Source organism: Enoplosus armatus, assembly GCF_043641665.1.
Source record: "Enoplosus armatus isolate fEnoArm2 chromosome 16 unlocalized genomic scaffold, fEnoArm2.hap1 SUPER_16_unloc_2, whole genome shotgun sequence".
NCBI lineage: Eukaryota > Metazoa > Chordata > Actinopteri > Centrarchiformes > Enoplosidae > Enoplosus > Enoplosus armatus.
This window is the reverse complement of record NW_027261191.1, coordinates 1-115,903: the sequence shown is the minus strand read 5'-3', so window position 1 is coordinate 115,903 and position 115,903 is coordinate 1. Positions and strand designations below refer to the sequence as shown.

General features: G+C 42.3%; 3 protein-coding genes and 1 pseudogene across 3 annotated transcripts; all 4 read left to right on the top strand.

Moving 5' to 3' along the window:
* Positions 1-22,421: 22,421 nt before the first annotated feature.
* On the top strand, positions 22,422-37,461 carry LOC139307137 (interleukin-17 receptor D-like). Its single transcript, XM_070931019.1, has 11 exons — positions 22,422-22,662; positions 28,931-29,089; positions 29,611-29,729; positions 32,119-32,242; positions 32,522-32,560; positions 33,296-33,441; positions 33,558-33,632; positions 34,125-34,191; positions 34,619-34,765; positions 34,955-35,127; positions 36,580-37,461. The coding sequence occupies exons 1-11, from the start codon at positions 22,422-22,424 to the stop codon at positions 37,123-37,125; spliced, it is 1,836 nt and encodes a 611-aa protein (XP_070787120.1). The 3' UTR covers positions 37,126-37,461.
* Positions 37,462-44,213: 6,752 nt separating this feature from the next.
* LOC139307136 (interleukin-17 receptor D-like) lies at positions 44,214-59,846 on the top strand. The gene is made up of 11 exons (XM_070931018.1): positions 44,214-44,454; positions 50,726-50,884; positions 51,406-51,524; positions 53,914-54,037; positions 54,317-54,355; positions 55,091-55,236; positions 55,353-55,427; positions 55,920-55,986; positions 56,414-56,560; positions 56,750-56,922; positions 58,379-59,846. The coding sequence occupies exons 1-11, from the start codon at positions 44,214-44,216 to the stop codon at positions 58,922-58,924; spliced, it is 1,836 nt and encodes a 611-aa protein (XP_070787119.1). The 3' UTR covers positions 58,925-59,846.
* A 6,166-nt stretch (positions 59,847-66,012) lies between these two features.
* Positions 66,013-81,675, top strand: LOC139307135 (interleukin-17 receptor D-like). The gene is made up of 11 exons (XM_070931017.1): positions 66,013-66,253; positions 72,556-72,714; positions 73,236-73,354; positions 75,744-75,867; positions 76,145-76,183; positions 76,919-77,064; positions 77,181-77,255; positions 77,748-77,814; positions 78,242-78,388; positions 78,578-78,750; positions 80,208-81,675. The coding sequence occupies exons 1-11, from the start codon at positions 66,013-66,015 to the stop codon at positions 80,751-80,753; spliced, it is 1,836 nt and encodes a 611-aa protein (XP_070787118.1). The 3' UTR covers positions 80,754-81,675.
* A 6,164-nt stretch (positions 81,676-87,839) lies between these two features.
* LOC139307134 (interleukin-17 receptor D-like) lies at positions 87,840-103,490 on the top strand (annotated as a pseudogene).
* Positions 103,491-115,903: the final 12,413 nt, after the last annotated feature.

Sequence of the window (115,903 nt, the reverse complement as noted above, 5' to 3'; positions counted from 1 at the left end):
GGGGTGGGTGCGTTAATGTAACGCAGTGGGGACAGGGGTGATGTACGTTAATATAACGTATATTGTGTTAATTGTTTTACATGTAAAAACTATGTCCTATAGCATCCCTGGCTGAATGATGGTCTAACTCTTCACAAAACCTTTATAGATGACACACAGTGCTGTAGCTCCAAAACTGTGGGAACCATGAAGGTTGAAAAGCACTATATATGTGAGACCATTTGAGTCCATTTACTTTAACATCCTGATGGAATATGTCACAATAGCTTTACAATTTTCCTTGGATTATATGCTTTAGATTGAAAATGAATTAGCATTACTATCATTTATACTCAAATACCACTTTTTAACCCTTTTAACTCAACTTAATGACAATCTCTAATGGAGTCCTATAGGTGAGCATTTGAACTCACCTATAGAATATGTATATGAAATATGTATTCGCATAAAGCATTGGAAAATAGCACAAATCACACATGAAATGCAGCTTTAATCTAGCATTACTTCACTAAAGCATGCTTCACCTTACATACAAGCTTTATAATTTAACTAACAGAACCAATAATAACACAGCTTTAAGAACAGACTCATGAAATCAACAGATTATTTAAGTATTCTGGACCATACCAAAGGTCATTAACACATCCATACATGTCCTTGAGGCGTCATCATACAATAAAGAAAAGTGTGAAATTGTTAAAGTGTAGCAAGTGTTAAACCAACAAGTGACTTTTAAGAACTGCAATGCATAAACACCATATTGTTGCCTATGAAAGACAGGGATCATGTTTTAAAAAACGTGATATCTATTTAATGGTAAATGTTTCATGAAAGAACCACAAGTTAGTACCAGAGCTACAGGCTGCAATGACCACTCTGTACTAGTATTCTGGTACTCTGGGAGGCAAATCTGACCATAACCAAGTCCAAGTCTCATATCCAAATCTGCATATGCTCAAATCAAATCATCCTACAAAAAAGTAAGTAAAAAGTTCAAATTCAATCAAAAACACACAACGTCACATCACATAAAATGGCAACTCGACTCAACAATTCTTTGGGGAAAGTGTTGATAAACATATGTCAGCTGGGATTGGCTGTAGCCCCCCTGTGACTCTCAAGGATAAGTGGGTATAGCAAATAGATGGATGAATATATATAATATATAACAGCAATATATATGAGACTTTGTATGAGAAAGCCGTTCTATTTAACCACTAATAAAGAATATGTCAAAAACTCTTATCTCAGCTTATCAGATAAGTGTGCAGTGTGTTTGAAGTCATAATTGCCACTGAATTCTGCAGGTGTACAAGTCAGACCCTTTCCCCGGCCTCTCCCTTGGGTCCCAGTATGCTGTTACCGTCATGGCTCTGCCAGTGCCTCAGGAGTGGGAGAGGTTCTACCACAGCAAGATCTTTTCCACACGCTGTAAGACTACTTTAAGCTCTAGACTAGATATTATCTCATAAAGCACACACACACACACACACACACAGTTTCAGTGAACTTTGTGGTTGCTTCAGGGTAACCTTCAAAATCTAAATCCCTCCTTCTCTTGGCTTATTTACTGTACATATAATGACATCTCCTGCTCTGTCCCCAGAAAGCTCTCTGCTCTCTAAACTTTGCCCTTTTCATCATATATCTTTCAGTAAGACTATTGTCAAAACAATGGTGAATTTATAGTAATATGCGCTGGTTTTGCAGCATGTGCAGAGAAGAACGGTCTTGAGCAGTGCAAAAAAGGTGAGAATTTCTCATAGTTCCCAAATAAAGTCTGGTATAACAATAAATGTTTTCCTTCTTCGGTAATGCTTCAATTTACAGGTCCACAAATTTCATGGAAAGTAGGTGATAATTAGCAAGTTACGTATTTGAAATTTCTTTGAAATTATCCCCAAATTACCCCTAAATGTGTCCAAAATTACTGCAAAATTATTTAAGAATTATATTGTGCTCTTTCCTAATAAGCAGTTGCGGTTCGATTTTTCACAAAAGTTAAACTTGCTGAAAATCTATCAATCCATGAATAAATGCTGCAGCTCTTCAATAACCAAGAAATTCCTGCGTTTTGCTTCCCAGCTGTTGGGTAAAAGTGAAGGGGGTTAGCCCTGAAGTCGATCTGCCCAGGAGGAAAACAAAGTCTTCCCTGTGCTACCGACAAGGGTCTGGAAGCTAGCACAGGAGCTTTGGCCCTGCAGGAGGAGAAGGTTTTCAAGTCCGGGGTGGGGGGACCCAGTGGGGGAGTGGCGCCGGAATGGGCACCAGAACCGGAGACAGATGAGATGGCAACGGAACAGGGTTTAGCTAGTAGGAACTATCTAGATATCAGTTAACTTCGTATTACTTTCCTTGAAATGTATGTATGCATGTAATTATCACCTACTTATCATGAAATTTGCGGACCTGTAAAATGAAGCGTTACCGTTTCTTCTTATGATCAGCTTGACATCATGTCAATATTTTATGGTCTGGTTGTAGACTGGTATCCCAAATATATTGAGGTCCAACATGAAGGGACTGCCATCATAGTGACCTTTAACCTGGCTCCCCCGAACCTGGGCATCAGAAGCTACTTCTCACTGTGTTACGCAAACGGCATAATGAAATACACAGACATAACACCTGTGAGTTGTTTCAACTTCTGCAGCTTTATATTTTGCCAATGCCTTGCTTCTATTATGTGTATTACGGAACTATTTGATAATTAAGTGAACTGAATACTTGTATTTAATTTCCTTAGAATTCCACCAACAACAAAACTCATCACAGCTATCAGCTGAATGGCCTTCAAGAAGGAACCAATTACACTTGTGAGGTAAAATAAAAGTGGATTATAACTATTCTATCCTTAACACTGATTGCATAATATATAAAACTACAACTGTTTTCAACCTAATCTCAGGGGCTTTGTGTTTAATAAATTATATTGAAATACCAGTCTCAAAAAATATGTATTATATGGACTATCTATATATTTTATGCATTAATTTTCAACCATCGGCATTTAGCATTTAGCCAGATATTTCCCCTCAAGAGCTGGTGGAGAGCAAAACAGAGATAAAAGGAGAGTGAATATTGGACTTGCATTCATCATCACAACCCCAAATTAATGCTAATGTTGCTCCATGTCTTCTGGATAAATAGGCTGTTAGCCAACACAGTCGATATATCAACTTTATAAGGTGATGTGTCAGTGTTTTGTTTACAGCTTGTTGCGCTGCCCCCAAGTGGCCCCCAAAAGAAGTTTATTTTGTCAATCTACAAGGTCAAGAATGAACTGTCATGCTCAACATTTCTTGTTTCACAGATTGCAGCTAACGAAGTGGATGCAGTGAGGAAAACATTCAGTGTTCAAGTCATGCACATTCAAAAAGGTGGGGGAGGTTGTTTTATTGCTGCTGATCCACACAATCACTATGCATCATAGTAGGTGCTATGCAAACCTCTCTTTTCATTTTGTTGTGGAGATATAAGTGATATAATATTTAAGTGTCTGTTGGACCATGAATACAGTCTGTGTATATTTAATACATGTGTGATCAATCCCATCAGTCTTTCATCCCTTTAAGTAATACTTTGGAATTTGGGGAAATATTCTTATTATGCTTCCAGTCTTTATGCTAAACTAAAATAATCTACTCCCAGCTCTAGCTCCATAATTAGCACACAGGCATGACAGTGGTATCAATCATCTCATTTTAACTCTCGGCAGTAATTAGTAACGCATTTTCCAAAATGTCAAACTACTTCTTTAAGGTCTGTCACTGAATTATCATGTAATCACAACTCCCCACTCCTCAGAAGGTGCCTTGCAACTCTCTGTCACTCTCTCCTGGGCTTTGATGCTTCCACTGGGCCTGGCTGTGGTAGCCATACTTGTAGTCTTACTGGCTGCTCTCACCAGGAGGAGGCCCAAGCTGCAGATGAAGAAACTTGACATAAAACCAGGTGCGAAGACAAACCAAATACTTCATGTAAAATCACTGCTTGCATTTCATGAAAGCTAATCAAAATAAGTCATGATAATAATCCATTTTACACCATTTGACAGAGAACCTTTCTTGTACCTCTGTTCTGTCTTTTCCATTACTGGCATGATGTGAAATACAACCAGATTTCTTATTTTCATCCATTCAGATGTTATCAAGCAGCATCAAGAAAGCGGGACTCAGGAGGAAGTGATGGCATTGCCCAGAAACAGGCTGACCCCTCCTCGTCTTCTGATTTGCTACAGCAGTTATGATGGGCCCGCTCATGTCAAAGCTGTCATGCAGTTAGGGGCCTTCATACAACAACACATGGCCACTCAGGTAGTGGACATGACATGTCGTGGCTCTAATGCCTTTTCCTACAGGTGTGCTGATTCAGTGGAATCGGACAGGCAGAAACAAATTATGAATACATCCATCCATTCATTTTCTACTGCTTATCCGGGGCCGGGCACGCGGTGGCAGCAGGCTAACCAAGGTGGTCCAGACATCCCTCTCCCTAGCAATGTTTTCTAGGGAGATCTCGAGGCGTTCCCAGGCCAGATGAGATATGTAATCCCTCCAACGTGTTCTGGGTCTAACCCGGGGTCTCCTACCAGTTGGACATGTCCAGAAATCCTCCAAAGGAAGGCGCTCAGGATTCATCCTGATCAGATGCCCGAACCACCTCAACTGGCTCCTTTCGATGCAAAGGAGCAGCGGCTCTACTCCGAGCTCCCTTCGGATCCCTTTTGAGGTCCTCCCCCTATCTCTAAGGCTGACCCCAGCCACCTTGATGAGGAAACTCATTTCGGTCGCTTGTATACCCAATCTCATTCTTTCGGTCCTTACCCAAAGCTCATGACCATAGCTAGGGGTTGGAAGGTAGATCGAGTGGTAAATCAAAAGCTTTGCCTTCCGGCTTAGCTCCCTCTTCACCACAACAGTTCAATACAACACCTGCATTAGTGCTGACACCGCATCAATCCGCTGGTCGATCTCACGCTCTATTTTACTCTCACTCGTGAACAAGACCCCGAGATACTTGAACTCCCTGCTTGAGGCAGTAACTCAGATTGCTCAGGCAGGGAGCAATCCACCTTTTTCCAGGAGAGAACCATGTCCTCGGACTTGGAGATGCTGACTCTCATCACGACCACTTTGCACTCGGCTGCAAACCGCCCCAGTGCATGCTGTGGGTCACAATCTGATGAAGCCAACAGAGCCACATCATCTGCAGAGAGCAGAGAAGCAATTCTGAAGTCCCCAAACCAAACACTCTCCTCTCCCGGCTGTGCCTTGAGATCCTGTCCATGAATATCACAAACAGAATCTGTGACAAGGGACACCCATCGAAAACGTATTTGACTTTTGTGCAGAATATACAGATACAGCTTGCACTATATATATATATATATACAGTATATATATATATATATATATACACATATACATATAAGGACCAGGTGGCTTGTAGCAACGGCCCCGATGACCCCATACTCCCACAGTACCCCTCACAGGACCCCCCGGGGACACGGTCATAAGCCTTCTCCAAGTCCACAAAACACATGTAGACTGGATGGGAAACCCCACCCCCCACCCCAGTAAGCCCCCAAGGGTCCACTGTCCACAAGGCTAGGACGGAAATACAAAAAAGGATAACTGTCATCTTACAAAGCTAATTATTATATTGACAATTTCTGTGTTTCAATCTTTTCTTTAATATGAAATAGGGGTGTGTAAAATGTGTTATTAGAACACTTTGTCGTGACAGTGTTCTCCTTTGTTCTTCCCAGGTGTGCTTGGACCTGTGGGACTCTCTGAGCGTGGCTGAGGAGGGCAGTATGGCCTGGCACTGCCGTCAGATCCGGGAGAGCGACTTTATCTTGGTGATCTGTTCTTGGGGCTTCAATCGCAGACCTAAGCCAGAGCCAGAGGGTGACAACAAAGATGAGGCAGACAGAGGGCTGGACTTTGGGTCCAACGCCTTCAGCTCTGATGTAGCCATCAGACTTGTCGGAGAGGAGGTGGGACGAGCCAAAGCCAGGGGCCAGGACATGTCCAAATACATGGCGGCCATTTTTGAGTACTCTGAGGAAACAGACATTCCCACTGAGCTGAGGCTGGTATCTCACTACACGCTGACAAGTGACTTACCGCTGCTCTTCTCCCACCTCCATGGAGTGGCTCTGCATAGGCCGGGGGGTTACCTGAAGATAAACTACATCTCAGAGGAGGGCTTTTCTAAGTCACCAGCCGGAGCAGCTCTGCAGTTAGCAATCTACGAGGCTGGGATGGCAATGAGGGCAAAAAGGTATCACTCTGTGGAGGGAGGGAACTAAACACTAAAAAAAGCAATCCAATACGCCCTAACTTAATGGTGGTCCTCAGCCCAGTATAGGAGAATAGTTGGCTTACATAGCCAGACCTATCTCCACACTTCGGAGAAAGGTCTAGCTCAACCCATTATCATTCTGGGACAGGAGAAAAAAACGCTCTGGCTTGTTTGTATTTCTTTAAACCAATCACAATCGTCTTGGACAGCGCTAAGCCCAGGATGCAGTGACTGTGCCCTTGCAAAACGGTAACACGCAGACTGAAATAGTTGGCCAATGGCAGTCTTATCCCAACAGCCTACATCCGGTGAGTCAGACTACCTGAAGATAGACACTGATGATGGCCACAAACTTAACGGTTCCCTTAAATAATTGACCAACTAATCACCTCTGCCTCAGTTGTGCTGCAATGGCAGCAGCAGTGCACTTTGACCTCTAAAATGTGTTAACATGGTATATGTGTGTGTGTGTGTACAGGAAGGATTTGTTAAAAGAACGTCCAGTAATGTGTGTAATGGTCAAAAAAGCTATCTTAGTCTTACAAAAGACATTTTCTGTTTGTTTTCTTGCAGTGTCATGTGAAGTTATTATGAAATGAAAAACTTGTAATACAAGCATTGTACATAAATAAACAATTAATCTCATACGCGAGTTATTGAAGTTATCGTTTGAGAATGTTTGCCTTGAAGTACATACTGAACATTGTATACATGTATGTTTACAGTCATGCTTATAGTTTATGTATACATGTGCATATCTCATATATTCAAGAATGGATTAATAGGTCCCATCATTTGTAATGTTATGCTGATGTAAGGTGACGTGGATAAATGTGAGTTGTCTTGCATTTTGTGTTGTATTTTTGTGAAATTTAGATTTTCTTTTATGCATCTAATCATCTAATAAAATAAGATTAAAACAAGTTTTCTTTGGCTCATCAAATATGTCATATATGGCTTATTCATGACATTTGTGTATGACTGAATGGGAGGTATTGTCGATGCTGTAGGTTGCCAGGCTGCAGAAAAACCTCTATCTGTCTAGAATAATTTTGGTAATCAACCATGTCTGAATACAGTTGATTAGATGCCATTTTAGTTTTTAAGTGAAGGATTGGTTTGTTAATTATGAACCTTTCGCGTGTATATATAATTAACAATTCAAATTGTAATTACAGTTTAGTGACTTGAGCAACAAGGTCTGGCAACCCGGTTGGAGGAGGCATCGTTGTGAGCCATAGACTGTTTAAAGCATATTGGGTTAAGTTAAAGGGATCTGATGAGGAACAACCTGCAACAAATGTGCTGTGTGGTTGTTGGGAATATTCACAACAACGTAAAGGACTTGGTTGGAATATTGATACAGTAGCAGTCGAATATGGTTTAAATGGGTTAGATTATGGGCTAAATATTGTGTGGGGTAATTTTCATCCCAATGTGGACTTGCCACTTGTGGAGCAGAAAAGAGAATGGACTGAAAGGAATGTGGATAACATTGGATATCAGAATCAGATTCAGAATCAGAAATACTTTATTGATCCCCAGGGGGAAATTGTACAGTACCGGTGCTCCCATTCAAGAGTAGAAAGCAGCATAAATTAGAAATGAAAGTATGTAAAAAATATAAAAATGAGAAATAGAAAATAAAAATATACACATTTACAATATTTTCAAATATGAAAAATAAAAGTAAAAAATATATACAATAGCAATGTATATGTATGTATGTGTATATATATATATATATATATATATATACATATGTACAGTGCATCCGGAAAGTATTCACGGCGCTTCACTTTTTCCACATTTTGTTATGTTACACCCTTATTCCAAAATGGATTAAATTAATTTTTTTCCTCAAAATTCTACACACAACACCCCATAATGACAATGTGAAAAAAGTTTTTTTGAAATTTTTGCAAATTTATTAAAAATAAAAAACTAAGAAATCACATGTACATAAGTATTCACAGCCTTTGCCATGAAGCTCAAAATTGAGCTCAGGTGCATCCTGTTTCCACTGATCATCCTTGAGATGTTTCTGCAGCTTAATTGGAGTCCACCTGTGGTAAATTCAGTTGATTGGACTGTAGTGGGAAAATACAACACATCCCTTTAACACCCTTAAAGGTCTATTTTAGGTCACAGGTATTTGCTGTGGTGCCGCCTTGACTCTAGCAAGGAACCATAGCCTTTTCTGAATGATCTTGGTGTATTTTCAGCTGTCTATAATTACCATTTATTGGGGTCTTGATCCTTACAAGGTAATGACTGTCAAAGAGAGTGACGTATGTCTTGCAAGTGTTCACATTCTTTGCTGTATATTCTGTATAAAAGCAGACCACTCTGAGGTGCAGGACGGTCAGCCGGGCAGGGACAATTGAGTTGCTGTCGGGACCGTCCGTCTGCAGACGTGAATAAAACCACAAGAACTACTCCCTTGTTGCCAGTCTTCTGTTTTTCCTGAAATTCCCACGACAATTTTGGTGTCAGAAGTGGGATTCCTTGGGCGTGAGACGACAGCGGGCTCAGTGCTGCGAGGAAGAGTGCACCCCCAAAAACCTCCCCAGAAAACCAGGGTAGAGACGTGGGACCTGGCAGGTCTGAGCCGGGGTCGGCTCACGGCAGGAATCGAGGTGGAAAACTAGAGGGAAGGTTCGAGAGAGATGTTCTTCTGGTAAGAGAAATTCCACTGTGACTCCCAGAATTGCGAGCAAATATAGGCTGGTTCGGGAGAAGAGATCAGGGTCGGAAATAAGAGGGGTTCTGTATAACCGACGGGTTACTAGGGCAGGTCCGGGACCGCTAGAGAATCGCCTGAAATGGGTACCAGTAAAAGTAAAGAGACAGTACTGCGCGATCCTATCCAGGTGCCAGAGCCTAATAGAGGCGCCCCCAATGTGATGTACATGTTGAGAAATTATGGGACTGAGAGTTGTGTTCAGCTGTTGGTATGGGTTACAGAATGCGGGTTCCCTGCTGGAGGCAGCTTCAGCATAAAAGAGCTCAGAGAGCTCAAAAGAAAGTTAAAAGACAAGGAAACGATAGATGAATTAAAGTATAATGCAATGTCAAAACAACAAAAAAGAAAGTATACACCCTTTAAACCAGAATGGAAGGCATATGAAAAATGGTTGGATGAAGCTAAACATAGGGAAAGGAAAACTCAGGCAGGGCTAGCAAAACCTAATCAATCTGTGCAGTGTCTTAAATATACAGATGCAGACTTGGACTCGGCTCCACCAACTGGCCCCAGATTTATGAGACACCACCAGCAAGAAGCCTCAACACCAAGTACAGGTTCCTCACGTGAGATTCCCTCCAGTCCGGCAATGGCCAATCCAGATTTGTATCCAGCGTCCCCTTCATCACCACCGGCACAACCTTCCTTTTCTATGTCTTCAGTGCTACCACCGCCATCTTATACACTGAGTCCAAGATCAGTGACGATAACAGCTGGTGGCAGTGAGCTACAGCAGACTAGAACTCCTGAGGTTGGAGGTCAGAGCATCGACACCAGCCAAATACTGCAAGAAATTCAAGACAGTATTAACAGCATACGGCGATATCGGCAGCATACAGAAGGAAGAGAGCAGATAGTTCAACTTGCTCATGACAGCACCCTACAGTTTCCACTGGTAGAAGTGGCAAATGGCTATGGGGGCATACAAGATGTGTACAGACCATGGACTGTGTCTGACATAAAGGAGGTGGCACAAGGTCTCCCACATGTGAATGAGGTTGGAGGAGAAGAGTATGCGATCCAACTTCTACAATTGATTGGACAGTTCCGTCCGACCACAAACGAAATCAAGCGTTTGTTGGGAATCCAGATGGGTTTGAAGTGGAGTCTTGTTGAACCAGGATGGCCCATAGTTGACATTTATTATAACTGGACTCATGGAAGTCAGTACAGAGTGAGTGTTGAGACTCTGATGGACAGAATAGAAGCAAAATTCAAGCGCAGGATGGACTTGGGGAAGATTGCAGCTTGCAAACAACTACCTGATGAATCAGTGGTTGATTATTTGACCAGATTAACTAAAGTCCATGATGACAACAGCGGGATACCACCGGCACAGCCTGACGGTAGAGGAGAAATCCCCATGAGCCCATGGGAAGCACACCTAAGAGACAGATTCATTCAAGGCTTGCTCCCTGATATTCAAGAACATGTGAAGAGACATTGTGTTGGCTATGAAACCGCCAGACTACTAGATGTGGAGAAATATGCTGCCCACGCAGAAGGGATGAAGAAAGAGAAACAGAGGCAAGCGGATAAGAAGAAAGAAGATGCCAGTGACAGACTTGTGATGGCCCAGCTCCAACTTTATGAAGGATGGCAGAGAGGCCGAGGAGGAGGAAGAGGTAGAGGACGCACTAGAGGCATGAGGGGCAGAGGTAGAGGACGCAGTGATGGCTGCTACAATTGTGGAGCATTTGATCACTGGATCAAAGACTGTCCTCATCGACAAATGAGATATGGGGGTTCCGACTGACTGGTGGTGGAGCCGGGGACAAGCACCGATCTGCAGACACGTGAGAACACCACTATACAAACACTAACACCTAAAATTAGAGAACAGAGATGTTTGAATAATGCACGAGGGACATACGCTATGTTGACACATGATGCATACAAAGTGATGCCTATGCTAAAACTAAAGGTCGCAAACCAACAAATCTCCTTTTTGGTAGATTCAGGGGCAACAGAGTCGGTAATAATGGAAAAAGAATTAAGACCAAAACCAAAAATGAATGGGAAAATTATGAAAGCTGTGGGAGTAACGGGGAATACCGTGAAAGAAGAATACACAGTTCCGTTAACAGTTGAAGATGAGGTACATGGTACTTTTGAACATTCATTTCTTCTTTCATCCTGTTGTCCAATAAATTTATTAGGACGTGACCTTATGTGTGCACTGGGACTCACTTTGGCTGCTAGTGAAGCAGGGGTGGAACTTCTCAGACAAAAAGAAGATCTGCAATTAGTACAGTGTCAGTTAAAGGAATGGCTATATGTGTACCAGTGGAAGTTTGTTCCAAAGGGATCAGTTTTTACAAATAGATATTTGTTACAACAGATTAATAAGCACATACAGATTGAGGAGAATCCTGAATTCTACTGCACAGCATATGTTTCATTAGGACCAGATTTTGAGTATGAGTCGGTGTGGTTTGGAGAAGGGGAAGAGACGGATGTTTTGACAACAGATTGGGTATATTGGAATAAGGATGTGTGTGCTACAAATGTAATATTGTCACAGGAAGTGCAAAGAAGGTTTTTTCAGGTTCATGACTCAAGTCCGCATATTTTAGTAGGTAAAACTCAACATGCGAAGGGGAGTGAAACTGGGCCGTGGATGAGGACGTGTAAAGAAGACCACCGGTGGCGAGAAGTAGAAGAAGGAGTGTATTATAATACGAGTCTGAATGTGTATAAGTGTCGTTTGTCGGTGTGTTGTAATGCTCAAAGGAGCGTTAGAATATTGGCCAAAGAGGAGATTGACATCTTTGTGCAAGCAGGGTGTACCCCAGATTCACCTGAGTTTGCAGGAATTCCACATACTCTTTGGGCTAAAAGTAAGTACGATGTGGGATTAATTGAAGGAGTGGCTCCCGTGGAGGTGATGCCAAAATCTTGTTTTCGCCCTTGTAAGGAACAATATCCATTAAAACAAGAAGCAGTGCAAGGAATAACACCTGTATTTGAGTCACTGTTAAAAGCTAAAATTATTGTTCCATGCGAAACTTCGCCAGTGCGTACGCCTATCTTTCCAATCAGGAAGGTTAGAGATGCTGGCCAGCCGGAGGAATGGAGATTTGTACAAGACCTGCAGGCAGTAAATTCAGCAGTGCATGCACGAGTACCAAACGTGCCGAATCCACATACTATTTTATCGCAAGTTCCACCAGAAAGTACATGGTTTTCAGTTGTTGATTTGGCAAATGCATTCTTTAGTGTTCCGGTGCATAAAGACTCACAATATTGGTTTGCATTTTCCTTTAAAGGTAAAACTTGGACTTGGACGCGATTACCTATGGGATTTTGTGAGAGTCCTGCCATTTATAATGCAGCACTAAAAGAGAATTTGGAGAAACTAACATTACGCGGTGGAAGTGCGTTATTACAGTATGTCGATGATTTGATGATTTGTTCACCAACGAAACAAGCTTGTGAAACAGATACAAAATTGTTGTTGCAACATTTAGCAGATAATGGTCACAAGGTTAGTTTTAATAAATTACAATGGGTTCAACCAAAGGTGACTTTTTTGGGACATGTGATCACAGTAGAGGGCAAATCCCTTTCTCCCAAGCGTGTAGCTGCTATTCAAAATATTCCAAAACCATTGACGAAAAAACAACTTTTGTCTTTTTTAGGAATGACGTCATATTGTCGACAGTGGATACCTAATTATGCGGAAATGGAGGCTCCACTTTCAACAATGATACATGGTAAAGGCCTGACTGCGCACCAAAAAGTGACTTGGACTGACGACGCTGTGGCAGCTTTTGTAAATTTAAAAGTGGCTTTACAGACCACACCAACTTTGGGACTGCCAGACATGACAAAGCCGTTTACACAGACGGTTGACGAAAAGAATGGTTATATGACATCAGTTTTGTTACAGGAACATGGAGGTAAACGAAGGCCAGTAGCTTATTTTTCTTCGAAATTAGATACAGTGGCAGTTGGACTTCCAAGGTGTCTTAGAGCAGTGGCAGCTGCAGAAAAGGCTGTACTTGCATCGCGGGATTTGGTTGGTTATCAAGATTTAACCCTTTTAGTACCACATGCAGTTTCAGTTATTCTGTTGGAGCAGAAGACAGCTCATTTGTCGACAGCAAGATGGTTGAGATACCATACTGTTTTGCTTGAGATGCCTAACATTACGATGAAACGTTGTACAGTTCTTAATCCGGCGACTCTTCTTCCTACAGCGGAAGAGGGAGAACCACATGATTGTGTTGCAGTAATAAATGAAATTTGTTCTTCTAGACCAGACCTTCAGGATACGCCTCTTCCCAATGCTGAGTTGGAATTGTTTGTGGACGGATCAGCCTCACGTGACCCAGACACAGGCAAAGTGTTAGCAGGATTTGCTGTAGTGACACAATATGAGACGATATTGGCAGAACCACTTTCTTCAAGTTTCTCTGCACAAGCAGCAGAACTTAGAGCTCTGACTGAGGCATGTAAATATGCGGCAGGGAAGACTGTTAACATTTATACGGATAGCCGATACGCCTTTGGCGTAGCTTTTGATTTTGGAGCAATTTGGAAACATAGGCAATTTCTTACATCTACTGGTAAGCCAATTGCGCATCATCAGTTGGTGTCTGAACTACTGGAGGCTGTTCTGTTACCTAAACAGGTTGCTATTTGTAAATGTGATGCTCATTCTAATAATGTTGATCCTATTTCACAGGGAAATGCCAAAGCAGATGCGGCAGCAAAGAGGGCAGCGCGATCATCTCTTGCTATATCACAACTTGTTACTGTTCCTCAGGACGTTGGGGTGACAGTTACAGCTGATTTGTGTGAATTACAGGAAAGAGCGACGACGGAGGAACGGGCCTTGTGGAAGAAATTACAGGCTTATGTTCGGGATGGCGTTTGGTTTGGGCCTGATGGTAAACCGTGTTTGCCTAAGTATCTGTATCCTGTTTATGCTAAGTTGTCGCATGGCTTGGACCATGCGTCAAAGGGGCAGATGCAGGCAGACATAAACAGACATTGGTTTACAAAGGGATTTTCGGTATATGCACAAAATTATTGTCAAAAGTGTCTTGTCTGTGCTGTACATAATGCAGGAAGAGGTCAGCAAATGCCTATGAGTGCACACCCACCACCGGAGATGCCTTTTGACCATTTACAGATGGATTTTATTGAGTTAACATTAAGTGAAGGGAAGAAATATTGTCTTGTGATTGTGGATATGTTTAGTAAATGGGTAGAAGCATTTCCAGCGTCCAAGGCAGATGCGAGTACGGTGGCTAGAAGTTTGGCGAGAGAAATTATTCCAAGATGGGGAATTCCAAGGAAAATTAGTAGTGATAATGGAGCACATTTCGTCAATAATGCTTTGAAGATAGTAGGTGAATATTTGGGTATTAATATGAAAACACATTGTGCTTACCATCCTGCAAGTGGTGGAGCAGTGGAAAGAGAAAATGGTACATTGAAGAATAAACTGGTAAAGTGTTGTGAAGAAACAGGATTGACTTGGATAAAAGCTTTACCTTTGGTGTTGATGTATATGAGAGGAAGAGTGAGAAATAAATATGGTTTCAGCCCGTATGAAATATTGTTTGGAAGACCGTTGCATACTGGTATAGGACCACAGAAACGACAATTGCCATCTACAGAAACTTGTGAAGATGAAATGTTGCGTTATTGTGCTGCTCTTTCTACTGTGCTTTGTGATATTCACAGACAGGTGAAAGACGCTTTGCCACAGGAGGCTGAAGGACAACTACATAGCCTGAAACCCGGTGATTGGATCGTAGTGAAGAACTTCAGAAGGAAGGGCTGGAAAGTTCCCAAATGGGTAGGACCATACCAGGTGCTCTTGACGACAGCATCAGCAGTGAAGGTTGCAGAGAGGGCTACTTGGATACATGCAAGTCATTGTAAGAAGATACCTAATCTAAGAGACGACCATTCGACAGTAAAGCCTCAGTAAGTCACCTAAGGGGAGCAGTATCAAACAACTGCCAAACTGTGGTGTTTGGGGAAAGTCCGGGCTACAAAGGGGTTTGTACACTAGGTACCTTCGTCTCAAACCTGGTGAAGAAATCAACTAACCCAGCACCTTTTAGGGCAGGCGTTTGTTATCTGTAACCAGGTGCGGAGAAGAAATGTCGTCTACACCCTGGCATCCGTTTGGACGACTTGGGTGCGGCCCAGGCAGGGGACTTTGTTGTTTAGTGCTCATCAGCGTGATAATAGTGCTTCCAATTCTGTGGGGGTTGGAAGGATGGAGTGATGACAATGAAGAGAGACCATCATTGTTCACACCAGAGGATGATGAATACACAACGACTGGGCTCCATCATCGTAAGAGAGAATTGTTTGACCATACCCAATGGAAACCATGGGGTTTCGATGCTGATGGTCTGAAAGATGACAATCCAATCCAACACAATTCATGGTGGTCATTCTTAGAATTTCTGAGCAGAGGGGCACCAGGTACAGGGCCTATGTTGGTGCTGTACCAACCTCTGAGACAGTGGAATCCGTTATTCAACTTGACGGCGGAAGATGAAGGCTGTACTCGGGAAGCAGTTGAATTTACAGGACATGTCAACATCAAAAAGCCTAGAGAACGACGTAAGGGGGTATTATCTAAAGAGGGTTGTAGGTTATTTGCAAAGGCATATTTGAGTGCAACATACCTCAATAACCCATCGGAGAAATCTTGTTTGTGTTGGGACATGCTTTGTGAAGAAAGTCTTAGTCCACAACCATTTTTTAACTTGGTAAATGTAACACCAGTGGAAGCACCAACACGAATAGCAGCATTGGACAATCTCATATGTGTATGTAACAATGGTACGGGACAATACATGGGACAATCACAATGCCACACATATGTAACAGGCCAGATGATACTCCAGATGTATGCACAAGGAGGAATGTCATTAGCAGTAGATAATACAGTTGATAAGAATATTACACTGACAATTGGGGACACATACGTTATTGCAAATAATAGTCTTAGGTATCATGTTGAGCTTGGTATTGGGTTTCTGTATTCTAATTATTGGCAATGTGGTAATAACACTTATGAGATGTTACCAACTAAGTGGAATGGATGTTGTTACTTGATAAAGTTAAAAGTGCATAATGTTCTAATGTTGAGAGGCAAAAAGCTTCTTTCAGGTCGACAGAAACGTGACATGGCTCAGTTTCACACCATACAGTCATACCATTGGCGCATTTCTCTTGGTGAGAAATGGGGTCTTGGGCTTCTTCCATGGTATGGTGTAACTTTTCTTGCAGATCATATTGACAACATTACTTATACTATGTCAGCATTTGCAAATGAAACTATTAAAGGATTTGAATTTTTGTCAGCTAATGATAACTCACATAGACTTACGTTACTAAAACATGAGATGGCATTGGACTTTCTCATGGCAAAAACTGGGGGACTATGTTTAACTCTGAATTTAACAGGGGAAGCATGTGTAACTTTGATTCCTGACAATTCAGATAATATCACTAATGTTATAGAAGCTTTACAGCAAATCAGGGATGCCTATGGACCATCTAAATCTGCAGGATATAGTTTTAGTATGTGGTTGAATGACAAATTAGGACCATGGGGTGTAATGATGGTGCAATTGTTGATACCGGTGTTGTTTATTTTGGGTATATGTCTTTGTTTCTGCACATGCCTTTTGACTTGTATGAAAGCATTGTTACATAAATGGGTTGATAGTGTTGTAGGAGGACACCTTCAACAATATGTTCAGTTAAAGATGCTATATGACGACGATGTGTTTCCAACATCAGGATGGGTTCCACCTTTTTCCGATACGGAGACTATTTGACTACTTGACTATTGGATGTTTAGACATGTCTTATTTTATGTGCTGAGATCTCAATTATTCATATTTAGCATGATTATGTTTAGGTTAGGTTTTAACTTGTTTGGTGTTGTATTTTTGCTGTTGTGAGTATTGAATGCTCAAAAGGGTGGAGTGTAGTGGGAAAATACAACACATCCCTTTAACACCCTTAAAGGTCTATTTTAGGTCACAGGTATTTGCTGTGGTGCCGCCTTGACTCTAGCAAGGAACCATAGCCTTTTCTGAATGATCTTGGTGTATTTTCAGCTGTCTATAATTACCATTTATTGGGGTCTTGATCCTTACAAGGTAATGACTGTCAAAGAGAGTGACGTATGTCTTGCAAGTGTTCACATTCTTTGCTGTATATTCTGTATAAAAGCAGACCACTCTGAGGTGCAGTACGGTCAGCCGGGCAGGGACAATTGAGTTGCTGTCGGGACCGTCCGTCTGCAGACGTGAATAAAACCACAAGAACTACTCCCTTGTTGCCAGTCTTCTGTTTTTCCTGAAATTCCCACGACATGGACATGATTTGGAAAGGCACACACCTGTCTATATAAGGTCCCACAGTTGACAGTGCATGTCAGAGCACAAACCAAGCATGAAGTCAAAGGAATTGTCTGTAGACCTCCGAGACAGGATTGTCTCGAGGCACAAATCTGGGGAAGGTTACAGAAAAATTTCTGCTGCTTTGAAGGTCCCAATGAGCACAGTGGCCTCCATCATCCGTAAGTGGAAGAAGTTCGGAACCACCAGGACTCTTCCTAGAGCTGGCCGGCCATCTAAACTGAGTAATCGGGGGAGAAGGGCCTTAGTCAGGGAGGTGACCAAGAACCTGATGGTCACTCTGTCAGAGCTCCAGAGTTCCTCTGTGGAGAGAGGAGAACCTTCCAGAAGGACAACCATCTCTGCAGCAATCCACCAATCAGGCCTGTATGGTAGAGTGGCCAGACGGAAGCCACTCCTTAGTAAAAGGCACATAGCAGCCCACCTGGAGTTTGCCAAAAGGCACCTGAAGGACTCTCAGACCATGAGAAACAAAATTCTCTGGTCTGATGAGACAAAGATTGAACTCTTTGGTGTGAATGCCAGGCGTCACGTTTGGAGGAAACCAGGCACCGCTCATCACCAGGCCAATACCATCCCTACAGTGAAGCATGGTGGTGGCAGCATCATGCTGTGGGGATGTTTTTCAGCGGCAGGAACTGGGAGACTAGTCAGGATAGAGGGAAAGATGAATGCAGCAAAGTACAGAGACATCCTGGATGAAAACCTGCTCCAGAGCGCTCTTGACCTCAGACTGGGGCGACGGTTTATCTTTCAGCAGGACAACGACCCTAAGCACACAGCCAAGATATCAAAGGAGTGGCTTCAGGACAACTCTGTGAATGTCCTTGAGTGGCCCAGCCAGAGCCCAGACTTGAATCCGATTGAACATCTCTGGAGAGATCTGAAAATGGCTGTGCACCGACGCTTCCCATCCAACCTGATGGAGCTTGAGAGGTGCTGCAAAGAGGAATGGGTGAAACTGCCCAAAGATAGGTGTGCCAAGCTTGTGGCATCATATTCAAAAAGACTTGAGGCTGTAATTGCTGCCAAAGGTGCATCAACAAAGTATTGAGCAAAGGCTGTGAATACTTATGTACATGTGATTTCTCAGGTTTTTTATTTTTAATAAATTTGCAAAAATCTCAAATAAACTTTTTTCACGTTGTCATTATGGGGTGTTGTGTGTAGAATTTTGAGGAAAAAAATGAATTTAATCCATTTTGGTATAAGGCTGCAACATAACAAAATGTGGAAAAAGTGAAGCGCTGTGAATACTTTCCGGATGCACTGTATGTATTGCACTATTGTGTTTGACCATATATGTATTGCACTGACATTTAAGAATAAGTAATAGTGAGGTAGTATATGTAGAAGCAGGTCCAGATTTCCAGTCTGTTTCTTCTGAGTGTCTGACACTCTGAGGGAGGAGTTGAACAGTTTGATGGCCACAGGCAGGAATGATTTCCTGTGGCGCTCAGTTGTATATTTGGACTCTGGATCACTGTTACACCACAGTCATTAACGCTTTTCACGCCGTCACCCGCGCTGCATTGGGACACTCTGACCATGACATAGTCCACCTGATTCCTGCATACAGGCAGAAATTAAAACTTTCTAAGTCTGTTGCGAGAACTTCGAAGAAGTGGACCAGTGAAGCTGCAGAGGACCTGAAGGCGTGTTTGGACTGTACTGACTGGGATGTTTTCAGGACTGCTACCAACAGTCTGGATGAGTACACAGAGGTTGTGACTTCATATATCAGCTTCTGTGAGGACTGCTGCGTACCAACTCGGACCAGGGTGAGTTATAACAACGACAAACCCTGGTTCACAGAAAGACTGCGACAGCTGAGGTTGGAAAAGGAAGAGGCGTTTAAGAGTGGCAACAGAGCAGAGTTTAAGGAAGCCAAGTACAAGTTTAGCAAGGCGGTGAGGGAAGCTAAACGACTGTACTCAGAGAGACTACAAGACCAGTTCTCCTCCAACGACTCTGCTTCTGTGTGGAGGGGGCTCAGACAGATCACCAACTACAAGCCAAGAGCCTCTTCAACACCTCACTGGAGACATGCCACGTGCCAGCCTGCTTCAAGGCCTCCACCATCATCTCCGTCCCCAAAAAACCAGGGCCCACAGGATTAAATGACTACACACCCGTCGCCCTGACCTCTGTGGTCATGAAATCATTTGAACGCCTGGTTTTGTCCCACCTCAAATCCATCACCGACCCTCTGCTGGACCCCCTGCAGTTCGCCTACAGAGCCAACAGGTCTGTAGACGACGCCGTCAACTTGGCCCTACACTTCATCCTCCAGCACCTGGACTCCGCAGGATCCTATGCCAGGATCCTGTTCGTGGACTTCAGCTCTGCCTTCAACACGATCGTCCCGGCTCTTCTTCAGGACAAGCTCTCCCAGCTGAACGTGCCTGACCCCACCTGCAGGTGGATCACAGATTTCCTGTCTGACAGGAAGCAGCACGTGAAGCTGGGGAAACACGTCTCAGACTCGCGGACGATCAGCATCGGCTCCCCTCAAGGCTGTGTTCTTTCTCCTCTACTCTTCTCCCTGTACACCAACAGCTGCACCTCCAGTCACCAGTCCGTCAAGCTCCGTCAAGCTCCTGAGGGAGCTGAACATCATCTCTTCAGGACCTGTACTCCTCCAGGACCCTGAGGAGAGCAGGGAAGATCGCTGCTGACCCCTCCCACCCTGGACACCATCTGTTCGACCCCCTCCCCTCTGGCAGGAGGCTGCGGTCCATCAAGACCAAAACCTCCCACCACAAAAACAGTTTCTTCCCCTCTGCAGTCAACCTGACGAACTTACATTGACCCCCCCCCGAACACAAACACAAGTTATACGTTATATTAACGTACATCACCCCTGTCCCCCCTGCGTTACATTAACGCACCCACCCCCTACTGGACACTTTATTTTGGTCACTACACTGTTTGTTATTTATCTTATCTTATTTTTATTTTACCTTTTATATTCTACATATTTGTTGTCAAAACAATAGCACCTTCAGACCACGGCAAATTCCTTGTAATGTATGTTACTTAGTAATAAACAGTTTCTGATTCTGATATGCATCTTGTCACGACTTAGCAAGGCAAAAAATGAACCCACACACACGACTCAAACAAAGTACAAATATATAATAAAGAGTATTTATTTATAACAAAATATGAAGCTTGACAAAGCAAGAGATATCTACAAAGTTAACAACAGAAAATCACTCCCAAAAAGTGGAGGAACAAAACTAGGAAAAACAAGACAGTAAAGTGAACAAATTAACAAGAACACTGAAACAACTCACACAGGGACTAACAGGAAATCTTGACATGGAATTACCGCTGGTTATCATGGCACTGAGGACAAGACAAACTGCCACAAGACAAAGGGAGACGCAGACTATTTAAACATGAGGTGAGCGAACACAGGTGGAAACAATCAGGGGGACTGACAATCACAAAGGCGGGAAACACGAGGGCAGGAAGTAAAATGTTCTGAAACGAGAGGGCACACAATACTACAAAATAAAACAGGAAATGACAAGACAACATGACTAAATGAGACAAAAACGGTAACTTAACGTAAATGACGAGACATGACACATCCTGCCAAAAGTGTTTTAACAGAATGCTGGGAACATAATGAGACAAAAGTTTTGGGTGGATTGGTGATGCAAAGGCCATCAATTACAGTACAGCCCCACAGTTTCAATTTCTTCCATTCTTCCCTGGTTGTTCTCCTTGCCAAGTATAGACCTCAATATACAGCAGCAATTGAAGGACAAGTCAAAGCAACTTTCAGTATGCCGCAAAGTTTGATCAGCATTTTTCAGACTCTGTGTTCATATTCACAGATGGCTCCAAAGATCCTGTTACAGGGTGTGCAGGTGCAGCAGCTTATATCCGAGTGACTGAATCATATATTAGGAAAAGAGTGTCAGACCACTTGTCAGTATATACCTCAGAGCTATTGGCAATATTATTGGCCTTGCAGTGGATAGAAGAGAAGGAAATAAATAACACTGTTATTGCATCTGACAGCTTTGCAGCACTAACAAGCATGAGATCTGGCAGATCATCATTTAGGACAGATATTCTTAATGAAATATTTCTTTTCAATTCAATTCAATTCAATTTTATTTATATAGCGCCAAATCACAACAAAAGTCATCTCATGACACTTTACAAATAGAGCAGGTCTAGACCGACTCTTTATAATGTTATTACAGGAAGACTTCCGGATGTGCTTTGCCGTGTGAAGACGTGTGTGCGGAGGCTCCGTGTAAAAGTAGTCAAAAATATTAATATCGCCATATTTGTATCATTTTGGGGGGGCTGGACGAATAAGATTCTGTTTTGGGAGTGAACGAGTGCGTTCTCAGTGCAGTTTACGACCGAAAATGACCTCCAGATCGACTCGAACGGGCGGAGAAAAGCCGCCGGTGGTTAGCAACTTGACCTCCTCGGCTAGCAAGGGTGATATTAGCCTAACACGTGCCGACGACATGCCTCAGTGGGCTAAGGATATGATGTCCGAGATTAAAAACGGCAACGTTGAGAATACGAAATACAGGGAGGAGACAAAGACCGAGATCGTGAGGTGCAAAGAAGAAGTAGAGAAAGGAAGGAAAGAGACGAAGGCCGAGATGGAAAAATGGGCTAGGAGCGTGGAAGAGAATGCTAAAGCTCAGTTTGAGTTGCTACGTGGGGAGGTGAGGCTGATTAGCGATCATACTAGCAGTTTGGCTAATAGGATGGACGAACGGAAAAAAGAGGTGGATGAAATATTGAATGGTCAGTCTGACAGCATAACCAACATTGAGACAAAACTGAAAGAAATGGAGAAGGAGGTACTGAAGCTGAGGGGACGGAGTGAAGACCTCGAGGCACGATCACGACGCAACAACATACGTGTCGTGGGGGTAAGAGAAGGGGCCGAGACGGGCAAAAAGCCGTCAGACTTTATGGCGGGCTTGCTGAAAGACAAGTTGGGACTAGCAGTAACACCGACGCTTGATCGAGCACACCGGACACTCGGCGCGAGACGAGACGGGAACGGAGTTCCGCCGAGAGCGTTCGTCGTGAGATGTCACTACTTTACAGAGAAAGAGGAGATAATGAAGAAGGCGAGAGAAATGGAGAGAACACCGGAGGGTCGGAGCGGACAGATTCACATCTTCCCGGACTACACCCAGGAGGTAAACAGTAAGAGAGCAGCCTTCAAAGAAGCAAGAAGCCTCCTGCGGGCCTGCACGGGGATCAGATATGGGCTGCGTTACCCGGCAACCCTGGTGATTACGCCAGAAGGAGGGCAAACGAAAATCTTCGAGAGCCCAAAAGACGCCGTGGATTACATCAAGAAGAAACTGAACCCTGGGTGAAGCATATAGACTGGTTTCAGCTTGGCTAAGTAGAAATGTACACATGCTTACACTGTTGAAATGGGATGACTACTGCAAGCAGGATTTTGTTGACTAGATTTGACAATATTGACAAAGAAATATTTGTTTCAGTGTGTATTTAAGTGGGGATATGCACATGCACTCACATATATTGCTGGGTGTATGTATATATATTTTTTTTTTTTCTTTGTATATAGATATATAATTCTCATCCCATCCTAGGAGCTACGGTTGCCCTGTCATATTATTGTTTTGTCTTATTCAAGGTTTAAGAATTGATTTTTCCCCCTTGGCTATTGTTGCCTACTGCCTATGGTATTGCCTTTTATTTCTATTTTTAATATTTTACATTATTTAGGATCTTGCTCTTGAGAGCTCCCTCTGTTTGTTTTTCCCATGAGGTGATTAAGTCAAAGGGGTGATGTTATACTTTTAAGGTTAGGGGGTGATATACACGGAGCCGCACACGGTAGGCTTGGTGTGTAGGAGGATGATGGACCGGTTGGCCACAAGAGAGCTCGTTAAAGAGCACTGTGTTAGCGTTCATATATGTAATGTGTTATGTGTTAGCTGTGTCTGTGTGTGTGACACCCCCCCCTCCCTCCCCAGACCCTCTCCTTTTAACCTTTTTGTTTTTGCTGCCAAATCTTCAAGGTGTGATCCGGAAAGTGGGTATCATAGGGGTGCAATGGTGATTCCGGGCTGCGGACTCCTGACATGGCACCAAACATGGATGCGAGCAGAATGGACACAAAATTGATGAGCTGGAACGTAAGGGCGATCAATAAGCCGGCTAAACGGAGTAAGATATTTTCGCATTTGAGAGACCAGGGAGCGGAGATAGTTTACTTACAGGAGACGCATTTGTTGAACAAGGACCACCTCAAGCTTTGTAGGGGGGGATTCAATCAGATTTATCACTCAAATTTCAATAGTAAGAGTCGAGGAGTGGCCATCCTTATACACAGGAATGTACAATTCGTAGAAACAACTACTATAAAAGATAAACATGGTCGATATGTTATTGTGGTTGGAAAATTATTCAATATGCCAGTGGTGTTGGCAAACATATACGCACCCAATTGGGATAATGTTCAATTTTTTAAGGACTTATTCTCATTACTGCCTAATTTGGACGCTCATAATCTGATTCTAGGGGGAGACCTAAACTGTGTCCTAGACTCAACCTTGGACCGCTCTAGCCCAACATCCAATGTATTAAGTAAATCAGCACAATGCATTAACTCTTTTTGTAAAGCATATGGTGTGTTTGATCCATGGAGATTCATAAACCCAACCTCCAGACAGTACTCCTTTTACTCCCCACCACATCAAACATATACTAGAATTGACTATTTCTTATTAGATAATAAACTGACTTCTATAGTAACAGATGTAGAATACACTGGTATAGTAATATCTGATCACAGCCCGGTCATGTTGAAACTTCACTTTCCTGAGAATACGCCACCTCAGAGAATGTGGCGCCTTAATAGCAGGCTATTGGCAGATGATGATTTTACAAAATTCATAAACTCGCAAATAGTCTTTTTCTTAGAACTTAATGATACCCCTGATATAAGTAATGGCACTCTGTGGGAATCCTTAAAAGCTTATTTACGAGGACAAATAATTTCATACAGTGCTGGTGAAAGGAAGAGAAAGATGAAACGTACCACGGAATTAATAAAAGCAATAAAAGAAGTTGACCTGGCAAATTCTATGACTCCCTCTGAGGAGCTACATAGAAAGCGGATTTTGCTCCAAACTGAATATGATGTCTTGATAAGTCAATGTGAGGAGGATCTATATCTTAGGTCAAGACAGGATCTCTATGAGCATGGTGAGCGTGCGGGTAAGCTCCTGAGCTACCAGTTGAAGCAATCAGCAGCTGCTGGCAGGATAGTACAGATAGGAGATAACCTGGGAAACAAAATTATAGATCAGAAGGGTATTAACGACCAATTTAAATCTTTTTATAAGGATCTGTATACTTCAGAAACAGATGACAAGGAACGAGTGAAAAATTTTTTTGAAAATCTGGAAATACCATCCCTAGATGACGCAGATAGGGATAGATTAGAGGGACCCATGACGGCTAGGGAGATAGAGAATGCGATTCGGAATATGAAGACAGGCAAAGCGCCGGGCCCTGATGGGTTCCCAAGTGAGTTTTATAAAACATTCGCTTCTAAACTGATACCCCTGCTTTGTGGAGTATATAGGGAGGTCCTTGATAAAAAAGCTTTGCCTCAAACAATGTCACAGGCTTTGATCTCTGTACTCCTTAAGAAAAATAAAGACCCACTTAAATGTGAATCATACCGCCCAGTGAGTCTACTTGGCTGTGATTATAAGATATTGGCCAAAATATTGGCGGCTAGGATTGAGCTTGTTATAAGTAAAATAATTCATCCTGACCAGACAGGGTTTGTTGCTGGTAGACAACTTTCCAGTAATCTCCGTCGCTTGTTTAATGTGATATACACTGCTGAAGATAACATTGAGCCTGAGATTGTGATCTCCCTGGATGCCCACAAAGCCTTTGATAGAATAGAGTATTTCTATCTGTTCACGGCCCTCGAGAGATTCGGATTCGGTCCTAAATTTCGCTCGTGGATTGAGATAATTTATGCGAACCCCCAGGCTATGGTAAGAACAAACAATATAATATCTGAACCTTTTCCTCTGTTTCGGGGGACAAGGCAGGGTTGCCCCTTGTCGCCCATGCTCTTTGATGTGGCAATTGAGCCCCTCGCAATAATGCTGAGGCATGCTGCTGAGCTCGGGGGAATACACAGGGGCACGCAAATTCATAAGTTGTCTTTATACGCTGATGACCTCCTCCTCTTCCTGTCGAATCCTGTCACGAACATCCCGGTAGCTCTTGGTATTATCGAAGACTATGGGAGGGTGTCGGGTTATAAAATTAACCTGGGAAAAAGTGTCCTTTTCCCAATTAATAAACAGGCGAGGAAACTTTCATTCCAGGCCTATCCCTTTACAACAAATAAGGATAAGTTTACCTATTTAGGTATCAATGTAACAAGGAGGTATAAAGATTTATTTAATCATAATTTTAAAGTAACATTGGATACGGCAAAATTAGATATGGAAAGGTGGTCATCCCTCCCCCTATCATTAGCAGGGAAGATAAATTCTGTTAAAATGAACATAATGCCACGGTTCCTCTATTTATTCCAGACGGTACCAATTTTCATACCGAAGTCATTTTTTAAAGAACTGAATAAATGTACATCCACCTTTATCTGGGAAAAAAAAGTCCCCCGGATAAGAAGGGAGTTCCTTGAGAGACAGAGGGAAGAGGGAGGCCTGGCCCTACCAAATTATATGCACTATTATTGGGCTGCTAATATACATAAGGTGTTGTTTTGGGTCTCAAAGTTGGATGACGATGAAACTCCAGTGTGGGTACATATGGAAAGATATGCATCTAGCCCGGTGTCCCTATGCTCCCTGGTCTGCGCTCCTCTGCCCTTAAGCAAACACCTTTACACAAACAACCCTGTTGTATGTGACTCTATCAAAATCTGGGTCCAATTCAGAACACATTTTAAAAATAGAAACGCCCTCCTGTCTGCTCCCGTCTATGGCAATCACTTATTCTCCCCGGCCCTTGGGGGAACAGCATTTAGGGAATGGTATAGAGCTGGGGTGGAATGCGTCAAAAATCTTTTTAAAGGTGGTGTTTTCATGTCTGCTGCTCAGTTGGAGAAGGAATATGGAATCCCCTCAAAGACGAATTACTTAAGATATTTTCAGGTTCGAGATTTTGTGAAAAAGACATTCGCCTCATCCCTTGAGTTGCCGCGGAGTGGATGGATAGATGGGCTGCTAGACATGAATCCAACTCTTAAAGGGACGGTTTCCACGCTCTATGTGAGCATCCAGAAGGTGGCTTCCCCATCCCTTGATATCTTACAAAGGAAGTGGGAGGAAGAGTTAGAATTGGACATATCAGATGTTGACTGGAGACGGGCAGTGGAACTAATACACTCTTCTTCTGTATGTGTTAGACATGGATTGATACAGTTTAAGGTCTTACACAGACTTCATTTCTCAAGGGACAAACTGGCAAGAATGTATCAGGGGGCTGATCCGACTTGCCCTAGATGTAAACAGGTGCCAGCCAATATAGGTCATATGTTCTGGTCCTGTCCCAAGCTGAAAGAGTTCTGGGCCAGAATTTTTAGAACTTTCTCGTCAATCTATAACAAAGATATAGAGCCCGGCCCTCTGACAGCCATCTTTGGTGTGACACCAAGGGAAGCGCCACTAACAATCTCTCAAAGGAAAACAATAGCATTCTCTTCATTGCTGGCTAGGAGATTGATCCTACTTAACTGGATAAAGGCGACACCGCCATCCCATAAACGATGGGTAGAAGAGGTGATGGCACACCTTAAATTAGAACATATTAGATTCACCTTGCAGGGCAACACTAAGAAGTACTCTACGGTCTGGCAGCCTTTTATTTCCTACTTTGAACATGAGTTCTAATTAGCCCCAACATAGATGGCAGCTTTTGACCCCCCCCCCCTCCTTCCCTTCCCTTCCCACATGGGTGATGGGTATGTCTGATGTCTGATATTAGTATGGTATGTCTTGTTACTGTTTTGTCTGTGGTTTAGACCTGTATTTGAGATGTATGTTTTGAGTCCTGCTGTCTTTTTTTTAATTTATTTTTTTATTTTATTTTATTTTATTTTTTTTATTTTATTTATTTTTTTTTTTTGAATGGGATGTTTGTTGTTTGAACAGAAAATTCAATAAAAACACTTTGATAATAATAATAATATAATGTTATTACAGAGACCCAACAGTTCCCACCATGAGCAAGCACTTTGGCGACAATGGCAAGGAAAAACTTCCTTTTAAGAGGCAGAAACCTCAAGCAGAACCAGACTCTAGGTGGGCGGTCATCTGCTTTGACCGGTTGGGTTTGAGAAAGAGAGAGAGAGGGAGAGAGAGAGAGACATAGAGAGGGAGGGAGAAAGAGAGAGGGGGAGAGACAGACAGACAGACAGAAAGAGACAGAGAGAGAGATAGACATAAAGACACAGATAGACAGACCGACAGACGGACTAGCAGTAGAAATAGCAGCTATAATTATAATAATAATGGAAATATGACTGATGATAGTAGTTACAGCTGTAATAATAGCTGTAATAATAGCACAGTAGATCAAAATGATTATCTGATATTAGCTTGTTTACTAATACAGCTTTAGATGACAGAGATCTGATATTTAACAGTCCACACTTAATTTTCCTATTGTTTTGTCCTATAGCAGTGGTGGTCTTAATTTTTATTAGGTTTTTATTAATGACTGCTCTCCTGTTTAATTTTGATTGAATTAATTTAAGTGGTCGGGGGGGAGACACAGTCATTATGGGGTTTTGGGTGGGTAACTGCTCTAATGGAAGCGCAGAGAAGCGTGTAGGACTGCGACTCTGCATCCTGGTCTGGACTCTGGGTTGTCACGGTTTTGGTTCACTAATAAAGTCGGTCAGATTTCTAGATATGAGAGCCGCTCCATCCAAAGTGGGATGAATGCCGTCTCTCCTCATCAGACCAGGTCTCCTCCAGAAAGTCCGCCAATTATCTACGAAGCCCACATCGTTTGCTGGACACCACCTCGACAGCCAGCGGTTGAATGATGACATGCGGCTAAACATGTCATCACTGGTCAAATTGGGAAGGGGCCCAGAGAAAACTACGGAGTCCGACATAGTTTTTGCAAACGAACACACCGACTCCACGTTAATTTTAGTGACCTCCGATTGGCGTAACCGGGAGTCATTACCGCCGACGTGAATAACAATCTTACTGTATTTACGCTTATCCATGCATGCTAACAAGTACAACCTCATAGCCGTTAGCATGACTGTAGCCCGGTCTTGCTAAAACATCCTGTTTCCTTTCATATTAGATATCCAGAAATGTATTGATTGCTGACTTGTGCACTGTCAAGAAATCATCATGTACTGAGAATGTCTTTTGCAGCAAAACACTTTGATATTCTATGTGTCATTGTTATTTCTCCTCAGGTTGTATTCCATGGCCATGTTTTGAGTTGCTAGGAGAAGGAGACCCTAAAATCTGTCAGCACTATGTCCAAGCACCAAATGATGTGAAGATTGAGTTTGTACATGAGCCAAACCCCAAATATGACACAATGGTTGTCTCCTGGAAGCCCAGTTACTATGGTATGTTGATACAGATTGACAACGAAATACTCTCATCCTATATTCTAAAGCCAATTTCTGTATGCGGTTGTGATAAGGATACATAGCATGTCTTTAAATTGGGGCGAAAGTCATACAGTTGTTTGGTCAGTTTTTAAGACTGTAGCCAGTTTTGAAATTAAAATACCATGTCAGGCAGGAGTTACGTCCCCCAAATAATTTGTCATATCAGGGTTTGACATAAAGAAGATTTACTTCAGGTGACATACAGTGAATTATTTTTGAAAGGCGAAAATTATGCCTTGCATTATGAGAATGCTTCTAAGTACAGGTATGAGAGACAGCTCGTTGAATTATTCCAGGCTTTGACAGGTGACAGTATAACAGACTTTCTTGTTAAAAGTTTAATTGAGCATGCACTGAACTGGTGTAACACAAGCAGCACACACATGCATTTGACTTTGGAGTTTGTATGCAACTTAGATGATGGCTTGCCGAGTCCGTGACACTGACTTCACGCTGTCCTTTTGTGTTTGCTGCAGGCATCGCCTTCCTGCGAGGCTTTCAGGTGTCCCTCCAGGCTTTGGGAGGGTCTGGTGTTGCCTGTCAGCTCTTTCTCTTCCACCGTAACCTCTCCATCCCGGCTTCACATGCTCAAAGGGTAGGAAGGGCCCCGCTCGCTTTGGTCTGTGCTTCTTTTTCTGCCTAGAATGCCACTTTTAACGCAAATTCTTGTTAAAAGCAGTTCTCAACAACAAACAACTAAGCAATACTTTGAATATAAATACATTTACATTTTGATTACAGATTATTTCATCAGGGAGTGGATCTTAAATCTTTCCCACCCCAAAGACCAAAGACTTTCCCCTGGGAAGACACACCAGCAGCCAGTATCTTTTAGCTTCTGGACATACTCTCACATTATGACCTGGTGTTTATGAAATTATGTTATATTTTGGGTGGGATAACAGTGACATCATCCTTCAGAAAAACTGAAAATATGCCCTTATGATTTTATCAAGCTCATCAAGATCATTCAAAAGCTGTAATTATCACACGAGAGGCAACGTCACAGGAAGTCTGTTATTTAGCCTTTTGTTATGAGAATGTCCTGAAGGACTATGACACCATACACCATTGGACATGCTCACAACGGTGGGAACTCCACATGCATACATTTAAACCACATTAACACTTAATCCAATGAAAGGAACACACATTACTGTGTTTGACTTGGTAAACGATGAAAACGGTGAGGTTTCTAATAACCCTTATTTTGATAACTATAGGTTGTATGGGGCTGATTTTGTTTTTGAAACAAATCATTTTTGCTCAACCCTGTGTACACAACTCATCTGTCTAATTTTATATGTAATCTGCCAGTTTCAAAGAAGAGATATTTGCGTCACTATGTCCCACGACGATGCATTTTATGTCTGACATATTAGAAACAGATTAGTGCAATTTGCCCATTACTAGGCAACAAGTTGCTATCCACCTGCTTCATTTCGGTTTCTGTAATCAGAATCAGAATCAGAATCAGAAACTGTTTATTGCCAAGTAACATACATTACAAGGAATTTGCTGTGGTCTGAAGGTGCTATTGTTTTGATAACAAATAAGTAGAATATAAAAGCTAAAATAAGAATAAGAATAAAAATAAAAATAAAAAATAAGATAAGATAAATAACAACAGTGCAGTGACCAGAATAAAGTAAAGTGTCCAGATAAAGTGTCCAGTAGGGGGTGGGTGCGTTAATGTAACGCAGTGGGGACAGGGGTGATGTACGTTAATATAACGTATATTGTGTTAATTGTTTTACATGTAAAAACTATGTCCTATAGCATCCCTGGCTGAATGATGGTCTAACTCTTCACAAAACCTTTATAGATGACACACAGTGCTGTAGCTCCAAAACTGTGGGAACCATGAAGGTTGAAAAGCACTATATATGTGAGACCATTTGAGTCCATTTACTTTAACATCCTGATGGAATATGTCACAATAGCTTTACAATTTTCCTTGGATTATATGCTTTAGATTGAAAATGAATTAGCATTACTATCATTTATACTCAAATACCACTTTTTAACCCTTTTAACTCAACTTAATGACAATCTCTAATGGAGTCCTATAGGTGAGCATTTGAACTCACCTATAGAATATGTATATGAAATATGTATTCGCATAAAGCATTGGAAAATAGCACAAATCACACATGAAATGCAGCTTTAATCTAGCATTACTTCACTAAAGCATGCTTCACCTTACATACAAGCTTTATAATTTAACTAACAGAACCAATAATAACACAGCTTTAAGAACAGACTCATGAAATCAACAGATTATTTAAGTATTCTGGACCATACCAAAGGTCATTAACACATCCATACATGTCCTTGAGGCGTCATCATACAATAAAGAAAAGTGTGAAATTGTTAAAGTGTAGCAAGTGTTAAACCAACAAGTGACTTTTAAGAACTGCAATGCATAAACACCATATTGTTGCCTATGAAAGACAGGGATCATGTTTTAAAAAACGTGATATCTATTTAATGGTAAATGTTTCATGAAAGAACCACAAGTTAGTACCAGAGCTACAGGCTGCAATGACCACTCTGTACTAGTATTCTGGTACTCTGGGAGGCAAATCTGACCATAACCAAGTCCAAGTCTCATATCCAAATCTGCATATGCTCAAATCAAATCATCCTACAAAAAAGTAAGTAAAAAGTTCAAATTCAATCAAAAACACACAACGTCACATCACATAAAATGGCAACTCGACTCAACAATTCTTTGGGGAAAGTGTTGATAAACATATGTCAGCTGGGATTGGCTGTAGCCCCCCTGTGACTCTCAAGGATAAGTGGGTATAGCAAATAGATGGATGAATATATATAATATATAACAGCAATATATATGAGACTTTGTATGAGAAAGCCGTTCTATTTAACCACTAATAAAGAATATGTCAAAAACTCTTATCTCAGCTTATCAGATAAGTGTGCAGTGTGTTTGAAGTCATAATTGCCACTGAATTCTGCAGGTGTACAAGTCAGACCCTTTCCCCGGCCTCTCCCTTGGGTCCCAGTATGCTGTTACCGTCATGGCTCTGCCAGTGCCTGAGGAGTGGGAGAGGTTCTACCACAGCAAGATCTTTTCCACACGCTGTAAGACTACTTTAAGCTCTAGACTAGATATTATCTCATAAAGCACACACACACACACACACACACAGTTTCAGTGAACTTTGTGGTTGCTTCAGGGTAACCTTCAAAATCTAAATCCCTCCTTCTCTTGGCTTATTTACTGTACATATAATGACATCTCCTGCTCTGTCCCCAGAAAGCTCTCTGCTCTCTAAACTTTGCCCTTTTCATCATATATCTTTCAGTAAGACTATTGTCAAAACAATGGTGAATTTATAGTAATATGCGCTGGTTTTGCAGCATGTGCAGAGAAGAACGGTCTTGAGCAGTGCAAAAAAGGTGAGAATTTCTCATAGTTCCCAAATAAAGTCTGGTATAACAATAAATGTTTTCCTTCTTCGGTAATGCTTCAATTTACAGGTCCACAAATTTCATGGAAAGTAGGTGATAATTAGCAAGTTACGTATTTGAAATTTCTTTGAAATTATCCCCAAATTACCCCTAAATGTGTCCAAAATTACTGCAAAATTATTTAAGAATTATATTGTGCTCTTTCCTAATAAGCAGTTGCGGTTCGATTTTTCACAAAAGTTAAACTTGCTGAAAATCTATCAATCCATGAATAAATGCTGCAGCTCTTCAATAACCAAGAAATTCCTGCGTTTTGCTTCCCAGCTGTTGGGTAAAAGTGAAGGGGGTTAGCCCTGAAGTCGATCTGCCCAGGAGGAAAACAAAGTCTTCCCTGTGCTACCGACAAGGGTCTGGAAGCTAGCACAGGAGCTTTGGCCCTGCAGGAGGAGAAGGTTTTCAAGTCCGGGGTGGGGGGACCCAGTGGGGGAGTGGCGCCGGAATGGGCACCAGAACCGGAGACAGATGAGATGGCAACGGAACAGGGTTTAGCTAGTAGGAACTATCTAGATATCAGTTAACTTCGTATTACTTTCCTTGAAATGTATGTATGCATGTAATTATCACCTACTTATCATGAAATTTGCGGACCTGTAAAATGAAGCGTTACCGTTTCTTCTTATGATCAGCTTGACATCATGTCAATATTTTATGGTCTGGTTGTAGACTGGTATCCCAAATATATTGAGGTCCAACATGAAGGGACTGCCATCATAGTGACCTTTAACCTGGCTCCCCCGAACCTGGGCATCAGAAGCTACTTCTCACTGTGTTACGCAAACGGCATAATGAAATACACAGACATAACACCTGTGAGTTGTTTCAACTTCTGCAGCTTTATATTTTGCCAATGCCTTGCTTCTATTATGTGTATTACGGAACTATTTGATAATTAAGTGAACTGAATACTTGTATTTAATTTCCTTAGAATTCCACCAACAACAAAACTCATCACAGCTATCAGCTGAATGGCCTTCAAGAAGGAACCAATTACACTTGTGAGGTAAAATAAAAGTGGATTATAACTATTCTATCCTTAACACTGATTGCATAATATATAAAACTACAACTGTTTTCAACCTAATCTCAGGGGCTTTGTGTTTAATAAATTATATTGAAATACCAGTCTCAAAAAATATGTATTATATGGACTATCTATATATTTTATGCATTAATTTTCAACCATCGGCATTTAGCATTTAGCCAGATATTTCCCCTCAAGAGCTGGTGGAGAGCAAAACAGAGATAAAAGGAGAGTGAATATTGGACTTGCATTCATCATCACAACCCCAAATTAATGCTAATGTTGCTCCATGTCTTCTGGATAAATAGGCTGTTAGCCAACACAGTCGATATATCAACTTTATAAGGTGATGTGTCAGTGTTTTGTTTACAGCTTGTTGCGCTGCCCCCAAGTGGCCCCCAAAAGAAGTTTATTTTGTCAATCTACAAGGTCAAGAATGAACTGTCATGCTCAACATTTCTTGTTTCACAGATTGCAGCTAACGAAGTGGATGCAGTGAGGAAAACATTCAGTGTTCAAGTCATGCACATTCAAAAAGGTGGGGGAGGTTGTTTTATTGCTGCTGATCCACACAATCACTATGCATCATAGTAGGTGCTATGCAAACCTCTCTTTTCATTTTGTTGTGGAGATATAAGTGATATAATATTTAAGTGTCTGTTGGACCATGAATACAGTCTGTGTATATTTAATACATGTGTGATCAATCCCATCAGTCTTTCATCCCTTTAAGTAATACTTTGGAATTTGGGGAAATATTCTTATTATGCTTCCAGTCTTTATGCTAAACTAAAATAATCTACTCCCAGCTCTAGCTCCATAATTAGCACACAGGCATGACAGTGGTATCAATCATCTCATTTTAACTCTCGGCAGTAATTAGTAACGCATTTTCCAAAATGTCAAACTACTTCTTTAAGGTCTGTCACTGAATTATCATGTAATCACAACTCCCCACTCCTCAGAAGGTGCCTTGCAACTCTCTGTCACTCTCTCCTGGGCTTTGATGCTTCCACTGGGCCTGGCTGTGGTAGCCATACTTGTAGTCTTACTGGCTGCTCTCACCAGGAGGAGGCCCAAGCTGCAGATGAAGAAACTTGACATAAAACCAGGTGCGAAGACAAACCAAATACTTCATGTAAAATCACTGCTTGCATTTCATGAAAGCTAATCAAAATAAGTCATGATAATAATCCATTTTACACCATTTGACAGAGAACCTTTCTTGTACCTCTGTTCTGTCTTTTCCATTACTGGCATGATGTGAAATACAACCAGATTTCTTATTTTCATCCATTCAGATGTTATCAAGCAGCATCAAGAAAGCGGGACTCAGGAGGAAGTGATGGCATTGCCCAGAAACAGGCTGACCCCTCCTCGTCTTCTGATTTGCTACAGCAGTTATGATGGGCCCGCTCATGTCAAAGCTGTCATGCAGTTAGGGGCCTTCATACAACAACACATGGCCACTCAGGTAGTGGACATGACATGTCGTGGCTCTAATGCCTTTTCCTACAGGTGTGCTGATTCAGTGGAATCGGACAGGCAGAAACAAATTATGAATACATCCATCCATTCATTTTCTACTGCTTATCCGGGGCCGGGCACGCGGTGGCAGCAGGCTAACCAAGGTGGTCCAGACATCCCTCTCCCTAGCAATGTTTTCTAGGGAGATCTCGAGGCGTTCCCAGGCCAGATGAGATATGTAATCCCTCCAACGTGTTCTGGGTCTAACCCGGGGTCTCCTACCAGTTGGACATGTCCAGAAATCCTCCAAAGGAAGGCGCTCAGGATTCATCCTGATCAGATGCCCGAACCACCTCAACTGGCTCCTTTCGATGCAAAGGAGCAGCGGCTCTACTCCGAGCTCCCTTCGGATCCCTTTTGAGGTCCTCCCCCTATCTCTAAGGCTGACCCCAGCCACCTTGATGAGGAAACTCATTTCGGTCGCTTGTATACCCAATCTCATTCTTTCGGTCCTTACCCAAAGCTCATGACCATAGCTAGGGGTTGGAAGGTAGATCGAGTGGTAAATCAAAAGCTTTGCCTTCCGGCTTAGCTCCCTCTTCACCACAACAGTTCAATACAACACCTGCATTAGTGCTGACACCGCATCAATCCGCTGGTCGATCTCACGCTCTATTTTACTCTCACTTGTGAACAAGACCCCGAGATACTTGAACTCCCTGCTTGAGGCAGTAACTCAGATTGCTCAGGCAGGGAGCAATCCACCTTTTTCCAGGAGAGAACCATGTCCTCGGACTTGGAGATGCTGACTCTCATCACGACCACTTTGCACTCGGCTGCAAACCGCCCCAGTGCATGCTGTGGGTCACAATCTGATGAAGCCAACAGAGCCACATCATCTGCAGAGAGCAGAGAAGCAATTCTGAAGTCCCCAAACCAAACACTCTCCTCTCCCGGCTGTGCCTTGAGATCCTGTCCATGAATATCACAAACAGAATCTGTGACAAGGGACACCCATCGAAAACGTATTTGACTTTTGTGCAGAATATACAGATACAGCTTGCACTATATATATATATATATACAGTATATATATATATATATATACACATATACATATAAGGACCAGGTGGCTTGTAGCAACGGCCCCGATGACCCCATACTCCCACAGTACCCCTCACAGGACCCCCCGGGGACACGGTCATAAGCCTTCTCCAAGTCCACAAAACACATGTAGACTGGATGGGAAACCCCACCCCCCACCCCAGTAAGCCCCCAAGGGTCCACTGTCCACAAGGCTAGGACGGAAATACAAAAAAGGATAACTGTCATCTTACAAAGCTAATTATTATATTGACAATTTCTGTGTTTCAATCTTTTCTTTAATATGAAATAGGGGTGTGTAAAATGTGTTATTAGAACACTTTGTCGTGACAGTGTTCTCCTTTGTTCTTCCCAGGTGTGCTTGGACCTGTGGGACTCTCTGAGCGTGGCTGAGGAGGGCAGTATGGCCTGGCACTGCCGTCAGATCCGGGAGAGCGACTTTATCTTGGTGATCTGTTCTTGGGGCTTCAATCGCAGACCTAAGCCAGAGCCAGAGGGTGACAACAAAGATGAGGCAGACAGAGGGCTGGACTTTGGGTCCAACGCCTTCAGCTCTGATGTAGCCATCAGACTTGTCGGAGAGGAGGTGGGACGAGCCAAAGCCAGGGGCCAGGACATGTCCAAATACATGGCGGCCATTTTTGAGTACTCTGAGGAAACAGACATTCCCACTGAGCTGAGGCTGGTATCTCACTACACGCTGACAAGTGACTTACCGCTGCTCTTCTCCCACCTCCATGGAGTGGCTCTGCATAGGCCGGGGGGTTACCTGAAGATAAACTACATCTCAGAGGAGGGCTTTTCTAAGTCACCAGCCGGAGCAGCTCTGCAGTTAGCAATCTACGAGGCTGGGATGGCAATGAGGGCAAAAAGGTATCACTCTGTGGAGGGAGGGAACTAAACACTAAAAAAAGCAATCCAATACGCCCTAACTTAATGGTGGTCCTCAGCCCAGTATAGGAGAATAGTTGGCTTACATAGCCAGACCTATCTCCACACTTCGGAGAAAGGTCTAGCTCAACCCATTATCATTCTGGGACAGGAGAAAAAAACGCTCTGGCTTGTTTGTATTTCTTTAAACCAATCACAATCGTCTTGGACAGCGCTAAGCCCAGGATGCAGTGACTGTGCCCTTGCAAAACGGTAACACGCAGACTGAAATAGTTGGCCAATGGCAGTCTTATCCCAACAGCCTACATCCGGTGAGTCAGACTACCTGAAGATAGACACTGATGATGGCCACAAACTTAACGGTTCCCTTAAATAATTGACCAACTAATCACCTCTGCCTCAGTTGTGCTGCAATGGCAGCAGCAGTGCACTTTGACCTCTAAAATGTGTTAACATGGTATATGTGTGTGTGTGTGTACAGGAAGGATTTGTTAAAAGAACGTCCAGTAATGTGTGTAATGGTCAAAAAAGCTATCTTAGTCTTACAAAAGACATTTTCTGTTTGTTTTCTTGCAGTGTCATGTGAAGTTATTATGAAATGAAAAACTTGTAATACAAGCATTGTACATAAATAAACAATTAATCTCATACGCGAGTTATTGAAGTTATCGTTTGAGAATGTTTGCCTTGAAGTACATACTGAACATTGTATACATGTATGTTTACAGTCATGCTTATAGTTTATGTATACATGTGCATATCTCATATATTCAAGAATGGATTAATAGGTCCCATCATTTGTAATGTTATGCTGATGTAAGGTGACGTGGATAAATGTGAGTTGTCTTGCATTTTGTGTTGTATTTTTGTGAAATTTAGATTTTCTTTTAGGCATCTAATCATCTAATAAAATAAGATTAAAACAAGTTTTCTTTGGCTCATCAAATATGTCATATATGGCTTATTCATGACATTTGTGTATGACTGAATGGGAGGTATTGTCGATGCTGTAGGTTGCCAGGCTGCAGAAAAACCTCTATCTGTCTAGAATAATTTTGGTAATCAACCATGTCTGAATACAGTTGATTAGATGCCATTTTAGTTTTTAAGTGAAGGATTGGTTTGTTAATTATGAACCTTTCGCGTGTATATATAATTAACAATTCAAATTGTAATTACAGTTTAGTGACTTGAGCAACAAGGTCTGGCAACCCGGTTGGAGGAGGCATCGTTGTGAGCCATAGACTGTTTAAAGCATATTGGGTTAAGTTAAAGGGATCTGATGAGGAACAACCTGCAACAAATGTGCTGTGTGGTTGTTGGGAATATTCACAACAACGTAAAGGACTTGGTTGGAATATTGATACAGTAGCAGTCGAATATGGTTTAAATGGGTTAGATTATGGGCTAAATATTGTGTGGGGTAATTTTCATCCCAATGTGGACTTGCCACTTGTGGAGCAGAAAAGAGAATGGACTGAAAGGAATGTGGATAACATTGGATATCAGAATCAGATTCAGAATCAGAAATACTTTATTGATCCCCAGGGGGAAATTGTACAGTACCGGTGCTCCCATTCAAGAGTAGAAAGCAGCATAAATTAGAAATGAAAGTATGTAAAAAATATAAAAATGAGAAATAGAAAATAAAAATATACACATTTACAATATTTTCAAATATGAAAAATAAAAGTAAAAAATATATACAATAGCAATGTATATGTATGTATGTGTATATATATATATATATATATATATATATATATATACATATGTACAGTGCATCCGGAAAGTATTCACGGCGCTTCACTTTTTCCACATTTTGTTATGTTACACCCTTATTCCAAAATGGATTAAATTAATTTTTTTCCTCAAAATTCTACACACAACACCCCATAATGACAATGTGAAAAAAGTTTTTTTGAAATTTTTGCAAATTTATTAAAAATAAAAAACTAAGAAATCACATGTACATAAGTATTCACAGCCTTTGCCATGAAGCTCAAAATTGAGCTCAGGTGCATCCTGTTTCCACTGATCATCCTTGAGATGTTTCTGCAGCTTAATTGGAGTCCACCTGTGGTAAATTCAGTTGATTGGACATGATTTGGAAAGGCACACACCTGTCTATATAAGGTCCCACAGTTGACAGTGCATGTCAGAGCACAAACCAAGCATGAAGTCAAAGGAATTGTCTGTAGACCTCCGAGACAGGATTGTCTCGAGGCACAAATCTGGGGAAGGTTACAGAAAAATTTCTGCTGCTTTGAAGGTCCCAATGAGCACAGTGGCCTCCATCATCCGTAAGTGGAAGAAGTTCGGAACCACCAGGACTCTTCCTAGAGCTGGCCGGCCATCTAAACTGAGTAATCGGGGGAGAAGGGCCTTAGTCAGGGAGGTGACCAAGAACCTGATGGTCACTCTGTCAGAGCTCCAGAGTTCCTCTGTGGAGAGAGGAGAACCTTCCAGAAGGACAACCATCTCTGCAGCAATCCACCAATCAGGCCTGTATGGTAGAGTGGCCAGACGGAAGCCACTCCTTAGTAAAAGGCACATAGCAGCCCACCTGGAGTTTGCCAAAAGGCACCTGAAGGACTCTCAGACCATGAGAAACAAAATTCTCTGGTCTGATGAGACAAAGATTGAACTCTTTGGTGTGAATGCCAGGCGTCACGTTTGGAGGAAACCAGGCACCGCTCATCACCAGGCCAATACCATCCCTACAGTGAAGCATGGTGGTGGCAGCATCATGCTGTGGGGATGTTTTTCAGCGGCAGGAACTGGGAGACTAGTCAGGATAGAGGGAAAGATGAATGCAGCAAAGTACAGAGACATCCTGGATGAAAACCTGCTCCAGAGCGCTCTTGACCTCAGACTGGGGCGACGGTTTATCTTTCAGCAGGACAACGACCCTAAGCACACAGCCAAGATATCAAAGGAGTGGCTTCAGGACAACTCTGTGAATGTCCTTGAGTGGCCCAGCCAGAGCCCAGACTTGAATCCGATTGAACATCTCTGGAGAGATCTGAAAATGGCTGTGCACCGACGCTTCCCATCCAACCTGATGGAGCTTGAGAGGTGCTGCAAAGAGGAATGGGTGAAACTGCCCAAAGATAGGTGTGCCAAGCTTGTGGCATCATATTCAAAAAGACTTGAGGCTGTAATTGCTGCCAAAGGTGCATCAACAAAGTATTGAGCAAAGGCTGTGAATACTTATGTACATGTGATTTCTCAGGTTTTTTATTTTTAATAAATTTGCAAAAATCTCAAATAAACTTTTTTCACGTTGTCATTATGGGGTGTTGTGTGTAGAATTTTGAGGAAAAAAATGAATTTAATCCATTTTGGTATAAGGCTGCAACATAACAAAATGTGGAAAAAGTGAAGCGCTGTGAATACTTTCCGGATGCACTGTATGTATTGCACTATTGTGTTTGACCATATATGTATTGCACTGACATTTAAGAATAAGTAATAGTGAGGTAGTATATGTAGAAGCAGGTCCAGATTTCCAGTCTGTTTCTTCTGAGTGTCTGACACTCTGAGGGAGGAGTTGAACAGTTTGATGGCCACAGGCAGGAATGATTTCCTGTGGCGCTCAGTTGTATATTTGGACTCTGGATCACTGTTACACCACAGTCATTAACGCTTTTCACGCCGTCACCCGCGCTGCATTGGGACACTCTGACCATGACATAGTCCACCTGATTCCTGCATACAGGCAGAAATTAAAACTTTCTAAGTCTGTTGCGAGAACTTCGAAGAAGTGGACCAGTGAAGCTGCAGAGGACCTGAAGGCGTGTTTGGACTGTACTGACTGGGATGTTTTCAGGACTGCTACCAACAGTCTGGATGAGTACACAGAGGTTGTGACTTCATATATCAGCTTCTGTGAGGACTGCTGCGTACCAACTCGGACCAGGGTGAGTTATAACAACGACAAACCCTGGTTCACAGAAAGACTGCGACAGCTGAGGTTGGAAAAGGAAGAGGCGTTTAAGAGTGGCAACAGAGCAGAGTTTAAGGAAGCCAAGTACAAGTTTAGCAAGGCGGTGAGGGAAGCTAAACGACTGTACTCAGAGAGACTACAAGACCAGTTCTCCTCCAACGACTCTGCTTCTGTGTGGAGGGGGCTCAGACAGATCACCAACTACAAGCCAAGAGCCTCTTCAACACCTCACTGGAGACATGCCACGTGCCAGCCTGCTTCAAGGCCTCCACCATCATCTCCGTCCCCAAAAAACCAGGGCCCACAGGATTAAATGACTACACACCCGTCGCCCTGACCTCTGTGGTCATGAAATCATTTGAACGCCTGGTTTTGTCCCACCTCAAATCCATCACCGACCCTCTGCTGGACCCCCTGCAGTTCGCCTACAGAGCCAACAGGTCTGTAGACGACGCCGTCAACTTGGCCCTACACTTCATCCTCCAGCACCTGGACTCCGCAGGATCCTATGCCAGGATCCTGTTCGTGGACTTCAGCTCTGCCTTCAACACGATCGTCCCGGCTCTTCTTCAGGACAAGCTCTCCCAGCTGAACGTGCCTGACCCCACCTGCAGGTGGATCACAGATTTCCTGTCTGACAGGAAGCAGCACGTGAAGCTGGGGAAACACGTCTCAGACTCGCGGACGATCAGCATCGGCTCCCCTCAAGGCTGTGTTCTTTCTCCTCTACTCTTCTCCCTGTACACCAACAGCTGCACCTCCAGTCACCAGTCCGTCAAGCTCCGTCAAGCTCCTGAGGGAGCTGAACATCATCTCTTCAGGACCTGTACTCCTCCAGGACCCTGAGGAGAGCAGGGAAGATCGCTGCTGACCCCTCCCACCCTGGACACCATCTGTTCGACCCCCTCCCCTCTGGCAGGAGGCTGCGGTCCATCAAGACCAAAACCTCCCACCACAAAAACAGTTTCTTCCCCTCTGCAGTCAACCTGACGAACTTACATTGACCCCCCCCCGAACACAAACACAAGTTATACGTTATATTAACGTACATCACCCCTGTCCCCCCTGCGTTACATTAACGCACCCACCCCCTACTGGACACTTTATTTTGGTCACTACACTGTTTGTTATTTATCTTATCTTATTTTTATTTTACCTTTTATATTCTACATATTTGTTGTCAAAACAATAGCACCTTCAGACCACGGCAAATTCCTTGTAATGTATGTTACTTAGTAATAAACAGTTTCTGATTCTGATATGCATCTTGTCACGACTGAGCAAGGCAAAAAATGAACCCACACACACGACTCAAACAAAGTACAAATATATAATAAAGAGTATTTATTTATAACAAAATATGAAGCTTGACAAAGCAAGAGATATCTACAAAGTTAACAACAGAAAATCACTCCCAAAAAGTGGAGGAACAAAACTAGGAAAAACAAGACAGTAAAGTGAACAAATTAACAAGAACACTGAAACAACTCACACAGGGACTAACAGGAAATCTTGACATGGAATTACCGCTGGTTATCATGGCACTGAGGACAAGACAAACTGCCACAAGACAAAGGGAGACGCAGACTATTTAAACATGAGGTGAGTGAACACAGGTGGAAACAATCAGGGGGACTGACAATCACAAAGGCGGGAAACACGAGGGCAGGAAGTAAAATGTTCTGAAACGAGAGGGCACACAATACTACAAAATAAAACAGGAAATGACAAGACAACATGACTAAATGAGACAAAAACGGTAACTTAACGTAAATGACGAGACATGACACATCCTGCCAAAAGTGTTTTAACAGAATGCTGGGAACATAATGAGACAAAAGTTTTGGGTGGATTGGTGATGCAAAGGCCATCAATTACAGTACAGCCCCACAGTTTCAATTTCTTCCATTCTTCCCTGGTTGTTCTCCTTGCCAAGTATAGACCTCAATATACAGCAGCAATTGAAGGACAAGTCAAAGCAACTTTCAGTATGCCGCAAAGTTTGATCAGCATTTTTCAGACTCTGTGTTCATATTCACAGATGGCTCCAAAGATCCTGTTACAGGGTGTGCAGGTGCAGCAGCTTATATCCGAGTGACTGAATCATATATTAGGAAAAGAGTGTCAGACCACTTGTCAGTATACCTCAGAGCTATTGGCAATATTATTGGCCTTGCAGTGGATAGAAGAGAAGGAAATAAATAACACTGTTATTGCATCTGACAGCTTTGCAGCACTAACAAGCATGAGATCTGGCAGATCATCATTTAGGACAGATATTCTTAATGAAATATTTCTTTTCAATTCAATTCAATTCAATTTTATTTATATAGCGCCAAATCACAACAAAAGTCATCTCATGACACTTTACAAATAGAGCAGGTCTAGACCGACTCTTTATAATGTTATTACAGGAAGACTTCCGGATGTGCTTTGCCGTGTGAAGACGTGTGTGCGGAGGCTCCGTGTAAAAGTAGTCAAAAATATTAATATCGCCATATTTGTATCATTTTGGGGGGGCTGGACGAATAAGATTCTGTTTTGGGAGTGAACGAGTGCGTTCTCAGTGCAGTTTACGACCGAAAATGACCTCCAGATCGACTCGAACGGGCGGAGAAAAGCCGCCGGTGGTTAGCAACTTGACCTCCTCGGCTAGCAAGGGTGATATTAGCCTAACACGTGCCGACGACATGCCTCAGTGGGCTAAGGATATGATGTCCGAGATTAAAAACGGCAACGTTGAGAATACGAAATACAGGGAGGAGACAAAGACCGAGATCGTGAGGTGCAAAGAAGAAGTAGAGAAAGGAAGGAAAGAGACGAAGGCCGAGATGGAAAAATGGGCTAGGAGCGTGGAAGAGAATGCTAAAGCTCAGTTTGAGTTGCTACGTGGGGAGGTGAGGCTGATTAGCGATCATACTAGCAGTTTGGCTAATAGGATGGACGAACGGAAAAAAGAGGTGGATGAAATATTGAATGGTCAGTCTGACAGCATAACCAACATTGAGACAAAACTGAAAGAAATGGAGAAGGAGGTACTGAAGCTGAGGGGACGGAGTGAAGACCTCGAGGCACGATCACGACGCAACAACATACGTGTCGTGGGGGTAAGAGAAGGGGCCGAGACGGGCAAAAAGCCGTCAGACTTTATGGCGGGCTTGCTGAAAGACAAGTTGGGACTAGCAGTAACACCGACGCTTGATCGAGCACACCGGACACTCGGCGCGAGACGAGACGGGAACGGAGTTCCGCCGAGAGCGTTCGTCGTGAGATGTCACTACTTTACAGAGAAAGAGGAGATAATGAAGAAGGCGAGAGAAATGGAGAGAACACCGGAGGGTCGGAGCGGACAGATTCACATCTTCCCGGACTACACCCAGGAGGTAAACAGTAAGAGAGCAGCCTTCAAAGAAGCAAGAAGCCTCCTGCGGGCCTGCACGGGGATCAGATATGGGCTGCGTTACCCGGCAACCCTGGTGATTACGCCAGAAGGAGGGCAAACGAAAATCTTCGAGAGCCCAAAAGACGCCGTGGATTACATCAAGAAGAAACTGAACCCTGGGTGAAGCATATAGACTGGTTTCAGCTTGGCTAAGTAGAAATGTACACATGCTTACACTGTTGAAATGGGATGACTACTGCAAGCAGGATTTTGTTGACTAGATTTGACAATATTGACAAAGAAATATTTGTTTCAGTGTGTATTTAAGTGGGGATATGCACATGCACTCACATATATTGCTGGGTGTATGTATATATATATATATTTTTTTTTCTTTGTATATAGATATATAATTCTCATCCCATCCTAGGAGCTACGGTTGCCCTGTCATATTATTGTTTTGTCTTATTCAAGGTTTAAGAATTGATTTTTCCCCCTTGGCTATTGTTGCCTACTGCCTATGGTATTGCCTTTTATTTCTATTTTTAATATTTTACATTATTTAGGATCTTGCTCTTGAGAGCTCCCTCTGTTTGTTTTTCCCATGAGGTGATTAAGTCAAAGGGGTGATGTTATACTTTTAAGGTTAGGGGGTGATATACACGGAGCCGCACACGGTAGGCTTGGTGTGTAGGAGGATGATGGACCGGTTGGCCACGAGAGAGCTCGTTAAAGAGCACTGTGTTAGCGTTCATATATGTAATGTGTTATGTGTTAGCTGTGTCTGTGTGTGTGACACCCCCCCCTCCCTCCCCAGACCCTCTCCTTTTAACCTTTTTGTTTTTGCTGCCAAATCTTCAAGGTGTGATCCGGAAAGTGGGTATCATAGGGGTGCAATGGTGATTCCGGGCTGCGGACTCCTGACATGGCACCAAACATGGATGCGAGCAGAATGGACACAAAATTGATGAGCTGGAACGTAAGGGCGATCAATAAGCCGGCTAAACGGAGTAAGATATTTTCGCATTTGAGAGACCAGGGAGCGGAGATAGTTTACTTACAGGAGACGCATTTGTTGAACAAGGACCACCTCAAGCTTTGTAGGGGGGGATTCAATCAGATTTATCACTCAAATTTCAATAGTAAGAGTCGAGGAGTGGCCATCCTTATACACAGGAATGTACAATTCGTAGAAACAACTACTATAAAAGATAAACATGGTCGATATGTTATTGTGGTTGGAAAATTATTCAATATGCCAGTGGTGTTGGCAAACATATACGCACCCAATTGGGATAATGTTCAATTTTTTAAGGACTTATTCTCATTACTGCCTAATTTGGACGCTCATAATCTGATTCTAGGGGGAGACCTAAACTGTGTCCTAGACTCAACCTTGGACCGCTCTAGCCCAACATCCAATGTATTAAGTAAATCAGCACAATGCATTAACTCTTTTTGTAAAGCATATGGTGTGTTTGATCCATGGAGATTCATAAACCCAACCTCCAGACAGTACTCCTTTTACTCCCCACCACATCAAACATATACTAGAATTGACTATTTCTTATTAGATAATAAACTGACTTCTATAGTAACAGATGTAGAATACACTGGTATAGTAATATCTGATCACAGCCCGGTCATGTTGAAACTTCACTTTCCTGAGAATACGCCACCTCAGAGAATGTGGCGCCTTAATAGCAGGCTATTGGCAGATGATGATTTTACAAAATTCATAAACTCGCAAATAGTCTTTTTCTTAGAACTTAATGATACCCCTGATATAAGTAATGGCACTCTGTGGGAATCCTTAAAAGCTTATTTACGAGGACAAATAATTTCATACAGTGCTGGTGAAAGGAAGAGAAAGATGAAACGTACCACGGAATTAATAAAAGCAATAAAAGAAGTTGACCTGGCAAATTCTATGACTCCCTCTGAGGAGCTACATAGAAAGCGGATTTTGCTCCAAACTGAATATGATGTCTTGATAAGTCAATGTGAGGAGGATCTATATCTTAGGTCAAGACAGGATCTCTATGAGCATGGTGAGCGTGCGGGTAAGCTCCTGAGCTACCAGTTGAAGCAATCAGCAGCTGCTGGCAGGATAGTACAGATAGGAGATAACCTGGGAAACAAAATTATAGATCAGAAGGGTATTAACGACCAATTTAAATCTTTTTATAAGGATCTGTATACTTCAGAAACAGATGACAAGGAACGAGTGAAAATTTTTTTTGAAAATCTGGAAATACCATCCCTAGATGACGCAGATAGGGATAGATTAGAGGGACCCATGACGGCTAGGGAGATAGAGAATGCGATTCGGAATATGAAGACAGGCAAAGCGCCGGGCCCTGATGGGTTCCCAAGTGAGTTTTATAAAACATTCGCTTCTAAACTGATACCCCTGCTTTGTGGAGTATATAGGGAGGTCCTTGATAAAAAAGCTTTGCCTCAAACAATGTCACAGGCTTTGATCTCTGTACTCCTTAAGAAAAATAAAGACCCACTTAAATGTGAATCATACCGCCCAGTGAGTCTACTTGGCTGTGATTATAAGATATTGGCCAAAATATTGGCGGCTAGGATTGAGCTTGTTATAAGTAAAATAATTCATCCTGACCAGACAGGGTTTGTTGCTGGTAGACAACTTTCCAGTAATCTCCGTCGCTTGTTTAATGTGATATACACTGCTGAAGATAACATTGAGCCTGAGATTGTGATCTCCCTGGATGCCCACAAAGCCTTTGATAGAATAGAGTATTTCTATCTGTTCACGGCCCTCGAGAGATTCGGATTCGGTCCTAAATTTCGCTCGTGGATTGAGATAATTTATGCGAACCCCCAGGCTATGGTAAGAACAAACAATATAATATCTGAACCTTTTCCTCTGTTTCGGGGGACAAGGCAGGGTTGCCCCTTGTCGCCCATGCTCTTTGATGTGGCAATTGAGCCCCTCGCAATAATGCTGAGGCATGCTGCTGAGCTCGGGGGAATACACAGGGGCACGCAAATTCATAAGTTGTCTTTATACGCTGATGACCTCCTCCTCTTCCTGTCGAATCCTGTCACGAACATCCCGGTAGCTCTTGGTATTATCGAAGACTATGGGAGGGTGTCGGGTTATAAAATTAACCTGGGAAAAAGTGTCCTTTTCCCAATTAATAAACAGGCGAGGAAACTTTCATTCCAGGCCTATCCCTTTACAACAAATAAGGATAAGTTTACCTATTTAGGTATCAATGTAACAAGGAGGTATAAAGATTTATTTAATCATAATTTTAAAGTAACATTGGATACGGCAAAATTAGATATGGAAAGGTGGTCATCCCTCCCCCTATCATTAGCAGGGAAGATAAATTCTGTTAAAATGAACATAATGCCACGGTTCCTCTATTTATTCCAGACGGTACCAATTTTCATACCGAAGTCATTTTTTAAAGAACTGAATAAATGTACATCCACCTTTATCTGGGAAAAAAAAGTCCCCCGGATAAGAAGGGAGTTCCTTGAGAGACAGAGGGAAGAGGGAGGCCTGGCCCTACCAAATTATATGCACTATTATTGGGCTGCTAATATACATAAGGTGTTGTTTTGGGTCTCAAAGTTGGATGACGATGAAACTCCAGTGTGGGTACATATGGAAAGATATGCATCTAGCCCGGTGTCCCTATGCTCCCTGGTCTGCGCTCCTCTGCCCTTAAGCAAACACCTTTACACAAACAACCCTGTTGTATGTGACTCTATCAAAATCTGGGTCCAATTCAGAACACATTTTAAAAATAGAAACGCCCTCCTGTCTGCTCCCGTCTATGGCAATCACTTATTCTCCCCGGCCCTTGGGGGAACAGCATTTAGGGAATGGTATAGAGCTGGGGTGGAATGCGTCAAAAATCTTTTTAAAGGTGGTGTTTTCATGTCTGCTGCTCAGTTGGAGAAGGAATATGGAATCCCCTCAAAGACGAATTACTTAAGATATTTTCAGGTTCGAGATTTTGTGAAAAAGACATTCGCCTCATCCCTTGAGTTGCCGCGGAGTGGATGGATAGATGGGCTGCTAGACATGAATCCAACTCTTAAAGGGACGGTTTCCACGCTCTATGTGAGCATCCAGAAGGTGGCTTCCCCATCCCTTGATATCTTACAAAGGAAGTGGGAGGAAGAGTTAGAATTGGACATATCAGATGTTGACTGGAGACGGGCAGTGGAACTAATACACTCTTCTTCTGTATGTGTTAGACATGGATTGATACAGTTTAAGGTCTTACACAGACTTCATTTCTCAAGGGACAAACTGGCAAGAATGTATCAGGGGGCTGATCCGACTTGCCCTAGATGTAAACAGGTGCCAGCCAATATAGGTCATATGTTCTGGTCCTGTCCCAAGCTGAAAGAGTTCTGGGCCAGAATTTTTAGAACTTTCTCGTCAATCTATAACAAAGATATAGAGCCCGGCCCTCTGACAGCCATCTTTGGTGTGACACCAAGGGAAGCGCCACTAACAATCTCTCAAAGGAAAACAATAGCATTCTCTTCATTGCTGGCTAGGAGATTGATCCTACTTAACTGGATAAAGGCGACACCGCCATCCCATAAACGATGGGTAGAAGAGGTGATGGCACACCTTAAATTAGAACATATTAGATTCACCTTGCAGGGCAACACTAAGAAGTACTCTACGGTCTGGCAGCCTTTTATTTCCTACTTTGAACATGAGTTCTAATTAGCCCCAACATAGATGGCAGCTTTTGACCCCCCCCCCCTCCTTCCCTTCCCTTCCCACATGGGTGATGGGTATGTCTGATGTCTGATATTAGTATGGTATGTCTTGTTACTGTTTTGTCTGTGGTTTAGACCTGTATTTGAGATGTATGTTTTGAGTCCTGCTGTCTTTTTTTTAATTTATTTTTTTATTTTATTTTATTTTATTTTTTTTATTTTATTTATTTTTTTTTTTTGAATGGGATGTTTGTTGTTTGAACAGAAAATTCAATAAAAACACTTTGATAATAATAATAATATAATGTTATTACAGAGACCCAACAGTTCCCACCATGAGCAAGCACTTTGGCGACAATGGCAAGGAAAAACTTCCTTTTAAGAGGCAGAAACCTCAAGCAGAACCAGACTCTAGGTGGGCGGTCATCTGCTTTGACCGGTTGGGTTTGAGAAAGAGAGAGAGAGGGAGAGAGAGAGAGACATAGAGAGGGAGGGAGAAAGAGAGAGGGGGAGAGACAGACAGACAGACAGAAAGAGACAGAGAGAGAGATAGACATAAAGACACAGATAGACAGACCGACAGACGGACTAGCAGTAGAAATAGCAGCTATAATTATAATAATAATGGAAATATGACTGATGATAGTAGTTACAGCTGTAATAATAGCTGTAATAATAGCACAGTAGATCAAAATGATTATCTGATATTAGCTTGTTTACTAATACAGCTTTAGATGACAGAGATCTGATATTTAACAGTCCACACTTAATTTTCCTATTGTTTTGTCCTATAGCAGTGGTGGTCTTAATTTTTATTAGGTTTTTATTAATGACTGCTCTCCTGTTTAATTTTGATTGAATTAATTTAAGTGGTCGGGGGGGAGACACAGTCATTATGGGGTTTTGGGTGGGTAACTGCTCTAATGGAAGCGCAGAGAAGCGTGTAGGACTGCGACTCTGCATCCTGGTCTGGACTCTGGGTTGTCACGGTTTTGGTTCACTAATAAAGTCGGTCAGATTTCTAGATATGAGAGCCGCTCCATCCAAAGTGGGATGAATGCCGTCTCTCCTCATCAGACCAGGTCTCCTCCAGAAAGTCCGCCAATTATCTACGAAGCCCACATCGTTTGCTGGACACCACCTCGACAGCCAGCGGTTGAATGATGACATGCGGCTAAACATGTCATCACTGGTCAAATTGGGAAGGGGCCCAGAGAAAACTACGGAGTCCGACATAGTTTTTGCAAACGAACACACCGACTCCACGTTAATTTTAGTGACCTCCGATTGGCGTAACCGGGAGTCATTACCGCCGACGTGAATAACAATCTTACTGTATTTACGCTTATCCATGCATGCTAACAAGTACAACCTCATAGCCGTTAGCATGACTGTAGCCCGGTCTTGCTAAAACATCCTGTTTCCTTTCATATTAGATATCCAGAAATGTATTGATTGCTGACTTGTGCACTGTCAAGAAATCATCATGTACTGAGAATGTCTTTTGCAGCAAAACACTTTGATATTCTATGTGTCATTGTTATTTCTCCTCAGGTTGTATTCCATGGCCATGTTTTGAGTTGCTAGGAGAAGGAGACCCTAAAATCTGTCAGCACTATGTCCAAGCACCAAATGATGTGAAGATTGAGTTTGTACATGAGCCAAACCCCAAATATGACACAATGGTTGTCTCCTGGAAGCCCAGTTACTATGGTATGTTGATACAGATTGACAACGAAATACTCTCATCCTATATTCTAAAGCCAATTTCTGTATGCGGTTGTGATAAGGATACATAGCATGTCTTTAAATTGGGGCGAAAGTCATACAGTTGTTTGGTCAGTTTTTAAGACTGTAGCCAGTTTTGAAATTAAAATACCATGTCAGGCAGGAGTTACGTCCCCCAAATAATTTGTCATATCAGGGTTTGACATAAAGAAGATTTACTTCAGGTGACATACAGTGAATTATTTTTGAAAGGCGAAAATTATGCCTTGCATTATGAGAATGCTTCTAAGTACAGGTATGAGAGACAGCTCGTTGAATTATTCCAGGCTTTGACAGGTGACAGTATAACAGACTTTCTTGTTAAAAGTTTAATTGAGCATGCACTGAACTGGTGTAACACAAGCAGCACACACATGCATTTGACTTTGGAGTTTGTATGCAACTTAGATGATGGCTTGCCGAGTCCGTGACACTGACTTCACGCTGTCCTTTTGTGTTTGCTGCAGGCATCGCCTTCCTGCGAGGCTTTCAGGTGTCCCTCCAGGCTTTGGGAGGGTCTGGTGTTGCCTGTCAGCTCTTTCTCTTCCACCGTAACCTCTCCATCCCGGCTTCACATGCTCAAAGGGTAGGAAGGGCCCCGCTCGCTTTGGTCTGTGCTTCTTTTTCTGCCTAGAATGCCACTTTTAACGCAAATTCTTGTTAAAAGCAGTTCTCAACAACAAACAACTAAGCAATACTTTGAATATAAATACATTTACATTTTGATTACAGATTATTTCATCAGGGAGTGGATCTTAAATCTTTCCCACCCCAAAGACCAAAGACTTTCCCCTGGGAAGACACACCAGCAGCCAGTATCTTTTAGCTTCTGGACATACTCTCACATTATGACCTGGTGTTTATGAAATTATGTTATATTTTGGGTGGGATAACAGTGACATCATCCTTCAGAAAAACTGAAAATATGCCCTTATGATTTTATCAAGCTCATCAAGATCATTCAAAAGCTGTAATTATCACACGAGAGGCAACGTCACAGGAAGTCTGTTATTTAGCCTTTTGTTATGAGAATGTCCTGAAGGACTATGACACCATACACCATTGGACATGCTCACAACGGTGGGAACTCCACATGCATACATTTAAACCACATTAACACTTAATCCAATGAAAGGAACACACATTACTGTGTTTGACTTGGTAAACGATGAAAACGGTGAGGTTTCTAATAACCCTTATTTTGATAACTATAGGTTGTATGGGGCTGATTTTGTTTTTGAAACAAATCATTTTTGCTCAACCCTGTGTACACAACTCATCTGTCTAATTTTATATGTAATCTGCCAGTTTCAAAGAAGAGATATTTGCGTCACTATGTCCCACGACGATGCATTTTATGTCTGACATATTAGAAACAGATTAGTGCAATTTGCCCATTACTAGGCAACAAGTTGCTATCCACCTGCTTCATTTCGGTTTCTGTAATCAGAATCAGAATCAGAATCAGAAACTGTTTATTGCCAAGTAACATACATTACAAGGAATTTGCTGTGGTCTGAAGGTGCTATTGTTTTGATAACAAATAAGTAGAATATAAAAGCTAAAATAAGAATAAGAATAAAAATAAAAATAAAAAATAAGATAAGATAAATAACAACAGTGCAGTGACCAGAATAAAGTAAAGTGTCCAGATAAAGTGTCCAGTAGGGGGTGGGTGCGTTAATGTAACGCAGTGGGGACAGGGGTGATGTACGTTAATATAACGTATATTGTGTTAATTGTTTTACATGTAAAAACTATGTCCTATAGCATCCCTGGCTGAATGATGGTCTAACTCTTCACAAAACCTTTATAGATGACACACAGTGCTGTAGCTCCAAAACTGTGGGAACCATGAAGGTTGAAAAGCACTATATATGTGAGACCATTTGAGTCCATTTACTTTAACATCCTGATGGAATATGTCACAATAGCTTTACAATTTTCCTTGGATTATATGCTTTAGATTGAAAATGAATTAGCATTACTATCATTTATACTCAAATACCACTTTTTAACCCTTTTAACTCAACTTAATGACAATCTCTAATGGAGTCCTATAGGTGAGCATTTGAACTCACCTATAGAATATGTATATGAAATATGTATTCGCATAAAGCATTGGAAAATAGCACAAATCACACATGAAATGCAGCTTTAATCTAGCATTACTTCACTAAAGCATGCTTCACCTTACATACAAGCTTTATAATTTAACTAACAGAACCAATAATAACACAGCTTTAAGAACAGACTCATGAAATCAACAGATTATTTAAGTATTCTGGACCATACCAAAGGTCATTAACACATCCATACATGTCCTTGAGGCGTCATCATACAATAAAGAAAAGTGTGAAATTGTTAAAGTGTAGCAAGTGTTAAACCAACAAGTGACTTTTAAGAACTGCAATGCATAAACACCATATTGTTGCCTATGAAAGACAGGGATCATGTTTTAAAAAACGTGATATCTATTTAATGGTAAATGTTTCATGAAAGAACCACAAGTTAGTACCAGAGCTACAGGCTGCAATGACCACTCTGTACTAGTATTCTGGTACTCTGGGAGGCAAATCTGACCATAACCAAGTCCAAGTCTCATATCCAAATCTGCATATGCTCAAATCAAATCATCCTACAAAAAAGTAAGTAAAAAGTTCAAATTCAATCAAAAACACACAACGTCACATCACATAAAATGGCAACTCGACTCAACAATTCTTTGGGGAAAGTGTTGATAAACATATGTCAGCTGGGATTGGCTGTAGCCCCCCTGTGACTCTCAAGGATAAGTGGGTATAGCAAATAGATGGATGAATATATATAATATATAACAGCAATATATATGAGACTTTGTATGAGAAAGCCGTTCTATTTAACCACTAATAAAGAATATGTCAAAAACTCTTATCTCAGCTTATCAGATAAGTGTGCAGTGTGTTTGAAGTCATAATTGCCACTGAATTCTGCAGGTGTACAAGTCAGACCCTTTCCCCGGCCTCTCCCTTGGGTCCCAGTATGCTGTTACCGTCATGGCTCTGCCAGTGCCTGAGGAGTGGGAGAGGTTCTACCACAGCAAGATCTTTTCCACACGCTGTAAGACTACTTTAAGCTCTAGACTAGATATTATCTCATAAAGCACACACACACACACACACACACAGTTTCAGTGAACTTTGTGGTTGCTTCAGGGTAACCTTCAAAATCTAAATCCCTCCTTCTCTTGGCTTATTTACTGTACATATAATGACATCTCCTGCTCTGTCCCCAGAAAGCTCTCTGCTCTCTAAACTTTGCCCTTTTCATCATATATCTTTCAGTAAGACTATTGTCAAAACAATGGTGAATTTATAGTAATATGCGCTGGTTTTGCAGCATGTGCAGAGAAGAACGGTCTTGAGCAGTGCAAAAAAGGTGAGAATTTCTCATAGTTCCCAAATAAAGTCTGGTATAACAATAAATGTTTTCCTTCTTCGGTAATGCTTCAATTTACAGGTCCACAAATTTCATGGAAAGTAGGTGATAATTAGCAAGTTACGTATTTGAAATTTCTTTGAAATTATCCCCAAATTACCCCTAAATGTGTCCAAAATTACTGCAAAATTATTTAAGAATTATATTGTGCTCTTTCCTAATAAGCAGTTGCGGTTCGATTTTTCACAAAAGTTAAACTTGCTGAAAATCTATCAATCCATGAATAAATGCTGCAGCTCTTCAATAACCAAGAAATTCCTGCGTTTTGCTTCCCAGCTGTTGGGTAAAAGTGAAGGGGGTTAGCCCTGAAGTCGATCTGCCCAGGAGGAAAACAAAGTCTTCCCTGTGCTACCGACAAGGGTCTGGAAGCTAGCACAGGAGCTTTGGCCCTGCAGGAGGAGAAGGTTTTCAAGTCCGGGGTGGGGGGACCCAGTGGGGGAGTGGCGCCGGAATGGGCACCAGAACCGGAGACAGATGAGATGGCAACGGAACAGGGTTTAGCTAGTAGGAACTATCTAGATATCAGTTAACTTCGTATTACTTTCCTTGAAATGTATGTATGCATGTAATTATCACCTACTTATCATGAAATTTGCGGACCTGTAAAATGAAGCGTTACCGTTTCTTCTTATGATCAGCTTGACATCATGTCAATATTTTATGGTCTGGTTGTAGACTGGTATCCCAAATATATTGAGGTCCAACATGAAGGGACTGCCATCATAGTGACCTTTAACCTGGCTCCCCCGAACCTGGGCATCAGAAGCTACTTCTCACTGTGTTACGCAAACGGCATAATGAAATACACAGACATAACACCTGTGAGTTGTTTCAACTTCTGCAGCTTTATATTTTGCCAATGCCTTGCTTCTATTATGTGTATTACGGAACTATTTGATAATTAAGTGAACTGAATACTTGTATTTAATTTCCTTAGAATTCCACCAACAACAAAACTCATCACAGCTATCAGCTGAATGGCCTTCAAGAAGGAACCAATTACACTTGTGAGGTAAAATAAAAGTGGATTATAACTATTCTATCCTTAACACTGATTGCATAATATATAAAACTACAACTGTTTTCAACCTAATCTCAGGGGCTTTGTGTTTAATAAATTATATTGAAATACCAGTCTCAAAAAATATGTATTATATGGACTATCTATATATTTTATGCATTAATTTTCAACCATCGGCATTTAGCATTTAGCCAGATATTTCCCCTCAAGAGCTGGTGGAGAGCAAAACAGAGATAAAAGGAGAGTGAATATTGGACTTGCATTCATCATCACAACCCCAAATTAATGCTAATGTTGCTCCATGTCTTCTGGATAAATAGGCTGTTAGCCAACACAGTCGATATATCAACTTTATAAGGTGATGTGTCAGTGTTTTGTTTACAGCTTGTTGCGCTGCCCCCAAGTGGCCCCCAAAAGAAGTTTATTTTGTCAATCTACAAGGTCAAGAATGAACTGTCATGCTCAACATTTCTTGTTTCACAGATTGCAGCTAACGAAGTGGATGCAGTGAGGAAAACATTCAGTGTTCAAGTCATGCACATTCAAAAAGGTGGGGGAGGTTGTTTTATTGCTGCTGATCCACACAATCACTATGCATCATAGTAGGTGCTATGCAAACCTCTCTTTTCATTTTGTTGTGGAGATATAAGTGATATAATATTTAAGTGTCTGTTGGACCATGAATACAGTCTGTGTATATTTAATACATGTGTGATCAATCCCATCAGTCTTTCATCCCTTTAAGTAATACTTTGGAATTTGGGGAAATATTCTTATTATGCTTCCAGTCTTTATGCTAAACTAAAATAATCTACTCCCAGCTCTAGCTCCATAATTAGCACACAGGCATGACAGTGGTATCAATCATCTCATTTTAACTCTCGGCAGTAATTAGTAACGCATTTTCCAAAATGTCAAACTACTTCTTTAAGGTCTGTCACTGAATTATCATGTAATCACAACTCCCCACTCCTCAGAAGGTGCCTTGCAACTCTCTGTCACTCTCTCCTGGGCTTTGATGCTTCCACTGGGCCTGGCTGTGGTAGCCATACTTGTAGTCTTACTGGCTGCTCTCACCAGGAGGAGGCCCAAGCTGCAGATGAAGAAACTTGACATAAAACCAGGTGCGAAGACAAACCAAATACTTCATGTAAAATCACTGCTTGCATTTCATGAAAGCTAATCAAAATAAGTCATGATAATAATCCATTTTACACCATTTGACAGAGAACCTTTCTTGTACCTCTGTTCTGTCTTTTCCATTACTGGCATGATGTGAAATACAACCAGATTTCTTATTTTCATCCATTCAGATGTTATCAAGCAGCATCAAGAAAGCGGGACTCAGGAGGAAGTGATGGCATTGCCCAGAAACAGGCTGACCCCTCCTCGTCTTCTGATTTGCTACAGCAGTTATGATGGGCCCGCTCATGTCAAAGCTGTCATGCAGTTAGGGGCCTTCATACAACAACACATGGCCACTCAGGTAGTGGACATGACATGTCGTGGCTCTAATGCCTTTTCCTACAGGTGTGCTGATTCAGTGGAATCGGACAGGCAGAAACAAATTATGAATACATCCATCCATTCATTTTCTACTGCTTATCCGGGGCCGGGCACGCGGTGGCAGCAGGCTAACCAAGGTGGTCCAGACATCCCTCTCCCTAGCAATGTTTTCTAGGGAGATCTCGAGGCGTTCCCAGGCCAGATGAGATATGTAATCCCTCCAACGTGTTCTGGGTCTAACCCGGGGTCTCCTACCAGTTGGACATGTCCAGAAATCCTCCAAAGGAAGGCGCTCAGGATTCATCCTGATCAGATGCCCGAACCACCTCAACTGGCTCCTTTCGATGCAAAGGAGCAGCGGCTCTACTCCGAGCTCCCTTCGGATCCCTTTTGAGGTCCTCCCCCTATCTCTAAGGCTGACCCCAGCCACCTTGATGAGGAAACTCATTTCGGTCGCTTGTATACCCAATCTCATTCTTTCGGTCCTTACCCAAAGCTCATGACCATAGCTAGGGGTTGGAAGGTAGATCGAGTGGTAAATCAAAAGCTTTGCCTTCCGGCTTAGCTCCCTCTTCACCACAACAGTTCAATACAACACCTGCATTAGTGCTGACACCGCATCAATCCGCTGGTCGATCTCACGCTCTATTTTACTCTCACTCGTGAACAAGACCCCGAGATACTTGAACTCCCTGCTTGAGGCAGTAACTCAGATTGCTCAGGCAGGGAGCAATCCACCTTTTTCCAGGAGAGAACCATGTCCTCGGACTTGGAGATGCTGACTCTCATCACGACCACTTTGCACTCGGCTGCAAACCGCCCCAGTGCATGCTGTGGGTCACAATCTGATGAAGCCAACAGAGCCACATCATCTGCAGAGAGCAGAGAAGCAATTCTGAAGTCCCCAAACCAAACACTCTCCTCTCCCGGCTGTGCCTTGAGATCCTGTCCATGAATATCACAAACAGAATCTGTGACAAGGGACACCCATCGAAAACGTATTTGACTTTTGTGCAGAATATACAGATACAGCTTGCACTATATATATATATATATACAGTATATATATATATATATATATATACACATATACATATAAGGACCAGGTGGCTTGTAGCAACGGCCCCGATGACCCCATACTCCCACAGTACCCCTCACAGGACCCCCCGGGGACACGGTCATAAGCCTTCTCCAAGTCCACAAAACACATGTAGACTGGATGGGAAACCCCACCCCCCACCCCAGTAAGCCCCCAAGGGTCCACTGTCCACAAGGCTAGGACGGAAATACAAAAAAGGATAACTGTCATCTTACAAAGCTAATTATTATATTGACAATTTCTGTGTTTCAATCTTTTCTTTAATATGAAATAGGGGTGTGTAAAATGTGTTATTAGAACACTTTGTCGTGACAGTGTTCTCCTTTGTTCTTCCCAGGTGTGCTTGGACCTGTGGGACTCTCTGAGCGTGGCTGAGGAGGGCAGTATGGCCTGGCACTGCCGTCAGATCCGGGAGAGCGACTTTATCTTGGTGATCTGTTCTTGGGGCTTCAATCGCAGACCTAAGCCAGAGCCAGAGGGTGACAACAAAGATGAGGCAGACAGAGGGCTGGACTTTGGGTCCAACGCCTTCAGCTCTGATGTAGCCATCAGACTTGTCGGAGAGGAGGTGGGACGAGCCAAAGCCAGGGGCCAGGACATGTCCAAATACATGGCGGCCATTTTTGAGTACTCTGAGGAAACAGACATTCCCACTGAGCTGAGGCTGGTATCTCACTACACGCTGACAAGTGACTTACCGCTGCTCTTCTCCCACCTCCATGGAGTGGCTCTGCATAGGCCGGGGGGTTACCTGAAGATAAACTACATCTCAGAGGAGGGCTTTTCTAAGTCACCAGCCGGAGCAGCTCTGCAGTTAGCAATCTACGAGGCTGGGATGGCAATGAGGGCAAAAAGGTATCACTCTGTGGAGGGAGGGAACTAAACACTAAAAAAAGCAATCCAATACGCCCTAACTTAATGGTGGTCCTCAGCCCAGTATAGGAGAATAGTTGGCTTACATAGCCAGACCTATCTCCACACTTCGGAGAAAGGTCTAGCTCAACCCATTATCATTCTGGGACAGGAGAAAAAAACGCTCTGGCTTGTTTGTATTTCTTTAAACCAATCACAATCGTCTTGGACAGCGCTAAGCCCAGGATGCAGTGACTGTGCCCTTGCAAAACGGTAACACGCAGACTGAAATAGTTGGCCAATGGCAGTCTTATCCCAACAGCCTACATCCGGTGAGTCAGACTACCTGAAGATAGACACTGATGATGGCCACAAACTTAACGGTTCCCTTAAATAATTGACCAACTAATCACCTCTGCCTCAGTTGTGCTGCAATGGCAGCAGCAGTGCACTTTGACCTCTAAAATGTGTTAACATGGTATATGTGTGTGTGTGTGTGTGTGTACAGGAAGGATTTGTTAAAAGAACGTCCAGTAATGTGTGTAATGGTCAAAAAAGCTATCTTAGTCTTACAAAAGACATTTTCTGTTTGTTTTCTTGCAGTGTCATGTGAAGTTATTATGAAATGAAAAACTTGTAATACAAGCATTGTACATAAATAAACAATTAATCTCATACGCGAGTTATTGAAGTTATCGTTTGAGAATGTTTGCCTTGAAGTACATACTGAACATTGTATACATGTATGTTTACAGTCATGCTTATAGTTTATGTATACATGTGCATATCTCATATATTCAAGAATGGATTAATAGGTCCCATCATTTGTAATGTTATGCTGATGTAAGGTGACGTGGATAAATGTGAGTTGTCTTGCATTTTGTGTTGTATTTTTGTGAAATTTAGATTTTCTTTTATGCATCTAATCATCTAATAAAATAAGATTAAAACAAGTTTTCTTTGGCTCATCAAATATGTCATATATGGCTTATTCATGACATTTGTGTATGACTGAATGGGAGGTATTGTCGATGCTGTAGGTTGCCAGGCTGCAGAAAAACCTCTATCTGTCTAGAGTAATTTTGGTAATCAACCATGTCTGAATACAGTTGATTAGATGCCATTTTAGTTTTTAAGTGAAGGATTGGTTTGTTAATTATGAACCTTTCGCGTGTATATATAATTAACAATTCAAATTGTAATTACAGTTTAGTGACTTGAGCAACAAGGTCTGGCAACCCGGTTGGAGGAGGCATCGTTGTGAGCCATAGACTGTTTAAAGCATATTGGGTTAAGTTAAAGGGATCTGATGAGGAACAACCTGCAACAAATGTGCTGTGTGGTTGTTGGGAATATTCACAACAACGTAAAGGACTTGGTTGGAATATTGATACAGTAGCAGTCGAATATGGTTTAAATGGGTTAGATTATGGGCTAAATATTGTGTGGGGTAATTTTCATCCCAATGTGGACTTGCCACTTGTGGAGCAGAAAAGAGAATGGACTGAAAGGAATGTGGATAACATTGGATATCAGAATCAGATTCAGAATCAGAAATACTTTATTGATCCCCAGGGGGAAATTGTACAGTACCGGTGCTCCCATTCAAGAGTAGAAAGCAGCATAAATTAGAAATGAAAGTATGTAAAAAATATAAAAATGAGAAATAGAAAATAAAAATATACACATTTACAATATTTTCAAATATGAAAAATAAAAGTAAAAAATATATACAATAGCAATGTATATGTATGTATGTGTATATATATATATATATATATATATATACATATGTACAGTGCATCCGGAAAGTATTCACGGCGCTTCACTTTTTCCACATTTTGTTATGTTACACCCTTATTCCAAAATGGATTAAATTAATTTTTTTCCTCAAAATTCTACACACAACACCCCATAATGACAATGTGAAAAAAGTTTTTTTGAAATTTTTGCAAATTTATTAAAAATAAAAAACTAAGAAATCACATGTACATAAGTATTCACAGCCTTTGCCATGAAGCTCAAAATTGAGCTCAGGTGCATCCTGTTTCCACTGATCATCCTTGAGATGTTTCTGCAGCTTAATTGGAGTCCACCTGTGGTAAATTCAGTTGATTGGACATGATTTGGAAAGGCACACACCTGTCTATATAAGGTCCCACAGTTGACAGTGCATGTCAGAGCACAAACCAAGCATGAAGTCAAAGGAATTGTCTGTAGACCTCCGAGACAGGATTGTCTCGAGGCACAAATCTGGGGAAGGTTACAGAAAAATTTCTGCTGCTTTGAAGGTCCCAATGAGCACAGTGGCCTCCATCATCCGTAAGTGGAAGAAGTTCGGAACCACCAGGACTCTTCCTAGAGCTGGCCGGCCATCTAAACTGAGTAATCGGGGGAGAAGGGCCTTAGTCAGGGAGGTGACCAAGAACCTGATGGTCACTCTGTCAGAGCTCCAGAGTTCCTCTGTGGAGAGAGGAGAACCTTCCAGAAGGACAACCATCTCTGCAGCAATCCACCAATCAGGCCTGTATGGTAGAGTGGCCAGACGGAAGCCACTCCTTAGTAAAAGGCACATAGCAGCCCACCTGGAGTTTGCCAAAAGGCACCTGAAGGACTCTCAGACCATGAGAAACAAAATTCTCTGGTCTGATGAGACAAAGATTGAACTCTTTGGTGTGAATGCCAGGCGTCACGTTTGGAGGAAACCAGGCACCGCTCATCACCAGGCCAATACCATCCCTACAGTGAAGCATGGTGGTGGCAGCATCATGCTGTGGGGATGTTTTTCAGCGGCAGGAACTGGGAGACTAGTCAGGATAGAGGGAAAGATGAATGCAGCAAAGTACAGAGACATCCTGGATGAAAACCTGCTCCAGAGCGCTCTTGACCTCAGACTGGGGCGACGGTTTATCTTTCAGCAGGACAACGACCCTAAGCACACAGCCAAGATATCAAAGGAGTGGCTTCAGGACAACTCTGTGAATGTCCTTGAGTGGCCCAGCCAGAGCCCAGACTTGAATCCGATTGAACATCTCTGGAGAGATCTGAAAATGGCTGTGCACCGACGCTTCCCATCCAACCTGATGGAGCTTGAGAGGTGCTGCAAAGAGGAATGGGTGAAACTGCCCAAAGATAGGTGTGCCAAGCTTGTGGCATCATATTCAAAAAGACTTGAGGCTGTAATTGCTGCCAAAGGTGCATCAACAAAGTATTGAGCAAAGGCTGTGAATACTTATGTACATGTGATTTCTCAGGTTTTTTATTTTTAATAAATTTGCAAAAATCTCAAATAAACTTTTTTCACGTTGTCATTATGGGGTGTTGTGTGTAGAATTTTGAGGAAAAAAATGAATTTAATCCATTTTGGTATAAGGCTGCAACATAACAAAATGTGGAAAAAGTGAAGCGCTGTGAATACTTTCCGGATGCACTGTATGTATTGCACTATTGTGTTTGACCATATATGTATTGCACTGACATTTAAGAATAAGTAATAGTGAGGTAGTATATGTAGAAGCAGGTCCAGATTTCCAGTCTGTTTCTTCTGAGTGTCTGACACTCTGAGGGAGGAGTTGAACAGTTTGATGGCCACAGGCAGGAATGATTTCCTGTGGCGCTCAGTTGTATATTTGGACTCTGGATCACTGTTACACCACAGTCATTAACGCTTTTCACGCCGTCACCCGCGCTGCATTGGGACACTCTGACCATGACATAGTCCACCTGATTCCTGCATACAGGCAGAAATTAAAACTTTCTAAGTCTGTTGCGAGAACTTCGAAGAAGTGGACCAGTGAAGCTGCAGAGGACCTGAAGGCGTGTTTGGACTGTACTGACTGGGATGTTTTCAGGACTGCTACCAACAGTCTGGATGAGTACACAGAGGTTGTGACTTCATATATCAGCTTCTGTGAGGACTGCTGCGTACCAACTCGGACCAGGGTGAGTTATAACAACGACAAACCCTGGTTCACAGAAAGACTGCGACAGCTGAGGTTGGAAAAGGAAGAGGCGTTTAAGAGTGGCAACAGAGCAGAGTTTAAGGAAGCCAAGTACAAGTTTAGCAAGGCGGTGAGGGAAGCTAAACGACTGTACTCAGAGAGACTACAAGACCAGTTCTCCTCCAACGACTCTGCTTCTGTGTGGAGGGGGCTCAGACAGATCACCAACTACAAGCCAAGAGCCTCTTCAACACCTCACTGGAGACATGCCACGTGCCAGCCTGCTTCAAGGCCTCCACCATCATCTCCGTCCCCAAAAAACCAGGGCCCACAGGATTAAATGACTACACACCCGTCGCCCTGACCTCTGTGGTCATGAAATCATTTGAACGCCTGGTTTTGTCCCACCTCAAATCCATCACCGACCCTCTGCTGGACCCCCTGCAGTTCGCCTACAGAGCCAACAGGTCTGTAGACGACGCCGTCAACTTGGCCCTACACTTCATCCTCCAGCACCTGGACTCCGCAGGATCCTATGCCAGGATCCTGTTCGTGGACTTCAGCTCTGCCTTCAACACGATCGTCCCGGCTCTTCTTCAGGACAAGCTCTCCCAGCTGAACGTGCCTGACCCCACCTGCAGGTGGATCACAGATTTCCTGTCTGACAGGAAGCAGCACGTGAAGCTGGGGAAACACGTCTCAGACTCGCGGACGATCAGCATCGGCTCCCCTCAAGGCTGTGTTCTTTCTCCTCTACTCTTCTCCCTGTACACCAACAGCTGCACCTCCAGTCACCAGTCCGTCAAGCTCCGTCAAGCTCCTGAGGGAGCTGAACATCATCTCTTCAGGACCTGTACTCCTCCAGGACCCTGAGGAGAGCAGGGAAGATCGCTGCTGACCCCTCCCACCCTGGACACCATCTGTTCGACCCCCTCCCCTCTGGCAGGAGGCTGCGGTCCATCAGGACCAAAACCTCCCACCACAAAAACAGTTTCTTCCCCTCTGCAGTCAACCTGACGAACTTACATTGACCCCCCCCCGAACACAAACACAAGTTATACGTTATATTAACGTACATCACCCCTGTCCCCCCTGCGTTACATTAACGCACCCACCCCCTACTGGACACTTTATTTTGGTCACTACACTGTTTGTTATTTATCTTATCTTATTTTTATTTTACCTTTTATATTCTACATATTTGTTGTCAAAACAATAGCACCTTCAGACCACGGCAAATTCCTTGTAATGTATGTTACTTAGTAATAAACAGTTTCTGATTCTGATATGCATCTTGTCACGACTGAGCAAGGCAAAAAATGAACCCACACACACGACTCAAACAAAGTACAAATATATAATAAAGAGTATTTATTTATAACAAAATATGAAGCTTGACAAAGCAAGAGATATCTACAAAGTTAACAACAGAAAATCACTCCCAAAAAGTGGAGGAACAAAACTAGGAAAAACAAGACAGTAAAGTGAACAAATTAACAAGAACACTGAAACAACTCACACAGGGACTAACAGGAAATCTTGACATGGAATTACCGCTGGTTATCATGGCACTGAGGACAAGACAAACTGCCACAAGACAAAGGGAGACGCAGACTATTTAAACATGAGGTGAGTGAACACAGGTGGAAACAATCAGGGGGACTGACAATCACAAAGGCGGGAAACACGAGGGCAGGAAGTAAAATGTTCTGAAACGAGAGGGCACACAATACTACAAAATAAAACAGGAAATGACAAGACAACATGACTAAACGAGACAAAAACGGTAACTTAACGTAAATGACGAGACATGACACATCCTGCCAAAAGTGTTTTAACAGAATGCTGGGAACATAATGAGACAAAAGTTTTGGGTGGATTGGTGATGCAAAGGCCATCAATTACAGTACAGCCCCACAGTTTCAATTTCTTCCATTCTTCCCTGGTTGTTCTCCTTGCCAAGTATAGACCTCAATATACAGCAGCAATTGAAGGACAAGTCAAAGCAACTTTCAGTATGCCGCAAAGTTTGATCAGCATTTTTCAGACTCTGTGTTCATATTCACAGATGGCTCCAAAGATCCTGTTACAGGGTGTGCAGGTGCAGCAGCTTATATCCGAGTGACTGAATCATATATTAGGAAAAGAGTGTCAGACCACTTGTCAGTATATACCTCAGAGCTATTGGCAATATTATTGGCCTTGCAGTGGATAGAAGAGAAGGAAATAAATAACACTGTTATTGCATCTGACAGCTTTGCAGCACTAACAAGCATGAGATCTGGCAGATCATCATTTAGGACAGATATTCTTAATGAAATATTTCTTTTCAATTCAATTCAATTCAATTTTATTTATATAGCGCCAAATCACAACAAAAGTCATCTCATGACACTTTACAAATAGAGCAGGTCTAGACCGACTCTTTATAATGTTATTACAGGAAGACTTCCGGATGTGCTTTGCCGTGTGAAGACGTGTGTGCGGAGGCTCCGTGTAAAAGTAGTCAAAAATATTAATATCGCCATATTTGTATCATTTTGGGGGGGCTGGACGAATAAGATTCTGTTTTGGGAGTGAACGAGTGCGTTCTCAGTGCAGTTTACGACCGAAAATGACCTCCAGATCGACTCGAACGGGCGGAGAAAAGCCGCCGGTGGTTAGCAACTTGACCTCCTCGGCTAGCAAGGGTGATATTAGCCTAACACGTGCCGACGACATGCCTCAGTGGGCTAAGGATATGATGTCCGAGATTAAAAACGGCAACGTTGAGAATACGAAATACAGGGAGGAGACAAAGACCGAGATCGTGAGGTGCAAAGAAGAAGTAGAGAAAGGAAGGAAAGAGACGAAGGCCGAGATGGAAAAATGGGCTAGGAGCGTGGAAGAGAATGCTAAAGCTCAGTTTGAGTTGCTACGTGGGGAGGTGAGGCTGATTAGCGATCATACTAGCAGTTTGGCTAATAGGATGGACGAACGGAAAAAAGAGGTGGATGAAATATTGAATGGTCAGTCTGACAGCATAACCAACATTGAGACAAAACTGAAAGAAATGGAGAAGGAGGTACTGAAGCTGAGGGGACGGAGTGAAGACCTCGAGGCACGATCACGACGCAACAACATACGTGTCGTGGGGGTAAGAGAAGGGGCCGAGACGGGCAAAAAGCCGTCAGACTTTATGGCGGGCTTGCTGAAAGACAAGTTGGGACTAGCAGTAACACCGACGCTTGATCGAGCACACCGGACACTCGGCGCGAGACGAGACGGGAACGGAGTTGCGCCGAGAGCGTTCGTCGTGAGATGTCACTACTTTACAGAGAAAGAGGAGATAATGAAGAAGGCGAGAGAAATGGAGAGAACACCGGAGGGTCGGAGCGGACAGATTCACATCTTCCCGGACTACACCCAGGAGGTAAACAGTAAGAGAGCAGCCTTCAAAGAAGCAAGAAGCCTCCTGCGGGCCTGCACGGGGATCAGATATGGGCTGCGTTACCCGGCAACCCTGGTGATTACGCCAGAAGGAGGGCAAACGAAAATCTTCGAGAGCCCAAAAGACGCCGTGGATTACATCAAGAAGAAACTGAACCCTGGGTGAAGCATATAGACTGGTTTCAGCTTGGCTAAGTAGAAATGTACACATGCTTACACTGTTGAAATGGGATGACTACTGCAAGCAGGATTTTGTTGACTAGATTTGACAATATTGACAAAGAAATATTTGTTTCAGTGTGTATTTAAGTGGGGATATGCACATGCACTCACATATATTGCTGGGTGTATGTATATATATATATATATATATATATATATATATATATATTTTTTTTTTTTTTTTCTGTGTATATAGATATATAATTCTCATCCCATCCTAGGAGCTACGGTTGCCCTGTCATATTATTGTTTTGTCTTATTCAAGGTTTAAGAATTGATTTTTCCCCCTTGGCTATTGTTGCCTACTGCCTATGGTATTGCCTTTTATTTCTATTTTTAATATTTTACATTATTTAGGATCTTGCTCTTGAGAGCTCCCTCTGTTTGTTTTTCCCATGAGGTGATTAAGTCAAAGGGGTGATGTTATACTTTTAAGGTTAGGGGGTGATATACACGGAGCCGCACACGGTAGGCTTGGTGTGTAGGAGGATGATGGACCGGTTGGCCACGAGAGAGCTCGTTAAAGAGCACTGTGTTAGCGTTCATATATGTAATGTGTTATGTGTTAGCTGTGTCTGTGTGTGTGACACCCCCCCCTCCCTCCCCAGACCCTCTCCTTTTAACCTTTTTGTTTTTGCTGCCAAATCTTCAAGGTGTGATCCGGAAAGTGGGTATCATAGGGGTGCAATGGTGATTCCGGGCTGCGGACTCCTGACATGGCACCAAACATGGATGCGAGCAGAATGGACACAAAATTGATGAGCTGGAACGTAAGGGCGATCAATAAGCCGGCTAAACGGAGTAAGATATTTTCGCATTTGAGAGACCAGGGAGCGGAGATAGTTTACTTACAGGAGACGCATTTGTTGAACAAGGACCACCTCAAGCTTTGTAGGGGGGGATTCAATCAGATTTATCACTCAAATTTCAATAGTAAGAGTCGAGGAGTGGCCATCCTTATACACAGGAATGTACAATTCGTAGAAACAACTACTATAAAAGATAAACATGGTCGATATGTTATTGTGGTTGGAAAATTATTCAATATGCCAGTGGTGTTGGCAAACATATACGCACCCAATTGGGATAATGTTCAATTTTTTAAGGACTTATTCTCATTACTGCCTAATTTGGACGCTCATAATCTGATTCTAGGGGGAGACCTAAACTGTGTCCTAGACTCAACCTTGGACCGCTCTAGCCCAACATCCAATGTATTAAGTAAATCAGCACAATGCATTAACTCTTTTTGTAAAGCATATGGTGTGTTTGATCCATGGAGATTCATAAACCCAACCTCCAGACAGTACTCCTTTTACTCCCCACCACATCAAACATATACTAGAATTGACTATTTCTTATTAGATAATAAACTGACTTCTATAGTAACAGATGTAGAATACACTGGTATAGTAATATCTGATCACAGCCCGGTCATGTTGAAACTTCACTTTCCTGAGAATACGCCACCTCAGAGAATGTGGCGCCTTAATAGCAGGCTATTGGCAGATGATGATTTTACAAAATTCATAAACTCGCAAATAGTCTTTTTCTTAGAACTTAATGATACCCCTGATATAAGTAATGGCACTCTGTGGGAATCCTTAAAAGCTTATTTACGAGGACAAATAATTTCATACAGTGCTGGTGAAAGGAAGAGAAAGATGAAACGTACCACGGAATTAATAAAAGCAATAAAAGAAGTTGACCTGGCAAATTCTATGACTCCCTCTGAGGAGCTACATAGAAAGCGGATTTTGCTCCAAACTGAATATGATGTCTTGATAAGTCAATGTGAGGAGGATCTATATCTTAGGTCAAGACAGGATCTCTATGAGCATGGTGAGCGTGCGGGTAAGCTCCTGAGCTACCAGTTGAAGCAATCAGCAGCTGCTGGCAGGATAGTACAGATAGGAGATAACCTGGGAAACAAAATTATAGATCAGAAGGGTATTAACGACCAATTTAAATCTTTTTATAAGGATCTGTATACTTCAGAAACAGATGACAAGGAACGAGTGAAAATTTTTTTTGAAAATCTGGAAATACCATCCCTAGATGACGCAGATAGGGATAGATTAGAGGGACCCATGACGGCTAGGGAGATAGAGAATGCGATTCGGAATATGAAGACAGGCAAAGCGCCGGGCCCTGATGGGTTCCCAAGTGAGTTTTATAAAACATTCGCTTCTAAACTGATACCCCTGCTTTGTGGAGTATATAGGGAGGTCCTTGATAAAAAAGCTTTGCCTCAAACAATGTCACAGGCTTTGATCTCTGTACTCCTTAAGAAAAATAAAGACCCACTTAAATGTGAATCATACCGCCCAGTGAGTCTACTTGGCTGTGATTATAAGATATTGGCCAAAATATTGGCGGCTAGGATTGAGCTTGTTATAAGTAAAATAATTCATCCTGACCAGACAGGGTTTGTTGCTGGTAGACAACTTTCCAGTAATCTCCGTCGCTTGTTTAATGTGATATACACTGCTGAAGATAACATTGAGCCTGAGATTGTGATCTCCCTGGATGCCCACAAAGCCTTTGATAGAATAGAGTATTTCTATCTGTTCACGGCCCTCGAGAGATTCGGATTCTGTCCTAAATTTCGCTCGTGGATTGAGATAATTTATGCGAACCCCCAGGCTATGGTAAGAACAAACAATATAATATCTGAACCTTTTCCTCTGTTTCGGGGGACAAGGCAGGGTTGCCCCTTGTCGCCCATGCTCTTTGATGTGGCAATTGAGCCCCTCGCAATAATGCTGAGGCATGCTGCTGAGCTCGGGGGAATACACAGGGGCACGCAAATTCATAAGTTGTCTTTATACGCTGATGACCTCCTCCTCTTCCTGTCGAATCCTGTCACGAACATCCCGGTAGCTCTTGGTATTATCGAAGACTATGGGAGGGTGTCGGGTTATAAAATTAACCTGGGAAAAAGTGTCCTTTTCCCAATTAATAAACAGGCGAGGAAACTTTCATTCCAGGCCTATCCCTTTACAACAAATAAGGATAAGTTTACCTATTTAGGTATCAATGTAACAAGGAGGTATAAAGATTTATTTAATCATAATTTTAAAGTAACATTGGATACGGCAAAATTAGATATGGAAAGGTGGTCATCCCTCCCCCTATCATTAGCAGGGAAGATAAATTCTGTTAAAATGAACATAATGCCACGGTTCCTCTATTTATTCCAGACGGTACCAATTTTCATACCGAAGTCATTTTTTAAAGAACTGAATAAATGTACATCCACCTTTATCTGGGAAAAAAAAGTCCCCCGGATAAGAAGGGAGTTCCTTGAGAGACAGAGGGAAGAGGGAGGCCTGGCCCTACCAAATTATATGCACTATTATTGGGCTGCTAATATACATAAGGTGTTGTTTTGGGTCTCAAAGTTGGATGACGATGAAACTCCAGTGTGGGTACATATGGAAAGATATGCATCTAGCCCGGTGTCCCTATGCTCCCTGGTCTGCGCTCCTCTGCCCTTAAGCAAACACCTTTACACAAACAACCCTGTTGTATGTGACTCTATCAAAATCTGGGTCCAATTCAGAACACATTTTAAAAATAGAAACGCCCTCCTGTCTGCTCCCGTCTATGGCAATCACTTATTCTCCCCGGCCCTTGGGGGAACAGCATTTAGGGAATGGTATAGAGCTGGGGTGGAATGCGTCAAAAATCTTTTTAAAGGTGGTGTTTTCATGTCTGCTGCTCAGTTGGAGAAGGAATATGGAATCCCCTCAAAGACGAATTACTTAAGATATTTTCAGGTTCGAGATTTTGTGAAAAAGACATTCGCCTCATCCCTTGAGTTGCCGCGGAGTGGATGGATAGATGGGCTGCTAGACATGAATCCAACTCTTAAAGGGACGGTTTCCACGCTCTATGTGAGCATCCAGAAGGTGGCTTCCCCATCCCTTGATATCTTACAAAGGAAGTGGGAGGAAGAGTTAGAATTGGACATATCAGATGTTGACTGGAGACGGGCAGTGGAACTAATACACTCTTCTTCTGTATGTGTTAGACATGGATTGATACAGTTTAAGGTCTTACACAGACTTCATTTCTCAAGGGACAAACTGGCAAGAATGTATCAGGGGGCTGATCCGACTTGCCCTAGATGTAAACAGTTGCCAGCCAATATAGGTCATATGTTCTGGTCCTGTCCCAAGCTGAAAGAGTTCTGGGCCAGAATTTTTAGAACTTTCTCGTCAATCTATAACAAAGATATAGAGCCCGGCCCTCTGACAGCCATCTTTGGTGTGACACCAAGGGAAGCGCCACTAACAATCTCTCAAAGGAAAACAATAGCATTCTCTTCATTGCTGGCTAGGAGATTGATCCTACTTAACTGGATAAAGGCGACACCGCCATCCCATAAACGATGGGTAGAAGAGGTGATGGCACACCTTAAATTAGAACATATTAGATTCACCTTGCAGGGCAACACTAAGAAGTACTCTACGGTCTGGCAGCCTTTTATTTCCTACTTTGAACATGAGTTCTAATTAGCCCCAACATAGATGGCAGCTTTTGACCCCCCCCCCCTCCTTCCCTTCCCTTCCCACATGGGTGATGGGTATGTCTGATGTCTGATATTAGTATGGTATGTCTTGTTACTGTTTTGTCTGTGGTTTAGACCTGTATTTGAGATGTATGTTTTGAGTCCTGCTGTCTTTTTTTTAATTTATTTTTTTATTTTATTTTATTTTATTTTTTTTATTTTATTTATTTTTTTTTTTTGAATGGGATGTTTGTTGTTTGAACAGAAAATTCAATAAAAACACTTTGATAATAATAATAATATAATGTTATTACAGAGACCCAACAGTTCCCACCATGAGCAAGCACTTTGGCGACAATGGCAAGGAAAAACTTCCTTTTAAGAGGCAGAAACCTCAAGCAGAACCAGACTCTAGGTGGGCGGTCATCTGCTTTGACCGGTTGGGTTTGAGAAAGAGAGAGAGAGGGAGAGAGAGAGAGACATAGAGAGGGAGGGAGAAAGAGAGAGGGGGAGAGACAGACAGACAGACAGAAAGAGACAGAGAGAGAGATAGACATAAAGACACAGATAGACAGACCGACAGACGGACTAGCAGTAGAAATAGCAGCTATAATTATAATAATAATGGAAATATGACTGATGATAGTAGTTACAGCTGTAATAATAGCTGTAATAATAGCACAGTAGATCAAAATGATTATCTGATATTAGCTTGTTTACTAATACAGCTTTAGATGACAGAGATCTGATATTTAACAGTCCACACTTAATTTTCCTATTGTTTTGTCCTATAGCAGTGGTGGTCTTAATTTTTATTAGGTTTTTATTAATGACTGCTCTCCTGTTTAATTTTGATTGAATTAATTTAAGTGGTCGGGGGGGAGACACAGTCATTATGGGGTTTTGGGTGGGTAACTGCTCTAATGGAAGCGCAGAGAAGCGTGTAGGACTGCGACTCTGCATCCTGGTCTGGACTCTGGGTTGTCACGGTTTTGGTTCACTAATAAAGTCGGTCAGATTTCTAGATATGAGAGCCGCTCCATCCAAAGTGGCATGAATGCCGTCTCTCCTCATCAGACCAGGTCTCCTCCAGAAAGTCCGCCAATTATCTACGAAGCCCACATCGTTTGCTGGACACCACCTCGACAGCCAGCGGTTGAATGATGACATGCGGCTAAACATGTCATCACTGGTCAAATTGGGAAGGGGCCCAGAGAAAACTACGGAGTCCGACATAGTTTTTGCAAACGAACACACCGACTCCACGTTAATTTTAGTGACCTCCGATTGGCGTAACCGGGAGTCATTACCGCCGACGTGAATAACAATCTTACTGTATTTACGCTTATCCATGCATGCTAACAAGTACAACCTCATAGCCGTTAGCATGACTGTAGCCCGGTCTTGCTAAAACATCCTGTTTCCTTTCATATTAGATATCCAGAAATGTATTGATTGCTGACTTGTGCACTGTCAAGAAATCATCATGTACTGAGAATGTCTTTTGCAGCAAAACACTTTGATATACTATGTGTCATTGTTATTTCTCCTCAGGTTGTATTCCATGGCCATGTTTTGAGTTGCTAGGAGAAGGAGACCCTAAAATCTGTCAGCACTATGTCCAAGCACCAAATGATGTGAAGATTGAGTTTGTACATGAGCCAAACCCCAAATATGACACAATGGTTGTCTCCTGGAAGCCCAGTTACTATGGTATGTTGATACAGATTGACAACGAAATACTCTCATCCTATATTCTAAAGCCAATTTCTGTATGCGGTTGTGATAAGGATACATAGCATGTCTTTAAATTGGGGTGAAAGTCATACAGTTGTTTGGTCAGTTTTTAAGACTGTAGCCAGTTTTGAAATTAAAATACCATGTCAGGCAGGAGTTACGTCCCCCAAATAATTTGTCATATCAGGGTTTGACATAAAGAAGATTTACTTCAGGTGACATACAGTGAATTATTTTTGAAAGGCGAAAATTATGCCTTGCATTATGAGAATGCTTCTAAGTACAGGTATGAGAGACAGCTCGTTGAATTATTCCAGGCTTTGACAGGTGACAGTATAACAGACTTTCTTGTTAAAAGTTTAATTGAGCATGCACTGAACTGGTGTAACACAAGCAGCACACACATGCATTTGACTTTGGAGTTTGTATGCAACTTAGATGATGGCTTGCCGAGTCCGTGACACTGACTTCACGCTGTCCTTTTGTGTTTGCTGCAGGCATCGCCTTCCTGCGAGGCTTTCAGGTGTCCCTCCAGGCTTTGGGAGGGTCTGGTGTTGCCTGTCAGCTCTTTCTCTTCCACCGTAACCTCTCCATCCCGGCTTCACATGCTCAAAGGGTAGGAAGGGCCCCGCTCGCTTTGGTCTGTGCTTCTTTTTCTGCCTAGAATGCCACTTTTAACGCAAATTCTTGTTAAAAGCAGTTCTCAACAACAAACAACTAAGCAATACTTTGAATATAAATACATTTACATTTTGATTACAGATTATTTCATCAGGGAGTGGATCTTAAATCTTTCCCACCCCAAAGACCAAAGACTTTCCCCTGGGAAGACACACCAGCAGCCAGTATCTTTTAGCTTCTGGACATACTCTCACATTATGACCTGGTGTTTATGAAATTATGTTATATTTTGGGTGGGATAACAGTGACATCATCCTTCAGAAAAACTGAAAATATGCCCTTATGATTTTATCAAGCTCATCAAGATCATTCAAAAGCTGTAATTATCACACGAGAGGCAACGTCACAGGAAGTCTGTTATTTAGCCTTTTGTTATGAGAATGTCCTGAAGGACTATGACACCATACACCATTGGACATGCTCACAACGGTGGGAACTCCACATGCATACATTTAAACCACATTAACACTTAATCCAATGAAAGGAACACACATTACTGTGTTTGACTTGGTAAACGATGAAAACGGTGAGGTTTCTAATAACCCTTATTTTGATAACTATAGGTTGTATGGGGCTGATTTTGTTTTTGAAACAAATCATTTTTGCTCAACCCTGTGTACACAACTCATCTGTCTAATTTTATATGTAATCTGCCAGTTTCAAAGAAGAGATATTTGCGTCACTATGTCCCACGACGATGCATTTTATGTCTGACATATTAGAAACAGATTAGTGCAATTTGCCCATTACTAGGCAACAAGTTGCTATCCACCTGCTTCATTTCGGTTTCTGTAATCAGAATCAGAATCAGAATCAGAAACTGTTTATTGCCAAGTAACATACATTACAAGGAATTTGCTGTGGTCTGAAGGTGCTATTGTTTTGATAACAAATAAGTAGAATATAAAAGCTAAAATAAGAATAAGAATAAAAATAAAAATAAAAAATAAGATAAGATAAATAACAACAGTGCAGTGACCAGAATAAAGTAAAGTGTCCAGATAAAGTGTCCAGTAGGGGGTGGGTGCGTTAATGTAACGCAGTGGGGACAGGGGTGATGTACGTTAATATAACGTATATTGTGTTAATTGTTTTACATGTAAAAACTATGTCCTATAGCATCCCTGGCTGAATGATGGTCTAACTCTTCACAAAACCTTTATAGATGACACACAGTGCTGTAGCTCCAAAACTGTGGGAACCATGAAGGTTGAAAAGCACTATATATGTGAGACCATTTGAGTCCATTTACTTTAACATCCTGATGGAATATGTCACAATAGCTTTACAATTTTCCTTGGATTATATGCTTTAGATTGAAAATGAATTAGCATTACTATCATTTATACTCAAATACCACTTTTTAACCCTTTTAACTCAACTTAATGACAATCTCTAATGGAGTCCTATAGGTGAGCATTTGAACTCACCTATAGAATATGTATATGAAATATGTATTCGCATAAAGCATTGGAAAATAGCACAAATCACACATGAAATGCAGCTTTAATCTAGCATTACTTCACTAAAGCATGCTTCACCTTACATACAAGCTTTATAATTTAACTAACAGAACCAATAATAACACAGCTTTAAGAACAGACTCATGAAATCAACAGATTATTTAAGTATTCTGGACCATACCAAAGGTCATTAACACATCCATACATGTCCTTGAGGCGTCATCATACAATAAAGAAAAGTGTGAAATTGTTAAAGTGTAGCAAGTGTTAAACCAACAAGTGACTTTTAAGAACTGCAATGCATAAACACCATATTGTTGCCTATGAAAGACAGGGATCATGTTTTAAAAAACGTGATATCTATTTAATGGTAAATGTTTCATGAAAGAACCACAAGTTAGTACCAGAGCTACAGGCTGCAATGACCACTCTGTACTAGTATTCTGGTACTCTGGGAGGCAAATCTGACCATAACCAAGTCCAAGTCTCATATCCAAATCTGCATATGCTCAAATCAAATCATCCTACAAAAAAGTAAGTAAAAAGTTCAAATTCAATCAAAAACACACAACGTCACATCACATAAAATGGCAACTCGACTCAACAATTCTTTGGGGAAAGTGTTGATAAACATATGTCAGCTGGGATTGGCTGTAGCCCCCCTGTGACTCTCAAGGATAAGTGGGTATAGCAAATAGATGGATGAATATATATAATATATAACAGCAATATATATGAGACTTTGTATGAGAAAGCCGTTCTATTTAACCACTAATAAAGAATATGTCAAAAACTCTTATCTCAGCTTATCAGATAAGTGTGCAGTGTGTTTGAAGTCATAATTGCCACTGAATTCTGCAGGTGTACAAGTCAGACCCTTTCCCCGGCCTCTCCCTTGGGTCCCAGTATGCTGTTACCGTCATGGCTCTGCCAGTGCCTGAGGAGTGGGAGAGGTTCTACCACAGCAAGATCTTTTCCACACGCTGTAAGACTACTTTAAGCTCTAGACTAGATATTATCTCATAAAGCACACACACACACACACACACAGTTTCAGTGAACTTTGTGGTTGCTTCAGGGTAACCTTCAAAATCTAAATCCCTCCTTCTCTTGGCTTATTTACTGTACATATAATGACATCTCCTGCTCTGTCCCCAGAAAGCTCTCTGCTCTCTAAACTTTGCCCTTTTCATCATATATCTTTCAGTAAGACTATTGTCAAAACAATGGTGAATTTATAGTAATATGCGCTGGTTTTGCAGCATGTGCAGAGAAGAACGGTCTTGAGCAGTGCAAAAAAGGTGAGAATTTCTCATAGTTCCCAAATAAAGTCTGGTATAACAATAAATGTTTTCCTTCTTCGGTAATGCTTCAATTTACAGGTCCACAAATTTCATGGAAAGTAGGTGATAATTAGCAAGTTACGTATTTGAAATTTCTTTGAAATTATCCCCAAATTACCCCTAAATGTGTCCAAAATTACTGCAAAATTATTTAAGAATTATATTGTGCTCTTTCCTAATAAGCAGTTGCGGTTCGATTTTTCACAAAAGTTAAACTTGCTGAAAATCTATCAATCCATGAATAAATGCTGCAGCTCTTCAATAACCAAGAAATTCCTGCGTTTTGCTTCCCAGCTGTTGGGTAAAAGTGAAGGGGGTTAGCCCTGAAGTCGATCTGCCCAGGAGGAAAACAAAGTCTTCCCTGTGCTACCGACAAGGGTCTGGAAGCTAGCACAGGAGCTTTGGCCCTGCAGGAGGAGAAGGTTTTCAAGTCCGGGGTGGGGGGACCCAGTGGGGGAGTGGCGCCGGAATGGGCACCAGAACCGGAGACAGATGAGATAGCAACGGAACAGGGTTTAGCTAGTAGGAACTATCTAGATATCAGTTAACTTCGTATTACTTTCCTTGAAATGTATGTATGCATGTAATTATCACCTACTTATCATGAAATTTGCGGACCTGTAAAATGAAGCGTTACCGTTTCTTCTTATGATCAGCTTGACATCATGTCAATATTTTATGGTCTGGTTGTAGACTGGTATCCCAAATATATTGAGGTCCAACATGAAGGGACTGCCATCATAGTGACCTTTAACCTGGCTCCCCCGAACCTGGGCATCAGAAGCTACTTCTCACTGTGTTACGCAAACGGCATAATGAAATACACAGACATAACACCTGTGAGTTGTTTCAACTTCTGCAGCTTTATATTTTGCCAATGCCTTGCTTCTATTATGTGTATTACGGAACTATTTGATAATTAAGTGAACTGAATACTTGTATTTAATTTCCTTAGAATTCCACCAACAACAAAACTCATCACAGCTATCAGCTGAATGGCCTTCAAGAAGGAACCAATTACACTTGTGAGGTAAAATAAAAGTGGATTATAACTATTCTATCCTTAACACTGATTGCATAATATATAAAACTACAACTGTTTTCAACCTAATCTCAGGGGCTTTGTGTTTAATAAATTATATTGAAATACCAGTCTCAAAAAATATGTATTATATGGACTATCTATATATTTTATGCATTAATTTTCAACCATCGGCATTTAGCATTTAGCCAGATATTTCCCCTCAAGAGCTGGTGGAGAGCAAAACAGAGATAAAAGGAGAGTGAATATTGGACTTGCATTCATCATCACAACCCCAAATTAATGCTAATGTTGCTCCATGTCTTCTGGATAAATAGGCTGTTAGCCAACACAGTCGATATATCAACTTTATAAGGTGATGTGTCAGTGTTTTGTTTACAGCTTGTTGCGCTGCCCCCAAGTGGCCCCCAAAAGAAGTTTATTTTGTCAATCTACAAGGTCAAGAATGAACTGTCATGCTCAACATTTCTTGTTTCACAGATTGCAGCTAACGAAGTGGATGCAGTGAGGAAAACATTCAGTGTTCAAGTCATGCACATTCAAAAAGGTGGGGGAGGTTGTTTTATTGCTGCTGATCCACACAATCACTATGCATCATAGTAGGTGCTATGCAAACCTCTCTTTTCATTTTGTTGTGGAGATATAAGTGATATAATATTTAAGTGTCTGTTGGACCATGAATACAGTCTGTGTATATTTAATACATGTGTGATCAATCCCATCAGTCTTTCATCCCTTTAAGTAATACTTTGGAATTTGGGGAAATATTCTTATTATGCTTCCAGTCTTTATGCTAAACTAAAATAATCTACTCCCAGCTCTAGCTCCATAATTAGCACACAGGCATGACAGTGGTATCAATCATCTCATTTTAACTCTCGGCAGTAATTAGTAACGCATTTTCCAAAATGTCAAACTACTTCTTTAAGGTCTGTCACTGAATTATCATGTAATCACAACTCCCCACTCCTCAGAAGGTGCCTTGCAACTCTCTGTCACTCTCTCCTGGGCTTTGATGCTTCCACTGGGCCTGGCTGTGGTAGCCATACTTGTAGTCTTACTGGCTGCTCTCACCAGGAGGAGGCCCAAGCTGCAGATGAAGAAACTTGACATAAAACCAGGTGCGAAGACAAACCAAATACTTCATGTAAAATCACTGCTTGCATTTCATGAAAGCTAATCAAAATAAGTCATGATAATAATCCATTTTACACCATTTGACAGAGAACCTTTCTTGTACCTCTGTTCTGTCTTTTCCATTACTGGCATGATGTGAAATACAACCAGATTTCTTATTTTCATCCATTCAGATGTTATCAAGCAGCATCAAGAAAGCGGGACTCAGGAGGAAGTGATGGCATTGCCCAGAAACAGGCTGACCCCTCCTCGTCTTCTGATTTGCTACAGCAGTTATGATGGGCCCGCTCATGTCAAAGCTGTCATGCAGTTAGGGGCCTTCATACAACAACACATGGCCACTCAGGTAGTGGACATGACATGTCGTGGCTCTAATGCCTTTTCCTACAGGTGTGCTGATTCAGTGGAATCGGACAGGCAGAAACAAATTATGAATACATCCATCCATTCATTTTCTACTGCTTATCCGGGGCCGGGCACGCGGTGGGCAGCAGGCTAACCAAGGTGGTCCAGACATCCCTCTCCCTAGCAATGTTTTCTAGGGAGATCTCGAGGCGTTCCCAGGCCAGATGAGATATGTAATCCCTCCAACGTGTTCTGGGTCTAACCCGGGGTCTCCTACCAGTTGGACATGTCCAGAAATCCTCCAAAGGAAGGCGCTCAGGATTCATCCTGATCAGATGCCCGAACCACCTCAACTGGCTCCTTTCGATGCAAAGGAGCAGCGGCTCTACTCCGAGCTCCCTTCGGATCCCTTTTGAGGTCCTCCCCCTATCTCTAAGGCTGACCCCAGCCACCTTGATGAGGAAACTCATTTCGGTCGCTTGTATACCCAATCTCATTCTTTCGGTCCTTACCCAAAGCTCATGACCATAGCTAGGGGTTGGAAGGTAGATCGAGTGGTAAATCAAAAGCTTTGCCTTCCGGCTTAGCTCCCTCTTCACCACAACAGTTCAATACAACACCTGCATTAGTGCTGACACCGCATCAATCCGCTGGTCGATCTCACGCTCTATTTTACTCTCACTCGTGAACAAGACCCCGAGATACTTGAACTCCCTGCTTGAGGCAGTAACTCAGATTGCTCAGGCAGGGAGCAATCCACCTTTTTCCAGGAGAGAACCATGTCCTCGGACTTGGAGATGCTGACTCTCATCACGACCACTTTGCACTCGGCTGCAAACCGCCCCAGTGCATGCTGTGGGTCACAATCTGATGAAGCCAACAGAGCCACATCATCTGCAGAGAGCAGAGAAGCAATTCTGAAGTCCCCAAACCAAACACTCTCCTCTCCCGGCTGTGCCTTGAGATCCTGTCCATGAATATCACAAACAGAATCTGTGACAAGGGACACCCATCGAAAACGTATTTGACTTTTGTGCAGAATATACAGATACAGCTTGCACTATATATATATATATATACAGTATATATATATATATATATATATACACATATACATATAAGGACCAGGTGGCTTGTAGCAACGGCCCCGATGACCCCATACTCCCACAGTACCCCTCACAGGACCCCCCGGGGACACGGTCATAAGCCTTCTCCAAGTCCACAAAACACATGTAGACTGGATGGGAAACCCCACCCCCCACCCCAGTAAGCCCCCAAGGGTCCACTGTCCACAAGGCTAGGACGGAAATACAAAAAAGGATAACTGTCATCTTACAAAGCTAATTATTATATTGACAATTTCTGTGTTTCAATCTTTTCTTTAATATGAAATAGGGGTGTGTAAAATGTGTTATTAGAACACTTTGTCGTGACAGTGTTCTCCTTTGTTCTTCCCAGGTGTGCTTGGACCTGTGGGACTCTCTGAGCGTGGCTGAGGAGGGCAGTATGGCCTGGCACTGCCGTCAGATCCGGGAGAGCGACTTTATCTTGGTGATCTGTTCTTGGGGCTTCAATCGCAGACCTAAGCCAGAGCCAGAGGGTGACAACAAAGATGAGGCAGACAGAGGGCTGGACTTTGGGTCCAACGCCTTCAGCTCTGATGTAGCCATCAGACTTGTCGGAGAGGAGGTGGGACGAGCCAAAGCCAGGGGCCAGGACATGTCCAAATACATGGCGGCCATTTTTGAGTACTCTGAGGAAACAGACATTCCCACTGAGCTGAGGCTGGTATCTCACTACACGCTGACAAGTGACTTACCGCTGCTCTTCTCCCACCTCCATGGAGTGGCTCTGCATAGGCCGGGGGGTTACCTGAAGATAAACTACATCTCAGAGGAGGGCTTTTCTAAGTCACCAGCCGGAGCAGCTCTGCAGTTAGCAATCTACGAGGCTGGGATGGCAATGAGGGCAAAAAGGTATCACTCTGTGGAGGGAGGGAACTAAACACTAAAAAAAGCAATCCAATACGCCCTAACTTAATGGTGGTCCTCAGCCCAGTATAGGAGAATAGTTGGCTTACATAGCCAGACCTATCTCCACACTTCGGAGAAAGGTCTAGCTCAACCCATTATCATTCTGGGACAGGAGAAAAAAACGCTCTGGCTTGTTTGTATTTCTTTAAACCAATCACAATCGTCTTGGACAGCGCTAAGCCCAGGATGCAGTGACTGTGCCCTTGCAAAACGGTAACACGCAGACTGAAATAGTTGGCCAATGGCAGTCTTATCCCAACAGCCTACATCCGGTGAGTCAGACTACCTGAAGATAGACACTGATGATGGCCACAAACTTAACGGTTCCCTTAAATAATTGACCAACTAATCACCTCTGCCTCAGTTGTGCTGCAATGGCAGCAGCAGTGCACTTTGACCTCTAAAATGTGTTAACATGGTATATGTGTGTGTGTGTGTGTGTGTACAGGAAGGATTTGTTAAAAGAACGTCCAGTAATGTGTGTAATGGTCAAAAAAGCTATCTTAGTCTTACAAAAGACATTTTCTGTTTGTTTTCTTGCAGTGTCATGTGAAGTTATTATGAAATGAAAAACTTGTAATACAAGCATTGTACATAAATAAACAATTAATCTCATACGCGAGTTATTGAAGTTATCGTTTGAGAATGTTTGCCTTGAAGTACATACTGAACATTGTATACATGTATGTTTACAGTCATGCTTATAGTTTATGTATACATGTGCATATCTCATATATTCAAGAATGGATTAATAGGTCCCATCATTTGTAATGTTATGCTGATGTAAGGTGACGTGGATAAATGTGAGTTGTCTTGCATTTTGTGTTGTATTTTTGTGAAATTTAGATTTTCTTTTATGCATCTAATCATCTAATAAAATAAGATTAAAACAAGTTTTCTTTGGCTCATCAAATATGTCATATATGGCTTATTCATGACATTTGTGTATGACTGAATGGGAGGTATTGTCGATGCTGTAGGTTGCCAGGCTGCAGAAAAACCTCTATCTGTCTAGAGTAATTTTGGTAATCAACCATGTCTGAATACAGTTGATTAGATGCCATTTTAGTTTTTAAGTGAAGGATTGGTTTGTTAATTATGAACCTTTCGCGTGTATATATAATTAACAATTCAAATTGTAATTACAGTTTAGTGACTTGAGCAACAAGGTCTGGCAACCCGGTTGGAGGAGGCATCGTTGTGAGCCATAGACTGTTTAAAGCATATTGGGTTAAGTTAAAGGGATCTGATGAGGAACAACCTGCAACAAATGTGCTGTGTGGTTGTTGGGAATATTCACAACAACGTAAAGGACTTGGTTGGAATATTGATACAGTAGCAGTCGAATATGGTTTAAATGGGTTAGATTATGGGCTAAATATTGTGTGGGGTAATTTTCATCCCAATGTGGACTTGCCACTTGTGGAGCAGAAAAGAGAATGGACTGAAAGGAATGTGGATAACATTGGATATCAGAATCAGATTCAGAATCAGAAATACTTTATTGATCCCCAGGGGGAAATTGTACAGTACCGGTGCTCCCATTCAAGAGTAGAAAGCAGCATAAATTAGAAATGAAAGTATGTAAAAAATATAAAAATGAGAAATAGAAAATAAAAATATACACATTTACAATATTTTCAAATATGAAAAATAAAAGTAAAAAATATATACAATAGCAATGTATATGTATGTATGTGTATATATATATATATATATATATATATACATATGTACAGTGCATCCGGAAAGTATTCACGGCGCTTCACTTTTTCCACATTTTGTTATGTTACACCCTTATTCCAAAATGGATTAAATTAATTTTTTTCCTCAAAATTCTACACACAACACCCCATAATGACAATGTGAAAAAAGTTTTTTTGAAATTTTTGCAAATTTATTAAAAATAAAAAACTAAGAAATCACATGTACATAAGTATTCACAGCCTTTGCCATGAAGCTCAAAATTGAGCTCAGGTGCATCCTGTTTCCACTGATCATCCTTGAGATGTTTCTGCAGCTTAATTGGAGTCCACCTGTGGTAAATTCAGTTGATTGGACATGATTTGGAAAGGCACACACCTGTCTATATAAGGTCCCACAGTTGACAGTGCATGTCAGAGCACAAACCAAGCATGAAGTCAAAGGAATTGTCTGTAGACCTCCGAGACAGGATTGTCTCGAGGCACAAATCTGGGGAAGGTTACAGAAAAATTTCTGCTGCTTTGAAGGTCCCAATGAGCACAGTGGCCTCCATCATCCGTAAGTGGAAGAAGTTCGGAACCACCAGGACTCTTCCTAGAGCTGGCCGGCCATCTAAACTGAGTAATCGGGGGAGAAGGGCCTTAGTCAGGGAGGTGACCAAGAACCTGATGGTCACTCTGTCAGAGCTCCAGAGTTCCTCTGTGGAGAGAGGAGAACCTTCCAGAAGGACAACCATCTCTGCAGCAATCCACCAATCAGGCCTGTATGGTAGAGTGGCCAGACGGAAGCCACTCCTTAGTAAAAGGCACATAGCAGCCCACCTGGAGTTTGCCAAAAGGCACCTGAAGGACTCTCAGACCATGAGAAACAAAATTCTCTGGTCTGATGAGACAAAGATTGAACTCTTTGGTGTGAATGCCAGGCGTCACGTTTGGAGGAAACCAGGCACCGCTCATCACCAGGCCAATACCATCCCTACAGTGAAGCATGGTGGTGGCAGCATCATGCTGTGGGGATGTTTTTCAGCGGCAGGAACTGGGAGACTAGTCAGGATAGAGGGAAAGATGAATGCAGCAAAGTACAGAGACATCCTGGATGAAAACCTGCTCCAGAGCGCTCTTGACCTCAGACTGGGGCGACGGTTTATCTTTCAGCAGGACAACGACCCTAAGCACACAGCCAAGATATCAAAGGAGTGGCTTCAGGACAACTCTGTGAATGTCCTTGAGTGGCCCAGCCAGAGCCCAGACTTGAATCCGATTGAACATCTCTGGAGAGATCTGAAAATGGCTGTGCACCGACGCTTCCCATCCAACCTGATGGAGCTTGAGAGGTGCTGCAAAGAGGAATGGGTGAAACTGCCCAAAGATAGGTGTGCCAAGCTTGTGGCATCATATTCAAAAAGACTTGAGGCTGTAATTGCTGCCAAAGGTGCATCAACAAAGTATTGAGCAAAGGCTGTGAATACTTATGTACATGTGATTTCTCAGGTTTTTTATTTTTAATAAATTTGCAAAAATCTCAAATAAACTTTTTTCACGTTGTCATTATGGGGTGTTGTGTGTAGAATTTTGAGGAAAAAAATGAATTTAATCCATTTTGGTATAAGGCTGCAACATAACAAAATGTGGAAAAAGTGAAGCGCTGTGAATACTTTCCGGATGCACTGTATGTATTGCACTATTGTGTTTGACCATATATGTATTGCACTGACATTTAAGAATAAGTAATAGTGAGGTAGTATATGTAGAAGCAGGTCCAGATTTCCAGTCTGTTTCTTCTGAGTGTCTGACACTCTGAGGGAGGAGTTGAACAGTTTGATGGCCACAGGCAGGAATGATTTCCTGTGGCGCTCAGTTGTATATTTGGACTCTGGATCACTGTTACACCACAGTCATTAACGCTTTTCACGCCGTCACCCGCGCTGCATTGGGACACTCTGACCATGACATAGTCCACCTGATTCCTGCATACAGGCAGAAATTAAAACTTTCTAAGTCTGTTGCGAGAACTTCGAAGAAGTGGACCAGTGAAGCTGCAGAGGACCTGAAGGCGTGTTTGGACTGTACTGACTGGGATGTTTTCAGGACTGCTACCAACAGTCTGGATGAGTACACAGAGGTTGTGACTTCATATATCAGCTTCTGTGAGGACTGCTGCGTACCAACTCGGACCAGGGTGAGTTATAACAACGACAAACCCTGGTTCACAGAAAGACTGCGACAGCTGAGGTTGGAAAAGGAAGAGGCGTTTAAGAGTGGCAACAGAGCAGAGTTTAAGGAAGCCAAGTACAAGTTTAGCAAGGCGGTGAGGGAAGCTAAACGACTGTACTCAGAGAGACTACAAGACCAGTTCTCCTCCAACGACTCTGCTTCTGTGTGGAGGGGGCTCAGACAGATCACCAACTACAAGCCAAGAGCCTCTTCAACACCTCACTGGAGACATGCCACGTGCCAGCCTGCTTCAAGGCCTCCACCATCATCTCCGTCCCCAAAAAACCAGGGCCCACAGGATTAAATGACTACACACCCGTCGCCCTGACCTCTGTGGTCATGAAATCATTTGAACGCCTGGTTTTGTCCCACCTCAAATCCATCACCGACCCTCTGCTGGACCCCCTGCAGTTCGCCTACAGAGCCAACAGGTCTGTAGACGACGCCGTCAACTTGGCCCTACACTTCATCCTCCAGCACCTGGACTCCGCAGGATCCTATGCCAGGATCCTGTTCGTGGACTTCAGCTCTGCCTTCAACACGATCGTCCCGGCTCTTCTTCAGGACAAGCTCTCCCAGCTGAACGTGCCTGACCCCACCTGCAGGTGGATCACAGATTTCCTGTCTGACAGGAAGCAGCACGTGAAGCTGGGGAAACACGTCTCAGACTCGCGGACGATCAGCATCGGCTCCCCTCAAGGCTGTGTTCTTTCTCCTCTACTCTTCTCCCTGTACACCAACAGCTGCACCTCCAGTCACCAGTCCGTCAAGCTCCGTCAAGCTCCTGAGGGAGCTGAACATCATCTCTTCAGGACCTGTACTCCTCCAGGACCCTGAGGAGAGCAGGGAAGATCGCTGCTGACCCCTCCCACCCTGGACACCATCTGTTCGACCCCCTCCCCTCTGGCAGGAGGCTGCGGTCCATCAGGACCAAAACCTCCCACCACAAAAACAGTTTCTTCCCCTCTGCAGTCAACCTGACGAACTTACATTGACCCCCCCCCGAACACAAACACAAGTTATACGTTATATTAACGTACATCACCCCTGTCCCCCCTGCGTTACATTAACGCACCCACCCCCTACTGGACACTTTATTTTGGTCACTACACTGTTTGTTATTTATCTTATCTTATTTTTATTTTACCTTTTATATTCTACATATTTGTTGTCAAAACAATAGCACCTTCAGACCACGGCAAATTCCTTGTAATGTATGTTACTTAGTAATAAACAGTTTCTGATTCTGATATGCATCTTGTCACGACTGAGCAAGGCAAAAAATGAACCCACACACACGACTCAAACAAAGTACAAATATATAATAGAGTATTTATTTATAACAAAATATGAAGCTTGACAAAGCAAGAGATATCTACAAAGTTAACAACAGAAAATCACTCCCAAAAAGTGGAGGAACAAAACTAGGAAAAACAAGACAGTAAAGTGAACAAATTAACAAGAACACTGAAACAACTCACACAGGGACTAACAGGAAATCTTGACATGGAATTACCGCTGGTTATCATGGCACTGAGGACAAGACAAACTGCCACAAGACAAAGGGAGACGCAGACTATTTAAACATGAGGTGAGTGAACACAGGTGGAAACAATCAGGGGGACTGACAATCACAAAGGCGGGAAACACGAGGGCAGGAAGTAAAATGTTCTGAAACGAGAGGGCACACAATACTACAAAATAAAACAGGAAATGACAAGACAACATGACTAAACGAGACAAAAACGGTAACTTAACGTAAATGACGAGACATGACACATCCTGCCAAAAGTGTTTTAACAGAATGCTGGGAACATAATGAGACAAAAGTTTTGGGTGGATTGGTGATGCAAAGGCCATCAATTACAGTACAGCCCCACAGTTTCAATTTCTTCCATTCTTCCCTGGTTGTTCTCCTTGCCAAGTATAGACCTCAATATACAGCAGCAATTGAAGGACAAGTCAAAGCAACTTTCAGTATGCCGCAAAGTTTGATCAGCATTTTTCAGACTCTGTGTTCATATTCACAGATGGCTCCAAAGATCCTGTTACAGGGTGTGCAGGTGCAGCAGCTTATATCCGAGTGACTGAATCATATATTAGGAAAAGAGTGTCAGACCACTTGTCAGTATATACCTCAGAGCTATTGGCAATATTATTGGCCTTGCAGTGGATAGAAGAGAAGGAAATAAATAACACTGTTATTGCATCTGACAGCTTTGCAGCACTAACAAGCATGAGATCTGGCAGATCATCATTTAGGACAGATATTCTTAATGAAATATTTCTTTTCAATTCAATTCAATTCAATTTTATTTATATAGCGCCAAATCACAACAAAAGTCATCTCATGACACTTTACAAATAGAGCAGGTCTAGACCGACTCTTTATAATGTTATTACAGGAAGACTTCCGGATGTGCTTTGCCGTGTGAAGACGTGTGTGCGGAGGCTCCGTGTAAAAGTAGTCAAAAATATTAATATCGCCATATTTGTATCATTTTGGGGGGGCTGGACGAATAAGATTCTGTTTTGGGAGTGAACGAGTGCGTTCTCAGTGCAGTTTACGACCGAAAATGACCTCCAGATCGACTCGAACGGGCGGAGAAAAGCCGCCGGTGGTTAGCAACTTGACCTCCTCGGCTAGCAAGGGTGATATTAGCCTAACACGTGCCGACGACATGCCTCAGTGGGCTAAGGATATGATGTCCGAGATTAAAAACGGCAACGTTGAGAATACGAAATACAGGGAGGAGACAAAGACCGAGATCGTGAGGTGCAAAGAAGAAGTAGAGAAAGGAAGGAAAGAGACGAAGGCCGAGATGGAAAAATGGGCTAGGAGCGTGGAAGAGAATGCTAAAGCTCAGTTTGAGTTGCTACGTGGGGAGGTGAGGCTGATTAGCGATCATACTAGCAGTTTGGCTAATAGGATGGACGAACGGAAAAAAGAGGTGGGTGAAATATTGAATGGTCAGTCTGACAGCATAACCAACATTGAGACAAAACTGAAAGAAATGGAGAAGGAGGTACTGAAGCTGAGGGGACGGAGTGAAGACCTCGAGGCACGATCACGACGCAACAACATACGTGTCGTGGGGGTAAGAGAAGGGGCCGAGACGGGCAAAAAGCCGTCAGACTTTATGGCGGGCTTGCTGAAAGACAAGTTGGGACTAGCAGTAACACCGACGCTTGATCGAGCACACCGGACACTCGGCGCGAGACGAGACGGGAACGGAGTTCCGCCGAGAGCGTTCGTCGTGAGATGTCACTACTTTACAGAGAAAGAGGAGATAATGAAGAAGGCGAGAGAAATGGAGAGAACACCGGAGGGTCGGAGCGGACAGATTCACATCTTCCCGGACTACACCCAGGAGGTAAACAGTAAGAGAGCAGCCTTCAAAGAAGCAAGAAGCCTCCTGCGGGCCTGCACGGGGATCAGATATGGGCTGCGTTACCCGGCAACCCTGGTGATTACGCCAGAAGGAGGGCAAACGAAAATCTTCGAGAGCCCAAAAGACGCCGTGGATTACATCAAGAAGAAACTGAACCCTGGGTGAAGCATATAGACTGGTTTCAGCTTGGCTAAGTAGAAATGTACACATGCTTACACTGTTGAAATGGGATGACTACTGCAAGCAGGATTTTGTTGACTAGATTTGACAATATTGACAAAGAAATATTTGTTTCAGTGTGTATTTAAGTGGGGATATGCACATGCACTCACATATATTGCTGGGTGTATGTATATATATATATATATATATATATATTTTTTTTTTTTTTTTCTTTGTATATAGATATATAATTCTCATCCCATCCTAGGAGCTACGGTTGCCCTGTCATATTATTGTTTTGTCTTATTCAAGGTTTAAGAATTGATTTTTCCCCCTTGGCTATTGTTGCCTACTGCCTATGGTATTGCCTTTTATTTCTATTTTTAATATTTTACATTATTTAGGATCTTGCTCTTGAGAGCTCCCTCTGTTTGTTTTTCCCATGAGGTGATTAAGTCAAAGGGGTGATGTTATACTTTTAAGGTTAGGGGGTGATATACACGGAGCCGCACACGGTAGGCTTGGTGTGTAGGAGGATGATGGACCGGTTGGCCACGAGAGAGCTCGTTAAAGAGCACTGTGTTAGCGTTCATATATGTAATGTGTTATGTGTTAGCTGTGTCTGTGTGTGTGACACCCCCCCCTCCCTCCCCAGACCCTCTCCTTTTAACCTTTTTGTTTTTGCTGCCAAATCTTCAAGGTGTGATCCGGAAAGTGGGTATCATAGGGGTGCAATGGTGATTCCGGGCTGCGGACTCCTGACATGGCACCAAACATGGATGCGAGCAGAATGGACACAAAATTGATGAGCTGGAACGTAAGGGCGATCAATAAGCCGGCTAAACGGAGTAAGATATTTTCGCATTTGAGAGACCAGGGAGCGGAGATAGTTTACTTACAGGAGACGCATTTGTTGAACAAGGACCACCTCAAGCTTTGTAGGGGGGGATTCAATCAGATTTATCACTCAAATTTCAATAGTAAGAGTCGAGGAGTGGCCATCCTTATACACAGGAATGTACAATTCGTAGAAACAACTACTATAAAAGATAAACATGGTCGATATGTTATTGTGGTTGGAAAATTATTCAATATGCCAGTGGTGTTGGCAAACATATACGCACCCAATTGGGATAATGTTCAATTTTTTAAGGACTTATTCTCATTACTGCCTAATTTGGACGCTCATAATCTGATTCTAGGGGGAGACCTAAACTGTGTCCTAGACTCAACCTTGGACCGCTCTAGCCCAACATCCAATGTATTAAGTAAATCAGCACAATGCATTAACTCTTTTTGTAAAGCATATGGTGTGTTTGATCCATGGAGATTCATAAACCCAACCTCCAGACAGTACTCCTTTTACTCCCCACCACATCAAACATATACTAGAATTGACTATTTCTTATTAGATAATAAACTGACTTCTATAGTAACAGATGTAGAATACACTGGTATAGTAATATCTGATCACAGCCCGGTCATGTTGAAACTTCACTTTCCTGAGAATACGCCACCTCAGAGAATGTGGCGCCTTAATAGCAGGCTATTGGCAGATGATGATTTTACAAAATTCATAAACTCGCAAATAGTCTTTTTCTTAGAACTTAATGATACCCCTGATATAAGTAATGGCACTCTGTGGGAATCCTTAAAAGCTTATTTACGAGGACAAATAATTTCATACAGTGCTGGTGAAAGGAAGAGAAAGATGAAACGTACCACGGAATTAATAAAAGCAATAAAAGAAGTTGACCTGGCAAATTCTATGACTCCCTCTGAGGAGCTACATAGAAAGCGGATTTTGCTCCAAACTGAATATGATGTCTTGATAAGTCAATGTGAGGAGGATCTATATCTTAGGTCAAGACAGGATCTCTATGAGCATGGTGAGCGTGCGGGTAAGCTCCTGAGCTACCAGTTGAAGCAATCAGCAGCTGCTGGCAGGATAGTACAGATAGGAGATAACCTGGGAAACAAAATTATAGATCAGAAGGGTATTAACGACCAATTTAAATCTTTTTATAAGGATCTGTATACTTCAGAAACAGATGACAAGGAACGAGTGAAAATTTTTTTTGAAAATCTGGAAATACCATCCCTAGATGACGCAGATAGGGATAGATTAGAGGGACCCATGACGGCTAGGGAGATAGAGAATGCGATTCGGAATATGAAGACAGGCAAAGCGCCGGGCCCTGATGGGTTCCCAAGTGAGTTTTATAAAACATTCGCTTCTAAACTGATACCCCTGCTTTGTGGAGTATATAGGGAGGTCCTTGATAAAAAAGCTTTGCCTCAAACAATGTCACAGGCTTTGATCTCTGTACTCCTTAAGAAAAATAAAGACCCACTTAAATGTGAATCATACCGCCCAGTGAGTCTACTTGGCTGTGATTATAAGATATTGGCCAAAATATTGGCGGCTAGGATTGAGCTTGTTATAAGTAAAATAATTCATCCTGACCAGACAGGGTTTGTTGCTGGTAGACAACTTTCCAGTAATCTCCGTCGCTTGTTTAATGTGATATACACTGCTGAAGATAACATTGAGCCTGAGATTGTGATCTCCCTGGATGCCCACAAAGCCTTTGATAGAATAGAGTATTTCTATCTGTTCACGGCCCTCGAGAGATTCGGATTCGGTCCTAAATTTCGCTCGTGGATTGAGATAATTTATGCGAACCCCCAGGCTATGGTAAGAACAAACAATATAATATCTGAACCTTTTCCTCTGTTTCGGGGGACAAGGCAGGGTTGCCCCTTGTCGCCCATGCTCTTTGATGTGGCAATTGAGCCCCTCGCAATAATGCTGAGGCATGCTGCTGAGCTCGGGGGAATACACAGGGGCACGCAAATTCATAAGTTGTCTTTATACGCTGATGACCTCCTCCTCTTCCTGTCGAATCCTGTCACGAACATCCCGGTAGCTCTTGGTATTATCGAAGACTATGGGAGGGTGTCGGGTTATAAAATTAACCTGGGAAAAAGTGTCCTTTTCCCAATTAATAAACAGGCGAGGAAACTTTCATTCCAGGCCTATCCCTTTACAACAAATAAGGATAAGTTTACCTATTTAGGTATCAATGTAACAAGGAGGTATAAAGATTTATTTAATCATAATTTTAAAGTAACATTGGATACGGCAAAATTAGATATGGAAAGGTGGTCATCCCTCCCCCTATCATTAGCAGGGAAGATAAATTCTGTTAAAATGAACATAATGCCACGGTTCCTCTATTTATTCCAGACGGTACCAATTTTCATACCGAAGTCATTTTTTAAAGAACTGAATAAATGTACATCCACCTTTATCTGGGAAAAAAAAGTCCCCCGGATAAGAAGGGAGTTCCTTGAGAGACAGAGGGAAGAGGGAGGCCTGGCCCTACCAAATTATATGCACTATTATTGGGCTGCTAATATACATAAGGTGTTGTTTTGGGTCTCAAAGTTGGATGACGATGAAACTCCAGTGTGGGTACATATGGAAAGATATGCATCTAGCCCGGTGTCCCTATGCTCCCTGGTCTGCGCTCCTCTGCCCTTAAGCAAACACCTTTACACAAACAACCCTGTTGTATGTGACTCTATCAAAATCTGGGTCCAATTCAGAACACATTTTAAAAATAGAAACGCCCTCCTGTCTGCTCCCGTCTATGGCAATCACTTATTCTCCCCGGCCCTTGGGGGAACAGCATTTAGGGAATGGTATAGAGCTGGGGTGGAATGCGTCAAAAATCTTTTTAAAGGTGGTGTTTTCATGTCTGCTGCTCAGTTGGAGAAGGAATATGGAATCCCCTCAAAGACGAATTACTTAAGATATTTTCAGGTTCGAGATTTTGTGAAAAAGACATTCGCCTCATCCCTTGAGTTGCCGCGGAGTGGATGGATAGATGGGCTGCTAGACATGAATCCAACTCTTAAAGGGACGGTTTCCACGCTCTATGTGAGCATCCAGAAGGTGGCTTCCCCATCCCTTGATATCTTACAAAGGAAGTGGGAGGAAGAGTTAGAATTGGACATATCAGATGTTGACTGGAGACGGGCAGTGGAACTAATACACTCTTCTTCTGTATGTGTTAGACATGGATTGATACAGTTTAAGGTCTTACACAGACTTCATTTCTCAAGGGACAAACTGGCAAGAATGTATCAGGGGGCTGATCCGACTTGCCCTAGATGTAAACAGTTGCCAGCCAATATAGGTCATATGTTCTGGTCCTGTCCCAAGCTGAAAGAGTTCTGGGCCAGAATTTTTAGAACTTTCTCGTCAATCTATAACAAAGATATAGAGCCCGGCCCTCTGACAGCCATCTTTGGTGTGACACCAAGGGAAGCGCCACTAACAATCTCTCAAAGGAAAACAATAGCATTCTCTTCATTGCTGGCTAGGAGATTGATCCTACTTAACTGGATAAAGGCGACACCGCCATCCCATAAACGATGGGTAGAAGAGGTGATGGCACACCTTAAATTAGAACATATTAGATTCACCTTGCAGGGCAACACTAAGAAGTACTCTACGGTCTGGCAGCCTTTTATTTCCTACTTTGAACATGAGTTCTAATTAGCCCCAACATAGATGGCAGCTTTTGACCCCCCCCCCTCCTTCCCTTCCCTTCCCACATGGGTGATGGGTATGTCTGATGTCTGATATTAGTATGGTATGTCTTGTTACTGTTTTGTCTGTGGTTTAGACCTGTATTTGAGATGTATGTTTTGAGTCCTGCTGTCTTTTTTTTAATTTATTTTTTTATTTTATTTTATTTTATTTTTTTTATTTTATTTATTTTTTTTTTTTGAATGGGATGTTTGTTGTTTGAACAGAAAATTCAATAAAAACACTTTGATAATAATAATAATATAATGTTATTACAGAGACCCAACAGTTCCCACCATGAGCAAGCACTTTGGCGACAATGGCAAGGAAAAACTTCCTTTTAAGAGGCAGAAACCTCAAGCAGAACCAGACTCTAGGTGGGCGGTCATCTGCTTTGACCGGTTGGGTTTGAGAAAGAGAGAGAGAGGGAGAGAGAGAGAGACATAGAGAGGGAGGGAGAAAGAGAGAGGGGGAGAGACAGACAGACAGACAGAAAGAGACAGAGAGAGAGATAGACATAAAGACACAGATAGACAGACCGACAGACGGACTAGCAGTAGAAATAGCAGCTATAATTATAATAATAATGGAAATATGACTGATGATAGTAGTTACAGCTGTAATAATAGCTGTAATAATAGCACAGTAGATCAAAATGATTATCTGATATTAGCTTGTTTACTAATACAGCTTTAGATGACAGAGATCTGATATTTAACAGTCCACACTTAATTTTCCTATTGTTTTGTCCTATAGCAGTGGTGGTCTTAATTTTTATTAGGTTTTTATTAATGACTGCTCTCCTGTTTAATTTTGATTGAATTAATTTAAGTGGTCGGGGGGGAGACACAGTCATTATGGGGTTTTGGGTGGGTAACTGCTCTAATGGAAGCGCAGAGAAGCGTGTAGGACTGCGACTCTGCATCCTGGTCTGGACTCTGGGTTGTCACGGTTTTGGTTCACTAATAAAGTCGGTCAGATTTCTAGATATGAGAGCCGCTCCATCCAAAGTGGCATGAATGCCGTCTCTCCTCATCAGACCAGGTCTCCTCCAGAAAGTCCGCCAATTATCTACGAAGCCCACATCGTTTGCTGGACACCACCTCGACAGCCAGCGGTTGAATGATGACATGCGGCTAAACATGTCATCACTGGTCAAATTGGGAAGGGGCCCAGAGAAAACTACGGAGTCCGACATAGTTTTTGCAAACGAACACACCGACTCCACGTTAATTTTAGTGACCTCCGATTGGCGTAACCGGGAGTCATTACCGCCGACGTGAATAACAATCTTACTGTATTTACGCTTATCCATGCATGCTAACAAGTACAACCTCATAGCCGTTAGCATGACTGTAGCCCGGTCTTGCTAAAACATCCTGTTTCCTTTCATATTAGATATCCAGAAATGTATTGATTGCTGACTTGTGCACTGTCAAGAAATCATCATGTACTGAGAATGTCTTTTGCAGCAAAACACTTTGATATTCTATGTGTCATTGTTATTTCTCCTCAGGTTGTATTCCATGGCCATGTTTTGAGTTGCTAGGAGAAGGAGACCCTAAAATCTGTCAGCACTATGTCCAAGCACCAAATGATGTGAAGATTGAGTTTGTACATGAGCCAAACCCCAAATATGACACAATGGTTGTCTCCTGGAAGCCCAGTTACTATGGTATGTTGATACAGATTGACAACGAAATACTCTCATCCTATATTCTAAAGCCAATTTCTGTATGCGGTTGTGATAAGGATACATAGCATGTCTTTAAATTGGGGCGAAAGTCATACAGTTGTTTGGTCAGTTTTTAAGACTGTAGCCAGTTTTGAAATTAAAATACCATGTCAGGCAGGAGTTACGTCCCCCAAATAATTTGTCATATCAGGGTTTGACATAAAGAAGATTTACTTCAGGTGACATACAGTGAATTATTTTTGAAAGGCGAAAATTATGCCTTGCATTATGAGAATGCTTCTAAGTACAGGTATGAGAGACAGCTCGTTGAATTATTCCAGGCTTTGACAGGTGACAGTATAACAGACTTTCTTGTTAAAAGTTTAATTGAGCATGCACTGAACTGGTGTAACACAAGCAGCACACACATGCATTTGACTTTGGAGTTTGTATGCAACTTAGATGATGGCTTGCCGAGTCCGTGACACTGACTTCACGCTGTCCTTTTGTGTTTGCTGCAGGCATCGCCTTCCTGCGAGGCTTTCAGGTGTCCCTCCAGGCTTTGGGAGGGTCTGGTGTTGCCTGTCAGCTCTTTCTCTTCCACCGTAACCTCTCCATCCCGGCTTCACATGCTCAAAGGGTAGGAAGGGCCCCGCTCGCTTTGGTCTGTGCTTCTTTTTCTGCCTAGAATGCCACTTTTAACGCAAATTCTTGTTAAAAGCAGTTCTCAACAACAAACAACTAAGCAATACTTTGAATATAAATACATTTACATTTTGATTACAGATTATTTCATCAGGGAGTGGATCTTAAATCTTTCCCACCCCAAAGACCAAAGACTTTCCCCTGGGAAGACACACCAGCAGCCAGTATCTTTTAGCTTCTGGACATACTCTCACATTATGACCTGGTGTTTATGAAATTATGTTATATTTTGGGTGGGATAACAGTGACATCATCCTTCAGAAAAACTGAAAATATGCCCTTATGATTTTATCAAGCTCATCAAGATCATTCAAAAGCTGTAATTATCACACGAGAGGCAACGTCACAGGAAGTCTGTTATTTAGCCTTTTGTTATGAGAATGTCCTGAAGGACTATGACACCATACACCATTGGACATGCTCACAACGGTGGGAACTCCACATGCATACATTTAAACCACATTAACACTTAATCCAATGAAAGGAACACACATTACTGTGTTTGACTTGGTAAACGATGAAAACGGTGAGGTTTCTAATAACCCTTATTTTGATAACTATAGGTTGTATGGGGCTGATTTTGTTTTTGAAACAAATCATTTTTGCTCAACCCTGTGTACACAACTCATCTGTCTAATTTTATATGTAATCTGCCAGTTTCAAAGAAGAGATATTTGCGTCACTATGTCCCACGACGATGCATTTTATGTCTGACATATTAGAAACAGATTAGTGCAATTTGCCCATTACTAGGCAACAAGTTGCTATCCACCTGCTTCATTTCGGTTTCTGTAATCAGAATCAGAATCAGAATCAGAAACTGTTTATTGCCAAGTAACATACATTACAAGGAATTTGCTGTGGTCTGAAGGTGCTATTGTTTTGATAACAAATAAGTAGAATATAAAAGCTAAAATAAGAATAAGAATAAAAATAAAAATAAAAAATAAGATAAGATAAATAACAACAGTGCAGTGACCAGAATAAAGTAAAGTGTCCAGATAAAGTGTCCAGTAGGGGGTGGGTGCGTTAATGTAACGCAGTGGGGACAGGGGTGATGTACGTTAATATAACGTATATTGTGTTAATTGTTTTACATGTAAAAACTATGTCCTATAGCATCCCTGGCTGAATGATGGTCTAACTCTTCACAAAACCTTTATAGATGACACACAGTGCTGTAGCTCCAAAACTGTGGGAACCATGAAGGTTGAAAAGCACTATATATGTGAGACCATTTGAGTCCATTTACTTTAACATCCTGATGGAATATGTCACAATAGCTTTACAATTTTCCTTGGATTATATGCTTTAGATTGAAAATGAATTAGCATTACTATCATTTATACTCAAATACCACTTTTTAACCCTTTTAACTCAACTTAATGACAATCTCTAATGGAGTCCTATAGGTGAGCATTTGAACTCACCTATAGAATATGTATATGAAATATGTATTCGCATAAAGCATTGGAAAATAGCACAAATCACACATGAAATGCAGCTTTAATCTAGCATTACTTCACTAAAGCATGCTTCACCTTACATACAAGCTTTATAATTTAACTAACAGAACCAATAATAACACAGCTTTAAGAACAGACTCATGAAATCAACAGATTATTTAAGTATTCTGGACCATACCAAAGGTCATTAACACATCCATACATGTCCTTGAGGCGTCATCATACAATAAAGAAAAGTGTGAAATTGTTAAAGTGTAGCAAGTGTTAAACCAACAAGTGACTTTTAAGAACTGCAATGCATAAACACCATATTGTTGCCTATGAAAGACAGGGATCATGTTTTAAAAAACGTGATATCTATTTAATGGTAAATGTTTCATGAAAGAACCACAAGTTAGTACCAGAGCTACAGGCTGCAATGACCACTCTGTACTAGTATTCTGGTACTCTGGGAGGCAAATCTGACCATAACCAAGTCCAAGTCTCATATCCAAATCTGCATATGCTCAAATCAAATCATCCTACAAAAAAGTAAGTAAAAAGTTCAAATTCAATCAAAAACACACAACGTCACATCACATAAAATGGCAACTCGACTCAACAATTCTTTGGGGAAAGTGTTGATAAACATATGTCAGCTGGGATTGGCTGTAGCCCCCCTGTGACTCTCAAGGATAAGTGGGTATAGCAAATAGATGGATGAATATATATAATATATAACAGCAATATATATGAGACTTTGTATGAGAAAGCCGTTCTATTTAACCACTAATAAAGAATATGTCAAAAACTCTTATCTCAGCTTATCAGATAAGTGTGCAGTGTGTTTGAAGTCATAATTGCCACTGAATTCTGCAGGTGTACAAGTCAGACCCTTTCCCCGGCCTCTCCCTTGGGTCCCAGTATGCTGTTACCGTCATGGCTCTGCCAGTGCCTGAGGAGTGGGAGAGGTTCTACCACAGCAAGATCTTTTCCACACGCTGTAAGACTACTTTAAGCTCTAGACTAGATATTATCTCATAAAGCACACACACACACACACACACAGTTTCAGTGAACTTTGTGGTTGCTTCAGGGTAACCTTCAAAATCTAAATCCCTCCTTCTCTTGGCTTATTTACTGTACATATAATGACATCTCCTGCTCTGTCCCCAGAAAGCTCTCTGCTCTCTAAACTTTGCCCTTTTCATCATATATCTTTCAGTAAGACTATTGTCAAAACAATGGTGAATTTATAGTAATATGCGCTGGTTTTGCAGCATGTGCAGAGAAGAACGGTCTTGAGCAGTGCAAAAAAGGTGAGAATTTCTCATAGTTCCCAAATAAAGTCTGGTATAACAATAAATGTTTTCCTTCTTCGGTAATGCTTCAATTTACAGGTCCACAAATTTCATGGAAAGTAGGTGATAATTAGCAAGTTACGTATTTGAAATTTCTTTGAAATTATCCCCAAATTACCCCTAAATGTGTCCAAAATTACTGCAAAATTATTTAAGAATTATATTGTGCTCTTTCCTAATAAGCAGTTGCGGTTCGATTTTTCACAAAAGTTAAACTTGCTGAAAATCTATCAATCCATGAATAAATGCTGCAGCTCTTCAATAACCAAGAAATTCCTGCGTTTTGCTTCCCAGCTGTTGGGTAAAAGTGAAGGGGGTTAGCCCTGAAGTCGATCTGCCCAGGAGGAAAACAAAGTCTTCCCTGTGCTACCGACAAGGGTCTGGAAGCTAGCACAGGAGCTTTGGCCCTGCAGGAGGAGAAGGTTTTCAAGTCCGGGGTGGGGGGACCCAGTGGGGGAGTGGCGCCGGAATGGGCACCAGAACCGGAGACAGATGAGATGGCAACGGAACAGGGTTTAGCTAGTAGGAACTATCTAGATATCAGTTAACTTCGTATTACTTTCCTTGAAATGTATGTATGCATGTAATTATCACCTACTTATCATGAAATTTGCGGACCTGTAAAATGAAGCGTTACCGTTTCTTCTTATGATCAGCTTGACATCATGTCAATATTTTATGGTCTGGTTGTAGACTGGTATCCCAAATATATTGAGGTCCAACATGAAGGGACTGCCATCATAGTGACCTTTAACCTGGCTCCCCCGAACCTGGGCATCAGAAGCTACTTCTCACTGTGTTACGCAAACGGCATAATGAAATACACAGACATAACACCTGTGAGTTGTTTCAACTTCTGCAGCTTTATATTTTGCCAATGCCTTGCTTCTATTATGTGTATTACGGAACTATTTGATAATTAAGTGAACTGAATACTTGTATTTAATTTCCTTAGAATTCCACCAACAACAAAACTCATCACAGCTATCAGCTGAATGGCCTTCAAGAGGGGAACCAATTACACTTGTGAGGTAAAATAAAAGTGGATTATAACTATTCTATCCTTAACACTGATTGCATAATATATAAAACTACAACTGTTTTCAACCTAATCTCAGGGGCTTTGTGTTTAATAAATTATATTGAAATACCAGTCTCAAAAAATATGTATTATATGGACTATCTATATATTTTATGCATTAATTTTCAACCATCGGCATTTAGCATTTAGCCAGATATTTCCCCTCAAGAGCTGGTGGAGAGCAAAACAGAGATAAAAGGAGAGTGAATATTGGACTTGCATTCATCATCACAACCCCAAATTAATGCTAATGTTGCTCCATGTCTTCTGGATAAATAGGCTGTTAGCCAACACAGTCGATATATCAACTTTATAAGGTGATGTGTCAGTGTTTTGTTTACAGCTTGTTGCGCTGCCCCCAAGTGGCCCCCAAAAGAAGTTTATTTTGTCAATCTACAAGGTCAAGAATGAACTGTCATGCTCAACATTTCTTGTTTCACAGATTGCAGCTAACGAAGTGGATGCAGTGAGGAAAACATTCAGTGTTCAAGTCATGCACATTCAAAAAGGTGGGGGAGGTTGTTTTATTGCTGCTGATCCACACAATCACTATGCATCATAGTAGGTGCTATGCAAACCTCTCTTTTCATTTTGTTGTGGAGATATAAGTGATATAATATTTAAGTGTCTGTTGGACCATGAATACAGTCTGTGTATATTTAATACATGTGTGATCAATCCCATCAGTCTTTCATCCCTTTAAGTAATACTTTGGAATTTGGGGAAATATTCTTATTATGCTTCCAGTCTTTATGCTAAACTAAAATAATCTACTCCCAGCTCTAGCTCCATAATTAGCACACAGGCATGACAGTGGTATCAATCATCTCATTTTAACTCTCGGCAGTAATTAGTAACGCATTTTCCAAAATGTCAAACTACTTCTTTAAGGTCTGTCACTGAATTATCATGTAATCACAACTCCCCACTCCTCAGAAGGTGCCTTGCAACTCTCTGTCACTCTCTCCTGGGCTTTGATGCTTCCACTGGGCCTGGCTGTGGTAGCCATACTTGTAGTCTTACTGGCTGCTCTCACCAGGAGGAGGCCCAAGCTGCAGATGAAGAAACTTGACATAAAACCAGGTGCGAAGACAAACCAAATACTTCATGTAAAATCACTGCTTGCATTTCATGAAAGCTAATCAAAATAAGTCATGATAATAATCCATTTTACACCATTTGACAGAGAACCTTTCTTGTACCTCTGTTCTGTCTTTTCCATTACTGGCATGATGTGAAATACAACCAGATTTCTTATTTTCATCCATTCAGATGTTATCAAGCAGCATCAAGAAAGCGGGACTCAGGAGGAAGTGATGGCATTGCCCAGAAACAGGCTGACCCCTCCTCGTCTTCTGATTTGCTACAGCAGTTATGATGGGCCCGCTCATGTCAAAGCTGTCATGCAGTTAGGGGCCTTCATACAACAACACATGGCCACTCAGGTAGTGGACATGACATGTCGTGGCTCTAATGCCTTTTCCTACAGGTGTGCTGATTCAGTGGAATCGGACAGGCAGAAACAAATTATGAATACATCCATCCATTCATTTTCTACTGCTTATCCGGGGCCGGGCACGCGGTGGGCAGCAGGCTAACCAAGGTGGTCCAGACATCCCTCTCCCTAGCAATGTTTTCTAGGGAGATCTCGAGGCGTTCCCAGGCCAGATGAGATATGTAATCCCTCCAACGTGTTCTGGGTCTAACCCGGGGTCTCCTACCAGTTGGACATGTCCAGAAATCCTCCAAAGGAAGGCGCTCAGGATTCATCCTGATCAGATGCCCGAACCACCTCAACTGGCTCCTTTCGATGCAAAGGAGCAGCGGCTCTACTCCGAGCTCCCTTCGGATCCCTTTTGAGGTCCTCCCCCTATCTCTAAGGCTGACCCCAGCCACCTTGATGAGGAAACTCATTTCGGTCGCTTGTATACCCAATCTCATTCTTTCGGTCCTTACCCAAAGCTCATGACCATAGCTAGGGGTTGGAAGGTAGATCGAGTGGTAAATCAAAAGCTTTGCCTTCCGGCTTAGCTCCCTCTTCACCACAACAGTTCAATACAACACCTGCATTAGTGCTGACACCGCATCAATCCGCTGGTCGATCTCACGCTCTATTTTACTCTCACTCGTGAACAAGACCCCGAGATACTTGAACTCCCTGCTTGAGGCAGTAACTCAGATTGCTCAGGCAGGGAGCAATCCACCTTTTTCCAGGAGAGAACCATGTCCTCGGACTTGGAGATGCTGACTCTCATCACGACCACTTTGCACTCGGCTGCAAACCGCCCCAGTGCATGCTGTGGGTCACAATCTGATGAAGCCAACAGAGCCACATCATCTGCAGAGAGCAGAGAAGCAATTCTGAAGTCCCCAAACCAAACACTCTCCTCTCCCGGCTGTGCCTTGAGATCCTGTCCATGAATATCACAAACAGAATCTGTGACAAGGGACACCCATCGAAAACGTATTTGACTTTTGTGCAGAATATACAGATACAGCTTGCACTATATATATATATATATACAGTATATATATATATATATATATATACACATATACATATAAGGACCAGGTGGCTTGTAGCAACGGCCCCGATGACCCCATACTCCCACAGTACCCCTCACAGGACCCCCCGGGGACACGGTCATAAGCCTTCTCCAAGTCCACAAAACACATGTAGACTGGATGGGAAACCCCACCCCCCACCCCAGTAAGCCCCCAAGGGTCCACTGTCCACAAGGCTAGGACGGAAATACAAAAAAGGATAACTGTCATCTTACAAAGCTAATTATTATATTGACAATTTCTGTGTTTCAATCTTTTCTTTAATATGAAATAGGGGTGTGTAAAATGTGTTATTAGAACACTTTGTCGTGACAGTGTTCTCCTTTGTTCTTCCCAGGTGTGCTTGGACCTGTGGGACTCTCTGAGCGTGGCTGAGGAGGGCAGTATGGCCTGGCACTGCCGTCAGATCCGGGAGAGCGACTTTATCTTGGTGATCTGTTCTTGGGGCTTCAATCGCAGACCTAAGCCAGAGCCAGAGGGTGACAACAAAGATGAGGCAGACAGAGGGCTGGACTTTGGGTCCAACGCCTTCAGCTCTGATGTAGCCATCAGACTTGTCGGAGAGGAGGTGGGACGAGCCAAAGCCAGGGGCCAGGACATGTCCAAATACATGGCGGCCATTTTTGAGTACTCTGAGGAAACAGACATTCCCACTGAGCTGAGGCTGGTATCTCACTACACGCTGACAAGTGACTTACCGCTGCTCTTCTCCCACCTCCATGGAGTGGCTCTGCATAGGCCGGGGGGTTACCTGAAGATAAACTACATCTCAGAGGAGGGCTTTTCTAAGTCACCAGCCGGAGCAGCTCTGCAGTTAGCAATCTACGAGGCTGGGATGGCAATGAGGGCAAAAAGGTATCACTCTGTGGAGGGAGGGAACTAAACACTAAAAAAAGCAATCCAATACGCCCTAACTTAATGGTGGTCCTCAGCCCAGTATAGGAGAATAGTTGGCTTACATAGCCAGACCTATCTCCACACTTCGGAGAAAGGTCTAGCTCAACCCATTATCATTCTGGGACAGGAGAAAAAAACGCTCTGGCTTGTTTGTATTTCTTTAAACCAATCACAATCGTCTTGGACAGCGCTAAGCCCAGGATGCAGTGACTGTGCCCTTGCAAAACGGTAACACGCAGACTGAAATAGTTGGCCAATGGCAGTCTTATCCCAACAGCCTACATCCGGTGAGTCAGACTACCTGAAGATAGACACTGATGATGGCCACAAACTTAACGGTTCCCTTAAATAATTGACCAACTAATCACCTCTGCCTCAGTTGTGCTGCAATGGCAGCAGCAGTGCACTTTGACCTCTAAAATGTGTTAACATGGTATATGTGTGTGTGTGTGTGTGTGTACAGGAAGGATTTGTTAAAAGAACGTCCAGTAATGTGTGTAATGGTCAAAAAAGCTATCTTAGTCTTACAAAAGACATTTTCTGTTTGTTTTCTTGCAGTGTCATGTGAAGTTATTATGAAATGAAAAACTTGTAATACAAGCATTGTACATAAATAAACAATTAATCTCATACGCGAGTTATTGAAGTTATCGTTTGAGAATGTTTGCCTTGAAGTACATACTGAACATTGTATACATGTATGTTTACAGTCATGCTTATAGTTTATGTATACATGTGCATATCTCATATATTCAAGAATGGATTAATAGGTCCCATCATTTGTAATGTTATGCTGATGTAAGGTGACGTGGATAAATGTGAGTTGTCTTGCATTTTGTGTTGTATTTTTGTGAAATTTAGATTTTCTTTTATGCATCTAATCATCTAATAAAATAAGATTAAAACAAGTTTTCTTTGGCTCATCAAATATGTCATATATGGCTTATTCATGACATTTGTGTATGACTGAATGGGAGGTATTGTCGATGCTGTAGGTTGCCAGGCTGCAGAAAAACCTCTATCTGTCTAGAGTAATTTTGGTAATCAACCATGTCTGAATACAGTTGATTAGATGCCATTTTAGTTTTTAAGTGAAGGATTGGTTTGTTAATTATGAACCTTTCGCGTGTATATATAATTAACAATTCAAATTGTAATTACAGTTTAGTGACTTGAGCAACAAGGTCTGGCAACCCGGTTGGAGGAGGCATCGTTGTGAGCCATAGACTGTTTAAAGCATATTGGGTTAAGTTAAAGGGATCTGATGAGGAACAACCTGCAACAAATGTGCTGTGTGGTTGTTGGGAATATTCACAACAACGTAAAGGACTTGGTTGGAATATTGATACAGTAGCAGTCGAATATGGTTTAAATGGGTTAGATTATGGGCTAAATATTGTGTGGGGTAATTTTCATCCCAATGTGGACTTGCCACTTGTGGAGCAGAAAAGAGAATGGACTGAAAGGAATGTGGATAACATTGGATATCAGAATCAGATTCAGAATCAGAAATACTTTATTGATCCCCAGGGGGAAATTGTACAGTACCGGTGCTCCCATTCAAGAGTAGAAAGCAGCATAAATTAGAAATGAAAGTATGTAAAAAATATAAAAATGAGAAATAGAAAATAAAAATATACACATTTACAATATTTTCAAATATGAAAAATAAAAGTAAAAAATATATACAATAGCAATGTATATGTATGTATGTGTATATATATATATATATATATATATATACATATGTACAGTGCATCCGGAAAGTATTCACGGCGCTTCACTTTTTCCACATTTTGTTATGTTACACCCTTATTCCAAAATGGATTAAATTAATTTTTTTCCTCAAAATTCTACACACAACACCCCATAATGACAATGTGAAAAAAGTTTTTTTGAAATTTTTGCAAATTTATTAAAAATAAAAAACTAAGAAATCACATGTACATAAGTATTCACAGCCTTTGCCATGAAGCTCAAAATTGAGCTCAGGTGCATCCTGTTTCCACTGATCATCCTTGAGATGTTTCTGCAGCTTAATTGGAGTCCACCTGTGGTAAATTCAGTTGATTGGACATGATTTGGAAAGGCACACACCTGTCTATATAAGGTCCCACAGTTGACAGTGCATGTCAGAGCACAAACCAAGCATGAAGTCAAAGGAATTGTCTGTAGACCTCCGAGACAGGATTGTCTCGAGGCACAAATCTGGGGAAGGTTACAGAAAAATTTCTGCTGCTTTGAAGGTCCCAATGAGCACAGTGGCCTCCATCATCCGTAAGTGGAAGAAGTTCGGAACCACCAGGACTCTTCCTAGAGCTGGCCGGCCATCTAAACTGAGTAATCGGGGGAGAAGGGCCTTAGTCAGGGAGGTGACCAAGAACCTGATGGTCACTCTGTCAGAGCTCCAGAGTTCCTCTGTGGAGAGAGGAGAACCTTCCAGAAGGACAACCATCTCTGCAGCAATCCACCAATCAGGCCTGTATGGTAGAGTGGCCAGACGGAAGCCACTCCTTAGTAAAAGGCACATAGCAGCCCACCTGGAGTTTGCCAAAAGGCACCTGAAGGACTCTCAGACCATGAGAAACAAAATTCTCTGGTCTGATGAGACAAAGATTGAACTCTTTGGTGTGAATGCCAGGCGTCACGTTTGGAGGAAACCAGGCACCGCTCATCACCAGGCCAATACCATCCCTACAGTGAAGCATGGTGGTGGCAGCATCATGCTGTGGGGATGTTTTTCAGCGGCAGGAACTGGGAGACTAGTCAGGATAGAGGGAAAGATGAATGCAGCAAAGTACAGAGACATCCTGGATGAAAACCTGCTCCAGAGCGCTCTTGACCTCAGACTGGGGCGACGGTTTATCTTTCAGCAGGACAACGACCCTAAGCACACAGCCAAGATATCAAAGGAGTGGCTTCAGGACAACTCTGTGAATGTCCTTGAGTGGCCCAGCCAGAGCCCAGACTTGAATCCGATTGAACATCTCTGGAGAGATCTGAAAATGGCTGTGCACCGACGCTTCCCATCCAACCTGATGGAGCTTGAGAGGTGCTGCAAAGAGGAATGGGTGAAACTGCCCAAAGATAGGTGTGCCAAGCTTGTGGCATCATATTCAAAAAGACTTGAGGCTGTAATTGCTGCCAAAGGTGCATCAACAAAGTATTGAGCAAAGGCTGTGAATACTTATGTACATGTGATTTCTCAGGTTTTTTATTTTTAATAAATTTGCAAAAATCTCAAATAAACTTTTTTCACGTTGTCATTATGGGGTGTTGTGTGTAGAATTTTGAGGAAAAAAATGAATTTAATCCATTTTGGTATAAGGCTGCAACATAACAAAATGTGGAAAAAGTGAAGCGCTGTGAATACTTTCCGGATGCACTGTATGTATTGCACTATTGTGTTTGACCATATATGTATTGCACTGACATTTAAGAATAAGTAATAGTGAGGTAGTATATGTAGAAGCAGGTCCAGATTTCCAGTCTGTTTCTTCTGAGTGTCTGACACTCTGAGGGAGGAGTTGAACAGTTTGATGGCCACAGGCAGGAATGATTTCCTGTGGCGCTCAGTTGTATATTTGGACTCTGGATCACTGTTACACCACAGTCATTAACGCTTTTCACGCCGTCACCCGCGCTGCATTGGGACACTCTGACCATGACATAGTCCACCTGATTCCTGCATACAGGCAGAAATTAAAACTTTCTAAGTCTGTTGCGAGAACTTCGAAGAAGTGGACCAGTGAAGCTGCAGAGGACCTGAAGGCGTGTTTGGACTGTACTGACTGGGATGTTTTCAGGACTGCTACCAACAGTCTGGATGAGTACACAGAGGTTGTGACTTCATATATCAGCTTCTGTGAGGACTGCTGCGTACCAACTCGGACCAGGGTGAGTTATAACAACGACAAACCCTGGTTCACAGAAAGACTGCGACAGCTGAGGTTGGAAAAGGAAGAGGCGTTTAAGAGTGGCAACAGAGCAGAGTTTAAGGAAGCCAAGTACAAGTTTAGCAAGGCGGTGAGGGAAGCTAAACGACTGTACTCAGAGAGACTACAAGACCAGTTCTCCTCCAACGACTCTGCTTCTGTGTGGAGGGGGCTCAGACAGATCACCAACTACAAGCCAAGAGCCTCTTCAACACCTCACTGGAGACATGCCACGTGCCAGCCTGCTTCAAGGCCTCCACCATCATCTCCGTCCCCAAAAAACCAGGGCCCACAGGATTAAATGACTACACACCCGTCGCCCTGACCTCTGTGGTCATGAAATCATTTGAACGCCTGGTTTTGTCCCACCTCAAATCCATCACCGACCCTCTGCTGGACCCCCTGCAGTTCGCCTACAGAGCCAACAGGTCTGTAGACGACGCCGTCAACTTGGCCCTACACTTCATCCTCCAGCACCTGGACTCCGCAGGATCCTATGCCAGGATCCTGTTCGTGGACTTCAGCTCTGCCTTCAACACGATCGTCCCGGCTCTTCTTCAGGACAAGCTCTCCCAGCTGAACGTGCCTGACCCCACCTGCAGGTGGATCACAGATTTCCTGTCTGACAGGAAGCAGCACGTGAAGCTGGGGAAACACGTCTCAGACTCGCGGACGATCAGCATCGGCTCCCCTCAAGGCTGTGTTCTTTCTCCTCTACTCTTCTCCCTGTACACCAACAGCTGCACCTCCAGTCACCAGTCCGTCAAGCTCCGTCAAGCTCCTGAGGGAGCTGAACATCATCTCTTCAGGACCTGTACTCCTCCAGGACCCTGAGGAGAGCAGGGAAGATCGCTGCTGACCCCTCCCACCCTGGACACCATCTGTTCGACCCCCTCCCCTCTGGCAGGAGGCTGCGGTCCATCAGGACCAAAACCTCCCACCACAAAAACAGTTTCTTCCCCTCTGCAGTCAACCTGACGAACTTACATTGACCCCCCCCCGAACACAAACACAAGTTATACGTTATATTAACGTACATCACCCCTGTCCCCCCTGCGTTACATTAACGCACCCACCCCCTACTGGACACTTTATTTTGGTCACTACACTGTTTGTTATTTATCTTATCTTATTTTTATTTTACCTTTTATATTCTACATATTTGTTGTCAAAACAATAGCACCTTCAGACCACGGCAAATTCCTTGTAATGTATGTTACTTAGTAATAAACAGTTTCTGATTCTGATATGCATCTTGTCACGACTGAGCAAGGCAAAAAATGAACCCACACACACGACTCAAACAAAGTACAAATATATAATAAAGAGTATTTATTTATAACAAAATATGAAGCTTGACAAAGCAAGAGATATCTACAAAGTTAACAACAGAAAATCACTCCCAAAAAGTGGAGGAACAAAACTAGGAAAAACAAGACAGTAAAGTGAACAAATTAACAAGAACACTGAAACAACTCACACAGGGACTAACAGGAAATCTTGACATGGAATTACCGCTGGTTATCATGGCACTGAGGACAAGACAAACTGCCACAAGACAAAGGGAGACGCAGACTATTTAAACATGAGGTGAGTGAACACAGGTGGAAACAATCAGGGGGACTGACAATCACAAAGGCGGGAAACACGAGGGCAGGAAGTAAAATGTTCTGAAACGAGAGGGCACACAATACTACAAAATAAAACAGGAAATGACAAGACAACATGACTAAACGAGACAAAAACGGTAACTTAACGTAAATGACGAGACATGACACATCCTGCCAAAAGTGTTTTAACAGAATGCTGGGAACATAATGAGACAAAAGTTTTGGGTGGATTGGTGATGCAAAGGCCATCAATTACAGTACAGCCCCACAGTTTCAATTTCTTCCATTCTTCCCTGGTTGTTCTCCTTGCCAAGTATAGACCTCAATATACAGCAGCAATTGAAGGACAAGTCAAAGCAACTTTCAGTATGCCGCAAAGTTTGATCAGCATTTTTCAGACTCTGTGTTCATATTCACAGATGGCTCCAAAGATCCTGTTACAGGGTGTGCAGGTGCAGCAGCTTATATCCGAGTGACTGAATCATATATTAGGAAAAGAGTGTCAGACCACTTGTCAGTATATACCTCAGAGCTATTGGCAATATTATTGGCCTTGCAGTGGATAGAAGAGAAGGAAATAAATAACACTGTTATTGCATCTGACAGCTTTGCAGCACTAACAAGCATGAGATCTGGCAGATCATCATTTAGGACAGATATTCTTAATGAAATATTTCTTTTCAATTCAATTCAATTCAATTTTATTTATATAGCGCCAAATCACAACAAAAGTCATCTCATGACACTTTACAAATAGAGCAGGTCTAGACCGACTCTTTATAATGTTATTACAGGAAGACTTCCGGATGTGCTTTGCCGTGTGAAGACGTGTGTGCGGAGGCTCCGTGTAAAAGTAGTCAAAAATATTAATATCGCCATATTTGTATCATTTTGGGGGGGCTGGACGAATAAGATTCTGTTTTGGGAGTGAACGAGTGCGTTCTCAGTGCAGTTTACGACCGAAAATGACCTCCAGATCGACTCGAACGGGCGGAGAAAAGCCGCCGGTGGTTAGCAACTTGACCTCCTCGGCTAGCAAGGGTGATATTAGCCTAACACGTGCCGACGACATGCCTCAGTGGGCTAAGGATATGATGTCCGAGATTAAAAACGGCAACGTTGAGAATACGAAATACAGGGAGGAGACAAAGACCGAGATCGTGAGGTGCAAAGAAGAAGTAGAGAAAGGAAGGAAAGAGACGAAGGCCGAGATGGAAAAATGGGCTAGGAGCGTGGAAGAGAATGCTAAAGCTCAGTTTGAGTTGCTACGTGGGGAGGTGAGGCTGATTAGCGATCATACTAGCAGTTTGGCTAATAGGATGGACGAACGGAAAAAAGAGGTGGATGAAATATTGAATGGTCAGTCTGACAGCATAACCAACATTGAGACAAAACTGAAAGAAATGGAGAAGGAGGTACTGAAGCTGAGGGGACGGAGTGAAGACCTCGAGGCACGATCACGACGCAACAACATACGTGTCGTGGGGGTAAGAGAAGGGGCCGAGACGGGCAAAAAGCCGTCAGACTTTATGGCGGGCTTGCTGAAAGACAAGTTGGGACTAGCAGTAACACCGACGCTTGATCGAGCACACCGGACACTCGGCGCGAGACGAGACGGGAACGGAGTTGCGCCGAGAGCGTTCGTCGTGAGATGTCACTACTTTACAGAGAAAGAGGAGATAATGAAGAAGGCGAGAGAAATGGAGAGAACACCGGAGGGTCGGAGCGGACAGATTCACATCTTCCCGGACTACACCCAGGAGGTAAACAGTAAGAGAGCAGCCTTCAAAGAAGCAAGAAGCCTCCTGCGGGCCTGCACGGGGATCAGATATGGGCTGCGTTACCCGGCAACCCTGGTGATTACGCCAGAAGGAGGGCAAACGAAAATCTTCGAGAGCCCAAAAGACGCCGTGGATTACATCAAGAAGAAACTGAACCCTGGGTGAAGCATATAGACTGGTTTCAGCTTGGCTAAGTAGAAATGTACACATGCTTACACTGTTGAAATGGGATGACTACTGCAAGCAGGATTTTGTTGACTAGATTTGACAATATTGACAAAGAAATATTTGTTTCAGTGTGTATTTAAGTGGGGATATGCACATGCACTCACATATATTGCTGGGTGTATGTATATATATATATATATATATATATATATATATATATATTTTTTTTTTTTTTTTCTGTGTATATAGATATATAATTCTCATCCCATCCTAGGAGCTACGGTTGCCCTGTCATATTATTGTTTTGTCTTATTCAAGGTTTAAGAATTGATTTTTCCCCCTTGGCTATTGTTGCCTACTGCCTATGGTATTGCCTTTTATTTCTATTTTTAATATTTTACATTATTTAGGATCTTGCTCTTGAGAGCTCCCTCTGTTTGTTTTTCCCATGAGGTGATTAAGTCAAAGGGGTGATGTTATACTTTTAAGGTTAGGGGGTGATATACACGGAGCCGCACACGGTAGGCTTGGTGTGTAGGAGGATGATGGACCGGTTGGCCACGAGAGAGCTCGTTAAAGAGCACTGTGTTAGCGTTCATATATGTAATGTGTTATGTGTTAGCTGTGTCTGTGTGTGTGACACCCCCCCCTCCCTCCCCAGACCCTCTCCTTTTAACCTTTTTGTTTTTGCTGCCAAATCTTCAAGGTGTGATCCGGAAAGTGGGTATCATAGGGGTGCAATGGTGATTCCGGGCTGCGGACTCCTGACATGGCACCAAACATGGATGCGAGCAGAATGGACACAAAATTGATGAGCTGGAACGTAAGGGCGATCAATAAGCCGGCTAAACGGAGTAAGATATTTTCGCATTTGAGAGACCAGGGAGCGGAGATAGTTTACTTACAGGAGACGCATTTGTTGAACAAGGACCACCTCAAGCTTTGTAGGGGGGGATTCAATCAGATTTATCACTCAAATTTCAATAGTAAGAGTCGAGGAGTGGCCATCCTTATACACAGGAATGTACAATTCGTAGAAACAACTACTATAAAAGATAAACATGGTCGATATGTTATTGTGGTTGGAAAATTATTCAATATGCCAGTGGTGTTGGCAAACATATACGCACCCAATTGGGATAATGTTCAATTTTTTAAGGACTTATTCTCATTACTGCCTAATTTGGACGCTCATAATCTGATTCTAGGGGGAGACCTAAACTGTGTCCTAGACTCAACCTTGGACCGCTCTAGCCCAACATCCAATGTATTAAGTAAATCAGCACAATGCATTAACTCTTTTTGTAAAGCATATGGTGTGTTTGATCCATGGAGATTCATAAACCCAACCTCCAGACAGTACTCCTTTTACTCCCCACCACATCAAACATATACTAGAATTGACTATTTCTTATTAGATAATAAACTGACTTCTATAGTAACAGATGTAGAATACACTGGTATAGTAATATCTGATCACAGCCCGGTCATGTTGAAACTTCACTTTCCTGAGAATACGCCACCTCAGAGAATGTGGCGCCTTAATAGCAGGCTATTGGCAGATGATGATTTTACAAAATTCATAAACTCGCAAATAGTCTTTTTCTTAGAACTTAATGATACCCCTGATATAAGTAATGGCACTCTGTGGGAATCCTTAAAAGCTTATTTACGAGGACAAATAATTTCATACAGTGCTGGTGAAAGGAAGAGAAAGATGAAACGTACCACGGAATTAATAAAAGCAATAAAAGAAGTTGACCTGGCAAATTCTATGACTCCCTCTGAGGAGCTACATAGAAAGCGGATTTTGCTCCAAACTGAATATGATGTCTTGATAAGTCAATGTGAGGAGGATCTATATCTTAGGTCAAGACAGGATCTCTATGAGCATGGTGAGCGTGCGGGTAAGCTCCTGAGCTACCAGTTGAAGCAATCAGCAGCTGCTGGCAGGATAGTACAGATAGGAGATAACCTGGGAAACAAAATTATAGATCAGAAGGGTATTAACGACCAATTTAAATCTTTTTATAAGGATCTGTATACTTCAGAAACAGATGACAAGGAACGAGTGAAAATTTTTTTTGAAAATCTGGAAATACCATCCCTAGATGACGCAGATAGGGATAGATTAGAGGGACCCATGACGGCTAGGGAGATAGAGAATGCGATTCGGAATATGAAGACAGGCAAAGCGCCGGGCCCTGATGGGTTCCCAAGTGAGTTTTATAAAACATTCGCTTCTAAACTGATACCCCTGCTTTGTGGAGTATATAGGGAGGTCCTTGATAAAAAAGCTTTGCCTCAAACAATGTCACAGGCTTTGATCTCTGTACTCCTTAAGAAAAATAAAGACCCACTTAAATGTGAATCATACCGCCCAGTGAGTCTACTTGGCTGTGATTATAAGATATTGGCCAAAATATTGGCGGCTAGGATTGAGCTTGTTATAAGTAAAATAATTCATCCTGACCAGACAGGGTTTGTTGCTGGTAGACAACTTTCCAGTAATCTCCGTCGCTTGTTTAATGTGATATACACTGCTGAAGATAACATTGAGCCTGAGATTGTGATCTCCCTGGATGCCCACAAAGCCTTTGATAGAATAGAGTATTTCTATCTGTTCACGGCCCTCGAGAGATTCGGATTCTGTCCTAAATTTCGCTCGTGGATTGAGATAATTTATGCGAACCCCCAGGCTATGGTAAGAACAAACAATATAATATCTGAACCTTTTCCTCTGTTTCGGGGGACAAGGCAGGGTTGCCCCTTGTCGCCCATGCTCTTTGATGTGGCAATTGAGCCCCTCGCAATAATGCTGAGGCATGCTGCTGAGCTCGGGGGAATACACAGGGGCACGCAAATTCATAAGTTGTCTTTATACGCTGATGACCTCCTCCTCTTCCTGTCGAATCCTGTCACGAACATCCCGGTAGCTCTTGGTATTATCGAAGACTATGGGAGGGTGTCGGGTTATAAAATTAACCTGGGAAAAAGTGTCCTTTTCCCAATTAATAAACAGGCGAGGAAACTTTCATTCCAGGCCTATCCCTTTACAACAAATAAGGATAAGTTTACCTATTTAGGTATCAATGTAACAAGGAGGTATAAAGATTTATTTAATCATAATTTTAAAGTAACATTGGATACGGCAAAATTAGATATGGAAAGGTGGTCATCCCTCCCCCTATCATTAGCAGGGAAGATAAATTCTGTTAAAATGAACATAATGCCACGGTTCCTCTATTTATTCCAGACGGTACCAATTTTCATACCGAAGTCATTTTTTAAAGAACTGAATAAATGTACATCCACCTTTATCTGGGAAAAAAAAGTCCCCCGGATAAGAAGGGAGTTCCTTGAGAGACAGAGGGAAGAGGGAGGCCTGGCCCTACCAAATTATATGCACTATTATTGGGCTGCTAATATACATAAGGTGTTGTTTTGGGTCTCAAAGTTGGATGACGATGAAACTCCAGTGTGGGTACATATGGAAAGATATGCATCTAGCCCGGTGTCCCTATGCTCCCTGGTCTGCGCTCCTCTGCCCTTAAGCAAACACCTTTACACAAACAACCCTGTTGTATGTGACTCTATCAAAATCTGGGTCCAATTCAGAACACATTTTAAAAATAGAAACGCCCTCCTGTCTGCTCCCGTCTATGGCAATCACTTATTCTCCCCGGCCCTTGGGGGAACAGCATTTAGGGAATGGTATAGAGCTGGGGTGGAATGCGTCAAAAATCTTTTTAAAGGTGGTGTTTTCATGTCTGCTGCTCAGTTGGAGAAGGAATATGGAATCCCCTCAAAGACGAATTACTTAAGATATTTTCAGGTTCGAGATTTTGTGAAAAAGACATTCGCCTCATCCCTTGAGTTGCCGCGGAGTGGATGGATAGATGGGCTGCTAGACATGAATCCAACTCTTAAAGGGACGGTTTCCACGCTCTATGTGAGCATCCAGAAGGTGGCTTCCCCATCCCTTGATATCTTACAAAGGAAGTGGGAGGAAGAGTTAGAATTGGACATATCAGATGTTGACTGGAGACGGGCAGTGGAACTAATACACTCTTCTTCTGTATGTGTTAGACATGGATTGATACAGTTTAAGGTCTTACACAGACTTCATTTCTCAAGGGACAAACTGGCAAGAATGTATCAGGGGGCTGATCCGACTTGCCCTAGATGTAAACAGTTGCCAGCCAATATAGGTCATATGTTCTGGTCCTGTCCCAAGCTGAAAGAGTTCTGGGCCAGAATTTTTAGAACTTTCTCGTCAATCTATAACAAAGATATAGAGCCCGGCCCTCTGACAGCCATCTTTGGTGTGACACCAAGGGAAGCGCCACTAACAATCTCTCAAAGGAAAACAATAGCATTCTCTTCATTGCTGGCTAGGAGATTGATCCTACTTAACTGGATAAAGGCGACACCGCCATCCCATAAACGATGGGTAGAAGAGGTGATGGCACACCTTAAATTAGAACATATTAGATTCACCTTGCAGGGCAACACTAAGAAGTACTCTACGGTCTGGCAGCCTTTTATTTCCTACTTTGAACATGAGTTCTAATTAGCCCCAACATAGATGGCAGCTTTTGACCCCCCCCCCCTCCTTCCCTTCCCTTCCCACATGGGTGATGGGTATGTCTGATGTCTGATATTAGTATGGTATGTCTTGTTACTGTTTTGTCTGTGGTTTAGACCTGTATTTGAGATGTATGTTTTGAGTCCTGCTGTCTTTTTTTTAATTTATTTTTTTATTTTATTTTATTTTATTTTTTTTATTTTATTTATTTTTTTTTTTTGAATGGGATGTTTGTTGTTTGAACAGAAAATTCAATAAAAACACTTTGATAATAATAATAATATAATGTTATTACAGAGACCCAACAGTTCCCACCATGAGCAAGCACTTTGGCGACAATGGCAAGGAAAAACTTCCTTTTAAGAGGCAGAAACCTCAAGCAGAACCAGACTCTAGGTGGGCGGTCATCTGCTTTGACCGGTTGGGTTTGAGAAAGAGAGAGAGAGGGAGAGAGAGAGAGACATAGAGAGGGAGGGAGAAAGAGAGAGGGGGAGAGACAGACAGACAGACAGAAAGAGACAGAGAGAGAGATAGACATAAAGACACAGATAGACAGACCGACAGACGGACTAGCAGTAGAAATAGCAGCTATAATTATAATAATAATGGAAATATGACTGATGATAGTAGTTACAGCTGTAATAATAGCTGTAATAATAGCACAGTAGATCAAAATGATTATCTGATATTAGCTTGTTTACTAATACAGCTTTAGATGACAGAGATCTGATATTTAACAGTCCACACTTAATTTTCCTATTGTTTTGTCCTATAGCAGTGGTGGTCTTAATTTTTATTAGGTTTTTATTAATGACTGCTCTCCTGTTTAATTTTGATTGAATTAATTTAAGTGGTCGGGGGGGAGACACAGTCATTATGGGGTTTTGGGTGGGTAACTGCTCTAATGGAAGCGCAGAGAAGCGTGTAGGACTGCGACTCTGCATCCTGGTCTGGACTCTGGGTTGTCACGGTTTTGGTTCACTAATAAAGTCGGTCAGATTTCTAGATATGAGAGCCGCTCCATCCAAAGTGGCATGAATGCCGTCTCTCCTCATCAGACCAGGTCTCCTCCAGAAAGTCCGCCAATTATCTACGAAGCCCACATCGTTTGCTGGACACCACCTCGACAGCCAGCGGTTGAATGATGACATGCGGCTAAACATGTCATCACTGGTCAAATTGGGAAGGGGCCCAGAGAAAACTACGGAGTCCGACATAGTTTTTGCAAACGAACACACC

Coding starts and splice junctions, on each gene's coding strand:
- LOC139307135 (XM_070931017.1), top strand. CDS start 66,013: ATGGCGGGCTTGCTGAAAGACAAGTTGGGACTAGCAGTAACACCGACG. Junction 66,254..72,555: donor CTACACCCAGGAGGTAAACA/GTAAGAGAGCAG, acceptor ATTTCTCCTCAG/GTTGTATTCCATGGCCATGT. Junction 72,715..73,235: donor CTGGAAGCCCAGTTACTATG/GTATGTTGATAC, acceptor TGTTTGCTGCAG/GCATCGCCTTCCTGCGAGGC.
- LOC139307137 (XM_070931019.1), top strand. CDS start 22,422: ATGGCGGGCTTGCTGAAAGACAAGTTGGGACTAGCAGTAACACCGACG. Junction 29,090..29,610: donor CTGGAAGCCCAGTTACTATG/GTATGTTGATAC, acceptor TGTTTGCTGCAG/GCATCGCCTTCCTGCGAGGC. Junction 32,561..33,295: donor TCTTGAGCAGTGCAAAAAAG/GTGAGAATTTCT, acceptor GTCTGGTTGTAG/ACTGGTATCCCAAATATATT.
- LOC139307136 (XM_070931018.1), top strand. CDS start 44,214: ATGGCGGGCTTGCTGAAAGACAAGTTGGGACTAGCAGTAACACCGACG. Junction 51,525..53,913: donor CGGCTTCACATGCTCAAAGG/GTAGGAAGGGCC, acceptor TGAATTCTGCAG/GTGTACAAGTCAGACCCTTT. Junction 55,237..55,352: donor AATACACAGACATAACACCT/GTGAGTTGTTTC, acceptor TAATTTCCTTAG/AATTCCACCAACAACAAAAC.